The sequence below is a fragment of the Pollicipes pollicipes genome, unplaced genomic scaffold (genome assembly GCF_011947565.3).
Source record: "Pollicipes pollicipes isolate AB1234 unplaced genomic scaffold, Ppol_2.1 Scaffold_4740;HRSCAF=5597_pilon_pilon_pilon, whole genome shotgun sequence".
In the NCBI taxonomy this organism is placed as follows: domain Eukaryota; kingdom Metazoa; phylum Arthropoda; class Thecostraca; order Pollicipedomorpha; family Pollicipedidae; genus Pollicipes; species Pollicipes pollicipes.
The window spans coordinates 12,269,958-12,411,593 of NW_023596545.1; the positions used below are offsets into that span (position 1 = coordinate 12,269,958).

Genomic DNA, 141,636 nt, shown 5'->3' on the forward strand with positions numbered 1-141,636 from the left:
GTTTGTAGTGGACATAGGTCGAATAGCAGGCCCAAGCCAGGTCAACATTCCATGATGGGTCTAGCAGCAGTCACAAGCGGCTTTGTTTTGCATCAAAGACAACGTGATTAGAGGACGAATCGTCAGCCAGTAAGCAAGGCGACTCGGGAAATATTCGCGATGTAGAATGATGATAACGTGCTTATCGTTATTTGTGCTCAAAGATCTTCACTGAATCCTGGTCGAGGACATTGAACATGACGGAGACAGTCAAATCAAAGTCAATTTTCTGACAAACCTCACCGCTAACTCCAATTGAAATATTTCACACAACTGGCCACACGCGTCCGAGCTCACAAACGTATGCAGTTTGTTGTTTCTTTTGTTTCTCCGTTCCCCAGCTTCCTCAGTATCCTTCCGCGGACGGCGACGCCGGCCTCTGGCTGCTGGATATTGCCATGGCGCGTGGGGCTGGGGTCAACCCGACTGACCACTGCGTTCAGCGAGAGATCTAACAGGCCTCCGAGTACGTGGGCCTTCACTGGACGGCAGCTCTGCCGCGGCACAGGCGACGCGGAGACGTACTGTTTCGTGCGTTGGTGCGGCCGGTCCGTGGCCGAGGCAGGGAACACTCTGTCTGCCAGGCGATGGCTTAACATTTTGCCCACTCGTTTGGTCTTTTGTTTGCTCCTTATCTGGCGTCTCGTTTTCTTGATAGAATGCGCACCATACTTCGGTGTAGGCAACTTTTAGCTTTGCTGCCATTTGAGAATGGCGAGAGGGCGGGTCTGTACCATCTACCACCCACCCCCTCAGCTCCAATACGGGCACCAGACATCCGTGTCTTCGGGTCTGTTACGGTGGGACAGGCCCCTGACATACAATGCGTTTCAGGCGTTTCAGAAGTGTTCGCCATATTGAACACACTAGGCATGGCGATGCAAGTACCATCAAGTAGATCCCAGATAGGATAGTTTTTGCACAGACGGATGTTCGCGCCAAACAGCGATTACGCGCAATGTGTGGCGGAACACCAGCCATGGTGCCGGGGTTTTGATCCGCGCGACGCCCACGCACGCGCAGTCTTCTGCGACCGAGTGCGTGGAGGCACCTGCGTGCGGCCACGTGCGTTAAGGCAGTCCGTAGCCAACATTACACCTAGGAGATCGTATCCATCCAGGTACGCACATTTCGCGTGCGACCAGGTGTGCATAGTCACTTTCGGGTTACGAGGTGTAGTTCTGACCGATCAAACCCCTATAGTTGGCACACCGTACGTGTATGCAGTTGTAGCTGGCTGAGATGGATATGCTTAGGGGTAGTCCTGCATGTTTCTGGTCACGCTCTTGGAGATGTACCGTGACCTGGATGCAATCACTCCAAAACGATGTGGGGACCTGAGACATGGTGACACTCCCACAATCCACAGTCCACAGTGACAGACCCACACAATAACCGATGGGGGTATTGTGATTCTATCCGCATTGGTGCAGCACGTTTGTAAGTTTCAGATCATGAAGAGGCAAAACAACGGGAGGGAAACGCATAACTTCGGCTCAGCTAAATCTACAATATACCCTTTTCGGCATTGCATTGTAACAACTCAAAACAGTTGACAAATTGACACCTTCGGCATTTTTTTTTCATGTTTTGATGAAGGGCAGCAGGCCCAGCCGCAAGATTTGCTTTGCAGCATCGATTCGGTTGGAAACACGTTAGGAAACGAATCATCAACCAAAACTCTATATTTCTTCGGACGGGGTTATGTAACGCTCTCACGCAAAAGCAAAAACACCTATAGCAAGGGATGAGTAATCCAGGCGCCCAGCGCGGAAAACTATTAATGCCATACAGAACTGCAAGCTTTCGCCAACACATAAACATCTTCGACCAAATTAAACCAGCCCCGGGTCCCAGACACCCCGTCGTGAGTCGACTCCGCGCTCAACTCGGCGTCAAAGCTCGCTACCCTGAGCAGGACGGCGCCGCCCGCCGCTCGCGCCACGTATCACCCCCTCCCGGTCCGCAGACCAGCCTCCCAGCGGCGACCACCCGCTCAGTCGGTGCCGAAGTACTTCTGGCCGAAGTGGTTTGGCGTGACCGGGTGCATCTCCGAGGTGAGGATGCGTAGGTTGGGGAAGCTGGCGGTGACGAGGCGCGCGGCCGCCGGCGTGCAGAACAGCGTCAGCAGGATCACGTTCTCCTCCTGGATGCCGTGCTCGCGCATCACATGCAGCGCGCGCACGATTGTGTTGCCTGTGTTCATAATGGGGTACATCAGCAGCACGCGCCGCTCGGCCACGTCCTCGGGGAACTTGGCGTAGACGACGCGCGCCTCGTGCGTGTCCAGGTCGGACGAGACGAGGATCTTGCCGATGCGGATGGAGCGGCAGCAGTCGCGCAGGCCCTGTTCCATCGCCTCGCCGCTGCGGACGATGCTGACGCCGCAGTTGCCACGCTGGTAATGCAAGCCCTGGTACTGGCGGCCGGTGGGCGTCGTCACGCTAGCCGGCGTGTAGGGCAGCAGGTTCAGGCCCTCCTCCACCACCAGCCGGATCAGCCGATCCGCGTAGAATTTGAAGTCGCTACGCGAGGTGGTCTTGTCGCGGATGATGGTCTGCAGCTCGCACACGTGCTTCTTGCGCGGGATGACGGTGAGGTTGTCGCTGATGCCGGCGGGCGGCGCGGCCGGCATCAGCGCCGGCGGCAGCTTCTGCTCGGCGGCGGACTGGGAGTCCGCGTGCGTCATGACGTCCCACGGGGTGACTAGAACGCCTGAGAGAACACGGCCCGATATCGGCAACTTCCGGCCACAAGGAGCGACGTAGGTCGCCTGCCACTCGAGTGCGCTCGGAACCCCTCCGCCGGCGGCTCTGTTCAGCGTCAGTGGTGCTCGCTGTCGGCGTGGCCGCTGTCCCGCTCTCGCTTCAGGATCTTCTCCAGGTCGTGCTGCTTGCCGAGCACGGCCAGGTTCTCAGTCTTGCGCCTCTGCTGCCGCTCCACGTCCCGGATAACGCCCTCGTGCAGTCGCTCCCTGCCAAATACTCGCGCTTAGCACCTCAGAGAATGTGACGGGTACGCCGCCACGCGGGAGCTGAGAGGGTAAAACCTAGTTATGCTCTAATGCTCCATCTGCCCAGATAAACTTCTCACAAGCTGTCTATCATCTCAATTGTGCTTTGATGCATCAGGCGTCAGTCATTTATGTCAAAGTCAAACAATGGTTGGTAATCTATAAAAAGGTGCTTAACAATGCTAATCATGCTCTCCTTTCAGAATGCACAACTTATGACAGAACTGAAAGTTTCTCTGAATCTTGGAAAATACTATGACTGCCATTCATATTAAATTTGATGCATGGGCGGGCCCTTGTTTATTTGACTAAACAAGATTACAATAATTCTAGCCATGAAATTGAAGGGTCAAGGGTTGCATCCATTTTTAAATTTCATTGAGCTTTTCTGTACTCTTAAAATGTGAAACAACAGGAAAATGTGAAAATGTACAATGTCAGATGATGACCCTACATGGTCTGTTGATTGGCCTCTGCTGCAGCTGCTCTGCAGACTTTGACAGACCTTTCAGTGCTATGTTTTGGACACCAGAATGAGTCTTTCAATTTAAATGACAACAAATTACATTCTTTTATCATATTTTTAAAATGCAATACCCATTCACAAAATCCCTGCCCCAAAATTTACAAAGTTAATACCAGTTGACATCTTTCTTCACCTCTGCCCCCACACAGAGTTGCTGAAGTCTGCCACAGGTTGTAGTGCATCAGCAGCAACAACTTGAATAGCCAGAATCACCTGATTTATCCTATGCCAAAGTGGGCATGTAAATAATGAATGATGGCTTGAGTTATTTGACATTGATGAAAATTGAGTTCTTACACAACCGGTGCACACCTAATTTTCAGCAGCACCAATTCAACAGCTCATATGTAACATTTAGATCATCTTATAATTATGTAAAAATTGAGTCACAAACAAATAATCTGTCCTATCTTGATGCAACATTACTTAATAGCTACACAGCTAACCTCACCTGTCAACCTGCTGTTTTATGTGAACATAACTAATAATTCCTATAGAAACACCACAAGATGCTGCCAGAAACAATTTTGATGTTAATGACATATCTTATTATGCATTACAAGCTGTGCCGTGCCTGTAACAAGAACCATAATTAGTCACACTACCACAATTCATCCAATGTGCACAAGGAGTAGAAGCAATATCTACCTTTGCACTACACATAAAATAATAAGCAGAAAGCTAACTCAATATACTTTTCACCAAACAAATAGCCAGTGGGCACTGAAAGAAAACCACTCAATGTCCCAAGATGACTTCCACTCCCAACAAAGAGACCAAATCTTTATGATAAAATAAAGAACCAATCCGAGAACAGAGTAGCGATACTGTACACCCACAATGCTTGCGCAGGGCAAGATCAATGCACGCAAAATTTGCGCACAAATGTTCCTTATTCGATGGCAATCTTTTGAACCAATCCGAATCTTACCTTTTCGAACCCTTAGTGCTGAGAAAAACGATTGGCCAGAATTGGCAAGAATCGACAATCGCGCCTCGCTCGGCACGCTATGGAAAAGGATGACACAATTGTCGTTGCTGCGTCACGAACGTTTCACACCAGATTACCATATTATTGGCAGCACCTCCCCTCATGTGCGCACAGCATCGCCGGGAAGACCAACGCCATCCTCGACAAAGTTGGCACGCCACATACCGAAATACACCAATTGCTGGTGCACTTTTCTTTTCGAATGGCCCAAAACAAGCTGCGCGGTCCAAGGAAAAGTCGGCGAACCTGCGAAACGCAGAAGGCGGTCTGGAAAAAGCCGCGTCGAAAGCCTAATACCTTTCATCCAAGTGTGCTTTTTGTCTGTTCATTCAAGTGCGTTTGAATGAATAAGCAGTTGAGCACCTTTGAATTGCGTAACTGTCTCGAGTGCTCTCGTGCCCAAAATAGGTCATGATCAGAAATGTGTGAAAGCCCTGTATTCAGGACCAGACAGCCATTGGCGGGGACGGCCAACTTCTTCAACATTACGCCACTCAGTGCAATGCTCGACAAACTTGAGCTGGATCTGTCTGGGCATTCCGTTTTCCGTTGCCATTAGTTCATCATACTATTTCAAACAACACGTGACATGTGCATCCAGCGAAGGACTGCACTGGCGGTGAGAACCGTGCCCAGCTACGGCAAGACCCACATGCAGAGCTCCAGACAACCACGGCACGTGTATTGCACCAGCTCTTCTCAGCGCCAGCGATATCCTCCACACAACCTCCTAGAAGAGCGTCTGACCATTGGCAGCGCAGGCGGAACCATCCCCGCTTGCCTAGCCACTTCCGGAACTTCTGCACGCTGCATACTAGACGGGAGCGCCGGTGAACGCAGAAGGGGCCGGTGCCCCACGCTTCGGTCACTTAGTCGTTTTCCGACGGCATTACCTTCCACGCCTCCACCGCAAGGGAGGGGGGGGGGGGAGGGACAAGATCCCACGTACTCCTCCACGTTGGCGGTGGACGGTCGCTCGACCGGAGCTTTCGCTCACGAGCAGGATGTACACACATACACACACATAATGGACTGATCACGTCATCGCCTAAGAAACCGCCTTCCATCCTCCTCAGTAGCGGCAGGATTCCGCACGGCCGGCCCCTTCCTCAACGTCCAGCGCGGGCTGGGCCGCGCTGCCCGACTAGGCAAGCCCGTCCCCTGCCTCCGCCACACCGGGTCTGTGCCGCCGCCGACGTCAGCACACTGGCTCGCCGGACCAGGCCGGCGCTCGCACCACCCCGCCGCCGCGGCGCGACTACGAGGGTCGCTCAGCCTGTGCCTTGTCGGCGCCGTCGGCGTCGCCAGCCGGCGGCGGCTCGGCGTCGGCCGGCGGCGGCGGCCGGCCTGCCTCGGCCGCCTCGGCCGCCTGCAGCGACCCCTCGAACTCCTGCGGCTCGACGGTGCGCTTGTGGCCGTGTGGCGGCGGCCCGATCAGCGACACCACGTCGTCGTAGTTGAGCGTGTCACGCGACATCAGAGCCTCGGCCATCTGCGGCGACGGCGCTGATGTTACCCGGGCGTGGGGGGGGGGGGGGGGGGGGAAAGGGGCAGCGGCACTGTGAAGGCGTCCGGGAAACGCGGCTGAGATACACCACGGTTCTTTTCGTGGTTGTTCGCAGCTCTTTTCGTGGTCGTGGTTTTCACGTTTTTTGTCTACACATAGAGTAGACAAAACATGTGACAAAGATGAATCACAGATTCGCACACGCCTGCAGGCCATGACACAACTGGCAACAGACGCTGCACCGTAACACTCTATCACTCAGACTGCTCTTTGCACGGCCTTGGGATGAAACGCAACATCCGGAGACACAACCCATTACCCATGTCTTCGAAACACCGAAAACGTTCTCACCTTCCCAACCACAGGCAAAACCGTACGATAACAGGTTGAACGCGGCCGGTACGCCACAAAAGCTCCGCGCGAACCTGCGCGCATTCTCCCCTCACCCACTGACCAAGTTGAGTTGGGCCATGTTCTGCTGGAGCACGCTCTCCGTGTGTCGGTAGGCGCGCGCCACCAACGCGCGCACCTCGGCGTCCACCAGGGCGGCCAGCTTGCGGCTGTAGGGCCGGCGGCCGGCGCCTGGCGGGTCGAACGATACCAGGCCCACGGCCTCGTTCATGCCGTACGTGCGCACCTGAAGGGGACCGAGGGCGCGGGGTTAGCTGGGGTCGTCGGGCGTTGCAGGGAGTTTGGTGCGTACCGAGTGATAGCTCGGTAAGCACAGGTTCACGGGTGCGGGGATTATCTGCCGATCTCAAAAGTTATACTGTTTCGGCATTCTGAGTCCGGCTTTAGGCGCGCAAACTTCTAGTTCCCTAGCCGTGCATCCGGCCAAGCCAGTCAATTTCGGTCCACAAAATTGCTTCATCACTGTGATTTAGCTTCAGAAAGGCAAAAAAAAGGCTGGATGAACATTGGTCAAAACGAGCCCGACCATATGTATGAGCAGCTCCCACGACCAAACACCTCCTTGTTTGCTTTAAGTCACCACTTGCGGTCTACGAGGCCAGCTTCGTAAAAAGGCGACATTGACCACTTCCCGTCCGTCGGTTACCGCCACATCCATTCGTCGGACAGTGCCGCGGTCGCCACGCGCGCTGCACGCTGACACTAGCCGTGCCCTGCTGTGGATGTCGGAATCTGATACCAATCCTTACCAAAACGCCCCCAGACTGGGACCGGTGTGCGGTCCGCAGGGCGTGACTGATTCATGCCGCATTGGTCTGGTGCCGCTGCTACACCGACAGCTGCCCTGATCAGGGCCTCGCTAGGGCCGTGTTGTGCAGCTGTTCCCCAACCGGGCAACATCCCGTTTCCGACGTCAACAGCAAATGCCAGTTTTGTTCAAAATACATTATCCCCGGAAAATTTAGACACCTACATGAAAGTTGTTGAGCCACCTGGTCACGCAACTGGCAACAACTGTGCGCAAATCGAAACAGCACAACGTTTGAACAGTTGCCCTTCTTGCTGAAAGCGACATGAGGCTGCTAGCAGTGGTCACGATTCACGAGGATATTATATTCTTTAAGGCAAGACAGCAGGGGCGGTCGCCAAATTCAGCACTTTCTCACCGCTCAGAGGACACTCGCTGGGCCTGCGGCCCTGTTCGTAAGTGGCACCCCATACGAGGCTGCATGTTTGATCGAGGCCTGCAGCCCTGATCGTAATTGGCACCCCATACGAGGCTGCATGTTTGATCGAGGCCTGCAGCTCCCATCGTAATTGGCACCCCATACGAGGCTGCATGTTTGATCGAGGCCTGCGGCCCTGATCGTAACTGGCACCCCATACGAGGCTGCATGTTTGATCGAGGCCTGCAGCCCTGATCGTAACTGGCACCCCATACGAGGCTGCATGTTTGATCGAGGCCTGCAGCTCCCATCGTAATTGGCACCGCATATGAAGCTGCACGTTTGATCGCTGATGTCTGTTAAAAATGAGGTGTCATTTGCCATGACGCATGGTGATGAATGGTTGACATTGGCGGCTCAGCCGGATGAATACACTCCATGAAAAGCACAATATAGGTTAAGACAGCCGCACACCTAACAAAACGCTAAAATGCCAACTCGAAGCCTGTGTGCTCGCATGAGGGAAAACTCGAATGCGCGAATGTACAACACGCGGCAAAAAAAAAAAAAATCGCAGCGGCGTTCGACGCCCAAACGCGCTCCGAAGGCACAGCGAGTGCCGACACTAACCTGGGCGTACGCCATCTTGGTGACCTTGTCAAGGTCGTTCTGCGCTCCGGTGGTGACGCGGTCGAACACCAGAGCCTCGGCGCAGCGGCCACCCAGCGCCATGCACATTCTGTCGAACAGCTGACGAAAAGGACGTCGGGATATGCGTGACCGATGCATGCGTGCCATGTTCTACATCAGCCACCCACATCACCCGACAGAGGAAAGAGAAAGAATGGCTCATAACTTATTGGTGTTCATTGTTACATCATTGTTTTGCAATCTTATTAATATTTAGCTGCCCCTCTCGGACACCAGAGGCACGAGGTTCGAGTTCCCGCAGTGTTTGGCCCTTCTTGCCCGGGTATGAGGCGGGTCAGACCATATAGCCTAAGGAGTTGCGTGCGCCGTAAAGCCCCGATTAAAACCACGTTTATTACTAACCCGAAGCATCGAAAAGGTTCTCTCACTTCATGTCAACCAGAAGTATGAAAAAGATACTTCAAACTCCTGTTGCCATGTTAACTAAGACCTGTCGCCCGCCTACGATTCTGCGGTAAGGCGGCTCACGAGACCTTTTACTATCGACACGGCTTGCAGAGGAACACTAACCCGCAACCAATATAACAGAAACGGTTTAGTGGGTTTGAAAGAACCAGAAAACGGAATGTATCGTGCAAAAGGGAAAAGCTATGGCAGCGGTGGGATTCGAACCCACGCCTCCGAAGAGACTGGTGCCTTAAACCAGCGCCTTAGACCGCTCGGCCACGCTACCCGCGACGGCACCCCGCGCCAAGCAACAACTCGACCACAGGGTGCCCAACGGTAAGCCATCCATACGTAACACGTACGTCACGATGGTGTCAGCTGGGAACCATGACAATATCCTCATCTCCACCCAACGCAGCTGGTCACAGTTAGAAATGAGGTCAGACCGAGGGCCAGAGGTGCGATACGGGCCGGGCCGGGGCAGGGCAGGGCAGGGCAGGGCAGGGCAGGACAGGACAGGACAGGACAGGACAGGACAGGACAGGACAGGACAGGGCAGGGCAGGGCAGGGCAGGGCAGGGCAGGGCAGGGCAGGGCAGGGCAGGGCAGGGCAGGGCAGAGCAGGGCATGGTAGGGCGGGACGGGACGAGTCGGAGGGGGGGGGGGGGCCGGCTGAGCCCCCCCTCAGCTTGCTGACGACTATAAGGGCATTGACTAGAAATCGCAAAAATGTTTATCGATCCCCCCCCCCCTTACTTGGGAGGACCTTCATCGCCCCCGCAGCGAGGACATGCGACACGCATACTCCCTCGGTTCCTGAGCAGAACGGCTTTTGCCACGTGAAATGAATGATCAATTACATAATGTGGGATCGTCCATAAACTACGTTGCGCATTTTGGCCATTTTCTAACCCTTCCCCGGTTACACACTGGTTACACTGGGTGAAGCCGTTCCTCATCTCCCTGTTACGCTGTGTTCACGCAACGTCCCAAAATGTCAACGTCCGTTCGGCCCAAACTGAGGTCAAGATGGGCGCCGCGACCACTTGCAGTCGATGCACCCGAAACAAAATCACCAGCTGAGCTAGAGGTGCGAAACGGGGACGGGCGCGGTGCTTCTCAAGAGCGAGAGACAACAATTTAAAAAAGACCTAGGCATGATTTGCAGCCATACCTGAGCATAGCGTCCCACTCCTGAGAAGCGGGAGTGGGACGTTGTACTCCATATGACGTTATGCAACCATACCCTTGTTACGGTTCTATTACGTTCTGGGACGTTGTGCTCCATATGACGTTATGCAACCATACCCTTGTTACGGTTCTATTACGTTCCATCAGAACCTCCTCCATGTGCTCGGTATTTAATATGTGGACGGCCCCTGCTACACACTACATGAATAGCGCGCAAAGCAACAATAGATGACAGCTGACTCAGACAGGAAGACCAGCGAGGGGAGACAGCATTCTCGTCAGCATTCATACTCACTACTGATATACATGAATAGGACGACAGGGTGGAACGGATTTGTCAGGGACTGTCCATCTGGAGCTGAAGAATGTCCTTCTGCCGTGAATGGTTTTTGTTCGAGCATTCCCAGGTAGTTGAGAAAGGTTCGACACACCTGACCCAAACATCGGTCCTGCCTTAGCAAGACAGGTACATCACAAATGGGGCACCCAGTGTCGCCCTATCCCCCTCCCCCTTCCCTTCGGTCCGCCGCACCCTCCCCCCCCCCCCCCCGTTCCCTTCGACGCCCCCCTCCCGTTCCCTTCCCACTTCACCCCGGTGTTCCCTTCCCCACCCTCTGGCATCCCCTCCCCCATTCCCTTTCCCCATTCCCTCCGGTGTTACCTCCAGCATTCCCTCCCCGTTCCCTCCGGCGTCCCCTTCCCCGTTCCCCAGCCCCCACCTCGTCATTGGTGTACAGGCGCTGGTCGGAAGGCGTGTACTGGGCGAAGCCGAGGGCCTGATTGGTGCGCGGCACGATGGTGACCTTGAGCAGAGCGTCCGTATGCTCGAGCAGCCAGCCGACCAGGGCGTGGCCCGACTCATGGAACGCCACCACGCGCCGCTCGGCCGGCGACATGACCTGAGGGCAGCGCCGGGGTCACGGAGTTAACACCGCCGGCTGTGCCGGGGTCACGGGGTTAACACCACCGGCGGCGACGCCGTCCGCATCCCAGCAATGCTCTCGAAGACAGGGCTGGTCTGGCACGTCTGCATAAAATGACAGCGAAGCAATTTGCTTTCTTCGCGCTATCTTAGAACACTTTCGATTTCAGCAAGACTGGTTTCGGGCCCTGCCTATCTCAAATGTGTGGTTATAGGCCGAGATGATAGCACGCCTCGCACTGCACTTAGTCCCGTCCAACCAGGATGGTCGCGCGGCGTACAGCAGAATACACCATCTTCACCATACAGAGGAGTCTGTGGCAAATGGTAGTGGCACTTCGTATCTACAAAAAAATGTACATTTTCTATGAAAAGCCCAATGGTCACATTGGGATACGAAGCAGCACCGCCTGGATGCATCATTGGGCACTGGCTTAGTGCCGACAAAGTTTGGCTGCTGCCCATACTGGCACCGACTTATGCAACATTTAATACTGGTGAACATGCTCTGGTAAGGGGGGAGTCCCGGTGTAATCACCCCACGCGAAGTTACACCGCCGCCGATGGCGACTGAGCACCGGCTGCTAGTCCTCTAGATACCACACCTTCACAACTCTATCGACAGCAGCACCCCGCACCTGCGGGCTGCGAGTAAGGATCACAACAGACATGCTTAATGGCATTTCCGTTGTTTTTTGTACTCTGCCTCGTATCTCAGAGCAGCTATTAGTGATAACACCCCCACTAACATCCCCGATGTCGTGACTCATTCAGTCTGAGCTCTATGTCTACACCTCAGGTAATCATCTCTAACTCAGAACACGTACATATACATGCCAATCCCGGCCCGAACCTGCCAATCGTCCCCGAGCAGTGCCACACCCGAGGCGCACTCGGGTACGCCAGAGCGCCGAGCCCGACCGTGCCCCGCCTGCGTGCCGGGCCCGCCGGCTCGGCGTCGCACCGTACCTGCGAGCGTTTCTCGGTGCTGCCCACCACTCACTCGATGGCGTACTCCAGCTCGACGCCGCACCGTACCTGCGAGCGTTTCTCGGTGCTGCCCACCACTCACTCGATGGCGTACTCCAGCTCGACGCCGCACCGTACCTGCGAGCGTTTCTCGGTGCCGCCCACCACTCACTCGATGACGTACTCCAGCTCGACGCCGCACCGTACCTGCGAGCGTTTCTCGGTGCTGCCCACCACTCACTCGACGCCGCACCGTACCTGCGAGCGTTTCTCGGTGCCGCCCACCACTCACTCGATGGCGTACTCCAGCTCGACGCCGCACCGTACCTGCGAGCGTTTCTCGGTGCCGCCCACCACACGCTCGATGGCGTACTCCAGCTCGACGCCGCACCGTACCTGCGAGCGTTTCTCGGTGCTGCCCACCACTCACTCGACGCCGCACCGTACCTGCGAGCGTTTCTCGGTGCCGCCCACCACTCGCTCGATGGCGTACTCCAGCTCGGCGCCCGTCACCCGCTTGGCGCCGTCCCGGGCCGCCTTCAGCGCCGCCTCGTTGCACACGTTGGCTATGTCGGCGCCTGGGGGCGCGTGGCGTGGCGTCAGGTCACAGGTCAGGTCAGTGTGGCGAAATCAAAACCATGCGCAATCAGTTCTGGAGAGGAAAGGTACGGCTGACAAGGTCCAAAACAAAACCCGACGATCACTATTAAATGGGCCACACGTTGGGGAAACGCGTGTCGTCTTTAAGGCATGCGAAGACAGCGAGTGGAGGTACTTAAAACAGAAGACCTGCAGTCAAGCTGAAATAACAGTGTATAACGCTTGTAACTTAATACTATGAATATAATATACCGTATAATAATATAAATACTATAAATAATAAGCTTAATAAATACTTAATAAGCTAATAAATGCTTAATACTATAAATATAATATATAAATAAATGACTTAATACTTGTCTAATAGTTTTATAATCCTGGACATACATATAGAATAATAAAAAAAAAAACGTTCGGGCAGGGAAGAAACGCGCATACCAGTCGTGGATGGTGAACTGGGTGTCATCAACAGCCACTTCCCTAAGTCCCAGAAAACGGCATAACAAAGGTATGCCGTTAAAGGTATGCCGACCACTGCTGGGAGCCGACCGCTTGAGGTCAAAGGCTCGCGTCACAGACTGACCCATGTCGTCAGCCCGCGTCACAGACCGCTGAGGTCATGGACCAGGATCAAACACTTCCCCATGTCTTCAGCCAGGGTCACAGACCACCCGAGGTCAAGAGCCCGGACCACAGGCCGCCCCATGTCTTCAGCCTGAGTCACAGACCCCCGAGGTCATGAGCGCGGACCACGGCCTGCTCCATGTCGTCAGCCCGGGCCACAGACCCCCGAGGTCACGGGCCCGGACCACAGGCTGACGCATGTCGTCAGCCCGGACCACAGACCCCCGAGGTCATGGACCCCGCCCACAGACTGCCCCATATCTTCAGGCCGGGTCACAGACTCCCAAGGTCACACGCCGGGTTCACTGACCGCTGAAGCCGGGCGTGAGGGTGGCCAGTCGGGACGAGTAGGCCTGCACCGGGTGCTCCAGCACGATCGAGGTCAGGTGGTGGTCGAATATCTCGCGCCGCTCAGCCAGCGTCGGCAAGTCGATCAGGATGTGTCGGTCAAAGCGGCCCGGGCGGAGCAACGCCTGCCGCCGGGCCAGGTCAGGTCAGGTTAGGTCAGGACAGATTGACGATCAAAACGGCCCGAATGGACAACACATGTGGATGGGCCATGTCATGTCGGGTGACGCAACGGCATGGGAGGTCGCGGGAGGTCAAGGCAGGTCAGGACCAAACAGCCGAGGCCATGGAAGAATACTGCACATCAGGTGACATGACGTGGGGTCAAAGGTCAGGCAGGTCACGTCACGGCAGACGTGGAGGGGCAGAAGCCTGCGCTTCAGCACAGCGTGGCTGGCGGCATCACGACAGGGCAGAGAACATCCAGCTAAGCCAGGGAAAGACAGGAGAGGCCAGGCCCGGACAGGGCTGTTCGGGCCAGTCCATCAAGTATAAAAACCGAGGTCACTTACGGATGCATGACAGTGGGCAATACAAGCCACTGCAGAAACCAGGAATGCCCTTATGTCACTCGTACGTATGCTGATGATATCAACCAAGTAGGCAGGTGTTCAACTGTAACATACAACACACACACACTTCTTACACTAGAACACAACGTTAACAGAAAAGGTCCCGTCCCGAAAAGGTCCACTGTTCTCTAGCAAGATGCCCATGTACAACGGCTCCGTGAAGCCGGTCCCGAGCCGCGGGGCGGTGGGTCGTCACCTTATCCAGGATGTCGGAGCGGTTGGTGGACGCCAGGATGACCACGCCTTCCTTGGTGGCCATGCCGTCCATTTCCACCAGCAGCTGAAGCCAACAAAGCACCCACCGTCAACTGATATTAATCAACAAACACTGAAAGCCAGGAGACCTGAGATGACGCTGGGATGTCAGGACCCCTCATAGGATCCGGACGGTAGAACTCATCAACAGAAGCGTTTTAGCGTCATGTCGCAGTCGGGTAAGACCCCCCAACAACCAAATTCCACTTCGTTAAAATCCTACTTAAACCTAGACCAGTATCTGCTTTATATCATGTAGTAAAAAATACATCTCAGCTGGTGGAAGCCCTATCTCACCTGATTCGGTGTCTCCTCCGTCTTGCCTGATCCAACGTCTCACCTTGTTTAGTGTCTCCTTCTTCTAACCTAGTTAGGTGCCTCCTCTGCCTTACCTGGTCCAGCATCTCACCTAGTTCAGTGTCTCCTCTGTCTCACCTGGGCCAGTGTACATTCTGGTCTCCATCTCATCTGGTTCAGTGTCTTTTCCATCTCATCTGGACCAGTGTCTACATCTCACCATGTCTCCTTGTCTCCTCCGTCTTACATGGTTCCATGTCTCCCCCGTTTTACACGGTCCAGTGTCTCACCTGGTTCAAAGTCTGCTCGTTCTCACCTGGTTCAGTGTCTGCTCGGTCTCACCTGGTCCAGTGCCTGACCCGGTTCAGTGTCTGCTCCTTCTCACCTGGTTCAGTGTCTGCTCCATCTCGCCCGCGCCGCCGCTGAAGTTGCCCGCGCCCTCGGCTCGAGCCCGCCCGATGGCGTCAATCTCGTCAATGTACACGATACACGGCGCCCGCTTCCGGGCCTCCTTGAACAGATCCCTGCCGGAGAACACGTCCATGGTCAAGACTCTGCGGCGCGCCACAAAAGCTGAGGTCTGGTTTTGGTACAGGAGCAAGCATGCCATGAATGGGAGCTTTGAATTGGTTGGACCATACGGTCGTGCCATCGCATTGCTATTTTAACACTCGTCAGAAGAACTTGCAACAACATTCCATTGGCACGAATCGTTGCGTCGCTGTGAGCGGCGTGCCAAACGGTGTACAAATGGTGACAAACTGACCAATAAACGATAACCGCCACTTAAAGCGCAGTACAATGCGAATGCGGCACGCAAAGGAAACAAACCTCGGTAAGTGGCTTCAAATAAATGAACATCACAATTTGAGTTCAGGAGCCAAAGGCGTCATGTGCGCACTGGGGGACAGCAGAGCCACCACTTTATAACCGGCGGCGACGGCCGCGTCCCCAGCAGCCAGCGCCGTCCACGTGACACTGCCCGGCCGGAGGACGCACCTGACCCGGGCGGCGCCGAGACCGCCGATCATCTCGATGAACTCGGAGCCGTTCATGGTGAGGAACGGCACGTGGCCTTCGGTGGCCACCGCCTTGGCCAGCAGCGTTTTGCCGCAGCCGGGCGGACCCAGCAGCAGCGCACCTTTCGGCACCTGGCGAACATCCAGGGGAGGGGGCTGTCACGGGCAGGAACGGGCAGCAGCCGGCGTGGGACAGTTCTGAATCGGGCCTGGATGAAGTCCTGGTCACGCTATTGAAAGCATTCCATTAACGAGCCCTGTATCGATAACAGCTTCATACACGGAGCACTGCGCGATGTACTACATCAGGCTCTGGAGTAAAAATGTGGTATCGCGTTACGGAACCGTGCATACGTACGTACGTACACAGCACACAACAAATCAAGATTCCGGGGTTTCGGAGTTGCTGCTCCGTACCTCGCTGTAGTTTGACCTGGTGTTTAAATAGGGGGTGGTGGAAGTAGAGCGCTAAAACTGTAATGCTGGAGCTACGATGTCACACTATAAGAGAGAGAGCTGGCATTGGAATTACATCACTAGGACCACGTTACAGAGCCACAGCACGGAGCCAAACCACTAGAGACTCACCCTGGCGCCCAGGCTGCGATAGTACTCTGGCCGCTTCAGGTAGTCGACGAACTCCATGACCTCCTGCTTGGCCTCCTTCAGACCGGCCACGTCGCTGAACTTCACCCCGCGACCCTCGCCGGCCAGCGAGTCGACGACCGTGAACTTGGCGCGCGACAAGGAGCCCTGGCGGCCGGCCGACAGACGGCGGGTCACCGGTGGCGGCGAGGGTCGGGGAAGGAGGGGTTAGAGGACAGGGAGGGGCGTCACGGCGGCGCGTCCGATTTCCGGGAGAGGGCCGCCAATGAGTGATGTCACTCTGCCGGCGCAGAGTACAGGAGAGAAGTGGAGAGCTCGGTGCGCGGAGGCAAGGGTGCAGCGGAGACGTCATTGTCTCATAAGGTGGAACGGTACGGCATGTCACGACGACGCGACTTAACATGGACCACCGCAGTTCCAGAACGCCATCTTCGGAGGACTGCACGAGACAGGCTCACAGGCCACAGCGGAACACACGCCAATAAACACAAACATCGTGTGAGCCGGGTCTCTGAGCCCGCCGCTTCGCTGCCGCCGCTTCCCTGACGCCGCTCCGCACCAGCGGCACCTGAGCTGGCTCGACGCACGGGCCGCGCGCGGCGACACCCTCACCAGCGCGTTCATGGAGATGGGCGAGCGGCCCTTGCTGACGGAGAGGGCGTACGCCAGCAGCGAGACGATGATGATGGTGGTGAGGAGGCGGCCGGCCGCGTCCGAGTACCGTTCGTACACCACCGGGATCCGGTCCTCCGGCCGTACCCCTGGGGGGAGGGGATCAGGCGATGTCCAGAAGGGCAGCCAGTGGCGTTCGAGCACCCCGTACACAGTCAGGCCATGGCCCTCTGGCCGCACAGCTTGAGGAGAGTATGAGCTCCTACATGCTCCAACCAACCTCAAGGGCGAAAACATGGTGATATCTTGCGGTGGAAAAAACGTCTGACTGAAAGCATGAAGTCTACCGTTTGCGTGTGTCTACATTCTCCGCACACGCGGCCCCTGAGTTCAGTAGCTCTTCACAACACCAATATTAAACCACAGACTGATGCCGCCTCCACGATAAAACCTGACACACAGCCTGCAAGTCTGATGTTCGCCAATGCCCCAGTTCCCAGCGCCGCAGCTCACACCAAACCAAGCCGTCCGTCCGCCACACTCACAGCTGACGCAACAGCACCACCCGGCGCCGTCGCGTCACCAGCCCACGACGTACCGATCTTGGTCTCCGCCTCCCGCAGTTTCTCCTCGAACTGGTGCACGTCGGGCACGTTCATCTGGAAGACGTTGAACTCGACCCGCTTGCCCTTGATGATGGCGCCGTCGTGCAGCACGATCGTCACCTGGTTGAGGTCCGGCCGGACGATCACCTCCTCGACCTCGCCGCGCGCCAGCATGTGGTGCACGAACTCGTTCCACGAGACGAAGCGGAAGATCTGGCGGAGAACGGACGCAGACTTGGGTTAGTGTCGGGCGAGACGTCCGCCCGGGGCTGATAGACACTTCGACATGAGATGCCCGATATATGTTGAACCGTCGTTAACATCAGAAAACCTAAATCACGAAGACTCTTGTTATGAGTTTATCAAAAAATGACGACAACAACATAAACGCCTTAGCAGCACGAGCACCATCGCAGACAAAGTGGCATACCGATGTATCGGTTGCAGCCAGTGATGTAACCGGATGCTGCCCTTCGATCACCCTTCATACTCATCAAAAAAGCGCACAGCAGAGAGGAGCTGCATTCTTCCCTCTCACCTGATCCGGCCTGTTACTGCTCGGGAACAGCATGGACACGATGGTGATGAACCAGTAGATGACGAGCATCCAGAGCGCGGTCTTGGCCAGCTGAGTGGTGGTGCTCTCTCCGTCGGGCTTCTTCTTGTCCGGGTCGTCCTCCGGACCCTGCTGGTAAGGCAGGGCGCCGCTCCAGGTGTGGCACAGCTCCGTGGACAACCACGGGGATTAGTGACGGGGGGGGGGGGGCGATAGACGGCAACAACTACGGGGATAAGTGAGGGGGCTGGGGAGGGGGGGGGGGGCGATAGACGGCAGAGTGCTCTTCGCAAGAGAATACATGCCACATGTGAACTTTGGGAGGGCTGGCTGGAATTATACTACGTTGGATGATTACTTTCGCTTTTACGTCCCACGCTTTCAAAACAACCAGGTGCGGGGGGTATACAAAACAGGTGAGCACACTTGGTTTAGTAACAGCACCTCTTGAAAGAGGTGAATGTGAGCCCCAAACCACTCTGGCCAGACCCCTGCACAAGTGCATAGCGCCAGAAGTCTTGTAAAAGTTCGGTCGCCTTGGCATGTCCCATTCCATACCGCAGCCTCAGCAACGAGTGCCATAACACATAAACACAGGCCGACATATGCAGCAGTCTCTCACGCGCCTCCCCTGCACCGCTCGTCCCCTCCCCCTCGCCCCAACACCGCCTCGTCGTCCCCGTCCGCCTCAGGACCGGCCCGGCTCCCTCACCTTGTCGGGGCCGGCCGGCTGGCCGGATCGGTCACCGGACGGGCCGGCGGCGGCGGCCGGCGAGCTGTGCAGGGCGCGCCGGCCGGCGGCGGTGTCGGCGACGGGCCCGGATCGGTCCAGCAGGCGGCGGAGGGCAGTCAGCTCGCGGCGCAGCAGCCGCTCCGGCCGCTGCCCGGCGGAGGCAGACGTCAGCGGCCGGCAGAGCGTAGAGAGAGAGGAACGGTGGAGACGGGTGGGAGGAGGACAAGGAAAAAAGCAGAGGAGGAACAGGGTGCGTGGAAGAAACGGACTGTGACATGGGAGGACACCAGATGCATGACATGACATGGGAGAGCGAATAGAGGGTAAAGAATACGACGAGAGATGAGAGGACACTGGTCACAGGGGAAGATGAGGCATCTAAAGAGATAGAGATCTTGAGACAATGACGCGTCTTAAGAGACGGACAACGTCATCAGAAGGACAAAAGGACATAATCATAAGTATGCATCTGCCCATGCAGGGAGATACATAGCTACATCAGCAAACGGCCTGAAGGAAAGGAGCGATTAGCGACAGTCCAGAGCAAGTATCATACATGTCAAGACACGGACAGTACGAGCTCAAGGCGCGATAGAAATTCTAATTGAAGTATGGCTAAAGTGCAGAGCTACTCAACTGGGAGCGACAGAGAGCAACTGTGACAGAACCATAAACAGAGAGGTGATGTGGGTCAGGAGTATGATGGGAACTTACCCCAGCAAACAAGAGCTACGGGTACAGACAGAATAGCAGGGTGGAGAGAAACTGGAGTAACAAGCATTTGTATATGCAATGGTAAAAAGACGATTGGCAAACAAACAGGCTACAAATGCGACAGTGTTATTGTACTCTAAGGACAACAAAAAACACCCTTTCCATTTAAGCTCTGATTGGAAGCATATGTTTCAAGCTATTTCGTATTATGTCCTATTTAACAAAAACTGTTTTCACGCACCTGATTTCTCCACGGCCTCGCATCTGACGGCGACGACGCCACTCACCCTGCCCCAGTGGGGTCGGAGCGAGCTGACCAGGCGGGTGTAGCCGCATACCAGCAGGGGGCCGCCGCTGGACGACAGAGGGGCGCGCGGTGGGCCGGCCGGCCGCCACAGCCGCCCGGCCAATAGGCACGCACGCAGCATCTGCAGGGTCGGCTGGCTCGACAGCATCGCCATCTGTATGGAGAGAACCACACTTAAGGCTCTGGGTGCCAGTAATTGAGATACAGTGAGATGCCTTGTGAGGGAGGCATGAGACACATGAGAGGAGTTGTATAGGATACCTTGCAGAGACCATACAAACAGAGATGACCTTTCCTTGGAGTACATTAGGCAGAGATACACTGGTGCTCTGATTGTGGACTTGAAGTCCTGCAGCTTGAAGATTGGCTGAATGGGTTTGGGGGAGCCTGATGATCCAATTGCAGGAAACTGATGATTTGCAATTGCTCAATTTTGTAGTAAGTGACATAAATAGCCAAAGTAATATATAATACTATGGTAAGATTATATATATCATGTGATCAGGGAACTGCACAAAAAGAATTGAGCTGTGTGTGATGTGTAGGTGGTATACATGACCCAATGTTAATGAAATGGGGGGGGGGGGGTAATATTTTGTTCAGACCTCAGTATGTGAATGAAATCAGAGCAAAGAGCTTGCATCCACATGTCTGCAATGCCTACTGCAAAAATTCATCCACTGTACCAGACATATCATGCTGGTGCACTGAACCTCAAGCATGCATCCAACAAACTCTAGCCAGATAAAACTGCACTGGATTTTCACATAATTGTTATGTAAAAATTTTAAGAGGATATTGCTGTATGCTGGAAAATTTTAGAAATGTTGTTTCTTGTCATTACCTTGGCAACATTAAACTTACTTGCAACATACAACAATGAAACCTGTAGTTCACATGGGCATTGCTCCTTTTTATGCTTTTGTCCATTTACTAGGTATGAAGGAGTATACTTCATTGTCGCCAACTTGATTGCCTGTCTGGATGGCTCAGTTGGTTAGATCACCTGCCTTTCCATCCATCCACTGGTGGTGGGGTTGGTTAGAGTAGCTTTAGGCACTCCTATTTGCCCCTGACGAATATCATCTGCGGCCAGTGACAGCATTGCACTTCAGGGTAGCTGGTGTTAAGAGGTAAGGACAGACCCTACTGAGCATTGCAGCACGTTAAACTCTCACCACTTAAGTCTGTGGTTGCCTAGAATTGTGCAATCAGATGGTAGGGATCAGGCTCACACAACCAGAACTACTTTGTGTGAGCTCTGATTCCAGAAATCCATCTATCCAAAAGGTTCAGATCAAATCTTTAAAAAACTTAAGGTTCAGTTCTCTCACTGATGATCACAGCAATGTAATAAATGCTACACTTTTGCCTTACAGTTATCAAGGGCAAAAGTCACTTTTCTAACAAAAAATCACAAATCTGTAATGATCTGGGATGACATTTCAGCCAGCTTTCACATCCCTCATAAATCAAGTGTACTAACATTTTCTGGAGTTGCAAACTGCTACCCATCCTTCCAAATTGTTGAACCTTCCAGAATTGAGTGCAAAAGACAACTGTCATGGTTACCTGAAGTAAAAAGCCTTAGCCGCAGCGGGCAGTATTTCACACCAGACGATGAGTTCGAACGAACGGATGAATTGTTTACATAACACAACCTATAATTGCCCCTCCCAGCACAAACGTTCGCCAGTGTGATGTACTATGCTACACACATGAAAATCCGCACTTCTTCTCGCGCACAAAACACCCATGGCTCACCATAGATGTCGTTATATTTATGTTCCCATGTATCACGCATCCATCTCACGCAATCAACCTCGGTGACATAACACACGGATGCTAAACATATACGAAGCTTGTCACTGCTACGCCGTTTTCGACCCAACATTTGCTACCATATATTGCCATGAATCGTGAGCCGTGAGTGGTGGGATAAGTGTTATAGGATTCATAGCCCTATGATAACATAGGTTTCAGTTAACACAGTGGGGTTGTGTTGATTGATCTCAGTATTTTAGCTACGTATGCCAATAAACCTGCGAAGTGCTGATTTGGTGCGCTGTCGTCGTTCCAACTTGCCCGGCGGGCATTTTACCCACGTTAATAGGTTGCATGAGTTTATAGACGATTCAAGAGAGGTCTTAGGTGCAGTTTACCGTTTCCGTATCTAGAGATAATGATAATGACGTGGTGGGTCGACCCGCGGAGCAGTCGCCATCTGACTGTAGAATAGTATTGTCCCTCATGTCCGCACAGTATCTGCCGTTGGGCGTCCTTATGTAAGTTCTGCTGTTCTGGTGTCTCGCCTGCGGCTCACCGACACACACGGTACGTCCAAAGTCACTTCTGTATTTGGCATTCGTCACAAGCACTCCCCACAGCCCGTCCCGCCTTCACGTCCACCCTCGCGCCGGCGACTCTCAAAGTCTTCTCCTTGTTACTGTCTCCTGACCCCCGCGACCTCGTCCCTCGCACGAGGCGCAAAGGGCAGGAGGAGGGGAACGCTAGACCCTCTAAGCGGCGCTCGTCAAACTACGCAAACATTCACTGGCTTTCACGCAGGTGTTCTCCGACACCCTACACTTATAAAAGCATGCAATGACTTCGCGGCCGTTCTGGCCGTGCGGTGTGCATAGACAAAGGTCCAATCTGAATGTCAAATGCGGTGACCCACGAACAGTGCACCTTCTGCGGTGGAACTCGCTGCAGCCAGCAGGTTTTGCCAGCCCGGGTACGTGGACAAATTATGAAGCCTTCCTCGACGTAACGTTTGCGGTGTGTTTGGCACCACAGCAATACGTGTGAATAACACGAAACTCATCAGGCGAAGCGGCCGCATACTTGTCTGGAACGGGTAAACGCAGACATGGTATGGATTAGTTGTATTTACTTCACGTAGAGTGGGCGACATCATAGGCATCCGTTGGCAGCACGAATTGACGCAGACAACCACGTTTGGGTTTTGAACAAAGCGCAGATGCATTGGCACGGCTTGTCACTAACTGCGAACAGCAGGGAACTTCGTAGAGACAGCCAATTTTAAAGTGGCAGTGGTAATAAGGCAAGTGACCTTCACACTGCGGCACAGTTCGACATGTATGTATGCAAATACCGGCATAACGTCAAATTGAGCTATCTCCTACATAACACGCAATAGTATATGCCTGACAAACATGCAATACTGACGCATCCGAACGACAAACAACACGTACCGCACGCTCACCTTGTCGAATACGACCTTCATTACTTCGATTCTTAACGTGTGCAACACGAATGCGACTGTGTAAAGCAGCTAAACGGAATTCGTCAAAGGGATGCAGCCACCCTCGACACACAGGAACTGAGACTGCGAGCTTAATACCGCGGTAGCCCCACACGCTTCTCATATTGGTTCGGCGACTGGCCCCGTACTTGACGCTTTATTGCACTTGCCGCTGTGAAGTCCGGCACCCAGGGCTCGTCGCAGTGGAACAAAGCACGGACATTCGCGTACACGCCGCGTACGCATCGTATTTCTATGAGGGGGCTGCACGTCCACGCTTATTTCATCTGTGCAACTACATTTCTTTGTCCGCTTCATCCGTCTTTCGTGCTCGCGCTGGAAGTGCAGGCGATATATGGGCATACATACCATACCGACCAAGTGTGGAGGCAGTGCTAAATATGACATCCTGTCGTGCCGACATTCTCGGAGACACGACTCACACGATTTGTGTGACTGTTTCGGTCTTGACCGCGATCGTGTGCGACCGGTGTCCAGTTACCGCGAACGTTACCGTAGCCAAGTGCACCGTCAGACCGCGGAGCCAGTACTGACGTCACTGGAGCCAAGGACTCGCGGAGCAGCGCCAATGGATCGCGTCCTGGGTTGTCGCAGGCGCCTGTGAATGACGTCACTGGTCCACAGGCCTACAGGAGCAGCTGTAAGTGCAGTCGTGAGACGTTAGATGGCTGGGGACGGCGTCGTGACAGGTCTGGTGGCTGGAGGTCCGGTCACAGATGTTGCCGTTGGGTCGCAGCAGCAGCACCTGTTGGCATGCGACACTTAGTCACAGGGGCATTTTATCGGAAGCGTGCCAAATCGTCGTAAAATGTAAAATACGAGCTATCGCCCGTGTTTGTGAAAGAAGAACGTGGCCCAGTGACCAATTCATTGCTCGCTTGATTCACTAATGGCATGCTCTTCGTTTCCGTTGACGCATTGCACCTCAGTGTTTCAACCTTGAATACAAACTATTTTGGAAGCAGTTAAGTGTACATATGACGTGACTCGCTCTGACGCCGAGCTCATGGTTCGCCTTCTGCCGTAGCCTGCACCTGGCCCGTCCCCACCTTATCCAGGTGCGAACGGTCGCCGGGCAGCGGCGGCGGGCGGCTGCGGGTGTGCGTGTCGGCGCAGAGCCGCTCCACCCGCAGGGAGGTGGCCTTGACCTGCAGGCTGTCGTCGAGGCGTGCTAGGTGCGCGCGCAGCCGGTGCCGCGCCGCCCACAGCTGGCTCAGCTGCTGCGCGAGGTCCGACTGCGTCTCCTGCGGCGGCGGTGGCGGCGTGTGATGACGTCACGGCGGTCAGTGTGCTGGTCTGGTGACCTGACGCGGGCACTCGACAGACCCCGAACCACCACTGTTAACCCGCCGAGGGGTGTATGTGTGCATGTGCTTAGTGGCGCGGCGACTGCTTGTCGCAAAGCGTGTGATGACGTTACCCATAGCCGAGGACGGTTTAGCCCGGCAGACGTCCCTCCCGTCGCCGACGTAACGAACTGATGATATTTAGGGTTTATGGGCGCATAGCTCGCGCCCCAAGTCTCCTGCGATACAGGGGATCAAACACTGCCGCCCAGAACACCCCACAAGCCTACGGCTGGGGATCAGAGCTCGAACTTTGGCTGCCGAATCTCGGTGACTGTTCTCGCCTGCCTGGTCTGACCACCCTCCCTGGATAAAAAACAAGGATGCAGAAAGGATCGAATGTACTCCTGGGGTCTCTTACGCCCATGGCTGTGAAAGGTCTAAAGCCTCCCAATCTCCACGTTACATGGGTGTCCCACCTGTACATTGGTGGCCTCGGCGCGCAGCCCGCTCCAAGGCGGGTCGAACACGCCCTCGCCGGCGGGGCGCTCCATGCGCCACTCGAGGCGCGTCTCGGCCAGCTTCCGGTACGGGTCCTTGTCGCGGACGGCCGCCTCCAGGCAGCGGATCTCCCGCTCCGTCTCCGCCATCTCTTGCTCCACCTGGTTACAGCAGGGTGAGCTGGTCAGCAGGCACTGAACGCTATCTACCGCTCCGCTGAAACAGGCCGACGCCTCCCGGGCTCGAGGTCAGAAATTGGCGGCGAAAAACGCGCGCAAGCATCAACTCCAGCTCAACCTAATGCGGTGCTGCGTGTGAAGCTTGGATGATGCACCGTTCAACAAGCTCACTTTTACTGGTAAGTGCTCAAGCGTTTCGATACCATGCTCGGTTGTGTTGACGCTAAACGCTCCAGTTATGCAAACGGCTCTTCTCAGCACCGCTTCCAGGTAAAGTGATGACGTGTTAGAAACGACGTCCTACACACGCCATGCAGGAGCGTCGACACTCGCAACACGCAAAAGCGCACGTGTGCAGGTCACAGAGCTGCAGAAGCTTTAAGAGCCCCCCCCCCCCCGCAACTACCCATTACCCGTTAAAAGAACCTGAAGCTGAGAAAAACAGCGTATGTTGAAACACAGTCCAAAATCTCAACTGCTTGTTAACCCCTGTTACGGCACGCCCCCCCCCCCCCCCCCCCACCTGTTTGTGCTGCCAGGCCAGGTCGTCGTGCGCCTGGCGGAGCTCGTGCAGCCGCCGGCGGGCCGCGAACTGGACGGTGGCGTGTCGCGAGGCCAGCTCGGTTCTGCCGCGGGCGGCTGTGTCGACGGCGGCGGCCCGCAGTTGGCGGGACTGCTGCAGCTGGTGATCGGCGGCGGCCAGACTCGCGCGCGATGCGTCCTCCCAGCGGGGCACCGTCAGCGTGCTGGCGACAGTCGCGCCGCACCCTGTGTGCTCGGTGGTTCTTAACATTTGTAAACACCGCCATTTGCCTTCGAGCGGCGGTGACGACACACCAATGGAGGCACTGTGACAAGTCTCGCACCAAGCCGAACCATGATCAAAATATGCCGGTCTTCTACCCATCCTCGAGGAGGTAACAAAAAAACAAAACAAAAAACAAAAAAATATTGCCACATTACACACCAACAGCGTTCGTGCCCACGGTCAAGCTTGCGCCTTATAACTGGAAAATGGCCGAACTTTTATTGATTTATCTGGAGTACTTTTATTGAGTTATTTGTAGTTGCATTTTACGACGTATGTAGTGCTTTTCTGGCCATTCAGTGTCGCGATCTCCCAAGGCGATGGTAGGGGAGGACGTCGGAACACTAGACCTCCCGCCAGGCCCAAACCGACGACTCGGCAGAAGGTCGAGGGCGAGCGCCCCACAGCTACGCTCCGCCGTCCTCCACAGCCACACGCCAGACTCATCAATCTCCGCAACCCAGACACCGTCACCGTCGATGGGCGTCCAGTCCTATCAGAGGTGTGGTTGCCAATTCAGTTGGGAGGGGGGAGGAGGGCTCCGACCCCCAGATTTGATTTGTAGCTCACCCTAAATTTTTGCGAAGGAGGAGGACCAAAGTCGGAGAGGAAACCGTTGGATGGCGTAATGCGAGGTGGCTTACGTCATTTTCACTGCGCTACCCCCCCCCCCCCCCCGCCCTAACTCAGTTTGCGAAAGCATGCCCCGGGGTCCCATCCTTACTCTTTCGGCACGCGGGAGCAGTGTGGCTTGAAGCTGACGCCGGGGCTGTGCGGCGTCAGTGCCAGCGCGGCCGAGTCCACGTGCAGCGCCCCCTGCTTGCCGGCGATGTCGTCCAGCAGAGCCTGGCGCGCCTCCGACAGCCGACACAGCTGCTCGAAGCACTGCTCGCAACGCTCCCGCAGCTGGTCGCGGAAGCCCGTGACGGCGAGGATCTCCTGACGACGGACAGGCAGCCGGGATGTGTGGTTTAGCAATGCAGGCTATTTGACTGCAACAGCACGAAAGAAGCGTAGCTACGGAAATCACAATGGAATCTGTTCTTTTCTCTCGTGCCTTCTGCAGGTACCAGTAACGTTCTACTTCTGGGCCGACGGCGCGAACTGCAATCCTAAGAATCCTGGTGAGCTTACTATTGCTTCTATTGCTACAACTGCTGTTCGCACCTCAATGCTGGTCATTTACGCTCCCGAAACGGAACATTCCACTTCGCCAGACGCCCCACCTTCCCGTACCTGTTTCAAGGCCTCCTCCACGTCGTCCCGCACCACATCCTGGCGCAGCCGACCCTCGCGCTGAGCCAGCGCCTCCTGCGCCGTCTCCAGGTCAAAGTGGCGCGCCTCCCGCTCGTCCTCGGTGACGGTTTTGGCACGGGACAGTGCTGCCACCTCGGCGTCAACGGCGGCCACCGCTTGTTCCAGCTGCACCTTCCACTGCTCCACCTGGCTCAGTCTGGGGCGACATGGCTGGTCCTGTTACCAACTCTCGGATGTGTTACAGAGGTATAACGCCTATAACACAAGTAATCACGTCAGAGTAATTACATTCACAGTTCTGAGTGTGATTAAACGCCAACGTGCCGTGGAACCCGAACACAACACACTCGCGGTGTGTATCCTGAACATGCATCGAAGGCCTGAATAATGTAGCTTAACGGCATGCTAAAGCTCCTCCAGATAAGCTGATGGCGATTTGGGGTTTTCAGGCGCACCGACTACACTTGGTCATTTGGCGCCCAAGACGACTTCCGACGGGCATGATCGTGAGAATGCAAGATAACACGATTGAGAAAGTTATCGCCCTGCTGAAGGCACATGCGTTTTCTCCAGGTACCACCATTCTTGTGACAACAAAGCTCTCACTGAGAGGACACGTCCCTTCAGGACCGAAGCCGCACCTGTCCCTGAGCGAGCTCCTGCCCGAGTGCAGACCCGTCCACAACTGAGCAGGCCCCGCCTCACACCCCAGCACACCTCTGATCGGGCCCCACCGCCGACCCACCTGTCCCTCAGCAGGCCGCTGTTCTGATGCTGCTCCCAGACGGTGCGGATAGCGGCCTCGTTTGCGGCACGGCCGGCCCGCTGCCGTAGCTCCAGGCTGGTGTCCACCTCGGCTCGCGTCGTCTCCCCCAGCTGCGCGTTGTGCCGGTGCCAGTCAGCCACGCGGTACCGCGTCGTCGGCTTGTGCTGCAGCTCCGCCATCGTGAGGAGACGAACCGCGATGCTTCGGAGGCGTGGCAGGAGTGGGAGCGTGCGCGGCTGGGAGCGGGGTCGCGCCGACAGGCCGTCCGCTCTCCGTGAGCACCAGCTCGCTGGCTGGACAGCGGCGGCTGGACGCGGCGGCGGACGACGGCAGCCCGCTCCTTGCTCACACCCGCCCCGCTCGCCGGAGGGCGCTGAGCGTCTCCGTGGTGACCCCCGGCGGACTCATGGCCGGAGCCGGCGTCGGTTCGCCGCCAGACCGCCAGGCAGCCCCGCTTCCGGACACTGCCTCGCCCCGCCACGCGCGAGCACGGGCCGCGTTCCGACGCAACGCGGCGGCGTGTGTGGTCGATAGACGGCGGACGGGGGCGACGCGGCCGACGGGCTCATGCGGCCCGCACACGCACGGCCCCCGGGCGGCGGGGCCGGCAGAGACGGGACGGAGCGGCACGGCGCTCGCCCCCCCAGGTGTGTGGTTCACGGGAGGGGTGAGCGGGGGCGGGGGGGGGGGGCTGGGGCGGTGTTGCGGTCAGCTGGCCCTGGAGCCTGAGGCCTGCCGGTCGCCGAGCCCCGGGGTGTGGCTGCAGAAGCCTGCCAGGGTCGTGGGGCAGTGGGATCGAAAATCGGCCCCGACCGGTACTTACACAAACGGAAGGTTTCGGAAGGAAGGAAGGAAGGAAGGAAGGCAAACGGAAACGGAAGGTTTTATCAGGGTTCTTGTGAAACTAACCCCGTGCTTACCTAATGTGTGAACGGCAATGACAAGTATGAGCGGTGCTCATCTCGCTAAATGTTCTCGACACGTCCGCCATCGCACACCCCAGGCTCGCGAAACACTGGCGAGTTGCTCCGTCCCGTTCTGTACAGACCTCTACCCCGTCAAAACACAGCCGCCGACGTATGAGCCATATATTCAACGCATGTGTAATGTTAAGATCGGGTACGCCACCGCGCGGCACCGAGACATATGAGACAGCCGACAATCGAAGCACACACCGCACGCCACACCGCGCTAGCTCTATGGAATGATTAGGGGCGCGCGGCGGCGGCGGCGCGCGCGCTCGCGTGGCGCCGGCGCCGGAATGTGGCGCCCCGGCCGGTGCCTGACTAGAGGGGCGGCGGCCGCGCGCCGGCCGTTCAGCTGCCGGCGCGCACCGGATGTTGCGGCGAGCCGCCGCCAGGGGCGCCACTGCAGCGGATGCGCACCGCGTCCACCACGTCCAGCAGGTTCTTGGCGTCGACGGCCAGCACGTGCGCCGACTGCAGCATCTGCCTGCGGACGGGGGGCGGGACGGCGGTCAGCGGCCGCCGGTTGGGATGGCACTTGTCCGGTTCGTCTTCCGACCCCACCACAACCATGGCGCTCGTCGTCGCGGAACATGACGGCAGCATCGACACGCGAAACCCCGGCACGGCTGGTGCCGAGTTTCGCGCTCTCCGTTCGAAGACTGCTAGCTGTAGAGCAAGCGCGCTACCAAGCAGGCAGTCCACGTTCAGTCGGAAGTCATGATGCTGGTCAGCGGCAGCCATGGCGACCGGTGACTGACATGTGACATGGTGGCTGACTGACATGTGGCATGGTGGCTGACTGAATAGTGGCATGGTGGCTGACTGAGGAGGATGCCGCTGGGTCCTAGCCACAGGACAGCAGACACCGCATATCGGGTTTGGACTTCACTCCAGCAAAGCTGACAGCGAACCTTGTACTGGTTCTGCCAATTACGGCAGCACTTCAATGCCAATTTTGAACCAGCGCGATATGGCAGCAGTTGCGAAGCGCAACACGAGCTGCCGGCCGCCGACTTCCGTCTAGCACAAGGCGCACAATAGGCAAGACCAACGTTGCGAGTAACAACGCCAACAGTCATAACACCAGTCCACATAGAACGACCCGTGACCTCCGCCGATCACCGCCCTCGGGTCAAGCGGTGATCGGCGGCGAGAGACGGGCATGCGCGTCCGAGGACCTCCGCTGGCCGTGGCTTACTTCCTGTACTCCTCGTCCAGGGTGGTGGTGCTGTAGCGCTGCGCCTGCTTCATGGACGTCACCAAGTCCTGCATGTCCTTCCCCAGCACCTTGTGCGCCATCTCGATCTGAGCCGAGCGCAGCAGGCGTCACACGAGTGACAGGTAACAGGTAACACAGTGTGCTGCCCGTACCTCCTTCACACCTGATCTGCGACTCTTCTCGACTATCTACTACTTTCGGCGTGAACGTCTCCAACCAGCGCGCTTGGTCTCCGCGTCAGAGTTAAGCGTTGAGTACTACACGAGGGAGCAAGAGGATCAGCAAAGCGTTCATACCGAGAGGCAGCGAAACGAAATGAATTCCGCAGCTTGGAGAACCAGCCAGGTGGACCAAGCCCCAGGGCCACACTCAGCTCCCACCAGCCCGCGGCACTGGGCTCAGCGGGCCCGGCCACCGACCCGCGGCGTCCTCCGCTGACGCCACGCGTGCGTCACCACACGCCACCACCCTCTCAGCCAACGGCAGTGGCGCTCGCCTCCGACATTCACCAGCTCGCGGAGCCCGCCGAACGCGTCCCTTTCCTCCCGACATCCCTGCGCACTGGTATCTGCGCCTCCCCCCCCCCCCCCCATCCTCCTCGTCACACGCCAGACCACAAACACCGGCCGACATACATCACGCCCCTACCCACCGCGGGCCGCCCCACCTCTCTGTGCGCCGCCGGCGGGAAGGCCGCCACCTCCTTGTCGACGGCGGCCAGTAGCTCGCGCAGCTCATAGCCGACGGCCTTGACCAGGTCCAGGTAGCGGGCGGCCTGGCCGGCCTGCACACCGCGCGAGAGGCCCATCACGGCGCGCACCACGGCCGTCGTGCAGTCGTAAACCCGGTCCCGGCTGCGGTCCAGCTCGGCCGTCGGCGTCACCTCCATACGCTGGCGGAGCGGCCGGGTCAGAGGTCAGGTCAGGTCAGGCGGCCGCGCTCAGCGAGGCGTGCAGGCACGCCGGCAGGCGTAACGACGTACGCCGACAGAGGGCGAGGGAGGCGGGACAAGTCGCAAACCGCTGCCGGTAGAAGCTCGGCAAGCTGGCTTAGGTCGGGACACCGACCAATGGCCGTTAAAGCCGGACCAATGATCAGGGCGGGTCGGAATGACCGACACTCTCCGGTGGCTCTCTGAACTGAGATCTGGCTACCGCTCTCCACCGCTGGCAACACATGAGGACTCGAGGCGAGGTCAGGTTCCCACCGTCGTTAGCACAAGCCGGGCGACATCCGTCTTCCCGCTCACACGGCTGACAATCAAACAAGCATCAGATCATCATCAACAAACAACACGTCACGTCATTAGACAACGAGCCACGCACCAGACGGCACCGGGGAGTTCAGCTCGCCGCCCCGCCCCTCCTCAGGCGAGCACGAGCCCCCTCCCGCCAGCGAAGCGCGTGTCGCCCACCTTGACGACGATGGGCCGCTCTGTGGAGCTGCTGTTGGAGGAGGGCTTGGAGCCGTCGGTGGCCGGCTCTGTGGACGAGTGGCAGGGCGAGACACCGCGCGCGCCGCCTCCGCCGCCGCCGCCTCCGCCGCCCTCCACCGACTCCGTGTCGGAGCGGTCTGAAGACGTGGCCAGCGAGAGCCGCTGGCGCTGCAGGCAGGCAGGCGTGGCCGCTCAGGCGCAGGCGCAGGCGCAGGCGGCGCGGGCAGGCGCAGGCGCGGGAAAGCGCGGCGCGCGGCACACTTACCGGACAGCCAGGGGCAGACGTCGGCGCCGAGGGATCGTCTCGACGACAGGGAGCGCGACAAGCTACAGGGCGGCGCTGGCAGCAAAACTCCGTTCGCAGCGATGTGGGCTTGGGCCTGGTTTCATGAAGCGAGAGTGCGAGTCCACGCACTTTGAGCCGCGTTATTTGGGCTCATAGACCACCTCCATATCTGTCTCAGTCTGACCGACAGCCATCAATAACTCCAAAATCGACCCACCAAGTAAAAAAGGCTTGCTTCATGCCCGCTCCTGTTCCCGTTTCCTGCTCACACGACGCAACTGACAAATGCATAAGTTCGTAGTCCCACCCACGCAAACAGACTCTGGTCTCATGAGCAGGACTGCGAACCTCCGCACATTCAAATCGTACCGCAAAACTATCCAGCTTTCCAAAAGCACGTCATTCATTAATAGTACGCAACGATGCAAACGAGTCATGTACGGTATGTGAAGCGCGCAGAGATGTGGCTTTGCTTTACGAACCTCCACTCCGGCCGGGCCATTCCGCACGAACGGGCGCTGGCCGACCGGTGACCGCCCGGCGCCGCGGCCGCACGCCGCTCGGTCGCGCGGCCACCGACGCCTGTAGACCGCTGCGGTCGGCCGGCGGCGGCCGGCGCTCGCCTGGGCCGCCCACGAGCGCACAAAGCACGTGAAGCATCGGGCAGGGAGGCTCCACCGGGCCGCGGCCCCCAGTCAGCGCAGCCCCGCCGCGTCCACCGGCCCGTCGTCCGCCGCTGGACAGCGCGCCGCATGCCCCCGACCGGCGCCGACTCCCCAACGCCACCCGTCTGCTGACGGTGGCGCGGCGCACGTACCAGTTCGTTCTCCTCGCTGTTGAGCCAGAGCCGGTCCTCGGCCATCTGGCGCTGCTGCCGCTCCAGCCGCTCGCGCAGCTCGCTCTGCTCCAGCTCCAGCCGTCGCTCCAGCTCCTCAGGAGGCAGCGGCGGCTTCTGCCGACCACACAGCGGACGTCAGCGGGGGTCGGCCGACCGGCGCCCGGTTCGCAGCCGCTTGGGAGGCGCGAACTTCGATGCTTACCGAGATGATCTTCAGACCGCGAGCGCCGGTGTGCCAAGCGGTGCGTAAGCCTCACTTCTGGCTCGCCGCAAAACTACCGGGACTGCAATCCTTCTGCTCAGCACACACTACCGAGAGGGCGACAACGCGCGATGCAAACTGAACCCGAGCCATGCAGTGCCAACTGAATACACCAAAACAACGTGCTGCGAATAGTGCCGGCGCCGCGACTGCGGCAGCGAAACTAGACAGCGCTACTCCCAGCAGCGCTACGCGCTAACCCTACCTTCGCGGCCAACGCGAGACTACCGAGCGCTACCGCAGCGAAACGCGGCCTTTCAGCGTGACCAAACAGCCCGCAACTGAACAGACAGAGGACGAGGCGGCGACAGGCGGGAAGGCGGGCGGCGACCGGGGAGAGGAGTGAGGACGTGCCGTCGTGCCGAAAACCAAACCACGCCACTCGTGCGGCGTGCGGCGTGCGCCGGGCGCCGGCCGGCCGGCCGGTCAGGCGCCGCCGGCCGGCGTCGGCGGCGCGCGCGCGCGGCCGGTGCAGTGCTGAGATCGGAGCTGCACCAAACCTGGCGGCGGCCGGCCGGCCTGGGCGAGCGGGGCGCCGTCGGGAAGTTGCGCGGCAGCGAGTGGCTGCCAGCGCCGGAGGCGGACGCGGCGGGGGCGGCCGCGGCTGCGGCGGCGGCGGCGGCCGGGCAGCGCCGCGCCAGGGAGCCGCCCGGGGGGCGGGCGCGGGGCGAGGACGGGGCGGAGCCGGCCGGCTGCAGCTCCACGCTGACCGTGTTGAGTGCGGACGCCGGCGCCGTGTAGCTGCCGGCGTGGGCGCGCGTCTCGTTGTCGCGCATCAGGCGCGCCAGCACCTCGGGGCTCTGCGCCACGATGTAGGTCTGCAGCGGCGCCGACGGCGAGGCGGCCCGCTCCGGCGCCGGCTGGCGCGACGGCTTCGGCGGCGGCGGAGGCTCGTCAGAGTCGTTGGAGCCTGCCGCGAACGGACGCGGGGTTAGCCACCACTACTCCACGGCACGTAAGCTGGCCACAGCCCACGTCTCACGGTCGTCGCCGACGCACACGATGTAAATGCTGGTCGTTCCACGCCATCAGACAACGGAGCGAAGGTTTCCACACACCAACACTTCGTCTCCGAGCACAGAACAGCCGTCTCCGGGAGCGTTCCAAACCGAAATCCGTAACGTCCCAGCATCAGAGCAACTGACGTCCCCCCCCCCCCCCAAGCGGAAGGCGGGCCACTCACCCCAGGACATGGCCTGCACGCGCCGGTTCTCCCTGCGCATCGTCTCCTCTTGGGCGATCCGCTCCTCCAGCAGGATCTCACTGCAACGACGCCCGCAGCCGTCAACAGCCGACGCGGGACGGCGACCGTCGCCGACGCGACCCCGCTAAAGATCGCGACACGGCAGAACGCGACGACGGGCTAGATACGACCACCCCATCCGGGACCAAGCAGAGTTGTCCGGGCACTGCAATCGTGGCCGCACTCGTGTGCGGACAAAACCCTGGGCACGCCCCGCTTCCCCCCTCTCTCCCACACAGATCAGCAGGAAATCAGCGCACCACCAGACGTCGCGGCGATCGAAGTGGTGCCGCCACGCTGTCGGCGGAGTCACTTCACGCCAATGCCGCTGATAGCGTTGCGCCGGCACTGACAGGTTCGCGCGTGCCACCACATCAGTTAAGGCGACAGCAAGAACCCGCACAAAAAATAACAAAAACTCATCACCACTGACAGCGATAGTGGCACGCAGAGCCTCCTGGTGCCAATCTGGCGCCGCTCGCAACAAAAACCAGCCGACCAGAGCCGATGCCCCACCCCGCCGTGGCGGCCGGCGGCCACTCACTGGAGCGCCTGCTTGAGCGTGGCGAAGCTGGGCCGCTTGGCCGGCTCGTAGTGCCAGCAGCCCAGCATCAGCGAGTAGACGCGCGGCGGACACCGCGCCGGCAGAGGCAGCCGCTCGCCCGCCTCGATCTTGCCCACCACCTCGCTGTTGGGCACGCCCTGGAACGGCTTCTGCACGCCCAGCGTCAGGATCTCCCACATGCAGACGCCTGCGGAGCGGAGGAGGCGCCGCGTCACAGGTGCGCCGCGCGCACGGAGGAGCGGCGTCCCGGGCGGCCCGGCGCGTCCCCCATGGGAGCGGGCGGCCGTCGGAGCGCGGAGGGAACGGCGTCAGAACTGTACACGTGCTGGCATCGGGACAGACAGCATGGGTCAGTATGCCCTGCCAAATTCATACCGACGCCAGGATACGGGACGCAAAACGCCGTCTTCACGCAAGCCAACCGTCCATCCGCCGTTCGTGTCTTGTCTCTCCATTAACGTGAACGCCGCCAACGCGCACGCAACGCCCCGGCTGCTGCAGCCGCCGTCAGCACGCAGAGAACAACGCCGACACGACCGGGTGACACGGACCACCGGCATCGTGACAGCGACAGGCCGTCAACCATTCCCGAGTGGCCGGACGGCGACTCGTTCGAACAAGCCCGACCGCCGGCGCCGGCCGACGCCGCCCGCCCGTCCAGACATCCCGCCCGACCGGCGAGCCGCGTCGTCTCACCGAACATCCAGACGTCGCTGGCGGTGGTGAAGCGGCGGAAGTTGATGGACTCGGGCGCCATCCACTTAATGGGCAGCTTGCACTTGGACGCCTTGTAGTAGCTCTGGTCCTCCACCCAGCGGCTGAGGCCGAAGTCGGCCAGCTTGACGTTGTCGTGGCTGTACACGAGCGCGTTGCGAGCCGCGATGTCCCTGCGGCGGCGGGCAGCGCTCGTCAGGGGACGACGACACTCGGCGGCGGCTCGGTGGGTGACGCGCGCTGGTGCGCACCAACACAAGCCCCCACGACTTCGGCGCCACAGTCGTGCAGGTAGTGCGCGTGGCCGTGGCCCATTTAGGTCTTGCTCACATCATCAAACGCCACCGCCACATAGCATGTATGAATTCCATGGCGAGTTCAATCGCAAAACTGCTAAGACTGATCAAACTCCATGTTCACGTACGTCGAAAACGGACGCTACGGGACAAAGAAGACGCCTAAAGGAGCTCACACGGTTAGCAATACCCCAAAATACCAGCAGCGCAAAGAGTGATGGCAAGAGCCATCGCAGAGCGAGCCCAGCCACAAAACCACACACTGCATCCCACCAGCGCCAGCGCCAGCTCACCTGTGCACAAACTTCTTGCTCTCCAGGTAGGAGAGCGCCTGGCTGAGCTGGTACGCGTACAGGACGAGCGTGTCGAGCCGCAGCCGGTGCCGGTTGTCGCGCAGGTAGGCGCGCATCTCACCGTGGCGGGCCAGCTCCATCACGATCCACACCGGCGACGTGCTGCACGTGCCCACCAGCTTGATGATGTGCGGGTGGTCGAACTGCTGCATCGTGTCTGTCGGGGGCGGAGAGGCAGGGAGAGGGGTGAGCGGCGGGCGCCGGCTGGTGTGAACCGTCGAACAGCGGGTGGTCATGTTGTCGTCGAGCCCGCTCTGATCCCAGGCAGCGCCTAACTTTTAACGCATCGAAATCGCACGTCACACCGATTAAAGTTAGCACTAGCGATCTAATATCCGCCAACTTATTTTCGGCCAGACGGTGTTTGACAAAATGAAAGAATGCAGATAAATGCCGGTGATGTGGCTTCTCGCGAAGCTCACAGCACACACGCAGACACTCCCGTGACGTCACTCAGTCGCTTCAGACCTCCGCTTCCCTCAACGTTTCACGGGGACAATTCCCCAGTCGCGCACTGGCAGCGGCGTTTCTCCAGCCGCTCTTGCCTCGCCGCCAACGGCGGCAGCGCACCGATACTCACAGGCCTCCTCGAGGAACTTGTGCGCCATCGAGCCCTCGTTGTCGACCTTGCATGTTTTGATGGCGACAGGCGTGGTCTGGCTGCTGGAGGTCCGGTACGTGCCGCGGTATACATCACCGAACTGGCCCTCCCCTGCCGCCATAGGTCACAGGTCAAGGCCCATAGGTCTCGGGTCAACAGGGCAAAAACGCCCGCTCTTTGCGGAGTTGGTAAGCCCCGCGAGGTTTCACCCCAAATATCGGGGGTGGTGCACATGGATTGGAGATATTTTTCTTCAAAACAGACATCACGAGCAGTCACCACTGCGCATGCGCGGATCAGTCACCACTGTGCATGCCTGCAGAAAGGATGGCGAACCAAATCCCCTAGCAACAGTGAAAGCAAACAAAACACGACGAATCAATGTCGACCGCAATCAATCAAACGTAATCTGACTGCAAGCGCCAGTCAGAAATAGCCCCGCCGCTGCACGGCCGGAGAGCTGCAGCACATGGCAGTGCATCCTATCCCACGCCGGCGTGCTCCAGCCCCGTACCGCGGCGTTATCCCGCCGCCTCCCCAAGGTGACCGTCTCACAGCACTCACCCTCCACTCTTACCGACGGCCTCTCGCCGGGCCACGCTCCTGCCAACAGTCCCACCCCACCGATCACTTACTGGTAGTCTGAAGTCCGCACCGCACTTTTACGTTGCTTCTCACTCAGCCGCACCCTTACCGAAAATTCTTCACCTCACCGCGCATTCACCAACGATCTCGCCCGTCGCCGCGCTCTTACCGAAAATTCTTCACCTCACCGCGCATTCACCAACGATCTCGCCCGTCGCCGCGCTCTTACCGAAGATTCTTTACCTCGCCGCGCATTCACCAACGATCTCGCCCGTCGCCGCGCTCACACCAACGCTCCCACCCGCCGCCGCGCTCTTACCGATGATCTCCACCAGGTGGACGTGGTCGCGCGGCAGCTCGTAGTCGCGCGCGCCGACGGTGCTGTAGTCGCCCTCGTCGTCGACGATCTCGGCGTAGTCGTCGGAGAGCGCCGAGCGCGATGGCCGGCCCGAGCGACGGCCCGACGGCGAGCCGGCGCCATCGGAGCGGCCCGACCGACTCGAGCCCGCTGCCGGCCACAGGGGCTCAGGTCAGCGCCAACCCATCGGCAGCGTGGTGAGGGTTGTCGGGCACCATGTGGAGGCACGCGAGTGACCAGCGGGTCACGCGGAGGTGCAGTCAGGGTTGATGGGGACTACAGCGCGAAACCAAGGTGCCTGCTGGGAAAACAAGGTGCGGCATCGCTCCGCCCCACTCCGCCCAGTGACGTCATCCCATCCGCAACGATTGCCGGTCCAGCTCGCAGCACGCCGCCGTTCACTCAGAGCGTTCCCTTCCGTCACAGGTCGCCTGTCGAGCTGCGGGGCTGAGCGGGTTCGGACGGCCGGCCGGGCACACAGCCAGCAGAGCAGAGTCCGGGCCCGCGCGCGGCCGGGCCGCCACCGTGCTCGCCGGCCGGGCGGAACCATAACACAGCTGTGTGTCGGCCCGGTGCAGCTCTGCACGGTGCGCGGCCACCGCCGGCCGCCGTGCACGGCACCGGGGAGGCACGCGGGACGGGCGGCGACATCGCGCCGGCCGTCACAGCAGCGGCCCACGCCGCCACACGACCCGGACCGCGTTCGGGCCCGGACACTGCGCTCCAGTACAAGCATGCGAGGCACACCGGCCGGCCCTGCGGGGAGGCGGACGGGTGGGGCTGACGGCGCGACTCTACGGGCCGGGGAGCGGGGCCGGGGCCGGGGCGTGCGTGCGGGTGGGCGGGCGGACCGGGCGGTCGGCGCGCCACAGACCTGGCCGACAGCAGGCGCAGGGGTGTCTCCAGGGCAGCACTGACAGAGAACGGCGCGGTTAGTGGGCGGAACCGGAACCGGACCGGACCAAGCCAGACCAGAGCAGACTAGACCGGGCTAGACCAGACCAGACCAGACCAGACCAGACCAAACACGGACCGGACCTCCATCACCGCACGGCGCGCGGTCACGAACAATACACCTCCCCACACCGTTAAAGGCTGGTAATGACTTACATTGAGCTTTCCGCCCACACATGGGAGAGACCATCGAAGCGAGCTCGCTGCAGCCCCCGCGCCCTCCTCCGCACCCCCCCCCCCCCCCCCCCCCTCCTCTCCCCTATCCACCGGTCTACCACCGCCGCCACCGCCACCGCCTCGCGCTCCCGCCTCACCGCTCACCTTTCCGGGTCCAGAGGCTGCTGGAGGAGTTGTTCACCAGCCGGCAGTAGCCGTCCACCAGGTCGGCCATGTTGTCGGCTTCTCGGAGCGAGGCGCACGTCAGAGTGAGCGGCTCGGCGCGGCCCGCCACGCGCAGCTGGAGCGCCGCTGTGCCCGGCGACGCCTCGCACGCGCCCTGCAGCGTCTGGATGCTCTGCACCTGATCAAAGCTGCTCAGGTGCGTGGCCTGCGGTGCGGGGGGGGGGCTGGTCAGCTGAGGTGACGGTCGGGTGACGGCGCAGGTGGGGTAGCGTCAGGGACGCCAATCACGAGATGCGGCTCACAAGTATGCATCCGCTGACACGGAAGCCGGCACGGAGCGCGCCATCGAACGCGACGACAGAGCCACGCGGCCGGCGAACGGGACCGGTCGGACCGACACGGGCGGACGGCGCGGAGCCCCGCGTGGCAGAGCCCCACGCGGTGGCGCGCAGCGCGCCGGGGCGAGCCACACTCGGCGCCGGCCGGCCGGGCGCGGCGACTTCCGCCGGCCCACCCGCCCGCGTCACCCGCCGCGGCGTGTCGCTCGTCGGAGCCGGGCATCGTTATCCAGCCGACGATAAACAGAGCCGTGGCCGCCGGCGATACAAACACCGCGGCCGACGGGCACGGCGGCGGCCGCGGCTGACCGCAGCGGACCACAACTGACTGGCGTCGGTCGGGTCCGGTGTCAGACGCCGAAGGGGGGGGGGGGGGGGGCGGCCGCGACTCACGGCGACGATAGGTCAACGCGCCGATGCGCGGCGGCCGCACGAGCCAGCGCGCCACCACGTGGCAGGGAGAGGGACCGGGTGACCTCGATAGGGATAGACGCGCTGCGCTTCCCCCCCCCCCCCAAGTGTCCCCTCCAGAATCGGGCGTGAACCCAGGCGGCATGGGAATCGGCACCGTGAGTCCGAGTCAGAATCGATTCCACCTAAGCGGCGTCCAGCACAACAAGCCTGGCCCCTGTCCGCTAATCCGCTCGTTTGCACTCCCATTTCGGCCCGACGGCAGCGCGGGCAACCGAGCGCAATAATCGTCTGAGCCGGGCGGGCGCTCCGGTGCCGGAGCCGGTCCGCGGCCCGTGTGTTCGCGAACAAGTCCCTGGCGGCCGCAGCGACAAACATCCGCTGGCGGCGACCGCACCGCTGGCACTGCCAACATCGGGCATGCACTCGCAGTGCACTCACCGACTCTTCCTTGTCCGTCGTGTAGGAGATCCCAGAGTCGGGGCCTATGATCAGGTCTACCCGTATGGACCACGTCTGAAACACAACACGCCACGCCCATCAGCACGGCCGCCGCTGAGTCAGGCGCGCGCGCGCGCCGCACGCGTCACGTGACCAGGCGCCAGCGGCCGGCGGCCGACCGAGTGACGTGATCACAGAGAACGGCGGACGGGCGGCCGGCGGGCGGCGGGGGCTCTGCGACGCGACGCAGGGCCGGCAGCGAGCCTCCGACCCGCTGGTCCTGGTACGGGTCTGGCGAACACTGGCACCGGGAGGAGGGACGCGGACGGGGGTGGGGGAGCAAGCTGGGAACGGCGCACCACGGAACAGGCCATGGTCACACCACCCACGTTCGTTGAGCGCTGCTGGTCACTGGTCACCACGCCGCAGAAAGCGCACCCAGCATCGGCGACAACAGACAACACATGACAGCTGCAAACGCGACGTGACGACATTCCCGACACCAACAGCCCGCCAACACTGACAACATGCCACCGACACTGGCAACAAGTCCCCAGCCCCGCCAACACACTGCTCGCAACACGGCACACCGCGCCCGCCACCGTACTCGTTCTCCCGGCGGCCGCGCGGCCGGCGGTCGGGACCGGTGGCCACCATCTGGGCGGCGGCGGCGTCCCACGCACGCCGCGCCCGACGGAACACGGCGGCCGCGCGAGCGCCAGGCGCCGCTGCCGCCAGGTGAGCACCAGCTGGCACGGCCAGCGGCCTGCAGAGCGGCGCACGACCTCCCAGAGGGCGCTGACCGGCTGCCAGAAGGTCACCGGGCTGTCCTTAAAAGGATCGCGGCCCGCTCCGGCAGCGGCACGGGCAGCGCGTCGTTTGGCGGCCAACAACCGGCTGGTGTGACGAGCGAGACGGGGCGGTTCTGAATCACATGTCAGCCCCGATATTGAACCTCGAGTCTCCCCATGCACCATCCTACAGTGCGAAAAAAGCCACAGCGGACGAGTTCAGAGCGCCTCGTGGGCCGCACGGGTGCCCGCAAATTCCCAGCCAGCTGGGGCCGGCTGGCTGCTCGCGCCTCCCGTCATGTCGGCCGCGCCTAGCGCCCGCTCCACCCTGACAGCCCCTCAGGCTTCCCGCACGTGCACCGCCGCCCCTCCCCAGCACGCAAAGGTCGCAGCTGGCCGCAGCAGCACCCGTCCGCCGGCGGCGCCGACCGCCCCGACCGTGTCTGCCGCTCCACCCCGCCGCCGCCGCCCACACCGCCGGCTCCGCGGGCTGAGTAGAGGGCGGACGCCACCGCGCGGCGCCCGGCCGCCCCTGCGCCGCTGAGGCGCGTTCCCATAGACCCGGCGGCACCCTCCGCGGCAGATAACAGCCGCGTCTGATCTCGCCCATCCACGGCCGGCAACAGTAGCGTCCAGTTTACCTTAAGTACCTGCCACACCTCGTCTGACGCAACAGCCACAACCACCGCAGAGACCTAGCCGCTGTCGGACGCCGCCCGCGCACGGGGCGCTCGCCGGGAGGGCCGGCTCATGCCCCGAGGAATGCGGCCGGCCGCCCCGACCGGCCCCGCACGGACGGACGCCGGCGCCACCACCCTCGCAACCGACAGCCCGTGCCGCTTATCGCACGAGCATGCCGGCACGGCCGCGCGCCATCCGCCACCGCCGGCCCCCTCAAAGGCGCCGGCGGCGTCGCGCCGAGCCGCGGCCGGGAGGCCTCCGCCGCCGGGCTACAGCCGCCGGTGTTTGTTGAGTGGCCGGCGCAGTGCAGCGGCGCAGTAAGTCAACGCCCCGGACGCGACGCCGACTGAACGGCGACAGGCGACCGGACGGCGCGCGCCGTCCGGTCCGGTCCGGTCCAGGCCGGTCCGGATGAGTCTTCGCGACCGGGCGACCTACCCCACGGCTCGGCGGGAACGCGCGGCGTCAGGCGGTGGGCTGCGCGGCCGCGGAGGGTGCGCCACGCGCCCGCCCACCGCTGCCCGAATATGTCCGCCCGCCGCCGCTCCGGCCGGAAACGGGCGGGCGGCGGGTGCGGCGGCCGGCGGCGATCAGCACAGCCGCCGAGTACCAGCCGCCAGAGGCTGGGCGGGGCGAGGCGGACGAGAGAACCGCGCTGCACCAGCTCCCCTGTCGCGCTTCGCAGACACTTCCGTCGCGCAGGAGCGATGAATCACCGACACCGGCAGCGCCGCGGGCGGGTCGCACGGACCGCCCGCCCCCGGTCTCCGTGGGACACCGTCACCGCAGCAGGAGGTCGCTGATCCGGGCCGTGCCGCCCGGCCCCACACAGATCGCCTTACACCGGCGGAAGACGGCGGCGGCGGCGGCGGCGGCGGCGGCGCCGGCCCCGGCCGACAGCGGTGGTACCTGTCAGTCGACGGCGAGTCCAGCCCGGGTGCGCACTGCCCCGCTCCCGCGCCGTAACCGGCGACCGGCGTCTCGGCCTGCGGCGAGCACCGAACCAGCGCTGACGCCTCCCGCGGCACAGACGGCGGCCGCACGGGCGCGCCGGCCGGCGACTGACGCGGGCGGCAAGTGGGCCGCCGCCGGCGCCGCCAGCGCCACCTGACGGCGCCAGCTGACGGCCGGCCGGGCGGCGGCGGCGGCGGCGACCGCGGGCGGGTGACGCGGCCCGGCCGGTCGCCGCCGCACTGGGCGCCGACGTACGCAGGAGACATGGACCAGCCGTCCGGTGGCGGCCGGCAGCGCAACACAGCCACAACAGCGTGTGCTTGAGTGCAGGCGGCGCCCGTGAACCTTCAACCTGCGGTTATCCACAGCATGCCGAAAGCCGCGCCATGACAGCCCGCGGCCAACAACCCTATTCTGAAGGAAACAAATTAAAAACCGCGCCCATCGACCACCATTTGGTTGCGGCATCACGTCACAGGATCAGACGGAGCTCGATCTGGGCTGTGTGGCCGTGGCGAACGATATGTGACACCACTGATACGCCATCGTCACCCGATGCACGAGCTCACACACGCCTTGACAAACACCGGCCGGCAAATGGTCAGCACACAGCCCGGGCAGCCCCCAGCCATCGGTCCAGGAAATGTACAACACGCCTGAAGATATGGCGGCGCGGGCGACACTGTCCGACAGCAGCGGTGTTGGACCTGGACCACTACCGATGGCCAGGCGAAGTGTCGGGACCGGACCACTACCGATGACCAGGCGAAGTGTCGGGACCGGACCACCACCGATGACCAGGCGAAGTGTCGGTACTGAACCACTACCGATGACCAGGCGAAGTGTCGGTACTGAACCACTACCATGACCAGGCGAAGTGTCGGTACTGAACCACTACCAATGACCAGGCGAAGTGTCGGTACTGAACCACTACCAATGACCAGGCGAAGTGTCGGGACCGGACCACTACCGATGACCAGGCGAAGTGTAGGTACTGAACCACTACCGATGACCAGGCGAAGTGTCGGTACTGAACCACTACCGATGACCAGGCGAAGTGTCGGTACTGAACCACTACCAATGACCAGGCGAAGTGTCGGGACCGGACCACTACCGATGACCAGGCGAAGTGTCGGGACCTGGACCACTACCGATGACCAGGCGAAGTGTCGGTACTGGACCACTACCGATGACCAGGCGAAGTGTCGGTACTGAACCACTACCGATGACCAGGCGAAGTGTCGGTACTGAACCACTACCGATGACCAGCCGGCAGTGTCGGGACCGGACCACTACCAATGACCAGCCGGCAGCGTCGGTACTGGACCAATGATGACCAGGCGGCAGTGTCGATACTGGACCACTGATGACCAGGCGATAGTGTCGGTACTGGACCACTGATGACCAGCCGGCAGTGTCGGCACTGGACCACTGATGACCAGCCGGCAGTATCGGCACTGGACCACTGACGACAAGCCGGCAGTGTCGGTACTGGACCACTGATGACCAGCCGGCAGTGTCGGCACTGGACCACTGATGACCAGCCGGCAGTGTCGGCACTGGACCACTGATGACCAGCCGGCAGTGTCGGCACTGGACCAATGATGACAAGCCGGCGGTGTCGGTACTGGACCACTGACGAGCAGGCCGCAGTGTCGGAATCGGCAGCCCGACATCCCAGTTGGCGCAGAGTTGGCGCCGAGCCCGCCGAAACTGGCCGGTGGACAAGTCTCTGCTAAAGCCGTTTTAAAGTATGACGCCTTGCCGGTTACTGAACTGCGACCTGATAAACACTGTGAAATCATTCATGAGCGGAAGCAAACAAAAAAAAAACTGCCATAACAGGCGACGTATACCTCAGAGCACGATTTCGTACAAGTTTGGAACACAAGTCTGGATCATCGCCAACACTCCTGCTCCGTTGCAACTCATCCAAGGTCGCCCCCCCCCCCCCCCCCCCCCCAGCAGCAGCACCAGCCATGCCATCTGTCAGCGCCCGACACTGGGGCGATGAGCCAGCCAGGAGACCGAGTCATACGGCAAGGGAAACTCTCCGCAGATGGGTGGAGCCATTAGTGAGTCATCGGGTTAGCTCACTGGCCAGAGTCGGCCGCGTGCGGTCAGTCGACCCCGCGTCGTCATCACGCCGCCTGCGCGCCACACTCGTCACTGCAAGCACTCGCACGAGCCAGCACACGCTCGTCCTCTAACTAATGGCAGCGGAATCAACAAGCCGCACCCCTGCTGTCGGACACTGTTTGCCAGCACCCGGCAGATTCGTCACGACAGTCGGCGGCGAGTGGATCTCAGTCGAGAGCCAGGAGGGCCAGCGGGACCGCCTCTGCCGCCCTGCTGACCGCCGGCGCTGCTGGCGCCATCTGCGCCGCGCGCGGCCGGCTCGGAGTGGCGCCGGAGCCGGCCAGAGCCGTCTGCGCTCTCCTGGCCCGTCAGGGGGCGCCGCCCCGCCCGCTCGGCCGACCGCACCGTCAGATCGCGTGCGTCCCGCGGCCTGAGACGGCTCGTCGCTCCACCAGCCGGCGGCAGCGACCCCGACCTGCCGCCGGCTGGCGACCACGGGTGTCGCGTCTGTCGCCGTGCCTTCCGAGCCGACGCTGACAGGGCTGACGCGGCGGGCACGGCTGGGCGCAGTGCCGTACATACCCCGGATAAATCGGAATGCCAAACCGGAGAGGTGTCCCACCGGCCTCCGGTGGGTGTTGACCCGGCGCGACGCTGGCATCGCAGCACGCGCTGTCGCCGACCAGAAGTGTCCCCTAGCACACCGCCTGGAAGGCGCCAGTGGCGAGTGCACGCAGAGGTGCGGCCATGGGCGGAGCCGGTCAGCGCCTCTGAGGAGCGACCGAGGTCGTGGCCGACGTGAGTCAGGCCTGCCCTCTGCCGACAGGGGTGACCACCGCAACTGTGAGGGCTCGGCGGCGCTCGCCGACAGCAGCCGAGCCGGAGCTGTCTGCGAGATAGCCCGCTGCAAAGTTGGAGCCGGGTCCGGCCAGACAATGACGACTTCGCCCCCGGCGTCCAGACGACGCCCTATCCTCTCGGGATCCGGCGGTAGCCGCTCAGATCCGGCGGCGGGCGCGCCGGCCGGGATCGCAGCCGTCCAATCCAATCACGGGTGTCCGGTCGCCGGCGGAGGCTGGCGCGCGAGAGGCTGGCGGGCCGCGCCCCACTCGGCTGACTGTGTCACTCATCGTCATCACGGCGCCGTCTCGCTTGGGAGCTGGCCCATCCACGAAAGCCCGAGGCCCGGCGCCGGCGGTTGGACTTCTCGACCGCAGCCACAGCCCTGCCGTACAAGGAAATCCTGGCGAGTTGAGGACGGGGTCGCCAGGTAGTTGTCTGTCGTCACGCCTGGAATGCCTGGCTCCCAGAAGCCTCCAGTTGCCTGGCACAGGATTGGTAGATACGTTGCACGGTTTCATAGCTGGGCTGCGACCGGCTGTCATGGGACGAGGCCGACCCGTCCGCTACCCAGCCGTGGCCGACGGACAAATCCACGGCAGACCGCCCGTCAGACGACCGCCACAGAGCGGGGAGCCGCCGCCATGCGCGCCGCGCCCCGGGTCGCTTTGTCCGCCGCCGAGATCGTATCGCCCACCGTGACGAGGCGGTAAGTGCGACACCGCGCAAGACTTACGTCCGCGCCAAGGCCCAAGGCCGACGGCGGCGCGCGCTTATTGGCAGGAAAACCGACGCGCACCCGGGCGCGAGGCGACAGCCAGCGCGTACTGTCGTCGGCGGCGGCCGTCCGCGAGGGCTCGATGCTGGACGGTGTCGGGGTCACGGGGTCACGCGGCCGGCGCCGCTCCCGCCCATCCCCCACAGGGACGGCAGCGACGGCCGGCCTCCGCCGATGCGGCTGTGGGGAGACGACGGCGAGCAGCGCCGCCGGGCGGGCGAGGCGCGCCGTCGGGCACCGATGGATTTAGATAGGCGATAGCCGTGAGCACAACGCTCGGCCTGACCGCACTGAAGCTGGACACGGCTTTGGGCACAGAGACACATGCCAGGGCGACTGTGGGAGCGGGCGACTGAGGCACACCGCGTGTCCACGTCACGTCTGGCCACACAAGACGGCGACATAACACGCAGGCAACACACGCCGACTCGCACCAGTCACACACAGGCGTACACAGACACTGGACACACCCGGACGGGGACGCGCCCGCACCGACCGAAGCCCGCGCACCGCTCACTTCACCCGGCACCGTCGACGAAGACGCGCCCACCGGCACGGCGGGTAAGCAGCCCCAGTCCGGCCTCTGCCGGCCGTGGACGGCCAGCCACTGGCCCACACCGCAGCCGGCGGCCAGCGGGACGGAGCGGCGGCGGAAAATCGGCCCGACGGCTGGATATTGTGGTGCCGGACGCGGCGCAGCCGAGCGACAAACACGCCGCGGTCGTGACGTCAGCGGCGACGGCGCCGGCGACAAGGTGCACGCGACGCGCATGGGACGCGCCGGCTGGTGTGCGCACAGAGCGACGCATGGCGCGGCGGGCGCCGACCGGCGGCAGCCCAGCGCTGATCAATCGGGACAGAGCCGGCGCACGCCACGGCACCAGCCAGCGGACGGCGGCCATCGGCCGGCACGGACTGCTCACCTCAGCACCAGTCACCACGGCACCGGCCGGCACGGACCGGACACCTCAGCACCAGTCACCACGGCACCGGCCGGCATGGTCTGGACACCTCAGCACCAGTCGCCACGGCACCAGCTAGCGGATAGCGGCCATCGGCCGCCACGGACTGCACACCTCAGCACCAGTCACGGCACCGGCCGGCACGGCCTGGACACCTCAGCACCAGTCACCACAGCACCGGCCGGCATGGACTGGACACCTTAGCGCCAAGCACGACACTGGCCGGCACGGGCCGCACACTGGACAGCCGACACTGGACAGGAGACGCGACATCGCGGTTACAGACCGGACCGGCCGATCGCCTCCGGCCACCGCCGTCCCGAGACACGCCCCCACGCCAGCACGGCCGTCAAGGCCCACTTCAACCGCGCCGGATGCCCACTTAGCCGGCATCCTGGGGCTTTCACCACAGCATAACGTCACACTTCCCGGCGACAGACCGCCACGCGCGTGCACACCAATCAGGACGTCCGGCCTCCACAGCGGGCGCCACTGCCAGCGGCGTCCGACGCACGCACGCACGCACGCACGCACACATACATACACATCCGCATATGAATCTCACACAACCATCTCAATGAAACCGACCCTGCCGCCAACAGTCCACGCTCATAGCCAGTCCACGCTCAACAGCAGCGGTGCGGACAGCGGCCGGGCAGCGGTCGCACAGCACCTCGGCACTGGAGTCCCACACAGCCAAGCGCTGCAGTCCCCCCCGCCAGAGCCCCTGCCCTTCCCGGCATCGACGCCAGCTGCACCGGCAGCACCGCAGCCGTCGGCCGACTCACCCCCAGCGCGCAGGTGAACCGCTCCTGGTCGAACCGCACCACCGTCTTCAGCACTTCCAGGTACTTGAACATGCACTCGGGTTCGCTCATGTGGCTGCACTTTTTGAACTGGTGCTGCACCAGCTTGCGAAGCGTCTTTGGCTTAGTGTTTGCGATCACGGACCTCGGCAGGAACTTCTCCCAGCCCACTGTCTGTTCGAGGTAGTCCATGTTGGAGCGCTTGTCGAGCGCGTTGGGCGGCAGGTCCTTGAAGAAGCGGCGGATGTCGAGGCAGCCCAGCTGGACGGCCATGTCCTGCTCCACCGGGCAGCGCTCCTGACTCAGGTAGTCGTCCCGCACCTGGAACACGCAGTGGGCGTCCGTCACCGGCGCCCCTGACCGCCGCGTCGGCTGGCACACAGCGATGACGTCACTGGCTCACACGGGCCGCAGCGATGACGTCGCTGGCTCACACAGACTGCGGAGGCCTCGCGTCCGGCGGCGGGGGCCGATTCCGTCACACACCGCACGACACGACTGTACGCTACGGTACGACCACACGGCTCCCGTAACAGACACGGCCCCGAACGTGGACAGGCGTTCTTAGACTGGACTGGACAGGACTGGCTTACAGACTGCTGGGGTCGGCCTTACAGACTACAGCTGCCGCGTGCCTGTGCTAGACGCCCAGTCACGCAGGCTACAATAAAAAAAATCACTGACACCTGTACCGACAATGGCGCCGTTGACAACTTCTACTCAGGCCGGGGTACAGCGATGCACTTTCTGACCAAACATCCCTTCCGGACCGCGCGTTTGAACATTACAAAGACTGTGTCCCTCACTCGGGCCGTTTACCGTCCCGCGACGTACCCGTGAAGAGCAACAGTGACAACATCCCCGCTCAAGGCAGCTGTGCAAATCCTGAAGACTAGCGCTGAGCTGGCCGCGCGAGCCGGCGGCGAAGCGACTGCACACTAACATGACAGGAACCACACCGGCCTAATCGCGCCCGTTTTGGGAAGCTTATCCCCGAGACGCAATGGGCACCCGGCCGCAGGCGATTACCCAGACGCCGCTCAATAATCCCGCACGGGTTCGACGGCCAACACCAGCCCAGCCAGCAGACGCTGTGAGAAGCCTGAGCGCTGAGCAGCGCGGAGGCCACGGTCGTCGTGGAGCTCGTGCGATCTCACGGGCTGTGTCCGAACGGAGGCGGCCCTGCTGACCCGGCTGACGCTGTGGTTCAGGTCACGGCCCCGACGCGACATGACCCCCTCCCATTCTCCCGGAGGTCACCATAGCGAGCAGGAACGCCGCGCCGACGAGCCGAGGGGGACCGCAGCCCGAACGGACGCAGGGCGGGGCAGAGCTGGACCCCGGTGCTTCACGCTAGAACGCACCAAGACACCGCAGCCCGCTCCTAACGAGACAGCTCCAAGACGCGCCGCAGACAGCGCCGAAGCGCACAGCCTCGCCAGCGCGGCGCCCTCCCCAGCGAAGCAGCCACAAGTGCCAGGGGTGAGACCCCGACGCGCCACAGCCGGCCGCGGCGCTCGCCTGCCATCGGCGGCCACTCTGACGTCCGGCGCCGCTGCAGCAGGCAGCCAAACGGCCGGCGGCGGCCATGGCTCATCCGGGCCGCTCCGGTGGCACTTAGGCGGGTCGAGCGGCCCATCCACCGCCGGCTAAAGGTCAGCTCCAGCCACGCGCGCGCGCGGGCGCGCGGAACGGCCCGGCCGGCCGGCGGCCATCAATTTCGGGGCCGTCGGGCTGCTCGCAAGGGACGCCACCAAGAACGGCGCCGCTGGGACCGGCGGCGGCTGCGGCCGGCTCGCCGCGCGCTCGATACGGCCAAGGGCGGCGCGCGAGACTGGAGGCTTTATTTCTCCGCGCCTGTGAGCGGCGCGGCCGCGGTATCTCCCCCGCGATCAGGACATGGCTCACGCGCGGCGCCGCCAACGTGCCCGCGAGCGCGATAAGACATGGGGGAAGCGGGGGGGGGGGGGGGGGGAGGCTATCCCAGTTCTGTCGCTAACTACAGGAGCAAAATGAAAACTGAATTCGCAAATGGTGTGGTCCTGCAGGGGCTGGCAGCAGTGCCGGCCTGCTGTTATTGCCGCTAGGCGTCGGACCATGAAGACTCAGAAACGTCCGGCGCTGTGATCAAAGGCTCGTGATTGTGATCGATGTGAAAGCTCGTCTTACTCACAGCGGTGATCGATGAGGCTTCACATACCAATCACGTGGCGATCAGTGATTACCTTGGCACCCGACGAAACCTCAGTCCTCTAAGGTAACGCCAGTTTCCGCGTAAGAAGATTTATTCCCGTGCCGATAAAAGAGCCGATAAAACCTCACTTCCAGGGCGGCGCTCAACCCCGATCGGACGCTGCAGCCGATACCTGCTGGTAGTAGAAGTGGAAGGTGACCCTGTCCTTTTCGTAGAGCACGTGTAGGTCAGACGGCAGGTAGCGCACACGCAGCTCGAACCGCCAAAGGTCTGCGTTGCCCTCCTGCTTCTCCAGCACCTGCAGTAAAAGGCGCGTCGTTTGTTGGCGTGTGCTCAGGTACTCTGGTCTCCAGCGTCAGACTACCGTCACGTCACGATCCTGACCGACAGCACGGCACGGCACCACGTCACGACCCTAACCGACAGCACGGCACGGCACGTCACCGTCGGCACGTGCCACGTGAAGCTCCCAGTCCCAGTATGCGCTTACTAGGACGCCATCGAATGTTAAAAGACCGCCGCCTTGATGCAGAGCCAAACATTTGAACAAGCACCGCGTTTATATGGCTCAGCTTGAGCGTTCGCCATGGGGACGACCTTGTTCTCATCGCTAACGATGTTTGAGAAAAAACTGATACGAAACAAACCCGTCTTAAGAGGGAAAAACCCTGAAGGCCATCACATCATCAAGCAATCAGGTCGACACACAGTCAATCACCAAACGTCTCAAAATGCGGCCAAACCCGAGCACACAGCAGGTAGCACCGAGCCACGAATGCGCCGCTGACGTATTATCGCTGCGGGATGTAACTACGACGCCGACACCCAGCCGTTGGAAGCCGGTAAGCTCACAAGAAGGCCGTTTGTAGGCAGCGCGCCACCGGCCCCAGCCCGACCTCTGACGATGTACTGCATCTTGTTCGACACGGCACGGACCCAGCGACATGCTAGGCAGCACGAGCCATAAACAACTGCGCGGTGGCACAGACACCGAGAAAACATACATAGCGCGACAGGTGCGCGCGAGTCCAACATCGGGAGAGTACCTCGAACATGGGCGTATTCTGGTGAAGCCAGCAGACCTGGCGCGTCTCCGAGTTGACCATGCGCAGGGCGAACAGACCCTCGTAGACGCGGGGCTCCGGCGCCATCCGCGTCACGAGCAGGTCGATCACGTACTGTAACAGATCAACCATAGGTCAGGTCACGTCCTGCGCGACACAAGCAGGTCAATCACCTATTGCAACAGGTGAACCGTAGGTCAGGTCACGTCCCAAACAGCTCAACTAGGTCCGGTCACACACCATAACAGCTCAACCAGAGGTCAGGCCACAGCCTGAACAGGTCAACCAGAGGCCAGGTCACGTAATGGCAGGCCAACTAGAGATCAGGCCACACGCTGTAACAAGCCAACCAGAGGTCAGGTTACGCGTTGTGATAGGTCAACCCGAGGTCAGATGACGTACTGTTACAGGTCAATCAGGATGAGGTCACGTGCTATAACAGGCCAACAAGGATCAGACCCGGTACTTGGAACGGGTTAGGCCCGGACGTGGTGGTAACGCGGCGCGCTCTGGCCGGACGTACCATTACAACAGCGGAGCCCTAGTCGGCGGATGAGGCCGGCCAGCGCCGTGTCGAGCCGGATCAGAAATGACAACGACACGCAACCTAACGACATGAACGAAACGCAACGTCCATCAGAACGGGCGGAGGACACCGCCGGCAAGCTGCCTCCTTTAAACCGCTGCGTTTAACAGCGCAAGGCAACACCCGGCAGCACACGGGCGCGCCAGACGAAAGGCAGCAATGTTTGCTTGCAGCCTGCAACATACGTCTGGGACAATGGCTCGTGCTGGCATGTTGACAATGGCTGCTGTCGGCTTGGCCAGCGCCCGGCCCAACGCGAGCCATCAGGGCGCCAGACGCCCTGGCGTGGCTCCACTCCGCGTCAGTCCGCGGCGGTACGCTGATTTGCAGGAGGTCAGTTCCATTGCGGGATGGATGGGCCGGCTGGGGCGGAGACGGTCCGGACCGGCACGACCACGGGCGCCGGCCACTTGGCGCGCGCCGCGCGGCGGCGAGCCGGCCAGCCGCCAGCGCCTCACCCCGCCCGACCGGACTGCTTCCGCGGCCCTAAACCTGCCACAGTTCAACCTAGTCGCGCACATACGCTTGGGCCATGGACGACCTCCGCGCATTTGGCTGCCGTCCGGGCGGCAAAGCGGCCCAAGCCTGCCGCTCCACTGCAATCGGCCGGACGCGGCCAATCGCCGTCCAATTCGTGCCCAGATGGAGCGCCGGCGGGCCGCAGCCGGCGCCCGCCCGTGCCACGCCGGCCGCTCGGCGCCGCCTGCAGGCAATGACCCCGCCGGCGGGGTCCGACCACCGCGACACTTCTGCACGATTTGCACGACGGTCGGCAGTCGGGACGGCGACCGGGCCGGGGCGCCCGACCTCTCGCGGGGAGGGGGCGTGCTGCGGCGGACGCACGGCTGACCCCTTTCTGCGTGGCGGCGCAGGCGGCGGCGCGACAGCCCGACGCAGTTCTACGCCCCGTTTTGATAGCAGGACGAGTCACGCACGGAGCCCGTTCTGGGGCCGTGCTGACGGCACCGACTACGTGCAGTCCCACTGAGCATCTGCGTGGACGGAGAGGGACGGGCGCAGCAGAGTCCGTGGCCGAACGGCGGACGACACCGACTGCTGACGGCCGAGACCTTTGCACGGACGGACAGCTGCGGACAGACGCACCAGCGGCCCGCGCTGGACACGCTCACTGCCCGCAGATCGTGTGGGCGTACAGTCCGGTCTGGCCAGGCTGGCCCCACTCGCGCCCTCACCCCTTCCAGCCACCTCCAACATACCCTCAACCTATTGGCTTAAAACCGGCGAAAATAATTGCGTACTTTCTGCTGTCGCATTTGTGACAGTTCTGCTTCCAAAGAGATGGATGTCTGCTTCAATCAAACCAGCTGTTCAATCCGCGTAGCTCTGGATGGATGATTTCGCAAACAAAGCCAATACAAGATAATCAGCGCGAGACAAACATAAAAACTGACGATGGGCATTATCAGAGCGAGACGATGGCATGACTAGTCGATTTTTGGGCGGTGCAAAGCGCCACCACCTCAGAACGCAAATCCAACCGACAAAAACGGCCGCCGGCTTGGCCAGCGCTCTGCACACCACCAGCTACCCAGCGGCTCCCAGATATGACAGCCACTACAAACACCGACAGACGACGTAATCGCAGCGAGGGAGCAAGCCCAGCGGCTTTGCATAATTCAACCCGATCGGGACACCCGCATCCGTCTCCGCGGCCGACAATAAAGCCTGCACGGCGGACGGCGCGCCACGCTCGGCGGACAGCAGCAAAACAGGCGGACAGCCGCGATAGCTCAGCCCGACGGTCGCCAGGCCCGGCGCGGCCAGTCCGCGGCGGCCGCGCCGACCGGGGCGGGGCCGGCGGCCGTCCGATCGCGGCGCCCGACCGCTTCTGACCAGCCGTAAGCGTGTTTGCGCGCGGCGGCGGAGGCGGCGGCGGCGGCGGTCTGTTTATCCGGCCGCCGATCGGACTCAGCTCGAGCCGGCACGGGCTGCACGCGCCGCCGCCGGCCCGGCTCCGGCCGTCACGAACGCCCGGCCGGGCCTGGACGCGGCAGGCGCCATGTTCGGAGGCGGCAGGGCGATATGGCGGGAAAGGAGCGGGGCGCGACGTGACGAGCGGCAATCGACGCTGAGCTGCGGCCATTTTCGGGGATGAACGGGGCCAATCGCACCGTTCCCGACCCCGCAGACGAGTCCTGGCACGGCTCAACGGCTCCGCTGCTCTGGAGAACAGCAGAGGAAGTCGAGATCCCCAACCCGTACACCTCACTGCCGCCCCCCTCCCTCCCTCCCTCCCTCTCTCTCTCTCTCTCTCCCTCTCCTCTCTCTCTCTCTCTCTCGCTCTCCCTCTCTCTCTCCTCTCTCTCCTCTCCTCCTCTCTCTCTCCCTCTCTCATCTCCTCTTCCTCTTCCCCTTCCTCTCCCTCCCCTCTCCCTCTCCCTCCCCTATCCCTCTCCCTCTCCCTCTCCCTCTCCCTCTCCCCTCTCCCTCTCCTCTCCTCTCTCTCTCTCTCTCTCTCTCTCTCTCTCTCTCTCTCTCTCTCTCTCTCTCTCTCTCTCTCTCTCTCTCTCTCTCTCTCTCTCTCTCTCTCTCTCTCTCTCTCTGCCCTTCCCCTCTCACCACGTCCGTCAGATCAGCGCCACTGCCCCGAGCCATCAGACCTCATCCAGACGGACGGACGGTGCTCTCCGCGCCCGCGACCTCGACTGACCTTGACATCGGTGCTCTCGGCGTACTTGACCATGTGGAAGCCGTTGGGCAGGTGGACCTTGAGCGTGGGCCGGTCCTTGTCGGGCGAGGCGGAGCCGGCGGCGGCGGCGGCGGCCTGCCGCTCGGCGCCGGCCGCTTCGGCCGCGCCCTCCCGCTCACTCATCGTAGCGCCGTCATCCAACCTGCGGGCAGAAGCGACGGTCAGACCCTGGTGTCGCGCGCCACCTGCGCGCCAGACGTCAACAGCGCACCAGCTGAGCGGCCGGCCGGACACGGCGCCGGTGTGGCGCCGTCGGGATGGCAGAAAGATGGGGTGCTAGGTCAGGCCCAGCACGGCGCGGCAGCGTTTCAAGTGACTTGTGCGACGCCGCCAGGCCTGCGCCGGGACAGAGGTCGGTCGGGACGCACGACAAACTCCGGCGGACCACAGCGTGTTATCCAAAGTGGACTGCGTCAAGTGCTGTGCTTGCAGTAGTGGTCGCGTCAGACATTCCAGGGACAAGGCAGGCGCTGTGCTTTGGACTACGTTCGATCGCTTTAGAGCTTGGTGTTACTGTACGCTACAGACGACGTGCGCTCCCAGACGAAGTTTTTTGTTCTCTTCCTCTGTTTATTTATCCGACAGTCAGGCTCCTCCGTCGACACAGCAGCTGGCCGGCGAGCCGACCACCGCCGCCGCCCGCCGGGCGATAACCCAGGACGCGTCCGAAGCCCGGCCGCCCTCCATCGCTGACTATCCATCCCACATACACGGTCGGCCTCCCAGCGTCCTGCAGAGGGCGGCCGCGGCTGCCCGGCCACCGCCGCCGCCCGCCGGGACCGCTGCCAGGGCCAGGGCCGGCTGGCCAGCCACACCCGGCGCGACAGTACGGCCACCGTCGCCGGCGCGGGCCGCACGGTCAGGCGGCACCGCTGGCTGGGGTCGCGGCGTCTCCGCCTGTCAGCATCTGGAGCCAGGGAGTCCTCGCCCGTCATCGGCTCGTGACACCGATGCTCTGTCCGCCTCCGGCTCGAGCCAAGACATCTCCACCCACCACTGACTCAGAGCCTCAGCCTGGCACGGGCTTAACTCGAGCGACGTCCTCGCGTCCCCAAACAAATCCATGAACCCTGGTCAGCGGACGGCACGTCGCCCCGCGCACAGGCACCGGTCAGCCAGCCCGGTCGACCAGGTTCCCGCAGCTCTGCCACGTCCGCCCGAACCCAGCCGAGCCACGCCCCGCCGGCCGCCAGCCACGCCTCCACGTCAGGGCCCGTTCGGCAGCGGCGCTGTGGCCGCCCGCGGGGCGCGGGGCCGGCCGCCGGCCTCTGCCAACCGCCGCCGGCGTATTTCGGTCGGCTGGACGGACGACGGCCGGCCGCTGCCAGCGGCCACGGCAGGCGTCGACGGATGGGCGCCGGGTGACGCCCGACACGGCGCTGGGACTGATGGGGAGGGTGGCCATGTCAGGGACAGGGGAGGGACAGGGACGGATGGGTGCCGGGTGACGCCCGACACGGCGCTGGGACTGATGGGGAGGAAGGCCGTGTGAGGGACAGGGGAGGGACAGGGACGGATGGGCGCCGGGTGACGCCCGACACTGCGCTGGGACTGATGGGCAGGGAGGCCATGTCAGGGGCAGGGGAGGGACAGGGACTAATGGGCGCCGGGTGACGCCCGACACGGCGCTGGGACTGATGGGGAAGGGAGGCCGTGTCAGGGACAGGGGAGGGACAGGGGCGGATGGGCGCCGGGTGACGCCCAACACAGCACTGGGACTGATGGAGAGGGAGGCCATGTCAGGGACAGGGGAGGGACAGGGACGGATGGGCAGCGCCGGGTGACGCCCGACACAGCACTGGGACTGATGGAGAGGGAGGCCATGTCAGGGACAGGGGAGGGACAGGGGCGGATGGGCGCCGGGTGACGCCCAACACAGCACTGGGACTGATGGAGAGGGAGGCCATGTCAGGGACAGGGGAGGGACAGGGGCGGATGGGCGCCGGGTGACGCCCGACACAGCACTGGGACTGATGGAGAGGGAGGCCGTGTCAGGGACAGGGGAGGGACAGGGACTAATGTGCGCCGGGTGACGCCCGACACGGCGCTGGGATTGGTGGAGAGGGAGGCCGTGTCAGGGACAGGGGAGGGCAAGGCGAGGGGACGCGGGCAGCGAATACAACGTCAAGGAAAGGGAGAACCGCTGGTGTCTGGAAACGGTCAGCGTCTGGCACAGCGCGCAGAGGAGTTCAGAGATACGACGATATCAGAACGAGAGGCGGTGCTCGGGACATGGACATGAAGGGGAATGGGGACGGGCGCATGACGACTTGCTGCTTTTTTCCGGCGCGGCGAGCAGAACAGACAGCGACTACATGGAACCATGCTGATCACAGCTTCTGGGCGGAGGCGATGCCAATGATAACGAACGTGTCGCGGCATAGGGATGTGAGACATAGCTTTCATCAGATCGGCCCAAAGGTGTAACAACACAAGGGGCCCAGAGCAGAGCCCACAAGCGCCCAATGCCAGCCCACTTGACGGACGTCCGCGGGTTGTTTTTGGCGGCGCGTACTCGGGGCACGTCCCTGCATGCCACTCAGGCGCGCCGCTCTCGGCCGATATTCACCTTCAGCACAAGGTCTCGGACATAACCGACCGCGCCCGATCGTCCCAGCGATTACGGCCAGATAAATGAGTAAAAACGGCGGAGGACACCCGACAAAAAATCACCAGCCCACGCTCGCCATGTAAACACAGGCCCGGGTCGTCCAAACGTCGGCATAACAGCAATCATCGCTGCGGGACCGTCGGCGGGACGCCATCAGTAATGGCTCGACGCGACGCCATCAGCTGACCTTGCCGCGCCGCCAGCTGACGGCCGCGTGACGTCACTGAGCCAGTCCTGCCGCGGCCGGAGGAGGCCGGCACCCTTCCCGACCCCGCGCGCCCCGCGCTGCGTGGCCGCCGGGCGCCGCCGCCGCACCGTCCCGGAAGATCCACACGACGTCCACGTGCGCACGACCTTGACGGGGTCGGAGGCCATCTACGAGCCCGGGGCGCCTCATCGGGATGAGTCGCGCCGGCGCGCGGAAGGGTGCGACGCCCGCCCGCCGGCGCCGGCGCCGGTGCGGACCATCTCGGCGCGGCGTCCAGCGCCCTCGCCGCCCGTCCGCCGGCGTCCCCCTGCTCCAGGATGCGACCGGTCCCGGAGCCGGACGTGCCGCGGCCGCCGGGTCGGACGTCCCCGTCCCGGTCCGGCCCCGACAGCACGAGACCGCGTGTCGAAGCCCGCGCGACCAGCGACCGGCGGCCGACGACAAGCGCTCCGGCGGCGGGACGATCAGCCATGCAGAACGGCTGCTATCAGCCCGGCCCGGCCACGACTGGGGCTTTCCACGGCAGTGCGAACGACGCGAGCCAGCGCTCGGAGCGTCTCTGGAGCATTCCCTGCGCGGAGTCCGCGCGGCGACACGGCGACCGGCGGCGGCGGGCCGGGCCGTTCGCTCCGCGCGCGAGCCCCCTTCGCCGGCATCCGGGCCGCCTGCTCGGTGACCCCGGTACCAGGCCAGGGCGAAGGCGCGGCCGGCATTCTGATGGCGCCGGACGCCCGGACTGTCGAGCAGCTGACGTCCAAATACGGAGCGCACAGAGCCGAGCCCACCTGCCGCCGCCGTGTCGCCAACGACCGGGCCGTCGCCGGTGCCGCGGTGCAGCGGGCATCACGAGCCGGTACAGTCCGGTATGTCCCGTCCTATGAGACGTGTCGAGCTGCGGCAGCACGGCAGCGGTCCTGCTCTTGGGTTTTAGGTGTCTTCTAGGTGTGGAGGGGCTCTCGACAATTCCCAGACAGACGCCATTCGTCTCTTTTCCCACTTTCCGGCCTTTTCGTGATTGTTTTGTCTAGTTACTTTCTACTCTCCCATTTCCAGCCGCGTCACTAGCCAACGACAAGGCCAGCACCTTAAACCGCAACCGCACAGAGGCACTGGACGCGACCAGAGCCACCGACTTACTACCCCTCCATTTCGAAGTGGCCGTTTTTGACAGCCCAATCGCGTCGGCGCCGTATTTCGTCTTTCCGGCTGCCCTAATAGGACCTTACACGTCGCGGCCGATCCAATCAGTGACGAATCGCACTCGATCCACGCCCGATCAATGCAGCTAACAGGTTTTAAGGGGCCGGCGCGGGCTGTTTACAAGCAGCCTCGCGCCGATTCGGCCCACCTGCGCCAATTACCGCATGCCACAACCGCTGGGAAACGCTCCCTTCAATCGGCGTGTCGACCGATCCGGTCCCGATCCGGTCCCGATCGCGGCCTCCACGCGCGGTCCGGGCGGCGAGGGACCGGTGGAAGCGGTCCGCCGCGGTCGCGGGGTGATCTCTGGCCCCCCGGAGACGCGGCCGGCCGGCGCGGTCCGGGTAGGGAAGCCGGACGACCAGCCGACGCCGCGATACGCGCAGATAACACATATCTTCACATACACAAGTGCATGGATGGCCTAGGCATGTGCTGCACGTCACATGACGCTGCGCATAAGGCTGCAATGGCCGCCATGCCTCCAACCTCCAGCTCAGAAGCCCTAACCACCGGCCCCAGCACCGCCGATCCGCCACGATATGCATATCGCGGGGCTGGGTCATGCAAGGTCATAATGGCTAGGATTTGGCCAGGGAAGCACATAAGAACAAGTTATTTATGTCCTGGATTGTGCTGATACGTTTGCCCGAATCACATACCGAAACATAAATATGGTGAAAAAACAGGACATCAAACGACTACACCGACATCAAAAAGTTGCGCGCTTTTTGCCAGTGTTGCCACGAACGGAACTAAGTCACAGGACCTACGACATTAAACACCCACGTTTAAGACCGTCGGAGGCGGACCAGAGTTCAACACCATCTGTCACCCCGCCTCAACAACAAGCGGCGTTTCTCCCGTCTTTCGCCCGCTTTACGACCGAGCATTAAGTAACCCCGCGACCAATTACGTGAATATCTTCCCCTGCGGCGCGGCGCGGGCTCAGCACCGCCGAAATCCTCGAGGAAATGGACGCCATAAAGGAGAAAGGCGGCGACTCCGCCACCTGACAAACGACCCCAGCCTTGGAGCGTGGCGACGCGGCGTTGCGTGCGCCTCTCTCGGCGCGGGGGGCGGCGCATGTCAGCGCCGGTGCCCATTAGTCGCCGGGGCCGCGCTCGAGTTTCGTGCCGTGCCTTCCGGCTGTCGGCCCGTCGTCAGGTCGACACGCGGCGCCGGCGGGGGGCCGACGGCGCCCGCTGGGCCCGGCGGCGGCCGGCGTCACGTGCTGGGTCTCAGCAGCGGTCCGCCGTACGTGCTGGGCGCTCCAGCGGCGGCGCCGCGCCGCACGTGAGGGCGTGCAGCGGCGCTGCTGTCGCGCCCGGCGGCGGCGTGCGGCTGGAGATCACAGTTCGACGGGCGTGATGGACAGGCGGCTGTTACCGAACGCGGTGGTGACAGGTCGAGTCCAGAGAGGACAGGGAGCAACCGGACAAGCAAGTAAACGCGGAGAGCTAACAGGGTACAGCGGGCTGAGCTAGGGTCTCGCGCTAGAAGCGAAGCCAACTGTTACTGGACACGGGCGCGCAGCCCCCGGCCGGTGCTCTGCTGGCAGATCCGCTGCCAGCAGACTGGAGTTAAACTGATTACGGTGCTCATCTGAATAACCATCTCGATTTGTTTACGGACCGTATAACTGTTATGGTGAACTGGGTCACAATCTCCCACACCCAGACCCAAATAACTTCTGCTGTTTACGCTCTCTTGCACCTGCAACACACAGCTGAGCACCGAGTCGACTCCAGCCGGGAAAACCAACAACCCCCGGTAGCGTTTCGCTCCTACTCCATCACCGCCACGACGCCAGCGGTCACCAGTGCTGCGTCAGTGCCCGTGACGTTCGACTGTTCAGCTCCCTATCACGCACCGACACGGTGCACCGCATCACGAGACAGTGCACCACATCACGAGCGGCTCCAGCGCCGGGCTGCGCAAGGCACAACCCCGCCAGGGGACGTCCCCGGGCCAGTGCCGGCCCCACCTCCCATTCATTGTGGGAACAGCTCGAGGCAAATGCCGCACCCACCGATGGGCCTCCGACAGCCCGGTGGCGTGACCTCTGGCAGGCGCCATGCCCGTAAGTGCCCTCATCCCGCTTTCACATCCTCATCCCGATAGGTTGACCTCCGGTGACTGGTGCAACACCGGCGGCCAATTAACTGCCTCTCATCCTCCCACTTCCTTCGCGGCATTCGACCACGACAGCTGTCAATCGACAGATCCGCTACTCCCACCGCCGTCCTGAAGCCGGCCGACTGGCTGCCTCCCAATCCAGTGACGACCGGCCCTGTCGAACTCGCTTCGCGCCCGCGCCCGCCGCCGCCGCCGGCCCTGGACCGGCGGTGACACCGTGACGTCACGCGTCGGCGAGCGCGTCGTCACCGCCGATCCGTCAGCGGACATCGCCGCCGCCGCCGATCCGTCAGCGCGCTGTCGACGGCGGCGTCGCGGCCCGATACGTCATCGAATTCCGCGCGCCGGCGGCAGCGGCGAACACGATCCCGACCGCGCCACCCGTCGCAGAACAAACGAGACCTGTGCTCAGCGCCGTGCTTGGCGGGCGCCCGCTCACCGACGCGTGTAACTGGCGAGGTCAGGGCAAGGAAGACGCTCCGGTGCCCCTCCTCACACAGGCGGGCTGCGCTCCGTCGGCCGATGATCGGCCCAGGGATCCCTTCATCACGAGTTGGGCCCAGCCATTACTCCACCTACAGCACGCCGACGTTAGTCACGACACAGCGTGACATGGACGTGGTCCCGATTAAATCAAACCATCACCAAACACGCCCATCAAGCTAAGTGTTTACACTGTACAATGCGCAATAAAGTGACCGCTAGATTAGCTATCAAAGCATGTAACCACTGAGCTCATTAGCGTCACGATATTTTCTAGCGATTGACAGTTGAGCCTTGTGAGTGCCACACGGCCTGCTCACGACGGTTAAGTTCAGAGTTGATCTGGGAAGCGCGCGTCGAAGGGCTTCCTTGGACAAGACTTCAGAAAACGGAGCTAAACAACAGCCGGGCCCAGGCCGTGACGCTCAGATCACGTGGTTCACGTTAACGCGGGAGGGGGGGGGGGGGAGCTCTCAACGCGACCTCAATGCGCCCGCGCCAGGCTTCCAGTGAACGCTCACCGCAACCCCGAGCGCCGGAAGCCACGCGTCAGCGACACCTGAGCGCCCCCCCCCCCCCCCCCCCGACAGCCCCTCAGCACACCGCCTCGCCTAGCCTCATCCCACTCGAAGTAACCACAAACGGGTGCTCCCCACCTCTCCGCGCACCCCGCGTGACCCGCAGGCGCGCCCCGCCGCCCCAGTAGCGGCGCCGCCCGCCGGCCGGCAGCCCGGGCGGGCGTCGACCGCCGGCAGCCGACCGGGCGGCTTCCCGCGACCGGCCGAGCCGGCGCCGGGATGAACTAATCGGCCTTCCCGGTCCGTCTCACACCTGGCTCCGGCCCGGCCCGCGCCGGGCCCGCGCCGGTGCCAGCGCTCCGCCGAAGCGCACGCTGGAGGCGGCACGGCGCGAGCAGACGAGGCACACACGTGTCGGCGCGGGCTCACAAAGGCGGCGCGCGCTTATCGACGGAGGAGGCGGCGTGTCGAGGGCGACCCTGGGTTGCATCCGAGAAGTTCAAACCGGTCACACGTATCATGGGATCAGACCTGCCGGCTGACCGCACCGTGCAGAGATCGACACGACTGCTGCACCACCTGCCGACGACCATCCTCACAGGCCCGTCCTCCTCGGCGCACACAGCAGCGACACCAGCCGAGGTAGGTAATGCATACACATGACGATCTGCGCCTGAGCCATACATACATCGCATGGACCCGCAGCCACACGCCAGTACACGAGCCGCTGGAGACTCCAGCCGCATGAATACTGGAGGCGCCGCTGCGCCAGGGTCGCCCGGGCGCCGCCGCCGCCGCCTCACGTCCTCCATCAATCTCCGGCGGCAGTGAGGGCGCGGCCGGCGCAGCCAATGCGGCGCCGCGCCGGCCGCGCCGCTCCGGGGCGGCCCGCCGGCGGAGGCGCCGCGCCAGCCTATGCAGATCTAACGACCCCGCCACCGATTCATCGGCGGCCCTAATGAAAACGAGCACGATAACTGCCGGATCCAAAGCGGGTTGTTTGCCGCTATCCGAACGGGTTCGCTTTAACGGCCGAATTCATCGGCGCACGCCGCCGCGCATGGAGCGCACGCCCACGTTGCGCTTCCACAGGCGTACGATCGTACCCCGTGTTGCCGTTGCGCGGCGTCCCGCGGCGCGCCCGGCTCGGCGGCGCGCCACTAATCACCGCCCGCTCACAATAAACCGGCGGGCAGCCGCGCCGCGCCGGCCAAACACGGCACAACGGCAAAAACGGCTGGCACGCGACTGGCTCAGGCGACCGGAGGCCGGAGCGGCACGTGGCAGGACGGCGACCGCCGGCAGGTCGGGCTGGGGCTGGCCGCTGGCGCGGCGGCGCCGCCGGTCGCACGCCGGCAAAGGGCGGCGGCCGGCGCCAGGTCAGCTGGCGGCCGGCCGGCGGGCGCGCCGGGCGGGGCCGCCGACCGCCGCCCACTGGCCGGCCGGCCGCCGCGCCCTGTGGCCACGCGGTCCACCCTGTCCGTGCGCTCGGCCGGCCCCTGTCGGGGTCGCGCTGCCGCCCGGCGCCTGCTCGGCGCGACCCGCCGCCACCGACCTGGCGACGTGACCCGCGCTGAGGGCGGGGCCAGTCAGATCGGTGGCGGCGTCGGATGGCCAGTCGCCGCTGCCGACGGCGGCGGCCGCGGCACGCCCGCCATCCCGGCCAGCGCGCCGCCGAACTGGGTTAGCGCGGCCGGCGCGCCGGCGACGCGCCACCGCGGCGTCGACGGCGCGCCGGGACGACCCGCGGCAGCCGGTGGCGGCGACAGTCGCGCGCGCGGCGCCGCCGGCAAAAAGGGCGGAAGACGCGCGCCGAGTCAACACGCCGCCGTCGATGACAGAGCGGCCGGCGGTCGCACAAACGAGCCGCCAGAGAGCGCCGCCGATGCAAAAAAGACGCCGCCGCACACACAGCGCGGAGACAGCGCACACAGCCGCCGCGGCGGGCGGAGGCGGCGGCGGCACACGAGCGGCGCCCGTCCGGCCGCCGGCCAGCTGGCCCGGCCGGGCCAGCCTTGAGCAGTCGCTCACGCACGCACATACATTACCGTTTAATCTAGTGGGAGCCAGCGGGTGGCGTAATGCGCACGGCGCGGCGGCGAGCGGCGAGCGCCGCCGCGTCGACAAACACGACGGCGCCCGAGGACAGGAGCCGGCTCACCTGCCCACGGTCACCCCGCCGCCGCACGCCGCCCGCAGCATCGGCGCCGCGCGGGCACTCGCGAGCACTCGGGTCGCCCGGGCGCGCTGGGAGCGGCGGCCGACGGCGGCACGCTCGCTCGGCGGCGGGCCGCGCGGCCGACAGCAGCCCCCTGACGTCGATAGTCGGCACCGCCCCGCGCAGTCAGCTGGCGGGTATATTTACCCGCGTCGGCGCCGTCGGCCGCGCCGCCGCCGCCGCCGCGTTCCGAGCCGGCAAAGGTGGACGCGGCGAGTGCGGCGGCGACCTGCGCATTCCCGGCGGGGCCACGAGGCGTGACGACCCTGTCCCACTGAGGCGCCGACCGAGCGGGGCGCTTCGCCGAGAGCCACGACGCCGAGCGGGCGTGGAGGCAACCGCACATGGGACACGCCGCAATGAGTGTCCCTCGGATGCCGGGCACAGCGTACAGTAAAAGAACGCGGAAGAGCCACCGCGACGCGACAAGCCCAGACAAAACTGCCGGCGGGGCGCGGACGCTGCCGCCTGACGGCCTCGCCGAGCGGCTCACCAGCTATGTGAACCTCCGCCTGTTCCCCGTCGACGACGGCGCCCTTGAGATGTTTGTCCTCGCACACCCGGCGTGCCAGCAATAGCGCGTGTTGAGGAATCCACCACCGTTATGGCGGCGGATTTTACGGCCAAAAACACACCGATCCCACGGCGGTGCGCCCTCCGGAACAAACACGGCGCTCAAGGCCCGCACGCACGCGCGCCGACGTCCCAGATCGCGACGCACCTGTCCCGCGCCGCCCGCCATCGGCTGGCGGCCGGCGCCGTGGGGAGCGTCGAACACCTGCGGCCCTTCCGCGCCCAGGTAAGCACGATTGGTCTGCCGACCTCGGCCCGGCCGCACGCACGACCAGATCTGTCTTCGGACGGACAAAGGAGGCGATTACACGCCGTGGGCGGCGCGCGACCTCTCAGCGGCGCAGAACGAGCGCCAGCGGCGCCGCTGGACGGCCTCCGCTCGCGCGAGCGACAGCGAAGGGCACGAACTTCGGACCCGGCCGTCGGCGCGGCCACCGTTCACGCCGCCTCCGTGACGCCGCTGCACTCCGATGCATTCAGTGTATCCAGGTCAACAAACCAGGAAAGCGATTGTCAGACCTCAGCCACGGCGTAAACACGAGCAACAATGGAGCCGCAGACGGTGACCTGGCGCCACCGTGACCGGAGTGCCGGCCATTGGGGCGCGCCGGCCAACCGTGCGGTCGCGGTGTCAGCCGGATCACGATCGTCTGCCGACAGTTCACGACCGTCTGCTGACTGTTCACGACCGTCTCCCGACTGTCTGCCGACTGTTCTCAACCGTCTGTCGACCGTTCCCGATCGTCTGCCCACTGTTCACGACCGTCTGCCAATCGTCTACCGACCGTATGCCGACTGTTCTCAGCCGTCTGTCGACCGTTCTCAATCGTCTGCCGACCGTTCGCCGCAGCCACGGCGCCCCGGTTACTGTCGGGGCCGACGCCACCGAGGCCGGTGACTGCTGGAGACGCCAGGGTCGAGCCGAGGTGTCCACGTGTGATAAAAACGCAGCCTCACCTGTACAATGGAATGTCAGCGGCGTAAGACACAGTGTCTTCCACCACCGAGTGTCCACCACCGAGACCTAGGGCTGGTGAGCCTCGCTGTCAAGCGTCGTGACGACACCGGCCGGACAACCCATCGCCATCCTCCGTCTCAAGACGGAACCAATCCTGAAAACGGAGCTAATTTGACCGGTCCCCGGCTCTCGGCCAGCCGCCGTCGTCTCGGCGCCGGCTGCCCGCCGCCCGGCTCTGTGGCGCTGTCTAACGCCCGGGTCCGCTGTCCGCCACGGCTCTGTCGCGGCGTCACTCCCCTCGCCGACCGCGCAGGTGACGTGCTCACGTGCCGCATCTGACAGAGGCGTGTGCACGACGCCGGACGCCGGTCGGGTCCCACCGGGCCGTGACGCGGCGGCCGAGAGCCCCGAGCGCAGCGCCGCGGCCCGAGCCCGAGCGCAGCAGCCCACCATGTCCAGCCGGCCCAGCTGAGATTCCAGCAGCGCCGCTCGCGGCTGCCGCGGCCCGAGTCTGCGCGCAGCAGCCCGCCATGTCCAGCCGGCCTGACTAATGAGATTGCAGCCGGGCGTGCCGGCCGCACCGAGTCCGCCGCTAGCAGATCCCGGCGCGACCCCGGAGACGAATCGGCGAGAGGGGCAGATGTGACGTCACCACTTCCGGGACACAGCTGGCCGCTGCGGCCATTGGGCAGCCGCGCGGCCGGACGGCCGATGTGCGAGATACGAACCGAGCTCCGCCACTGAGAGGCCAACGCCGAAACTGGCCCGGAAATGCCGCTGGCCAGACTCAGCGTCCTCGCTGCCGCCGGCCCCGCTTGTGGGCTGCGTCGGCGGCCACACGTCATAAGCATGCACACTCAAGACCCCCTCGCCTCGCTGACCGACTGGCCCGGTGAACTGGGTCTGCGAACTGGGTCTGGGTCTGTGTGCTCTCGCCACCGCCGGTCCAGTTTGTGCACTGCGTCAGACTACAAACTGACAAAAGCGCGTTCAGACCTAGTTTTCACTGCCGATCTGCTCACTTTGTGGACTCCGCCGATTGGTTTCGTCAGTGCAATGCGTCAGACCCCCCCCCCCCCCCATCCTGCGTACCCGTGACATGGCAACTTGGTGACTGCCCCACTTAGTGACCCTGGAACCACTACCAATCCTTGCCTCCCGCCGGTGCCGTTCCGCGACCGCGTCATTGCTACAAAACGGTCGTCGACGACCAATCTCGGTCTCTAACGGCCAGCCAACGGCCAGTCCCATGTTCCCAACGGCCATCCCACTGTCTCCAACGGCCAGTCCCCGAACTCGAACGGCGAGCCCCCAGCCCCCCCACCGGTCCGTCTCGATCCAGACGCCCAAGTGGATGCCTCCACCGCTGACAAAACCCGCGGCGCACCACAAAAACCGTCGCCGGTCCGCGCCAACCGCCCGGCAGCCGGCGTCATCAGAGGCCCGCGCGCCGGCACAAAGCCGCGGCGTCACCCCGCCACCGAGCGCCCGGCGCTCCGCGCACCGATCTGCGGCACGCCGCAGCCGCGTCAGACAGCCGAGGAGGTTCGGCGACCGACACGCCGCGTCGAACGTCGGCAGCCGCGGCGCTCCATCACGCGGCGCGGCGCGCCGGCCGGCTCGGAAGCGAGTGGCGGCGCCAGAGGCCCGCATCAATCTGGCTGAACGATCGCGCCTCGGCGACGCACCGTTTATCACGCGCGGGCAGGGTGCGGTGCGGTGCGGCGCGGCGCGGACTCCGCGCCCGCGGCGTCGCACCCGGACGTGCGCCTGCGACGTGAGCTCCGCGGAGGCGCGCTCCGTCCCCGGCTGCCGGCGCGACCCCGCACACCGGTCACCGGAGCCTGCCGGTGCTGAGGCCCACCATATCCGGCGCTATCACGACAGCCTGCACCTACAGCGGCGCACCCAGGCGCGCGCCCGTGCTCGCCGCCCACGTCGTCGCCTCATAAACCAGTGGCTTGGCAGGCCCACCCAGCTACTTCCCGTCCGTTGTCGGCGGCAGCGCCCTGCCCAGTGGCTCAGCTCTGGCGCCGGTGTCTGCACTCGTCAGCGGCCGCACGCCCGTCACCGGCACCTGCGACCCTGACGTCACACCTGCGGCTGTCAGCAGCACGAACACACTTGTCATCGGCTTCCACACCCGCTGTCACCGACACCCAAGCCCGGCGGTCCCCGTCCCGCCACACGCTTTGTTGTCCCCTCATCACCTGTACTCACGCCTGTCCCACCCGTCCCCCCCCCCCCCCCCGTCGTCATCAGCATACCCAGCCACCTCCGGACTCACGACGAGGACGACGACGACGGCGGCAGCGGCGGCAGCGGCGGCGACGGGCGCCGGCGCACCAGCACCGGGTAGAACTCGTGGTCGGCGGGCTCCGCTGGCGGCCGTCGCTCCCAGACGGCCGAGAGCCGCTGGCCGGCCGGCCGCCAGCGGCGCTGCAGCACGGCCGGCATGGAGAGCCGGCGGCCGGGCGGCGCCGGCGGCCGGCCCGCCGCCCGTCGCACCGGGCCCCCGGCCAGCCCCACCGAGGCCAGCATGGCCTCAGGCGGCGACCGGCGCCATGGCGCGGCGCGCGCCGCTCGTACCCCCCGCTCCCGGCGCGCCCGGGGCGTTCACGGCGCGCAGCCTTCGTCTCCGGACCGGCGCGCGAGACGCGTCGCGTCCGCGGCGCTCCCACTGTCCGCGCGGCACCCGCTGTCAGCACGCCCGCTCGTCTCGCTCCGCTGGCAGCGGCGCCTCGCCGGCGCGGCGGCGGGCTGCGGTCGCGCACATCCCGCCGGGTCGCTGCCGGGTGGCCGGCTGCGCGCGCTGCACCTCCTCTGCCCGGGCCGCGTCGTCTCAGAAGACTGGCGGCGGCCGGGCGGCGCGCGCGCGCGCCCAGGTGTGTGCGCGGGCGGACGGGCATGTAGACGGCGCTAGTGTCGCCGGCGGCGGCCGACCGGCGCACGGGCACGGCGGAGGCTGCGTCCGCGCCGCCGCCGACGCTTTGTTGATGTGGCGCTCGGCCGCCGCCGATGTCAGCGGCTCGGAGCAGGTGCACGTGCAGCAGTGCCGCGGGGCGTCACCACCTCGCTGCCATCGCGCCATCCACGTCGCCAATGAATGGAAGCGAATGATCCCGCTGGTGGCCTACGGTCGGCAAATCTGGACCTGTCCGCAGATACCGACCGCGATTTATCGGCTCGGCCACGCTCACGCCAGCCATTCACGCCAGCGGCTCGCTAACGGCGGCACTTGCTCCCGTTCCGAGCGACGCCGTTTCATCACCCGGCGCGAACAATGGCTCGACAGCGGAATTAGCCGTCGGGCCGTGTCACATTTCCCAGCTCGCCAATGGCCGCCGCGTGTCACAACTGACGGCGCGGCCGCGACCCCGCCCCGGCGCCGATTGTCCGCGCCGGTACGTCACACGCCGGCGCCGCCCGGGGCGCCCGCCTTGCGTCACCGGCGGCACAGTTTCTGCGGCCGTGGGACGGCGGCACGGCCGCCGCCGCCGGCCCGCACGCCATCCGACGACACGCCGGCGCTGTCCCGCACTCTCAGTCGGCTCCGGGTGTGCACCGCTGTCCGACGAGCGGCGTCCACGATGCTTCGCGTTCGTGCCGCGGGCAGCGGGCGCCGGCGGCGATCTCGACCGATCTCGACCGACAGCGGCCGAGCGGGGTCCCACGCGCCGGCGGCGCCTTTGTTTGGCCGGGCGCGCACGCACCATTCCATCACGCTACGTTTACTAAGCGGTCCACTAATTGCCGGGTCGGGCTGACTTTATGAGAGCGAGCCGCCCGCTTTCCCCGCTTCGGCGTCGGCTGGCCGTCTCGCCGCCCCGCCAGCTGCGCCGAGCCCGTCACGTGACGCGCGCGGCTGCTCGGGCCGGCCCGTGACGCGGCGCGTCGCAGCGTCACACGCACGTCACGCTCCCGCCGGAGGCGTCACACCGTCACGACCGTAACGGCCGCCGACGAGCCGAACCTCCTTGAGCGCCTTCGGACGGCGAAGCCTCGCCGGAGCGTGCCGAGTTTGGGCCGGGGCGGTCGGTTATCGGTGAGCTATGGCACCGGGTGTCAGCCATAATCCACCGCGGCAACGGAGGCCGAAACTTCGCGGCCCGCCACTGGCAGGGTGGCCTGGGACTGACGTCCGCGAGACGCGGCTGCCTTCCCCACGGACGGCAACGAACTGCCGCATCCTGCAACCTTGCTCTCAACGGGAAACCCGGCACTTTGAGGGTGCACTGACGGGATGGATCGCTATTTCGTTGTCGGAATGAGCGGTACCAGCTACTTACGTATCATCACCCGCCGTAGCTTGCAGCTGTTAATCAACAGTCTACAAGTAACGTCTTCTGCCAGAAGAGTGACAGCTTTGAACTTCAATGCAGCACATCGCATTTGCATACCGGCACCTCCAAACGCCTCTCAGGCACTGAAGAGTACACCACGTATTCATGGGCCCGACTGGCCGCGGGCGGCGGGCGGCGGGCGACACCAGCCGGCCCCGGGCCGCGTTCCCACAGCCGACCGCAGTGTCGCAGCGGCGCCGCGTCGGGGGTCGACCAGGCCGCAGCTGGCGGGGCGGGTCGGCCCGAGCTGACCGCAGCAGGACCACCCGCCCGTGACCCGGCGGCGGTCGGGTCACAGGGTCAGTGACCCCCCCCCCCCTCTGGCAGTCACCTGACGGCTGGCGGTGCAGTTTCGGTCGAGCGTGACCGTCGCTGGAGCCGATTGATGGGGCGCTTCGAAATCGCCCGCGGCACTGAACCGTCTGGGCCGGGCTTAAAGGGCAGTGGCACCGACAAAGCGGTCTCGACGCCCCTCGTGCACCCAGAGGTCAGAGGTCAGCCAGCAGGCGCCCCGGGCTACGCCCGAGGCCGAGTCGCCCAGCACGATCAAACGGTGCCGATCTGATCCGGCGCCAGCACCTGGCTGCGCGCGCGGCGTGAACAGATTGACTGAGCCAGACCCCGATTCGCAGGCGCTGCGAGAAAACGGCCCGGCACCTGGCCACAGAGGACAGGCAGGGACCCGTGACGGCAGACCAGACGCCGAAGCGAACCAGAACGAGGAGGCAAACTCGCCGCTGTCCTTGGCCGTGCATCTGCAGTGGTCAACGGCAATACGGTGACATCAGGGGCGACAAGGCACTGTCGCGACGACGCCACACCCCACCCACGTTCTCCGACCGGGAGTCTAGACCAGACTCGGCGGCGTCTAAGCGGCCGTCGTCCTGGGACTGGGACAGCCCCTGCGTATTCGCGCCACATTCGTCCTCCCGCGCCCCCTGTCGTCGTGGCGTTGTCATCGCCATAGACGCAGCGGGGTCAGCCGATGATGCGTCCGCTTCCTGGCCGCTTGCTCGTGACGCCGTCTCCGTGACCTCTCCTTTGTTCCCAATGAGCGGCGGGAATTCGTGCCCACATTTTCGGAGGTTGCCGATGTCGCTCGAGTTCACTGCACTTTGCCATAAACGTTAACTACGAAGTTCCCGTTGGTTGGAAAGGTTTCGGAATTTTGATAAGCGGTTCCATTAGTGTAAAGATACGACAGAAGATGAAAACCCGGTTTCGGGGCCGTTGGAATGCCATATTACTGGAAGTAAGGCAAATACTGACCCAGCGCTCCTGACGGGAGCGTAAATAATTGTGTCAAATGACTCTCAACACCCCAATATCAAATTTGTGAAACGCAATACTTACTGCCCGGAGCCAAGCAACGCACAGCAGCGTTTCACCGGCGCATCCCAGCCTCCAAAATGAAGTCGTAATGTGGTCGCCACAACACAACGGCGAGTAATAACTGCCACACTTGTTCCTGCGCGCCAGCGCGGTAGACAATGATCACACCAAACCAGCCGACACCACGCGCCGGCTCACCTTCCGCTACGCCCGCTGTCAACACGACGCCACGACGCTCGGGACAGCATCCAGATCTGACCCCCAGCCGACCACTGGGCCCCGTCCCTGGAAACATATTCAATTTCTCACCACGTTTGGAACGAGCGCGCATTTCCCGCGGCGCTACAAACGCCGCCCAGCCCCGATGTTCCGCCGTTGCTCTATTTCCGCCCCGTCTCCTAAGCCTGTTCTCTGCGCTTCCGCGGTTAGCCTGCCAGCGCCGTCGGCTCATCCCGCCCCTGCACAAACACAAACACCCCGCGGGTCGGCCGGGGGAGGCATCGGCGCGTGCTGGGTCACCGCGCCGCGCCATGGGCGTCCGTAGAAATTTCGTCCTGTGAGGGAGGGGGAGGAGGACGGCATCTTAACATCCGCACAGAGTCAGTAAGGGAGTCGTAATTTTTTCCCTCGGAATCGTCTTCCATGTGCACAAAAAGGCCACCCTCCGCCGCCACCCCTCCTGAGCGCGCCCCTGCCCGTGTTCCTTAGGACCTGAGGTGGCCGGCGGCCTGGCAGCGGCGCCGGCACCCGGACAGCCGGGAGCGTGGGACCGACAGCCACCCAGAGCCACCGGTCGGCCGGGCCGGCGGCAGGCGCGGACGGAATGGGAACGGCGGCCGGGCGGCGGCGGGCGGCGGCCGGGGGTCGGTCCGCGACCGGCAGCCGGCACCGGGTCACACGGAGGACAGGCGCGCCGCTGGGACGGCAGCGGCGCAGGCCGGATCCCGTCAGACGATACACCCGGTCCGGCTGGGGCGACACAGTGCTGGGGCGACACACGGAAGGACCGCGGGCAGACAAGCAGAGGCGGATCGCCGCGCCGACTGGCAGCCCCGCAGGACAAGTGGGACGAGCCATGGACGCACACACCACACACACAGCACTGATCGGTCCAATGGAGAGTACGCGGGACAGTTCGGGCCGCTCGCGAGCAAACAACGGTCAGACAGCCGGCCAGACACACCCGACAGATCCCATCCGCAACGAAAACCGGCAATACAACGGTCACCACAAGCTTCATCGGACACCCGACCAGCGCCACGGCCGGGAAGCCGCAGCTCCCCCCCCCCCCCCCCCCCGGCCGCTGACCGAAGCCCCACACGTCATCCGGCCCGGTGTGCCGGAACAACGCGCCGTCGCGCCCAGCAAAAACAGCGCTCGGCGCGCCGTCCCGCGCGCCGGCGGCGGCCGCCCCCTTATTAGCCGGCCGGCGAGGCGCGGCCCGGCCGTACACACGGCCATCGTCGTCCCACCGCGCCGTGTAACGACACAGACACCGCCATGAAGCGCCGTGTAACGATACCGAGACCGGCCCGCCGGCCGGGTGGGGCCGCTCTCCGCCCCGCCGCTCCGACACATCCAGGTGCGGACGGCTGGCCAGCCGGCCGGCCGGCGGGCGCTCTAATGACTCATCGGCAGGTGATTCAGTCGCCGCGCGCGGCCCCCAGCCGCCGGGGGGCGATCACGACACCCACGGGACCCGTACACGGCGTCACCGACGCCGGCAGCTGATCAGGACCGACCCCGGCGGCTCCGTGGTGACGGCCGCGCCGGGCCCGTGTTGACGAGTGTCGGAGACGGCGGGGACGGCGGCGTCGGAGGCGCGCGGCGAGGGGAGGCGCAGGCGCTTCGCGTGCGGCAGGGACGTCCCGGCCGGCTCCCATGGCGCGGCGCGCGTGACTGACGGCAATCACGGTGCCCTCAGCACGTCGGCGGCCAACCCGGTGCGGAGTGATCACGGGCCTCACTCTCCGGGCCGGCAGGCCAGCGTGGCGGGCCGGCACCGCCTCGCTCTCTTGTGAAGACACGGCTCGGCAGCTCGGCGTTGTCATGGTTACAACGCCACGCACAGCGTAAGCTGCACAGCAGTTCATTCACGGCACTCCGGGCCGACTCTGCGCGGTTGGTTACGCGGCGTTCATCGCGCTCCAAAGCGTACTGGGGAGGCCTAAGCTGATGGACGGCCTCGCTCTCTGCGCTCTCAGCCCGCGTCCGGGCGGTACTCACCTCATCCTGAGCAGCGGCGTCACCATCAGCGAGCTGAACATGCCGCCCGGCCTCATCTGCCCCGACGGAGTGAGGACCTCCGAGGGTCCTAGCCGCTCGGTCTCTCACGGGGCCCCGAGTGAGTGCAGTCACGGGCCCTCACAGCACGCGCGCACCGGTGCGCCACTCGGCACGAGCGGAAGCTCCACGGGCACACGTCCCGCCGCCTCCCCGAACACGAGCGTCCGCTCCTCCCAACGGTCTCTCGCCAACCGCGGGCCGTCGCTTCTCGATTAGCGGCCACTCACCGAGCGTCCGCCTCTCACCGGTCGGCCAGAGGTGCTCGCCGGTCGGCCAGACGTGCTCGCCTGCAGTGCCACCGCCTCTGAGAGCTGCGCCCCAGCGCCACCGACAGCCAGCACTGGCGGCGTCGGCGCGGCGCCGAACACCTGCCCGCCCGCTGTCGCCCGCAGCTCCGCGACACGGACGAGGACGGCCGCCGCCGGAGCGCCGCCCGCTGCCGGTCCGCGCGCCGGACCACCACTGCCGCGGCGGCGGCGGCGGCGGCGGCCGCGATGAATGGGCGGGCGGGAGGCGCCGCCGGCGACCCGAGCGGAGCGGCGCCGCTCGGCCGGCCGGCTGATCGATGGCGGGGGAGTGAAGCCGGGAGCTCCCCGACGGCCACCGGCGGCGCCGCCTCTGCACCGAGCGCACCAGCCGGCGCCGGCCCCGGTGCCTTTCGCTGCCTGACCCCTCCTGGCAGGAGTTTAGTCTAGTCTAGTCTAGTCGTCTAGTCTAGTCTAGTCTAGTCTGGTCTGGTCTGGTCTGGTCTGGTCTGGTCTAGTCTAGTCTAGTCTAGTCTAGTCTAGTCTAGTCTAGTCTAGTCTAGTGTAATCTGGTCTGATCTGATCTGATCTGATCTGATCTGATCTGATCTGATCTGGTCTGTCGTCTGCGTCGTCCGGCAGTCCACGGCGGGCGACACAGCGTCCACCGGACGTATGCCGCCGCTTCCGTCTCGGCCGTCGCCGCGCCGTCGCGTCACCGGAGGCTGCTGTCCAGGCTCCGCTGCACGGCCCCCGACCGCGGCCGGTAAACCGCGGCCGGACAAACACGGCGGCGAGACTTCAGTCGGCTCCTCTAGTCCAGCCCGTCTGAGCCCTCGATACCGACCGACCTAGACCGGGGCAGGCCGAACGCAGGGTCGTACGTCGCCCTGCTCCGAGGGGCGAGCGCGGGCGGGACAGGGCCGTACGCCGGGCCGATACGGTTGTTGGATTGTCTGCCGACGCGCGCGGCTGCTCCGGTAGGTCACATCGCGGGACGCACTGGCGCTGATGTCCACGCGATCCTGGTCCTGGTCCTGGTCCTGGTCCTGGTCCTGGTCTGCCCTCGGCCAGCTGGCCTCACGCGGGTCAACCTCTGCCCTCGGGCAGCTGGGACGGGCACCGGCCAGACTACCAGCGACTCCTCCCCGACAGGTGCAGCAGAGATAGCGGCGCCGCTGTCGTCCGACTGACCCTCCCCCCCGTCCCCTTCACATACCGGAGCCGGTGCACGGTGCGGCGGCGGCGGGGGGGGGGGGGGGGGCGGCTGCCGTGACCGAGGCCGTGGGAGACACCGGGACTGACGGACGGGTCCGCCCGTCGACAGACAGACAGACAGACAGACAGACGGCCGCCGGTGACCGGGGCGGGGCGCCGGCGATCGACAGGCCGTGGGACGGCCGGCCCGCTGCTGGGGGAGGGGCCGGCTGGCTGCTGAGGTATGCCAGCCACGCGCTCGCAAGCAAGAGAAAATAGTCCCCGGCGTCGTGCGGTGGTGCTCCCGCAGCCGACAGCGGCGGCTTGCACTGATTGATTGTGTTGATTAAGGATGACGGGCGTTCTGCATTCCCAAAACAGCGCTTGGGAACGCAATCGCGAACATTTCACATCGTGCCCAAGAAGCAATAAATTGTGAATGAAAGCGTGTGAAAACTTCGATTGCATCTCAATTGGCAATAGACATGATAAGCATAACCAAACCATGAGAACGTCTGATGCAAGCCCTGGCGTCTCGAAGGACCGGGTGGGTGATAACGGCGACCTGATAAAGCAGCGAGAGCCCACGACGGACCGGAAGCATGCACGTGCTTCGACGATAGCCATGCCAGTAGCAAACCAAACAAACCACTGGCAAAGCAATCGGAGGTAGCGAACAAAGCCTCAGCAGAACCGCGTTCATCCCCTCCACCTCGTCCCCATGACCGCGGACGCCACCGCGTTCCATGGCCGCTGTCCCGGCGCGGCCGGCTCGCCGTCGGGCCCACCGGTCGACCGCTGCCGGCCAGCGGTGTGTGTGTGTGTGTCTGTGTACGCCCTGTTGCTAATGTGGCGTCCGGCGAGTCAGCCGGCCCGATGATGACGGAGCGGTCCGTCCCTAATGGCCTGTTTGTCCCGTCTGTTACGGCCCATCCCGGGCGGACGCGGCGGGAAACGGGGCGCAACAACGGCACGGCGCCGGCGGCCGAAGGGAGCTAACCGGCTGAACAGCGAACTACTTCCCAGAGCAGACGGGAGAGGGCTCTGAGCCGGTCCGGAGAACTACGGGACCGACCTAATACAGAGAGGAGAGGAACGGCACGTCCAGACAGAACGGGTGAAAAGATCGGTCCGGAGCGAGACAGAAAACGGAAACAGAACGGAGCAAGAGAGGGGGAGCCGAACCAGACGCTACAGATAGGAGAGGGGACGGAAGTAGGCGTTGGGGGGGGGGGGGGGAGGAGCAAAGAAGCGACGACAAAGCTGGCGACGAGACCCAGGCACGACACCGAGACCGGGGCGTCACCGGTGAGCGCCGCTCGCGCAACGGGACCCACGCCCGAGCTGACGTCACGCGGCGTCGGCCTCGGAGAAGCGCTTATCTGCGTTAAAGAGGATCGCGGCAACCCTTTCCGGTGACGCGCTGCCCCTCCCCTCCCCATTACGGAGAATCTGGGATCAGGAGGGAGCCCGACCGGACGGGTGGGCCTCATGACACAACAGCGATCCGCTGACGCATTCCTGGCCCTCCTGCCGGCACACGGCCAGAACATTCTCCTGACACGCCGGCCGTTCCTCGGTACGCCAGACGAGCAGCTGCAGGACACTCGACCACGGTCTTCTGATGATCTCACCCTTCTCGGAAGAGCGCCAGCCAATCCCCGAAGCGAATGTAACACAAGCCGAGTAGCGCGCCTCGCGAACGCGAGCGCCTCCGCCGCCTGTGCCCTACGCGCAGACTCTCCGCGAGTGGCGATCATCTCGCATGTTCGACCTACTGTCCGCACGGCCACGCGGTCAGCGCTGCACCGTGGGCTCGCGACGGCGCGGTGTCAGCTACCGACATCGTCAAGATCAGAGCGCGGTGAGGGGAGGCGTCTTACACGGAGGCTGCCGCCGCCGCTCGCAGCTGGCGCCAGCTGCAGATCGCCGCGAGGACAAACAGCCTGTGGACGCTCGGCCTTAGCAGCTCGAGAACCGGCTGCAGCGGCTTAGTTTGATGTCGCAGCGGCGGAATAAATTGGCATCTGTCGGCGCAGTTCGGCGGCCTTGGATGACGGCGTTTCGCCCGGGCTAGCGTGAGCCGGCGTTTATTAAAACGCTAATCGCCTCAAAGCGTTTGCAGCCGGGTTAATCTCGTCATTGAGTCCCATCAGCGCGCGGGCTTAAGCCTGCTTTATTGACGGGGGCGTGGCGGTTAAGGGCTCACGCGACAGAAGGAGGCCTGTTTCCGCTAACACGTGCCGCCGCCCCCCTCCCTCCCATTTTTCCCTGGGGTTGGTGGTGCTCGCGCCGGCACCACTGCGCATCAGCTGACGTGAGATCAGTCTGCAGCAGTCGCCACCTCGGGTACACGCGTGTTTCCGGCAAACGCGAGTTCTGGCCGCCAGGGTGGGGACGTGCCGAATCTGGGGTAGCGAAACCTGCAAAAACGCGAACGCGGAACGGCCGGAAGGCAACCGGTCAAAACGCGACGAAAATAACAATGCACGTGACGAGGGCGGCAGCACGAAGCATTACCTTATCAGCAGGTGCATCTGCCTCACATTATTTTGGTTTACTGACCCCAGCACGGAACAGGACAACCCAGAGATAACAAAATGACAAAGGCGACGAAAAACCTGACGCTCGAACCTCCTGCGTCACGACCCAAGCAAAAACAATCAGACAACCCCACCACAGCCGCACAAGACACCGTGATTCTCGCGGATCCCTGCCTCACTCAACGACTAGACACCAGAGGCTGCAGACCCAACTGACCATCGCACTCAAGCGGGGACGATCGACAGGGCGTCGCCGCCCCAGCCCCACCGAAAGCGCAGCGTCGCCCCGGCCCGTTCTGGTTCATCGCCACACGTCCCGGGCCCGCGGCTGGCGGCGGCCCAGCGCGGCGGCCGTGGCGCCGCAATGCGAACGTAACATGGCCCGTCGGCGGCCTCGGCTCTTCAGCTGGCGCCGGTCGCGACCGCTGCTCAGCACACACTGGGCTCGGAAGGCTCCGCAGCGGCAGTGGGTGCCGCCAGTCAGAACGTCGGTCCTGGCTGGCCCCCTCCGCAGCACATGAGGGACAGCCGCGTCTGACCGCAGCCACGTGATCAAGGCTAGAGCGACCTCCAGACGGGCCGTGCTGCCCCCGCATAACTCTACGGGTCGTCAAATCTCAACTCAGCGCGACCACGTCCCTCGCCGTCGTCTGCCAGGGAGCCCAGGAACCACGCCGCCCGGCTCGGCACGGCCCAGCGGCTTCAGCGGCTCGCACCGTAGACAGCTCCGAGCGGCGGCCGTCGCCGCTGATGTAGCGCGACAGGCTGCAGCCAAGCCTCGACAGCGGCCGTAAAGCGCCGCGTGCCGTCGACGCCCGGCTGGAGCCCGTGTCACCGCCGCTGCAGTAACCGCCGCCGCGGCGCCAACACACACACACACACGCCCCCGTCGACGGCCGACAATTATAAACTGGCCCAACCCGTCGGGCGACACAATCGCAGCGGCGCTCCCGAAAACAGACGCCAGACGACGGACACGCGGCCGGCCAAACACTGGCCCGGGAACGCCGGAGGCGGCCCGCGTCTGGTGCTCGCCCACTAACCGCGGTGCAAACACCTGACGCCGCCGTACGGGGCGACCGCGCCGCCGCAGGCCAGACGGCCGGGGCGCGCCCAAGGCCGCGCGTCACCAGCGCGGCGGCGGCCGACGCCGGGCGCGAGCGTTCCGGTACCGTTACCAGCCCGGCAAACACGGCGGCGGCCGCCGGTGGGCACGCGTCAGGGGCGGCGAGGGCGCCCGCCAGCCTGACCCCCCAGACCCCCACCCGAGTCCGCACTCTTACGGCGGCCCGGTGTCGACGCGGCGGGCGGGGCAGGGCAGCGGGTCCGGTCAATAAACGCTTCTGGTCAATAGCACCGACGTGGCGGCGGCGGGCCGGTCAATGTGTGGGGGTCGATGCACCGCCGGCGACGGTTTGACCGCAGGGCGTCACCGACACCTCGCGGCGATCGCGGCTGACTCGGCGCCGGTCAGCCACTCACCCAAAGCTGTTAAACGGAAGCTGACCTGCGAACACGAGGCCCATCTCCGCTAAGTTACTGTGCTGCCGGAAACCGCCGGCCGGGAAAACGCGGCTGCTTTATTCCGCGTGGCGGCCGACGGTCGTCCAGGGCGCTCGCAGCGAAACTTCGGCGTTCTCCGCGAGAGAGCCGCGGCACGGGCATAAATTCCTCGCCACAAACTTGTGGAGACACAGCCAGTGTCCCATAACTTTCGGCGGGAGACAAACGAGCCCGGCGGCCGGCTTGGCCGCCGGTGACTCCGCGCGGAGGCCGGGGACCTACTGCTGACCACCCGGCTGTATGGCTCGCTCCCTTCACATTCCGAAGGAGTGGACTGCCTTCGCAGATGCGGCGTTGCAAAAAACCGGGGATATAAAGCCTGATTCATTAGTGTATGGTCAGTGGAGAAAGGAACACGAATGCAATCACTTCGGCGATTAAGACGAAAGGAACGTTTACACCACCTGCAAGCGATAGTTTGCAATGAGGCGGAGAGCCACGACACGAACAAGAACGTAACAGATGCGATCATACGCTCAGTCATCAGCGGCGATTCTCAGAGAAGGGGCAATACGCTACACCCATCCCTCTCTCAGCTTCCGAACATTTACCACAACAAACAGACCGGGCAGGGGCCACAATCAGCGGCAGAGCCTCCGGTCGCCCAGCACCGCTGCCTTCGCTGGGTCCGGCCGGCGTGAGCGGAGCGGCTGCGCCGGAGCGCCAGACCCGCGTCCTCCCGCCACTATCCGGGCGGAGCTCGTCCGCCAGCCGTCCGCCGAGCCCCGGGTCAGCTCATCGAGCGCCAGGCCAGCTCACCGAGCGCCGGGCCAGCTCATCAAGCGCCGGGTTAGCTCACCGAGCGCCGAGCCAGCTCAACGAGCGCCGGGCAAGCTCATGGAGCGCCATGTCAGCTCACCGAGCACCGGGCCAGCTCACCGAGCGCCGGGCCAGCTCACCGAGCGCCGGGTCAGCTCACCGAGCGACAGGCCAGCTCACCGAGCGCCGGGCCAACCCAGCGAGCGCCGGGGCAGCCCACCGAGCACCGGCTGCGAGACGGTGTGAACAGCTACGCCGAGGACGTGCCTGACCTGGCTCGGGCGCTGGCTACGGCCGACCGGCGCTGGGCTCCGCTCCCGGGCCGGCACGCCCGGCTGCCGCGCAGCGCCGGCCGACCGACCGGGCGGTGACGGCATGTGCCGCCGACGCCAAAAACAACGCGCCGACGCCGGTGCGGCGACCGGGGCGGCAATGACCCGACACAGTGTCGGCGCGCGACAGCAGACAGTCTCGGCGCGGGTCAGGAGACACCGTGTCGGCGCGGGCCAGGAGACACAGCGTCGGCGCGAGCCAGGAGACACAGCGTCGGCGCGGGCCAGGAGACACAGCGTCGGCGCGGGCCAGGAGACACAGTGTCGGCGCGGGCCAGGAGACACAGTGTCGGCGCGAGCCAGGAGACACAGCGTCGGCGCGGGCCAGGAGACACCGTGTCGGCGCGGGCCAGGAGACACAGCGTCGGCGCGAGCCAGGAGACACAGCGTCGGCGCGGGCCAGGAGACACCGTGTCGGCGCGGGCCAGGAGACACAGCGTCGGCGCGAGCCAGGAGACACAGTGTCGGCGCGCGACAGCAGACAGTCTCGGCGCGGGCAAGGAGACACCGTGTCAGCGCGGGGCAGGAGACAGTGTCGGCGCGGACCAGAAACATTGACGGCGCGCGACAGCAGACATTGTCGGCGCGGGCCAGGAGACATCGTGTCGGCGCGGGGCAGGAGACAGCGTCGGCGCGGGCCAGGAGGCACCGTGTCGGTGCGGGCCGGGAGACGGTGTCGGCGCGGGCCCGGCGCGGCCGAGGACGCGCCGGCCAGCTCCCGCGGCTCAGCTCGACCGCCGGCAGACGGCGGCGCCGTCGAGCGCCAGGTCACGGCCCGGTCGTCCGTCGCCGCCGCCTCCGGCTCCGGCGCCCGCGTCACTGGCGCAACAAAGGACGATTCCGCGGGGGCGGGGGCGCGGGGCGGCTATTGATAGCGACCGGCCGGCACCGGCGACGACCCATTCAGGCCGCGACCGCGGAAACAATCGGGACGGGCGCCGGGGCGGGGCATGACCCGTGACCCGGCGCTGGCGGGTGCAGCCCTGGCGCCGTCGCACCCTTCTCCAGCCGGCCACATCCCGACAGCCGGCCGGCGCTCTCGAGATAGAGTCGTCACGGGCGGCGCCGCAGGATGGGGCTCGCAGTGACGGTATCACCCCGCCACTGCCAGACAGATGGCTGGAACGCGCCGCTGCTGTGCAAACACGCGGGCCCATGCAGTCATTATTATCATGTCCCGTCTAATTACCCCTATCGAGTCACGGAGAGACGGAACATGACCTCGCCAGCCTGGACGTACGCCGTCGCAGTTCGTGCGCCGGTGAACGGGCGTGTCATCCATGATCGAATGAGCCAGATGAAGATCTACGTCGAAACCGCGGGTTGCCAGGACCGTAAGGTTCGCAGCAGTCCCCGGGACCTTCCGTGGGTCAGCCTGTCCGCGCGCTGCCTCCACCCCACGAGGGCGCGCAGCCGCTGGCCCAGCACCTCCTCTCCTGGAGGGACAGCCGCCAGCGGGCGGCGGCGCGGTGCTCCGTCCGCAGCAGCGGCGGCGGCGGCGGAGCGGTGCCCGGCTCCGTCCGCAGCAGCGGCGGCGGGGCGGCGGCGGCGGCGGCGCGGTGCCGGCTCCGTCCGCAGCAGCGGCGGCGCGGCGGCGGGCGCGGTGCCGGCTCTGCCGGTCCGCATCAGCGGCGGGCGGCGGCGCGCGGTGCCGGCGCCGTCCGCAGCAAGCGGCGGCCGGCGGTGCGGCGGCGGTAACCAGGCGCCGTCCGCAGCAGCGGCGGCGGCGGCGGCCGCGGGTGCCAGGCTTCCGTCCGCAGCAGCAGCAGCAAGCGGCGGGCGGCGGGCGGACGCGGTGCCGGCGCCAGTCCGCAGCAGCAGCAGCGCGGCGGCGGCGGCGCGGTGCCGGCTCCGTCCGCAGCAGCAGCGGGGCGGCGGCGGCGCGGCGCGGTGCGGCTCAGTCAGCCCAAGGCGGCGAGGAGGCGGCGCGGTTGCCGGCTCCGTCCGCAACGGCGGCGGCAGCGGCGGCGGCTGTCGCCGGCGGTCGCCCAGCAGCGGCGGCGGCGCGGGGCAGCTCCGTCCGCAGCGTCGCGCGCGCTGTCGACAGCCAGGCGCGGAGGCGGCGGCGGCGCGGTGCCGGGCTAGTCGGCGAGGGCGGCAGTTGTCGCCGGACAGCCGCCCGGCAGCGGCCGGCGGCGCGGTGCCGGCTCCGTCCGCAGCGGCGGCCGGGCAGACGGACCGGCACCCGGCCAAATACGGCGCGGCGAGCGGGGGCGGCGGTGCCCGCGCGGCAAGGTCGGCCGTCGCGTCACGGCGCGCGGCGACGCGCCGGGCGGTGGCCGCCCGCCCGCCGCCCACATGTGGACTTCAGGGGCCGCGCGGACCCGCCCGGCCCTGTGCTGGGATCGGGCCAACGCGATGGTCCGCGTCAGTGGCCCTCGAAAGGCGCTTTACGTCCTGGTTTGTCTTTGGGAAGGCGCTTCACGGCCTGGCTTAAAGCGAAAGGCCTGCGTCGAGGCCAGGTCCACAGAAAGCATCCGTGCAAGCAGGACAGTTGGCTGCGTTTCCGGTGTCCCGGCTAGCTGCGTTGTTTTCTTTTTAGGCCGGCGAACGCCTTTTCCTAAACGAGGGGAAACGTTTCAAATACAAGAGTCCTGACAACGACTCGCAGCTTACCGCACCCGTAAAACAGCGGACCACGGTTTTCATTTCGAGAACAAAATACTACAACTTGCAATGTCGAAGTGCAATCAGGGCTACTTCGGATGCACCTTTACGTCACCACGGCGTCCTTCGGCTTATCAGCTGATCACGAAACTGCGTCTCCCTCATAACTCGATGCGGCACGCCGTCGCGGGGCACCGCGGCCGCCCGGAGGGACGGCCGACCCAGCCCGCACGGGACGCGGGGCCGAGATAAGATAGGCCGAACCAACGGCCCGCCAGACATACCGGGAATGCTGAGAAGGGCGGCAAGTCAAAGACAAACAGGCGCCGTGACTCACAGACAAACCGGCAAACAGGCGCCGTGACTCTGACGAGTACAGACAACCAGGCGCCGTGACTCGGACGAGTACAGAAAAACAGGCGCCGTGACTCGGACGCGCCGTGCGCCGCTGCGAACGCGACGAGTGCCGCGCCCGCCGCTCCCATACACCACCCCGCCTCTTCAGCGCCTGTTTGTGGGGGCGGGGTGGGATGCAGGAACGCTTCAGGGTTTTGATGGGTTTCAGGTTTTTCAGATTTCGATACGAGGGAGTTTCAGGAACCGGGAGGTTTCGAGGCCTGTGGGAGGAGACACCATAAACGAAGGACTAGTATACTGGGTTGCAAAAGCATCTAGTCGTATCCTACCGCTCGACTTGCCAATACGGGAGAGAGCACCTCAACACGCAGTGCGCCGACAGCTGGACGATGATAGCCACAGCTCATACTTACGATGGTCACAGCCGAACGCGTCTGCCAGCACGACCCCGGGCCGCAGCGAGTGCGCACTGCCGCGCCACGAGCGCCGCAAACCGCCGACTTCAACGCCGCCTCCGCGAAACCCGAAACAACTCGGAGCCCAGCGACAGCGACGGCGCCGTGTCACCCCCGACGTTCGCAACCGCAGCGCGCCGCCGGTCCCACTGCGCCAGTGTCACCACGCCCGGACACCAGCGTCACCAGCGTCACCAGTGCACCAGCGCCACCAGCCGACCGTCGCGGTGACGGGGCGGCCCGGCGACGGTCCCGACGGCCCGGCGGCATATCGGCGGCGCCGCCCGGCCGCCCAGATACCGGCCCGCCGCCCGATAACTGTTGAGCGCCGGCGCCGGCAGGCGGCAACACCGGCGCCGGCGACCGCAGCGGGCGCGGCGGTCGAGGAGCTGGGGCGAGTGGGCGGGAGGAAGGAGACTGGGGAGCACCCCTTCCTCAGGAACAGATACCGAATGTCGTGCTGTGACAAGGCCGATGTGAGAACGACGGGGTGCTAATGTCGAGGTCTCAGGAGCCGGAGTCCAGGCGCTGACGTCAGTTCGCCAGCGTCGCAGCGAGCATGATCCGTTGCTTCCACCTGTCCAAGGGAGGCCAACTCGATCCCTGCCGCGTCCAACGAACACGATCACGCCTGGCACGCATGCGTCCAGCACGCTCCACGCGCCAAGCACCGGACGCGCCAGCGGCTCGTTATATTTCACCTAGATGGTCCCCGCTGTCACGACCGGCAGCCCGCGACTTAACTCATGCTTCTACGCCGCCAGTTCGAGTTAACTCATGCTTCTACGCCGCCAGTTCCAACACACGACGTCACCGAGGCAAGCCCGGCAGCCGGTTACCCGGGTAGACACGAACATCCGCGTTTACGTTTTTTCGGCTTATGCCGCACCTGCTATGGACATTGCATACGTGGAGCGGCAATGCCGTCGCTGAAAACGTAAAACGCCCACGCCCCGATTCAGCGAGGCGCCAGCGAGGCTGGCGGGCCCCCGTTTCTCACTTGCCTGGAGTCGTCCATCTCCACGTACTGGAACTCCCGGTACACCGGACGGTAAAATATGAAATCCTCCGTCATCGTGCGCGGCCGCCCTCAGGGCCAGGTCCACACAACCACCCCACGCGCTCGGTCCGAGGCGACCGATCAGCGGCGACACTCAGGTCGCCGCGGGCCGACCAGGGCCGCCTCCGGGCCCGCCGGCCGCACCACGCCCCGCCGGCCGAGGCGCCGCTCAGCGCGCTGACGCCCGCAGCCCGCGTGCGTCCCGGTCACCCGTCACTGCCGCGCCCACCAGCACTGCGCGGCGTCGCGGCGGCAACTGCGCGCCAAGCTCCCGTGCCCAGCAGAGTATCCGCTATCTGCGATCAGCAGCGCCGCGTTCCGGCCGGCGCTCGCGCCGCCGCCAGCCGCATCCGGCCTGCTGCACCCCAACCGCCGCCGACCCGGCCGGGAGCGAGCGGTCGGCCGTTCGGCTGGCGCGGCGCGGAGCGCGGGTTCGGCGGTGGCCGCCGCCGTCGCCCTCCCGCGAGAAGCGGCCTCGGTCAGCGCGGCGACGAGCTCGTCTGCCGCACCGCCGCCGCCGCCGCGAGACCCGCCGGATGCCGCGCGGAGGCGGCGCTTCCGCCCAGCGATAGACGGACGAGGAGCGCCGCGGCGACGGCTGTGGAGCTCGTGGCCCGACTGCCTGCCCCGCCCGAGGCACCCGTTACTCTGACGCCACGCAGGGGGTCCACGTGGCGCAAGGCCGCCCGCCGGGCGGCGGAGCGCGGCATCAGCGGACTGCGCGCTCGTCGGGGCCCACCGCTCGGAGGTCGCCTCCCGTGCCACACAGTCCGCGGCTGTGGCCGCCGGCCGGGTGCCGCCGAGCCCCCGGCACGGGTCGGTTGAGCGCACCTCAGCATCGGCACCGCCACCATCGGCGCTCACGCGCTCGACGCTGGGCTGAGCGCGAGAGATGGCCACCACTCTGGCGCCAATGGGCGACACAGGCCGGGCGACGTATCCGACGGGGCGGAGGTCGCGGGAGACATATCCGATGTGGAGAAATAGTGGGGATCGTGTCCAGCGAGGCAGTGATGATAGGGAACGTACCGGCCAGGGCGGAGATGGTGACAGACGTAACCGGCTAGAAAAAGATGGTGGAGAACATACCCGACGGAGCGAAGATGGTGGGAGGACGTACTCAACCAGACGGGGGTGGCGTGGGGGAGGGGCTTACCCATCGGGACAGAAATGATGGAGGTGAGAGTGGGAGGGGGGTGGGGGAGGGGGGGGGACATAGGCATCCGCTAAGGTGGCCATGCCACTAATCTGGTGACGCAACACACCGGACCACAGTCATTGGCTGTTGGCTGCAGGCGCATGCGCCATACATTACGGCCCCGACGTGCAAATCGAGCATCACAGCAGCGGGCCAGCTTCTGACTGCGGCCATTACTCGAGCACGTGGCGAACTAAGCAGGTGGTCGCCAGTCCGCCAGCTACCGGACGTTGCCTTCGTGACGTCACGGAATGCTCGGATTCAACAGGGCGATGCATGGCGCCGCTGTCGAGAAGCCCGAAGTTCAATGGATACTGTGAGCCCTATTACATTGAACCCAAAATTGACAGCTGTGGTGAGTGGTCACATGTTCTCATGATCTCGCCCGACCATATGACATCTGCGGTGAATGGTCACATGTTTTCATGATCTTACCAGGCCGTACAAAAGCTGCGTTGAGTGGCCACGTGATCCTGTGGTCCCACCTAACCATATGTTGGCTCAACAATATAGAAGGTGGTCCAGTGTGAATGCAACAACTTCTATGCAAACAAAAACAATTATAATAAACAATTGCAGTTTGTCAAGACATAACAGGTGAAAACAAAAGCTTGAAACACTACATAGCCTCCTATGAATGATTGCCCTATTATTGACCACTTCACCAACCAAGCTACTGCACAACCCCATATAATATAAGAAGCAAACAAACATAACCTGCAGTGAAGTGCTGAACAGTTCATTTACATGTTATGTTTAAGCTGGCACCCACCAGTTGTAAAAATTGCTATTCACCCATGACCTTCACAACAAGACATGCGAGGGATCCAATGGGGAGCCATGGGGTTTACTGATATAGATGCCTGAATAACCATCCTTATGCTATAATAATGTCCTTCGGCACACCTGTAAAGTTCCTTTCCCATTTTCACCTCAGCTATTTTGTGGGTGCTTGTTGCTGCTGGTGTCAAGACCACAAGCATGCAGACATGGACACAGGCTCCTGATTTGTTCTTGTGAAGTTGAGTATCCATTCCATTCCCACAACATATAACTGATTTCAACTCTGACTCAGAGAATCATGAGAATAGTTGAGCCAGTTCACACTGTTGACTCAGGCAATGGTTCTAGGCAGCAATCAATTCCACAGAATCACCTCGGCAATCTGAAAAACCATCCTACAAACTACATACAGGCCTACCTACTACACTGAACTGGACAAGACATTTGAAATATGGGGTATGTGGTGTCAAAACCAGCATGGGTGTGCTATATTTTTCATTTTGCATTGGCTGAATATCGATCCCAGTCAATTATGCTTGACTCGACCTAGTGAAATTATAAATAGAAATAGAATTGTTCAGCAATGGGTTTATTAAAGTATGCACCAACATGCACTGTTCTGAAAACACAGCCTTCTGAGCTCACATGAAACCATGCAGCTAACAACTTGATGCAACTTGTCAGTCCTGTATAAGTGTCAGTCCTAACATGCCTACCTCAATGACAAATGACTACACATGTGCCAGATGCTATCAACACACTTCATGAGCAGTGATAGAGCTTTGTACCATGTATTGTGAGCAAAGGTTTGGTCAAAAGACAATGACTGTGATAATTTCTACCACTTATTGGAATTTTGGAACCCTTCCAACAAGTAGCAAGGACAGCAAGGCCATGTTTGGGGCCATGTTTTGGCCACATCCCACAAGGCAGTCAAAGCCTACATTTCTTTTAGTTTGTCAACAATTCCTTTTTTGCCAGTCAGCCTCAATCAATCACTCATTATTCATATGTGTGATAGCCTCATGGAAATTGTACTTGGTTTGAATAAAACATTGCTAGACAATCAGACAAAAACAGAGGGTAATTGAATACATTGTAGGGCATGCATACAGGCTAGAAGGTTAGGCACTACGGCACTCACCTTCTTCACGTCCAGCCGCCACCCTTTTCAACCGTGAAGGCGATTCCGTATTTGTAGGTAGAATGCAGCGTATCCAAGAAACTCCCAAAACCTAACCAGTAGGTCCTTGAAGATGATTAATTGCTTATATAATAAACACAGCCCTCGAATCCCAAGTAACCATGCCAAATCGCAGCACAGCACGCGCGGGGGCCCCACGATCGGCACAACACAGCACTTGTCTCAAAATTGACTCAAATATCGACAGCGGAATATGCGCAAGGTATGCCGCGTCAAGCACCGTTCCTTGCCGCAGATACCCGAAATGTGTGCTGCTCTCTAGTGACCTTAGCTTGAAATGTTAGTGCCATGCTCTTCCGGAACGCTCACGATGTGCCAGGAATCGGACTTGCCCACGTCAACAAACTCGAGGAGGCTGGACCTGGTATCCTGTGGCTGCTTGCAATATTTTGAGACATTTTCATTGTCACATTCACAACATTTCGACCCGCGAGTCAGTATCTATCCCCCAGGCAACCGATTCGGAGCTTGGGATACCCGGCTCAAGGCTGGTCCCCAGCTATCGTGGCGTCCTGTTCATGCCCCGTCTTGGCTGCAAAGCTATTTCTGTGAGAAATGGAAGTATCTTAGCTATTATTGATAATTCGCATCTTTATGAGCCAGTGATGGACATTAAGTGTCAAATGCAGCTGAGCGAGATCGTCCTCATCGCTTTCCAAACATACTAAAACCTCACGAATGTTAAGTTCATGGGAACGTCATACGGCCGTTAGGTTCTGTAGTCAGCTAGAATGAACACGGTTTTTGTTTTCACTATTTGTGCAAAATAGCTAAAGTTTGTGCTTCAGGGGTTCCAAATATGGCGTCATTTGTGAACGAAAGTGGTAAGCTCCAAACTTGTCGCAAAACGCAGTTAGCAAAACTGCTGCCATCTACTAACGCCTACACTGCCATCTGCAGGTCCGACAGGAAACAAAAGGAAAACTAGCGCGGCTTGGGGGTAAAGACGCGCATTTTGGCGGTTTGGACAGAGCATTGAAGCCGAAACCAGCCTCAATAATATCGGATTCTGAATAAATAAGTGCAAGTTCATGGACGTCGTTAATCTAAATTAACCCACTGTAAAAGACAGCGGCAAAGATAACTGATAAATACCGAAATCGAAAATGATTTATTGATAAAGATCAGCAGCTTAAAAAACAACAGGAAAAAGTGTCGAATGACAAATGATCAACCGACGAAACATTACCAAGATGAATATCAAAATTCCTTGAGCGTACCATTCCGGGTTAAAAGATGTTATTTTTGATGAAAGTTTCGTCCTTGTTAGACATGAGGATAATCTCTAACTGTGACTCTTTTATGAAAGATGGTTATTTAGCGGCTCGTAATATGACTCCTTCCAATTCAACCGCAATCAGTGGTGCAGGCAGAGGGAGGGGGACACAGGGGGCACGCCCTCCCCCCCCCCCTTAGGTTCTGAGGGGCCCGAAGGTCCCGTTAGGACCGACGATTAATGGCCTGATTTGAGTGCCCGCAGAGCCGAAGGGCATACCTGAAATAGCAATGAGTGGCTCGACTCCCAGGACAACTTAACGACAGTCAGAGGGTCCTTTACGCCTATTGAGAACCACCTGAGCTGAAAAGAGCCCCTTCCATTCAGGCACTGCCAGTATCAACCAGTGGGCTCCGTGTCAGTCCTCAGGCCTATTATATCCTCAGGCCAGGCCTATTTCAGGCCTATTATGTATATATGTGAGTGACATGACCTGGGCCCCACCCACTGAGTGACATGACCTGGGCCCCGCCCGGTGAGTTACATGACTCGGGGTCCCGCCCGTTGGGTGAATATATATATATATATATATATATATATATATATATATATATATATATATATATATAGGTGTGTGTGTGGCGTGTGTGTGTGTGTGTGTGTGGGTGTGTGTGTGTGTGTGTGTGTGTGTGTGTGTGTGTGTGTGTGTGTGTGTGTGGTGTGTGTGTGTGTATGCGTATGCGTGTCTTATTATGTACTTAATATAAACACGCATACGTATACACCACACACACACACACACACACACACACACATATATATATATATATATATATATATATATATATATATTAAGGAAATATTTTCTTTTATGCGTGTTTTATGACAAGCCTTTTGATGCATCGTTTGAGGTTCCGGGCTTTTGACATTTGTCGATATCTGTACATTCTAACGTTTGATTTAGTAGCGTAATTTATGTAACATTTTAACATTCGAACGATGACCTGGGAACTGAGTAAATTGACATGCGTGTTAAGGTAGCACAAAAGTAAACTGAACGCAAATAGGTAAATTTGAAGGGGGAGGGACAGTCAACATTGTTGGCCCCTCCCCACCTTGAAAAATGGTGGGGGGGCGGCATGGCCCCCTTGGCCTCTCTTGTTACACCCATGGCGTCATTGAGGACTTCTGCGTCGACCTGGGGCAAACTGCCGGGAGGACTTCCTGCGTCATGGAGGATACAAATGTAGATGCATCTCTCTTAGGGCCTCTGGATCGACCAGGGGACCCCGCCCCCGTGTCGCCAGAACAGCAACCGGTAGGCACCCCGCGCTGGGACGGAATAGTCTTTCATACTGTGAGCGGGCACGATAACGTGTCCTCTAGCGTTCTACTCACGTGGCCCCTCGCCCAGAAAAAGGTACGTGCTCTTATTAGCGTTTAATAGAGTGGATCAGCATCAGGTCAAAAATGAAAAAAACAACGATGTTTGCCTGAGAACGTCCATCCCTTTGCAGAGTCGACTTGCGAAGCAATTACGTAAAACGTTTCGAGCCTGCACGCCCACGATCTCAGGAGCAAGAGCAGCCAAGGCCGAGGTTGCGGTTTCTGTAAACTGAACGGCGTTGGCCACTGGAGATAATACCAAACGGCAGGCGCCGGGCGCGAAAACAATAGTCGAGAAAAGATGCTTTGGAAAGTCTTTCGAAATCATTCTTCCACTCAAAGATTGGACTGGGGCAACTGTTTCTTGTTTAAAACATTTCGGTTGTCCTCGGAATAGACTAACGACTACAGCAACATAAAAATAGAGATTTGGCATTAACTCTTCCAGCTCAGCCACTATATTCCAGCACAGCTTCCGGTGCTATAAATTTATGACAAAAGTTTGTTTTTAATCTACCAATCGTACATGCGAAATATGCACCAGGGATGCCTTTTATATGAATCAATTATTGTCCTAAAGTGTTCAAAGGTACTTTATCCACAGGCGTCATCATTTTCGTCAGCCTGTTGGGCGCCGCCCGGTGTTAGCCGCAAAGCCGACGCCGCACGGCCTACGGAGACTGCACTGCCTGTAATTGAGGTTTTCGTTTTTAAGACTTGCAAGCGCGTATGTTCAAAGCTATGCCACATAATTTGTATCTCTAATCAATTCTGACTGAAGGCTCGAGTTAAGGAACATTCCCAGATGAGCACAGGTTGACCATATTAATACAAGTTTGTGACCCCATTTCGATCTTTAATATACGTTCACGGGGCATTCAATATGTCTGTAAAACTCATGAACTAAGAGTTTTTGATTTTTACAGGGACAAGGATGTGCATGCCACTCCTCGTTCTGCAGTCTGGCTATCGCATTTAAGCCCCGTTAGCGAGGTGAGCGTTCCGTTTTAGGATCTCGTCAAGATGGGGATGTTGTAAATGCTTTTTCCTTTCTTTCTAATTGGCCCAAATCCATGAAAAATACCGGTTCAGCCTAGATCCCTGAATGCGATGTTAGAAAACCGATCGGCATTACCTCTACCGCAAATTGTGCATGACAAAAGAAGCGCCCCTTAATTGCTTGTTGCATGCATATTGGTCCAGCGCCTGCCGCCGCAGTCCGAACAAACAGTCACTGGCAGTGTTCTTGAATGTCATGAACCTGCCCCCCCCCCCCCCTTAAACCACCGACTGCGTGGGCGCAGCGGGCTGCAAAGGCGTGACGAAGCTCAAACAAACCGCATCCTTCCGCCTCCTGGCTTGCCCTCTGACCCGGCCGCGTCACCCCACCCGCACCAAGCACCCCGGGTGATCTCACATCTCGCCCTCTGACCCGGTCGCGTCACCCCACCCGTACCGATCACCCCCGGGTGATCTCACATCACCTGGACCAGTGACTGAGGTGATGGCTTGGCACGGCCGGCCAGAGCGGCACCTGCCAAGCAGGAGAGCCGGGACCGACTTTCAAGTCTCGTTTCCAAACAAATTGGCTTAAATTGTTCGGAGATTGGTTCCGGGAAAGCTGATTGAGCGTGTGGAATTCGACACGCAGGGCTTTTAGCCCGGCCGTAGCGGTCATCTCGCCTTGGTTTCGTGCCAGCGTTTTCGGTTGTTGGTTGAATTACCGCAATGTTCAACCCATTAGCGATGGCATACATGATTAACGCCAGCATACCAACTTCGACAATATCGGCCCAGCAGCCGTCGGCGCTGGTTTCAGGCAGGTGCATTCGCCCAGCAACCTGCAGAGAGCAATGCAAATACCTGGAAAAATTATGTTTGTTCTTGCTCTCAGCTGAGTATGCATGTTTGTTTATCATCCCAACATAAGGCAGCTGGCGCAATGCGTGGAGTTGGCGATCCTCACGGAACCGGAAGTCGGGCCTGCAATCATTGTAAAAATATCGCCGTCTTACGTTGCTTCCGTTCCAGACCCCATTCCCAGGCTACCTTACTAAAAGACGGGGTGTGCTGCTGTGACAGTGGCATTACAGTTTGCAGACAGCCAACATTGGCTGTCTTATGACCACATCCATTGCTTCTCTTCAGTCGTACGTCCAAAAACGGTCGGTGTGAGCGGCATGTCCGCTGGGTACTGGAAAAGTTCACCGCAGTATTGTTGAAACTCAGTCGACATCTGTTTTTGGCTCTTTATACGATACAAACACCATGTTTCACGGAACAGGGGACTGCATACAGCAGGGCTAAAAACAGCACACAGCGGAATTAACTCCAAGACTGCAGCAAAAACCAAGCCGACTACCGCAATGACCCAATTTTGATTCCAGCTGCCTTGTGCGTGGTGCTTTCTACCATGCTCTGATCTAATAAAAACGTCTGGAAAATTGATATCCTCTTTCTGCGTGGCGAATGGTCGTTCATTTCCTTTCTCAGAGGGAAAGCTTTTCCTGTTGACAGCGGCCGTTTCTGTAGCTGCCCGCCCGCTATTACTGTCGGCCGTATTTCATCACGACGCTGATTTGTGCGTTAGCGGGCAGCAAAAGGTCGCCGGATTACCGCCGTGCTGAGCAGCTGAAGCGCGTTTCCGAATCACCACTGTCCACGGCGAGCGCCGTGATGAGATTGAGCGGCTGTCGATAACGCCGCGAGAGCTGACGCACAAAGACAATCACCATCTGTGTGCTTTGACGAAGCTTTACTGCTGGGTCGCTGATAATTCACCGTAATAATGTGGCGAAGTATTTCTCTTATTGCTGGCTTATTCGGGACAATTCCCCGCATTTTCTGGCCGTCGGCACATTCAATTAATGCTCATTGAGTCAGAAATTATGGCGCATATTCCGAGTCCGCCCGGACGTCCGCACAGGCACCCCCATAGAGAATCCCATCAGAAGGGCGGAACTGAATCTAGGTCAGCCCAAGGGGCGCGTCCACTGTTGGACAGGACTCATCACCAGTTGCTCCGCCCCCGGCTCCCCCGGGGCTACTGCGGTGGAGGAGAGGGCATGAATCAGCAGGATACCGTCAACCCCCGGGGGTCGCGGGAGGGGAGCCCCTGTCGCCAGCCCAAACTGCGACCGCACGTGCCCATCCGCGCACCCAGCGCGTCCTGATCCCGCTCCCTCTGGCCAACGGCACGTCTGTGGGGAGGTATAAAAAGCCCGGCTGATTAATATGGGGAAGTGCACAAAGCGCCGCTCTCCTGCTCTGGGAAGGGCGCCATCTCCCGTCCGCCGGCACACGCCGTTCGATAATTTAACGGCATAATGGGCTGCTGATCAAAGAAAATTGCATCTCATTCAGCCGACTGATTAATAGCCCCAACTCGAAGTTGACAACAGGCGCCGGCAGGCCGAGCTCACCGTAACATTGCACGTGCCGGCGCAGCGGCGTGCGCCCGGCTTGGCATCATCACTCACGGGGACGACGCCAAAATTCGCTGAATGATTTTTATGAGTCGGAAAGTTTCGCCCGTCGGAAGCCGACGCAGGTTTATGGACGCGCAGAAGATCTGCTTCGCGGAACGCCGGCTCGTGATTTCGGATTTGAGTTTCGTTTCCATGGCGACGGCGTCCGGCCGGTGGCGGCTAGGACAGGGTCTTACGGCCAGCTGAAGCATCGAGCCGGCTCTGTGGCAGCGGGCCACCAATGAATCGCCGGATAGCTGCAGCTGGGAATCGGCAGCTGCAGCTCCCGGAGCCACGCAGCTGCACCTGCAAAACCGACAGCTGCAGCTGCGGTGGCTAGGCAGCTGCGGGCCGGCAGGCGTGTACAGGCTCCGCGCCAGCAAGGTCCTGAATACGTGGCGTACCAGGTGGTCGACTTTCAGTATGAGCCACACCAAGCTTCCGATTTAAGAGAGCTCGGCTTTCGTTTGGTTGCCGGATTTAAGAGATTTAGTAGGGAGCTGAGACGGTAAGTCATGATCTCTCACCGTCTATCGGCGGAGAGGGCAACAACTGACAGTAAACGAGGAACCGTCGTGCTCACAGCCACCATCGGTTCAAAAGTGGCCACGGAAGCGCCAGGTCACGTCTGTGACCTCCCACGACCCTCACGCAGCTGGGCGACCGGCACCCCGCTCCAGGAAGCAGCCACGAGAGGCGCGGCGTCGGCGCTTTGATGTCCGCACATGAAAGTGCCGCCCGGTGTTGGTCTGACCGCAGCGCGAGGGCCGATCGGCGGTCGACGGAAACCCAGACTCCGAGTCGAGCGACGCCGCCGCCGCCGCATGCGATCCGGTGCTCTGGGGCGTGCGCGGCGCCGCGTGCACGCCCGTGCACGTCGCGTGCACACCAGGACAGGGAGCGGCCAACGTGCCCGGGCCAGGTAGGGCGGCCTCCGTGCCGAACCCAGACCGATTTTGCCAGGCAGTCAGTCGCGTGAGGGGCTGCGGTCGTCGCGTGAAGCGGGCAGAAACGGCACTGTGCTGACTTCGTGGGTGGCCTTTTCAGTGCAGCACGTGCCACGTGCCACTTTGCTCAGAAGCAGGAAGACGCGTCGAACACGTGCTCACTTCATAAATGTGACTTCTCTCTGCGTGCACCTCATTTCAGTGCCCTTTTTCGGGCTCGGTAACACACCTTCCTATCACAATCGGGGAAACGAGCATTCGAGCCGAACCCTAATAAAATCCCGAGCCCGACTGTAACCAATGAGCACCCCTACGCCGCGCGCTCCCCTCCTGCGATTGAAACGGACGATTTAAACGGGTCGCATCTGCGCTCTGCAGCCTTTTATTGCCCTGCGACGCCGCGTCGAATCGCTTTCAGCGCGCCCCTAAGAGCGGCCCTTCTCTGGGGGAGGGGGGGGGGGGGGCGGCCTCCGCCGCTCGGGGTCGGCCGACGAGGCAAGCCGCTAATTCGCCTCAGGCCGCCGATCAATAGGGCCGACGACGCGGCGCGGGCCGACAAACCAAAACAATCCTCACAGGCGCCACCCGCGGACCACGGGGCGCTGAGAGAACGGCCAGGGCCATCTGGTGGTGCTGGCGGGGGCTGCGCGGCGTTACATAATGGTGATAGTGGCGATATCTGAGGCATTAAGGAATGCTTAGCTCTTGATGTACTGCTTGGTACTGGGTGGATGTCTGTAGATGTGGTGCATACAGGAAAAGTCATGATTGTTGTTACAAAATTGTTATCTTAATGTACGTCAGGTTATTGTTTTCCGCTTAGTTTTGAGGACAGGTACATGAGCATCGGCAACAAACATGCCGCCGACCAAAATGCCACGAACGTATTTGATGCTGATGAGCGTACATATTGAAACAGAGCAGAGTCCAATGAAGGAATTCCCCTGTTTCGTTAAACTTAAACATTATCCCTTTCGAGCTTCATGGAACAAATCGTCTTAATAAGTGATTTCGACCTCTAACTTTCCTGGGGGCCCCTCGACCCCGCGTTCATTTTATCCTGCTGGTTTGCTTTCACCTTCGCGAAGCCTTCTGCACTATCACTCACCACATCGGAGTACAATCAGGCACTTGCATCACTTTTGTCAGCCCCATGTTACCAAGCGGACCATTTGCGCCTTATCCCCGCAGTGTTGAAACATAAACATTGGACAAATCGCTGCCAGATACCAGCGAGCAAAAAGCTTTATCTTTGTGGCGATTAACGCGCCGGCTGCAAATCGGTCAGGCTTGTTTGATTGTTGTTCACGTGCACAAATATGTGCACTGCGTAGTTCGCCCTGCTCACGTCGCAAACATGGGCATTCCCGGATGACATGCATTAGCTTTTCTCTCTGCTCCATGTCTCTAACATGCCAGCGAATTACAGCACGTGGGTTGACGATACAAGTTGTTGCCGTAACTGCTCCACAGTCGCTGAGCTCTAAATCCTATAATGGGTTATGCCTACACCATCTAGCTCGTGAAGAATGCTCCTATTGCTTCTCGCCATGCGTACTGTATGGCGTATCGCCCTTTTTCTGTACAAATGTGGGACTACACTGGCGAGTATTTTCTGAGCCGGTCACCTTTAATTGGGCAGACTATATGCGACGGAGACATTTCTGAATATTGTAGCATCCCTCGACCGCACTAGCAGTAACGCTCTTGTATACCCTCACGTATCAAACGCAATTTACACGTTGTTGTGGCAAAGCGGCACACAACTGGTCGTGCCATTTTCTTCGTTGCATAAACCGATATGGCGCTTGACACACAATCACAAAACTACAACTGGACATGTCGGCGCCGATTCGCGGAAGATCCGTGTTTTGCACGACTTTCTGAAGCGGAATGCGCAGTTGTCGAGTGCCACTCCATGATGCCGCTGCCAACAGCGCCACGCCGGCAGATAGTGATTCCTTGAAGCACAGCTGTGCGCAGTTACACACAGCATGTCTGCGACGCCTCGCCGTAAACAGCGCTGGGAACGGCATGTTTGCAAGGAGCACGTCCCAGAAAGGAGCTCCGCCCCCGCGTTGCAAGTTCTGTTCGGGAAGTCATGGGTTATGCCAGATCGTATCAGTGTCGTTTGGTAGCGATGACATGTTACACTGGAGTTAGTTTTCTCCAGAACTGAGCAAAGTTCAAGTAATGGACTTAAAGGAGGTCTTGTGATGACGGCCATGACTTTTCCAAATATAGATCGGTTCCTAGAAAAAGACGGCTGGCTATCCAACAAGGCAAACATGCCATTATACATCTCTGTACGTTTTATTTCGCCGCGCTCTTCACACCGTTTCATCTAACATCCGTCGTCTCACGAGAGGTGCCAGGGTCCTTCCGCCGTATCCGCACGTCTGTGTGCCCGGCGTCAACTACTGAGGCCAGCAGCCGGGGCAAGGTCAAGGTCACCGACAGCGAATGGCCTCTCCCTTCCGGTCTCCCCCTCATCCGGCGCGCGCGCCGCGGTCCGGCGGCGTCTCGCCTTTGATGAGGTCGGAGCGCCCAAGTTACTGCAGTCGGGTGCTAACTAGTTCGGCGAAGGCGCTGGCTCGGGCGGGATTGCGGTGAGGGTCGAGCGCGGCGACCCCTGTTCGAGGAAGCTGTCGAGAGTCATGACCCGACCGAGCACGTGTCATCGCCGCGCGACTTATGTAAGGCATGGCAAATACAAGCGTTTTTCGTGAAGCTCACGTAGACTCTAACAAGCGCCGCAACAGGCTGAGATGTGTTGAAAGCCGCGCTTCATCACGTGACGTCGATAACAGGAAGACGCCAATCGCTGACGCTGACGGCTGGTCGGCCTTTCCGGCCGCTGGGACATTCTCGGGAGTCCGTCATCTCGCCCGCCATGAGTTGACTCCAGCGGCCTGGCTGGCCGTGCTCCCTTTGATAGTCGCGACTCCGGAAGCAGGGCGAGTTTTTGCCGTCCATGAGGCGGGCGGGCCTTGGTTGTGCGGGTCGCTGACACCCGGGTCCCGCCAGGGGCAGGGGCGCAGCCAGGGTCACAAGTGGTGGGTAGACCAGTGCTCCCGGTTGTACCAGATAACGATGCTGGGGTAACCACTAAGGGATGAACTGGGCACGAATATCCTCGCCGTTTGTTTGAGGTTATTGTCAGATCGGTTGTGAGTCCATCGAGGTTCTGCATAGTGACGACGAACCAGTATTGATCAACGCCAGTAAGGCGTCAACGAATACCGTATATGGCGCAAAAGGCGGCGTGTGAATGCGTGAGTGGCGGCGTGTGAATGCGTGAGTGGCGGCGTGTGAATGCGTGAGTGGCGGCGCGTGAATGCGTGAGTGGCGGGCGTGATCACCTCTGTCCCCACCTCCGGCTGCTGATCACCGCCCGACAGACAGCTGCCACGCAGCAGCTGCGGCCGAGCTCGCCACACCTGTTGAGGACATGCGAGTCCAACCGAACTGTTTCCATCCGTGGCGCGGTCGACTGGCAGGCCGCAGGTCGTGGGTTCGACTCCGGGTACTGACAGGGAATGTCATTGACAACCGACGCGTGAGATCACGGCGCCACCGTCCGACGTCATCGGCCGCCCCGCTAGCCGCAAACGTCTACTCCATAATCTTGTGGTTAATCAACAGCAAGAAAGTGCCTCGGCTTGGCACGCGAGGCAGGTCGCAGTCTTGACGGACCCGGCCTGCAATCTTGCGTGCTGTATTAGCGTCCTGTCAGGACGAGATACCGCGCGATAGGGCACGAGCACATGTTGCGTCTAAGCACATACAATCAAATAAACCTCGGCTGGCACGCCGCGTCGGCGTGCGTCACCGGCCCGCCCCGTCGGCGCGCGCGCTAATCTGGCGTGGTAGATGACCTCGGCGCGACCCCGCGAGGGGGCGCTGCGTCGCGTCAGCGTTCGGCTCGCCTTCCCACCGGGCCACCACTTCAGTGTGGAATGTTTAAAGGGATTGCGGTAGGCCTTTTTGAAGGAGCTGGGCCTGCCGTAAAAACTGCCGTCGGGGTGTGTGTAGAAAGATGCGCAATACTCCACACATTCTTTCGTGCGGTGCGACAACTTTGGCAATGTTAACATGTAAGGAAATTAAACTTACTAAAGGCCAACTGAACTTTTCAAGGTAACGTAATCTCTCTGATGCTTTTTCTCTACAAGGAACAGAACATACTGATTCCAACAAGCAGCTGTTGAAACCCAGCAAATCTCGAATATGTGAGAATTGACACTTGTGCCCTAGGTCTTTGGCCGTGGCCCTTTCGCAAAAGAAACTCACTGAGTGGACTCACTGTCACCATGACGTCACCACTATTGGCATAATATTGGGCCCATTTGAAAGCTAAAGCGCTGCAGAAGTACAAGAGCGCATAGAAAAACCTGGCATATACGCATTATATATATATATATATATATATATATATATATATATATATATATATATATATCTCTCTCTCTCTCTCTCTCTCTCTCTCTCTCTCTCTCTCTCTCTCTCTCTCTCTCTATATATATATATATATATATATATATATATATATATATATATATATATATATGAACACAAATTGACGTTTATCCTTCAGCCAAGGCTTATCTCTTCTAGCCGTCATAATTCTGGAAGATGCAGGCCTGAACCTGGACCCTCAATGGGATACGAGCACGTGGCAATGATAATCCCGGTACTTCCGTTTTGTCCGTGCCGTTACGACAGAGAGAAAGTGCGCGGTTTCAGTGTTTCAGTGGTTCGGGTTGTGATGGATAAAAAGGCTGGCTTACTCAACGTAACACCGTCATTCATATGCCGTATCTCAGAGCGGTTTGGTAAAAGACCAGAAGGACAAGTTAGGATTTGTGCAGGCTTAGATCCTCATCACCAAGCAGGTGGGTGTTACAGCATTGTCTCATCAAATAACCGCTCAAGTCTTGGGTAAGAGCATGTTCAGTCGATTGTGCAACAGGACCAATGGCGTCGGACGGAGTTTTCTGATCGAGTTGATTGTGTGTGGATTGATATGACTGTGCAGACCCACCTGAGCGTTTTGTTGCCATTTTTGGCTCATTTTTATGGTGAGAGCAACACATGAAATGGTTTTATTCGTTAGCAATGGTGCAAAGTTATAAATAAATAAATATATATATATATATATATATATATATATATATATATATATATATATATGTGTGTGTGTGTGTGTGTGTGTGTGTGTGTGTGTGTGTGTGTGTGTGTGTGTGTGTGTGTGTGTGTGTGCGTGTGACCTACGGATTTTACGAACGTTGTGAGAGTGACGAAATTCGGGATATATGCAATATCGGCTTTGAGATAGTGCTGTTTCTAGTGCGCATTGTCTTCTTCCAAGGGATTGAAGAAAAAAGAAACAGTGACAAATTCGTCGCTTACCAAAAGCACCAGAATCTCGCTCATATCCTATAAGATAACAATACCATAGCATTAAGCCTATATCATAATACATGGCTCTTTTCTTAACGTTATCACATTTACTACCACTGTGATCACGTTATCGTTATCGTTATCGTATCACAAACGTCATCACATTTACTACCTCAAGTTCCTCCAACTTAATCCTTGTTGGGCTTGTTTTAAAAAGACTTTTACGTGCATTCCATCCCAACATCTGCCTCATCCGTGCGTTCCCAATCCAATCCATCCATGTATGCATCGTCGAATCGATCCGTGATCTGTGCTACAAAGTTGGATTACCTCTGACGGACATTAAGACTACCACGCGGCATTAATAAATCGCCTACTTGATAAACCAATTTGTTAGCCAGCTTGTTAACATACGTACGCTGCAGTTTAGCAATGACTTCTGCGAAAGGCGCTTGCTTCACATCTTCATTTGCAGTGGGCGGTTAGCTGGCCGAGCCGTGAAATTAACCGCCCTGGGGGCATGGGCGGAGGTTGTCAGTCATTACAGCATGGCGCGGTGCTCCAGGCCATGAGCTGATTCACCTGAAGCCGCCTCTGGCGTGAAGATGACTCACGCCCTGTCCACCTCGGGCGCACGGGTGACTCACTCTGGGAACGCCTCCGGCTCGGAAATAGCGCTCTCAGAGTGGCCTGTGAAGTGTTAAGCTAATTTGCCTGTGCAAACAGCGATAGCCCCGTTAGCGTTCATCTGGAACCTGGGTCTCAAGCGGAGTGATCCTGATAAGTTGATTGGAGTGACGGATTGACGGCAATAGCACTTCGGCTCTTCGTCGACGCATGCTGCTTATGCCTGGTATGGGTACTATCGCCTTTCCGGGGAGTTGGCAGTATATCCAGCGAAGGACTCGGGGCGAGTGATTGGAACGTGGCTCCCTCATCACATGCCTCATAGGTTCGCGACTACAGGAGGTGAAGACTTGAGAGGAACGGCCGCAATCACGTACACCTGGGCTCAAATGAGGTTCCTTTGAAGTGTTGCAGGATCTGACAGAGTTGCAGCTATAGATCGAAGCGCAATTAGCTCTCGGCACTTTTGGAACAGAGATGACTCGCATAGAGTTGCATCTGTGTACAAACGGCTCAAAGCTTTCATAACGTTTCGTTGCCTCGTCTTCAGTCCCTGCTGTTCAAAATCTCTCAGATGGTGCAACATGTAAAAAACAGGTGTCCGGACCAAACGCACAGCTGAAGCGAAGCTGACTAAGCCAAAGCTTCATCTGGTGCCGGTCGGATCCAGCTGAGGCGGCAGCCCGGGCGGCATCGCTCAATCACATCCCATCCCAGGTCTGGGTCAGGCCGTGCCTATCCAATCCTGAGTGGAACCTCCCAGCCGTCAGGGGAGAGCACGGCCAGGTCTGCGGGCCGCGCTCTGCAGGACCCCTGGCCGCAGTGCCGAGCGTTGGTCAGGTAAACAACCCGCACTCCCGCGGCGGTCTCGCGCGCGCACGGTCGCGAGCGCGTCGCGCCAGACGAGACGTCGCGAATTATCCCCTCATTATTCATCCGCAATTACGCCGTAAACACGCCTTTGTAATAAACTCTGTCGTTGACAAAAACACCGTTTCAAGGTTTGGGTCGGCGGGCTGCTTCAGTGGCCTTCGTTGGGGCTGGCAGGGCAAGCGCTGCTCCGAATCGGCATCGTTTTTGCGACCGGCACCACAATACCCGACGCTTCTTTAATTAGCAGCTGTTCGACTTTATTTATTGGCAAACGCGTAAAATGACAGCCCGCCAGAATTACGTGGCACGCAACTGCATGGAAGTCGTTATTAAACTGCAATTTCTCATAAGGAGCACTTTTTGCGCCGGCTCGGAGCGGGGTAATTGTGCGAACTATTGATACTGCGCCATTGTTTGTCTCAAGGTAGACCCGCAACGTGAATCTCATTACGCCAGGCGTCGTGGCACGCAGGGACAAAGCAGCGAGATGTGGCGCGGAGCGTGACAAAAAATGGCGCGCCGCGCTGCGCTGTCGCATAGCGCAGTTGGACGCGGCGGGCGGTCGGCAAGCCACGCACTCAAGGCCACCCAATAATAACGGAGAAAACCATAAACGAGCGCTGATTCTCAGACAAAAATCTCGTAAATGACACTTTAATGTGGCATTTAAAGCGAGCGGGTGGGTTGGAAAATCACGATAAGGGGAATGTGGTTAAGAGTGTACATAAACAATAGGGATAAGCAGGACCACAGCTGAACGGGGACATTAAACAGGCGGATTTGAAATTGGTCGGAAGCTGCGCATTTATTTCCCCAACAAGACACAAAACAACGGCCTGCTTAATGGGCCGGCAAACATCTGGAGCCGATACGGAGGGAACGACGAACGATCCAATGCTTTCAAGGGAGCCATTACGGAACAAATAAAGACGAAATCTGTTGTAGAACTAATTGCAGCGCATATAAAGCCGTCTTAGCTAATGTTGGGATAAAACCATAATTATATAAGATTCCGTGATTCCGTGCAATAACAGAAGCTTCCTGAACTAGCCTTGCATGCTAAATCAAGTAGGTAAATAAAAGTAAACAAGTAGGAATAGGTAAATCAAGCTTGGATATAATTATTCCAAGACCATGTCATGCGAGGGAAAGCGGCAACTTCAATGATCTCTACAGTGCAAAAAGTCCAACTGGGCGAATCAAATGCTAGCGAAATATAAATAGAGATACCATAAGTCAGCGATGCATAATTTTGTAATACGCTACTGAATTGGTGTAAATCATACGGTATAGCCTGTAAGGCAGCAATTATCAATTCATCGCGACAGCTTGTTATTAATCGTAGGTCTCACGCGAGAACAACTACTGCAGTGTCCACTCACAAAGATGGGATTGAACAACAACCCAGAACCGCTTCGACCCTCTTGCACAGCACCCGTCCCTACCTGTCCCATCCGTCCCTACCTGTCTTCCTACATCTATCCTCTGTCCCGCACTCGCACAGAGACGTCGCGATTTAAATGACTGTATCAGCAGCACATCTCACCACCTGTCCGGTCCTCTCTCTCTCTCTCTCTATCTCTCATCTCTTATCTCTATACATATCTAGTCTATCATATATCTATCTTATCGATTCTATATCTCTATATCTATACCTCTCCATACTATCTTATCCCTCTATACATGTCTATATACAAAACTCTTCCCCCTGTCTAGTATGTACTCTATTTCTATATCTCTGACGTATCTATCGTATTCTCTCTCTTCTCTCCTCCCTCTATGTTCTGTATCCTCTCCCCTCTCTCTCTCTCTCCCTCACTCCTCCCTCTGTCTATGTCTCTGTCTCTGTCTCTCTCTTCTCTCTCTCTCTCTCTCTCTCTCTGGTTCTCTATCTCTCTTCTCCCTCTCTCTCTCTCTTCTCTCTCTCTCTCTCTCTCTCTCTCTCTCTCTCTCTCTCTCTCTCTCTCTCTCTCTCTCTCTCTCTCTCAGATGGCAACTGAGGCTCGGCGTGCGCGGGCCCACAACAGCCGCAGTGGCCCGGCTGACACGGTCTTCGACGCCGCCGTCGCATCCGCTGGCGCGGCACCGGCGGCAGCCGCGATGGGCACCTCACGAGCCGCCAGCGGCCCGACCCGGGCGGCCGGGTCACGACCCACGAGGCCCAGTGACCCATTTCGCCGGGGTGGGCCGAGCAGTGCAGCTACCGCCGCGACGACGCTAGCATGTGGCGCAGGCTGGGTGCAGCGCTGCCGGCGGCGGCCTGGGTGCTCTGCCTGCTGTGGGCGCCGGGACGGACACAGCACCAGGCTGACGTGAGTCCTGTTACCACCTGGTGGGCAACCTCTTCCTGTTACGATTGCCGTTGGAGGCGCACAACGCCGGCACGGTAAACACGTGACGACATTGCCAACTTTCCGTCTGCTCCTTGCCCACAAGGCACAACGGGGGCATCTGGGCTCCTGTGGGGGAGGGAGAGGAGGCTGGTGATGCCGTTGACCTTGCTTAAAGTTGTTTATATATCTATAGACAAGCGTGACTTGTCACCAGCTTACAATTGTTGAAATGCAATACCGCGAGTCTCCCGTTGTTGTGCTTGTAGCCTTATTAAGCACGGTTAGGCAGAGCATATACAAGCTCGTGAAAGCCAGTGTGTGGCGGGTGGGAATGCTGAACTACTTGGCTTACCAGTCGCCGCAGTGCGTAGCTGTTCGTTGGTACAGAGTCGGCAAGAATGTTTGTTGTGGTGGCGATGAAAGCGTCCGCGTCGCGCGCCGTGTGTCTAATTACTGCTGCGGTCGGAACAATGCCACGCAAGCGGCACCGCGTTAAGAGGGAATCACGCCGCCTGTTCTGCTTCCTAAGCGTGCCACTTGCGGTTACGCAAACGCACACCGTTTGCCACATACCGTGATAGAGCCGAGCTGACACACTCCGGCGGATGTGACAGCCCGCCTCAGATAGTTGCGAAAGGTCGCCGGAAGTCAACACTGGCACGTCACGTGAAGATCGGGTGAAACCGATCACTGATAGTGGCAGCACGCCCCATTATCTGCCCCGGTCAGACCCACTGCTGGGCATGCGGACCGTGACCTTGTGGCGGGCACTGAGTCAATATGACTTGCGTCAGAGAGTGCCGCGGCCTGACCTCCTTCGGGGTGACTTTGACCTTTGACCTTCGGGGTGACTCTTTTGCCGGATGCCCGTCAGACAAGCAGGCGCCAGTCCTCCGGGGTATGTAGTGCACCAGTGCAAATATCCGTTCCTTCTGGAGGAGTCTTTTGGCGGATTCCGTGCGACGAAGAGGCCATAGCTTCCAGACTTCTTAGTGCACCAGTGTACATATCCGTCCCTTCTGGGAGACTGCTTTGCTGGATATCCGTCAGACGAAGAGGCGATAGCTTCCGGGGTTTATAGTGCACTACTGTACATGCCCTTCCCCTCTGGGAGACTACTTTGCCGGATGTCCATCAGACGAAGATGGGATAGCTTCCGGGGTTTATAGTGCACTACTATACATGCCCTCCCCCTCTGGGAGACTACTTTGCCGGATGTCCATCAGACGAAGAGGCGATAGCTTCCGGGGTTCTGAGGGACTCTTTTGGCGGATGTCCGTCAGATGAGGGCGCGATAACCACCTCAGCCGGGAGGGCGCCGCTGAGCCCGCCGGCAGTCTATTAGGCAGACTGGTGAGTTCCCGTCCACATACTTCCCGCAGCGGATGCAGTGACCTTTAACCTCCGGGCAAACTGGAATAACTGTGGGCGCAAAGTCTGTCCAAAGGTAGGCCATTTTATCAATATTAAAAAGACTGCGATGTCACGTGAGTTTCGCAGGCTTCTGCGTTCAAAGATGCATCGCTTCTCATTATAACTAAGAGGCTTCAGCCAAAAACAAAATTGCACAGAGCTGTCGGATCTGATGGCATATTCAGATACAGACAGCTTCATAATCCAGAAGGTGAAGCTTAATGCGGGCGCGAAGGGGATTGTGTCATCTTTCCAGGCTACCATAAGCGCCCCTGCCGAAATGTACGAGCCTAGTTATCGCCCAACATGGCACTAGACCGCGCGTCTGAGTCGCCCAAGCCATGAAGAAACCATTTTTGTACCAAATTTCAGACCTTAAACTCAGGCGGATGAGGGTTGGGACTGTGGCGGGCACGGGCTGGGACGGTAACGGTCGCGGACTCGGACGGTGACGGGCGCGGGCTGAGACTGCGACGGGTGCGGGCTGGGTCGGTTACGGACGCGGACTCGGACGGTAATGGGCGCGGGCTGGGTCTGTGACGGGCGCGGGCTGGGTCTGTGACGGGTGCGGGCTGGGTCGGTTACGGACGCGGACTCGGACGGTAATGGGCGCGGGCTGGGTCGGTGACGGGTGCGAGCTGGGTCGGTTACGGACGCGGACTCGGACGGTAATGGGCGCGGGCTGGGTCGGTGACGGGTGCGAGCTGGGTCGGTTACGGACGCGGACTCGGACGGTAATGGGCGCGGGCTGAGACTGCGACGGGTGCGGGCTGGGTCGGTTACGGACGCGGACTCGGACGGTAATGGGCGCGGGCTGGGTCGGTGACGGGCGCGGGCTGGGTCTGTGACGGGTGCGGGCTGGGTCGGTTACGGACGCGGACTCGGACGGTAATGGGCGCGGGCTGGGTCTGTGACGAGCGCGGGCTGGGCCTGTGACGGGCGCGGGCTGGGTCTGTGACGGGCGCGGGCTGGGTCTGTGACGGGCGCGGGGTGGGGAGGGTTTTTGACGCTGCTGACGAAATGTAATTTATGCCATGAGTAAAATAATTCACGAATGGGAACTCCGCTGTATTGCTATGTGGCTGAAAGCCAACTTTTGCAGAATTAAAGTGGTATTTCATTTGTTACATAATAAACAGATTTTGAGCACAACTTATTGCAAATGAATACATTGGCTACCAAATGATGCAACCAGAGTAAACTCTGCCAAACGAAATTAGGGACTTTAGGTAGATGCAATTTGCAATCAAGTGCACGTCGTTGAACACAAATTTATTTTGGGTGTTGATCAAGGAAGAAAGACGGTGGAAGCGTTCCGCAAATACCTCTAGCTGACGTGCAAAATCAGATCAAATTCCGGAAATTTGACTTCAATGCTAATCGCACGTGAATAATCAAGATAGGTATGTGCATGCCGCTAAATTTAGCTTTCAAATTGCTATCTCCTTTCTGTCCAATGCTACAAACATGTAGCTTGAATACACTAATTACAAGTCGCGAGTTCAACCAACATGTGACTGGTAGAGGGAATAATGCAGGCTATGATATCATCCGTTTCAGATCGAGATCCCACAGCTGAACTGCCTCTTGCGGCCCTTGAAGTCATTACGGTCATCAAAACGACATCAGAACGCACGCCCTAGTTTAGGCCTGCGCAGAAGCAATGCGTTAAGCTTGTAAGCGATCACAATAACATTTTAGCATTAAGCTGGAGCAGTCTTCTTAGACCAGGATCTGGCCAGACGGAAAGGATGACAGCGCTCGCTGAGCACTCCTGGCAGGAGCGGCCGCGAACCCCCCCCCCCCCCCCTCGCCCCCCTCTCCCCATCGACTCAGTTCTGAACTCACAGCAACGATGCCATTTCACGCTTCAGTCAAGGCCGGTCAAAAAAATATGGAAGCACACGCGTCACCGCCTGCTGCTCCCCTTTCCTGCAACCCTTCCACCGTGAACTTTCGGTCGGAATTCAGGCAGCAGGTCCGTGCGCTCGCGACGGGCGACACCAAGGCTGCACTCCATGCGGAATTCTCCGCTGATAAGCAGAATGAAGCTTGTCATTTAAGGGCACTTACCCGAGGAACATTACCCATTAAATGTGGAGGAAAACGCCAGCGTGACTTCCAGCAGTCCCCAGCGACGAATCCGGGAGCGCTAATCATACGCTCGACGTGCTGAGGCTCCTCGCGTGACTCTGCCAATGCGTCGGCAAATGGCAGGCTGCATGGTAAATTGAAGCAGCTCAATTTGTATGAAATTGTTTGGCCGAACTTTTCACTTCATTAACCCCTCAGAAGTACTGAAGGCTTCGTCAGGCTTCACGCATGTACTTTCCGAATAACTATCCGGCGGCGTCAACTTGCCCCGCTGTCAGCTTCAATGGAACAGCGAACAAAGTCAAACACTTTGATGTGCCAATTGCCTCTAGCTGTCAATGCACTGAAAAGCCCGACGGGGCAATCGTAACGCTGACGTTGCTCCGTATTCAGTTTCAACTGAATAGCGTAGTTGCCTTTGCCCGTCGCCCGGTGTGAAATGATGCACCAATGTACACCTATTCCACATTTATGATGATTGCTTCCCAGTCTCAGCCCACTGTATAGTGAGCTTGTTGAGTGCTGGAAGCACTGCCATGGACAAGCGGTGTGGGCCTTCTCCCATATTAAAATACGGAAACCATTTTGCCGCTTCATTATACGATTTACCGACATAATACAAGCCCCACTGGACAAATGACCCTCTTTGCCCCAACTAAATGGGCTAGGCATTGGACCTTGATAGCCGGACTTTTACCGAACGTGACGTTCTTCGGAAAATGAATTAGGGTCACAATTCTGTAGTGTCCTGCACGGAAGCCAAGTGCCATTGAATACTTTCGACCCGCAGGAAGTAATGAGCATTCGTTCATGTGAGGTGCCGTATTGTTTACCGTCGCAACGAAGTCAACACAGCACAAACCGATCAGTCTGGCTCTGATCTCTATAGTAATTCTGATCTCTATATCTGATCTTTGTCACGCCGAGGTGTCATGTAATTCCACGAAATAACAGAGTTGTCTGGACCACGCGTATCTGGTGTCTATATCAAGCCCATTCCTGTTGCTTGACCTGCTTGACCTTGACCTGACCTCATGTGTTAAACACAGGGCACATCTGCCAACGAGCGCGATTACTCGTCAGCCATGGACCCAGCAACAATGCATGGCATCGAAGCAGCTGTGAGGCGCACAGTGCGTCAGATCGTGTCGCAGCTGGACCCGGCTGCCGAGGTCAGCAGCTCAGGCACCAGGACACGTTCGGTCAAGGTCAGTGTGTCAGATCGTGTCGCAGCTGGACCCGACTGCCGAGGTCAGCAGCTCAGGCACCAGGACACGTCCGGTCAAGGTCAGTGTGTCAGATCGTGTCACGGCTGGACCCGGCTGCCGAGGTCAGCAGCTCGGGAACCAGGACGTGCCCGGTCAAGGTCAGCCATTAGGCGGACCTGTGATGGCTTGATGCACATCTGTCAATTATGAATTTGACCGGCCGCAAGTCTTCTAGCACAGTTCATTACAATCCGAAGCATACCTTTTCAGACTGACATTGTTGACCTACCGCCTGTCCGTTTCTAGGACTTCACCCGGCAATTTCACTGTGGGGACCAGCTGTCACGACATCCAAGGGACGCAGGGCGCCAACCAGTCAGGCATCTACCTCATCCACCCGCCCAACCTGGTGCAGGGGCCGTGGAAGGTCTACTGCGATCTGGAGACAGAAGGAGGAGGCTGGACGGTACGGCGGCGGCACCTGAAAGGTCTGCCATCAGGGCTTGAGTGTACCTAGAACAACACGCAGCCTGCGCATCTCCTTCGAAACACACTTGGCTTCGGTCGCGTTCTTTGAAGAAATGGTTTTGTGCAGTCGCGATATAAACTATTTCGATGGGATGTGCTGAAGCACGTCATGTTTATCGTTTCAGGTGTTCCAGGTCAGAGACGACGTTGAGCCACACGAGAACTTCTTCAGGAACTGGGATGACTACAAAGTTGGGTTCGGTGATTTCGACAGGGAATTTTGGCTGGGTGAGCGCCTAGCATCACTTCGTGTTTGATTCACCCCCCCCCCCCCCATATTTTCTCGCGCTCAGACAGCGGTGACTGAGCAGCACCATTGGGATTACAGCATCAGCTATCGGGATCACCAAGCGCCGACCTGTCTTCCTTCTTGCCTCCTATCAGCCATGACTCACTCAGCGCCCTCGTCCTCTCCCTCCGCCCACGCGGGGCCTTTGTGCTCTAGACGCAAATCTACATGTTTACCTCTCAGCCGAGAGCCCTGCGCCAGGCCTGCACGGTCGTGTGGCGCTGATGCACTCCGACAAGCGCTCGGGTGTCCATGGGCGGCTATCTGATTTATGACGCCATGATCCTCTCCAGTTGATCGCTGATGCTTCACAAGATGTTTAGGAGGTCAGTTACCTATGTCTCAACCTCCGAGGGCTCGGCACAAGCTGCTGGTGCAGTATGAGCCGTCGTCGTGACGCGTTCTCTGAGATAAGCCAGCGCTCATCTACCTGCTGCGCTCCGGGCCCCCCCCCCCCCCCCTCCCCGTTGCAGCCCCGAGCTTCCTGAGCTCGTGACATGCACCAATTGCATGCGCTGTAAAGCAGACGAAAGGTAACCTACATCATTATTATGGCGGCCACTGGCCTGGTCTCTCTCGCCTGCAGCCCACGTATTCAGCAACAGAGCTTTGTTTTGGTGAAGACTGGCGCCATCGCAAAACCCAACCCCGGACGGCACGCTGGCGCGGACGCCGACCAAGAACGCTGGCGGCTGACTCAAAACCTGGTGCTGCCCCAGGCAACGTCCTGGTGTGGGCGCTGACCAACACCAGTGACGTCTGACTCGAACCCTGGTGCTGCCCCAGGCAACATCCTGGTGTGGGCGCTGACCATCACCAGTGACGTCTGACTCGAACCCTGGTGCTGCCCCAGGCAACATCCTAGCATGGGCGCTGACCAACACCAGTGACGTCTGACTCGAACCCTGGTGCTGCCCCAGGCAACATCCTGGTGTGGGCGCTGACCATCACCAGTGACGTCTGACTCGAACCCTGGTGCTGCCCCAGGCAACATCCTGGTGTGGGCGCTGACCAACGCCGACAACGGCACCCGCTTCGAGCTGGCCATCGACCTGGAGGACTGGTCAGGCAACAAGCGCTTCTCCAGGTAGGAGGAAGAGGCGCGCAGAGAGCGCTGGACCAAAGGTCCGGTCCGACGCATCTCATGCTCTTTTGTCTTATGTTTTCAGACGCTCACAAGGGAGCGAAGCGTCCAGACCCCGGTCACGGTTCACAGAGGGCGGAAGTGACGTACATTTGCTATTATTCAATAATTAATAAAAAAGATTAATATTGAAATAAAATTAATTAAATACAATTAATATCTAAATAAAAATAATCAATAAATATTCCACTTGGGCTTGAAGTCAAAATCAAACAGTGACGAATATTAATACCAGAGGTCAAATGTCTTTGCTGTGGTGGTACGGGTCCGTGGCATCAAATGGGAGCCGCCTTGTTCCAGGGTTGCATTGACTTTTATGACCTTCCAGTCATGGATACTGTATAATCCGATTTAGTCCACTGTGCATGCCTCATGCATTCGCAAACGAACCACCACGTGAACTTTTCTGTCTTTTCGGGAAAATTATTTCAAACTGTTACCGTGCATTAGGCCGGTCATCAGTGGCGTTATATTCAGGTGCCATTGCACTTTAGACCGCATGGCAGCGAGTCAAGTTATTGCTCATATAGTCGGGTCCGCTATATTATGCCTTTACAGCGCTTGAACAGCATGTTTCATTTATGACGCGTGGTAGTATATCAGTGCCAGCCTATTCTGTGGCGGGTAATTTCTCAGTTGCGCGCGTATAATCGTGGCCGGATGCTCGCCAATTAAAATATTACCTCGGGTGCTTCCACTTCAGGCTCCGCATGAAAAGCTCCCGCAACGGTCCAGGGCCGCGTCACTGACTGCTGGCGGCGAATATGGCGCCGTATCACATACTGGGGCGGACTTGACGCAGCAGCGGCGTTGCCTTAGATGATGGATCTCACGGTTATTACATGAGCAGCGACGCCGTGCTATCACGAGCTTAATCGCGCAGGCCGAGAGTGAAGCGAAGCGAAGGCAGTGGCTGCGACAGCCCCCGAGGCGTGCAGTAGCGAGGCGCTGAGTCAGGTACCTGACACCGCCTGCAGTTACTCACCTCATGAGTATGGGCAGCTACTTACAAGACGGCTACCGGCGACCGGTGCGGCGACCACTTACCTTCCCACTGCGCAGGAACATGTCTGCCGCTGGTAACCACAAACGCAGGCGTGGAGGGAATCCCAGGCCAGCGCAACGCTGGGCACGCGGACGCCGTGGTCGCGGCACATATTTCCGTATTTCAGCATAAGTCAAGGTCGCAAGAGTGGGCCCCGCCCCGGCCCATCCGCATCCACGACCTTGACCTCGGCCCACCCGGACGCCGCGAGCCGGGGCCTCGTGTCGGGCCTCCCGTGCCGGGGCCTTCCACCGGGGCCTCCCGCAGAAGCCTACCGTGCGCGGCGCCCGTATCCGTCGTCACCAAGTCTGCCGTCGCCCCGCGTCAGGGGCGGTATCGGCTGTGTTTGCCCGCGGCTATCGGTGCCGCTCGGACGGCCGCATGCCCTGACATTTTCCCGTCAAACGGCCGACGCGGACGCCCGGCGGCGGCATCACTCGTGCCCGCCTGACGGCGGTGGGACTGATGTACAAATACAGATACTGGAGTTGGCGTAGCTGTGCAGGACATGCATGCGTGGATTCTTGAGCTCTGCGTGGCCAGGAAGTTTTCGGCCTGGCAGGCCGCTCTGGGGCTCCGGCCAGGCGAGGGCAGCACGCGCCGGCGCGGTGCGTACTCCTTGAAGTTCTGCGGCGATGGTCGTGCGCCGGCATCACATTAGTTAGTCCTCGTCAACGTGAGGAATGTCCTGCTCGAATGTTCAGCCGAGTGTCTGCCGCATTGCTGAACATTTTTAGGCACATTCGGTGCCTAATGGGGCTATTTGAATAAAGTATTCAGTTTGGAGAACTCGCAACGCGAGGCAAAACGAATGCCACACCGACGTCTAATTAAGGCATAAACCACACTTCAACAAACCGTTTACAGTTCCAGTGTTTGAGGTTTTATAGGGACTGCAAGGATTGTGAGGACGTATGGAACCCAAGTGCTACACCGTGGGTGACTGATGCATGAGACAAAGCAACATATTTGATTCCGGATGAGATGATCAAGACTAGATATTTCTAACAGCTGCGATTCGTTGCTTTATATTGCCGTTTCAAAATTGTTAGTTTTAGCCCTCTGACGATATAGGGCTGCCTCGAAAGAAGAGATTCTCAACATGAGTTTTGGATTCGTGGTCTAATCTGCTCATGCATGACTAGGAAGCTCCGATGAGTTCCCACGGTTTCAACCGTGCAGCTGTAATTTCCATCCGGATGGTTCATTACGGATTTAAGTGGTGCAGAGCCCGGTATGGGAACAAGTGATTCGGGGATTACTGCTCAAACCCGGACGAGGCCATGCAAAACCATCATGGCCAGCCCTGCGAGATGTCAGTGGAGGCTGGTGGCACGGCTGATTCCATAGCCTGTATTTTTACGAGACGCAACACTTTCAGAGATTCGTGAATAAGGTGTGCTGATTATCGGATATTGCGGTACCATTTGGTAAACGCGGTCCGTATCGCAAGTACATCAGCCGATCCTGGCTTGTGTTCTCTCCTCTCGCTTGGAAAAAAAAACAATCACGACTCCGAAATCAACCGGGCATGTTCTCTCGCGTGAGTACCGCAGCGCGCCACGCGTCCAACCACAGCCCTTACGCTTCCCGTCCTCTCCTGCAGAGGAATCCTTATCCCACCCCCTAAAACTTCCCTTCTCCCTGCAGAGGAACCCCAACCCCCGCGTCCCCGACCTTAATACCGCTCCTCCTCCCCTACAGAGGAGTCACATCCTAGGAGGAGGAGCTTCCGGCTCTAACGCCCCTCCTCATCCTCTACAGAGGAGACACATCCCAGGAGGAGGAGCTTCCGGCTCTAACACCTCTCCTCATCACCTACAGAGGACCCACGTCCCAGGAGGAGGAGCTTTCGGCTCTAACACCTCTCCTCCTCCCCTACAGAGGAGCCACATCCCAGGAGGAGGAGCTTCCGGCTCTAACACCTTCTCCTCACCCCCTATAGAGGTACTGCAACCAACCAATGCCGGTCCTAACGCCTTCTCTGTTGCCTTACGAAGGATCTGCAACCCACTCATTCCCGGCGCTTAGCCCTCCCTCCTCTCCTACAAAGCAACCGCAACCCCCCATCGCCGGGTCTAACACCTCTAATTTTCCTCACACGTGCTGCTGAGATGTCATTGGATACCCCGGGGACAGCTCAAACTCACAACAATCGAATATCTCGACATTACACCGACAGCAATACGGGATAAAAGCAGTCTTAACGAGCCTAAAATTGTTGCTGGAGACCCTCCCCACCACTTCTAGAGGCGTTGCTCCTGCACCCGCTGCTCTAATGCACTTCCTTCGTGACACAGGTACCGCAGCTTCCGCCTGGGCCCTGAGGGCGACGCCTATCGCCTCTACCACCAGAACCTCTACTACGGCAACGCGGGCGACTCGCTCTATAGCCACAACGGCCTGCCGTTCTCCACGTTCGACGTCGACAACGACAACCGCCAGGGCAACTATTCGGAGCGCAGCTGCGCGCGCCTCTACAAGGGCGCCTGGTGGTACGGCAACTGCCACGACTCCAACCTCAACGGCTGGTACCTGGGGGGCGCACACCGCAGCTTCGCCGACGGCGTCGTCTGGTACACCTGGACGGGCTACAACTACTCGCTGCGGCGGAGCGTGATGAAGCTGCGGCCGCAGGGCTCTGGTCCAATCCCGATCGGTCAGGACACGTTCATTATCGCGAGCCGCGCCGGCAGGGCCCAGGTGGGTCCTCCGCTGGACGCGCCGGAGCTGATGGGACCGGCCAACACGCTCACCAGGCCCTGAGCGGAGCGGGCTCTGGTTGGTGGTCTGCGGGTGGTCTCGTAGTGACCTGTGGGTGGTCTGATGGTGGTCTGTCGGTGGTCTGATGGTGACCTGTGGTTGGTATGATGGTGGTCTGTGGGTGGTCTGATGGTGACCTATGGTTGGTCTGATGTCGGTCTGTGGGTGGTCTGATGTCGGTCTGTGGGTGGTCTGATGGTGACCTGTGGTTGGCCAGATGGTGGCCTGTGGGTGGTCTGATGGTGACCTGTGGTTGGTCTGATGGGGGTCTGTAGGTGGTCTGATGGTGACGTATGGGTGGTCTGATGGTGACCTGTGGATGACTTGATGGTAGGATGTTGCTGACCGAGCGATTATCTGACAATGGCCGAGCGGTGACCTAACAGTGACCGAGTGATGACCTGACGATGGCCGAGTGGTTACCTGGCTGTGACCGGGCGGTGACCTGCTAATGACCGATTGATTACCTGAAGATGACCAAAAGGTGACTTGACGATGGCCAAATGGTGATTTGACGATGATCCGAGTGATGACCTGACGACGAATGGGCAGTGTCCTGACAATGAATGAGCAGTGACATGACGATGACCAAGAGGTGATCTGACGACAACCGACCGGTAAACTGACGATAGCCGAGTGGTGACTTGACAATGACCGAGTGATGACCGGGTGGTGACCTGACGATGACCGAGCGGTCACCGGACGATGGTCGGACGGTGATCAGATGGCTAACAGACGGCGGATTGCCGGCAACTGAACAGCGACCGGACGATCCCTCATAGACTACAGAAGTCCTCCCGAGTTGTGAGGGAGTGGGGTGGGTGGGGTCGGCAGCCATTCTTGGTTATACACACACACGCACACACACACACACACACACACACACACACACACACACACACACACACACACACACACACACACACACACACACACACACACACACACATATATATATATATATATATATATATATATATATATATATATATATAATATTAATGTTAAATTTGCAGAGTGCTGGGGGCTCAGTCCCCCCTGGCGCACCAGTTACCGCGTCCATGGATACCCTAATTACAATCTGACGGCAGCCTGTTTGTAACACAACTTGTGGCGGGTGGCGCGACCAGTGTGGGGGATGTGTGAGGCTTTAGCCACCCCCACCCCTCAGGCTCAAGCGCACTTATTCACCACATCACTGCTAAATGTAATTCCGGAATTTGGTGGTCAGGAAAACTGCTCTGGTTTTGGATATTATAGAAGGACTATCATTGACAACGACACGCAGAGGCCAACAGTCGTAATTTAGTAGGATAGTGAACTGAATAGATGCGGAGCGCAGTTGAAAACAAAATTTTTTAAGGCAGCAGGACAAACCATTATCGATAGCTCATTGATACGCTTTTGTACTACACCTATTAGCGTTTGTGGTGTCTAGAAGTCTATTGACAGTGCGTGGGTACTGTAAATGGGGCTGGAACTCGCTCGTAAAAACTGCCCCTTCCTGTCGCAAAACATGGTAACCCCCCCCCCCAAAGTCACAAATTCTGGCTGCGCTCTTGCCTGAGACTTGGCCATGAGCCGGTGGCAATCTGATGGCGACCCGATGACAGCCTGACATTTATCCCACATTCCTGAAAGTGACATATGGTGGCCGTCTGTGACCAGGTTACACAGTTACTGTCACCTGGCTGATGCTGGAAACTGACCTGAATATGACAGCACGGCAACCAGGCCATTACCTTACGGGCGCATAAAACTGATATTAAAGTGACATAGACTTGTCGTAAACGCGACACAAACATAGCGTGTAAGCCCCATAAACGTAAACATCAACGGAACCTTAGTGTAAGCTGAGCGAGGCACGGACGTTACCGGGCAGGGACCGACAAGAGCCTGGAGCCGATAGGACCGGTAAGTGACCTGAGCGGGACCTTGTAACCGGCCCTCTGACGGGAGTAACCGGCCCTCTGACCACCTCTGATCCAGTGTGCCACGTCCACGTGACCGTTGAATTCCCGCTGGCCAAGCTGTGTGCTCATGCCGACAAGGCGGTTAAAGGCCTTGATGCACCTTGATGGAGGCGCTACTTTTCAGTCCGCAGAACCATAAAGTGCAGGTGTAAAAGCGCGCTTTTCAGCGAGCGCTCCATGTATGACGATGCTTCCATCATTTACGCATTACCGGCAGCTAACTTTGTGTTCATCATCTCAACAATATGTGATCGTGGTCAATGCCCACCATCTCCAGCAGAATGAGTCGACCACTTGCTTGGGAAGGTGCTCAGACATTTCTTCAGAACACACGATAAAAATTATAACTGTTAACTTTGAAGTGTAGTGTTATGCGAAGTAGCACATAGTGTTTCCCTTATATATACCTTAGGCGTGAATGCATGCATGAATGCACATACATGTGCATTCAGGTGTGGACGATCCATCACAATGTTCGCTGATATACCCTCCGGCCCATTTGTACCTTAGTGATAATAGGGTGGGTTATCATGTCGCACGCTTGTGTGATCCTGTGCTGAAAAGGTCAGTTTTGTACCCCAAGCTATTTCTTCTGGTGAACTTCCTTGAGGGTGGGGCAGGTTTTCGAATTCAGGCTGCAGGTCGGGCGATTTCTCAGAATATCAAAATGTTACAGTTGGTACCAAATCTGACGATCTATGTCGCGGGTCGGGCGATTTCTCAGAATATCAAAATGTTACAGTTGGTACCAAAATCTGACGATCTAAATCTGGCTTTGATCCTGTCACTCCATTGGACGCACTGGCTATTTTCACGTCTTGTGTTGTAGAACGGCGATCTCAGTAGTTCGACTCATCAATAACATCTAAAAAATTCAACACATGTTATAACAACCTCGAAATGTAGCCGCGTCACTTATCCATCGGCGTGCACGCTATTCTTTATATAGTCACTTCCAGCTGCAGTATCTTTCTTCCAGTGTTACTAGTTTGCGGAGTCTGTCAGCAAACATGTCAGGGTGCAATCCTCGTATGCATTGGCATGCTATTGGCTTGACCTCCTCATCAGATGAGTAGCACTCACCCTTCAAGTGTTCTTTCAGCTTCGGGAGCAAGAGGTAGTGGTTAGAAGTGAAGTCAGCGTTATTCCGGAATGCAGTATCATGAATAACCTTGAAAACCGCGTGGCGGCAGTGATGGTTCCGCTGATGTAAGGCTAGACGTCGTCGTGTGGCAGGATTATTTCACGGGTGTTTCCCTCCCGATTTCTTAGAGAACCTCCTGGTTTCTTAGAGAACCTACGCAGCGTTTGGAATTCACCGTGTCTCCCTTTTTCAAGAGATCCATGCGGATGATTTCTCAACAGTGCCAAAATGCGCTCGGCATGACCCTCCGAGCTGAACCTATGATCTTATCTTTTGTCGGCTGTGGCAAAGCTTTCTAGCAGTGTCCATGGCTTGTCTTTTCTTTTTGGAATCATAATGATGCATCCATGATTTCTGATCGGCCACAATGCTCCACCAAAAATTGTCAACTACGTTTTTCACGTGGCCCAAGATTATCATAGAACAAGCACTCCTCCAGCCGTCAGCTTTTGAGTAACCTTACACGGCATCCACCTGGCACGAACTCCACCACATTCAAGAACAGTAATCGGGTGACTGACTCACTTCTTTGAAATTCTCAAACACGCCACATCTTTTTCCTGCTTGATACGACAATTTCAACGGATGAGTACATTAACAGGATTTTTTGCTCATCTCGTTCGCTGTTGTCATGTGCTTTTCCGACCGCGTTTGCAGTGCAATGCACTGAGTAGACTTCCCATGACTCGAAATAACCTTTTTTTACTCCGTCAGTGCAAAGCCAACAGTTAATGCATGCAACTTTGGAATACATGACCTGTGGTTTACTGAGATGTGGTACAGATGTGAAATCTCTGGTACGTTTTGGTGATAGGTCATGTTAAATTTCACTTTATTCCTTTTCATTTGTTTTTAAAAACTGGGATCACAGTGCTTAAGCTCTACTTTGGAATAATAGAAATCCCGTAGTCAAGGTACCTTGACCGCTGCAATTTAAGCAACACAACTAATGTTAGCCCAACAATGTTGCGCTTTAAATGACGCTGAAATGACGTGTTATGCTAACTTAACGTACGGTTTTGAAATAAAGAGAACTGACAAAACGCGGATTGCAGGTTAGTATCGTGTCAGCATTGCAGCACCATATACTTTCGTGGTCTGAGCCACTAGGTGGGCGGGCGGCATGACTGACATTTTAGAAAGGCTTCGTCTGTGATTCAGACAATGGTTTTTATTTCACCTTCTGCAGGGTTCGCAAGGATGTCCATTTAGCGATCCAGAACCAGCTGTGTTACTTAACCCAACAGTCTGAAGTGGCATTATATATATATATATATATATATATATATATATATATATATATATATATATATATATATGAATAATATAAGAACTCAATATCATTAAAACTACCCAAAATATAAGGCAGGCGACAAAATATTTCGGCCCGACCTCCTGTGATGTGGAACGGTTAGCGCATGCACGCGAGTGCCGTTTGAGGACAGAGAGCCTTTCGACACCACGCACAGCAACATGTTTGACACTCTGTACGCTCACCCATCACATTCTCAAGCTGATTGCGATCCCTTTGCTGCTGAATGTCGGTGTGGTGTGGGAAAAACCGTGTTTTTACCCCGAACGTCCCTACAATGGAGATACCATCACATGAACCATTTCGGGGCCATCAAATGTCCGGGGTCATTGGTTATACCGCATACTCACGTGGCATGAGCACGCCGCGCACACTGCCGTGTTAAATTTGTTGCAGCGATCATGCATTTCTTTACGTAAAGTACGGCTGCTCATGACGAAGAATACATTCGCACCAATCGCCTGTGCGTCCTCCCAAAGGCAAGATCCGACCCAGATCACATGAATCCCCCGCAAGACACATCCATTAAGCACGCTATGATTTCGCCTCGTAATCTTCCGATTGGCTGCGGTCAAACTGTCCACTGTTTAAACGTATGGAGAGAACTCGGCGGCGGCGGCTCCCACGCGTCTGACACCGGCCGATCGTATCCGAACGGCTGCCGCGGTCGGCACCGACCGCAGCTGGGCCCCTCTCGGTCGCCTCCAGCTCCAGGTCTCCCACGGCGTGGAACGCGTCCCAGCCGCGCCGCCGCAGTGTCCTTGCCTGCGTCGCGCGCCTCGCGGGAGGCCTCCTTTTTATCTCACGTGCTTCCTTAAGATTAGTTTAGTTCGCCTCACGTGACAGACTAAGCTTTCCTCTTTAGGAATGGCCGGGGGATGGGGTGAATCAGAAGCCTCCTCGTACGTACGTTCCATGCCCATGTACGCAGCGACTTGTGCGATCAGCTGACTGGTTGAACGGCGCCCCTCCCCCCCCCCTCTCCCCGGCCTGGATCTGCACCTGGGGCGGCCGGTGCTCCGGGATTATGCTCGGTGGGGGGGGGGGGGGGGGGTACGCGGAACCGATCAGCTGGCGTCCGCTGGCAGGGTCGGCGATCTGCCAGCCAGGGGGTGCGGTGTGAGCAGGCTGCACTTTGGGGGCTGGAACACGCGGACGCTACCCTGACTGGTTGGAGGAGTGTTGGGGGCGCCACAGGGCCGGAACACCGGTCCATCCTTGGAGCCCGGACCTGTGACCACCTCAGAAACACGGCACAGTATTCAGTCTGCCAGCTCCTAACGTGGATTAGGATCACTCAAAAGACAGCAACGCTCCGCGCGCTACTCTCTGGACAGTGTCCAGGATAGGACTTGGCGTCGCTTTTTGTTGAGCCAAAATTGATATGCGAAGCAGCGTTTTGCGTTGCTTTCTCCACATGTTTCTTTGCACACAACCCTTCATAAGCGCAAACATTCGTAAATGCACTCATCTTTACTCGCATGAGTAAACACGCCCCATTTATTCCATCATTTTTTCCCTGTCTCCGTTCGAGGATTTTCTTTCATTGCATTTCTTGTAACTCGCAATTATTCTCCAACGTGATTTAAACTTTCCCAATTATTCTCCAATTATTCTTTGGTGGCATTTTTTTTTCATTCCGCAGTTCTAGGCAAACGCAATTCGTCGAACGCATCTCTTTGTTTGCACCATCATAAGCATCGCATATTCGACATAGGAAGCTTTGATCATTGCATGTATGTGAATTTGTCATTCTTTGGCTTGGGGGATCTGCGCCATCATTAGCGCTTAAACTGAGACGCAAACCGAGTATAAGTCTTAAATTTACTGAGGCGAGAGTATGCCATGCTACGCGACACACGTGTATCTGCCATTTTGAGCACCGAGTGCGACTCGCTCGTAGCTTGCGCACTACAAGACCTTAACGCACTTAAATACTTCTAGCATAGCACTTCATTTCTTCTTTCGAACAGTTAGTTGTGCCGCGAACTTTGTCTTCGCAATTTTTAACATGCATACAGACAAAGCTTCGTTGCTCATGTACGGAAACCATATCAAAATGCAAGGACATTTTTTATCTACTACTTTGATAGCTGATTGGTGACACGACTGATTGGATCGACTGACATGTAGCTTATTGGATGTAGAGCCAGGGCGGTAACGCCAGAGGTGAGTGATGTCACGCGGAAAAATGCTACAGCCCATGATGTGCGTCTAGCGCGGGTTAATGCTGCCAACAAGCGCACGTGGAGAACATGGGACCATGAACGTCTTTCAAGAGCAGCATATGGCCCATTCCGGTGAAATTCGGAGCAGTTCCTACGACACAAATCACGCGAATTATCCAGCAATGCTGCCCGGTCAGAGGCCATGCATTTTAGGTAGGCACATATGGGCGCTCGTCAATACATCGCCTTTGCAATGGACGAGAGCTCAATAGCCTGTGTGGCATTCGTGTGTAGCAGTTAAGCAGCTTACGTTTGGTCACGGACTTCAGAGGTAAAGTAGTTACGACAGCTGCACATGAACAGCCTACATATGCGAAGCACTCAGCTTTGCTAGCTGCTGTTGACATTTCCCAAGTCCAGGAGCCATGGGGGAGTTCAATGGGTGGCGCAAGAGGCATGCAACCCTCCCTGTGCTCAGGGAGGGCTTCTCCCAGGGAGTGAGGTCTGGGTAGGAAAGGTTTCTCCTTGCAAATGTGAGCACAAGTTCCCGAGAGATCCAGTGCGGGACGTGAGCGTCGATGACGAAACCAACGACACTGGGAATGCGGAAGGTCCAGGAATGCCCAGAAACACAACGCGGAATGACAGCGACAGTAAGGTGCGAGGCACTCAGGGCTGTCGTCACAAGGTGCTTGTTCTGACCCGGTCTAGCTTTGCAGTGTGTGGAGTCGATAATCAAAATAAACACGATAGGTTGACAGGAGCACTTCGGTACAGGAGGGTTGTAGGTAAGAAACAGAAGGTGAAAGGGATAACGGATAACGAACGGTACAAGAACGGGAGGATCAGGAAATACCAACGCGTCTGCTGGCAATACCAGATAAACCATGCAACGGCCGCCTACGTGAAATAAATGGAACATGAAATAATGCATGCGAGAACAAACGCAACAAAAGAACTGCAATACCAAATCAGGCTACAAAACAAAATGTGACTGGTGTTAATACAAAGGTCCGCGCACAAAACTTTGCTAACCAAGAAAAGAAATGCGATATAATGCGACGTTAAGTTTTGCCCGGTCACGCCTTAAACTCTTCATCGGCGCCCACAGACGGCGAGACTCACTCCTTGCCCTCGGCCGGGCTCGAGGGGACATCAAACGGCGGGCGAACGGCGAGACACCCCTCCTGCGCCGGTCACTGACCGCTGCGGCCATTCTGTCGTGCCCTGCTTTCAATGAATATCATTAGGGCGGGGCGGCGCGGCGGCGCTTTACGGTCGCGGGTCGTCCGCTGGCGCCGCATGTGAACCGGCATTTATCACGGGCGGCGACGGCGTCAGTGCGCGGCGCGATGCCCAGCTCTATAGAGGTGGTCATGGGAGGGCCGCCGGTTTTAACTGCTCTGGAAGATTGGACGCCGCGGCTGCCGCGGCTCAGTGAGAAAACTGCCAGCTAGTGGGAGAGAAACGCGTGGAAGCAGCGGCGCAGCGCGACGCTCCGAGGGCCCGACAATACTAGCGTGATGCCAACAATCCTGGAACAATGAGAAGTGGAAAACAAGGTCTTCATTTTTATGTCTTAGAATGCCATAATCCACAGCCTGTTGCACGATGGTATGGTGCCGGTGGGGACGGCAGTGTTGCTGAATCTGCCAGCGAAAAATACACCTCATCCGCTACGCATCCATTCCTTCTTGAGGTAGATTGGAATACAGCAATTAAAGAAATAATCCCATATTCTGTCACAGCGGAGACGTCACGAACGCACCGCATCACCTCCCGTACTTACTATCCTGATGCCGCCCGTGGCTACAAAAATGGTGCCGCCGCTACCAAAGCGAAACCACGTCGGTTGCGGAGCTGATCTATGTTACCGGTTCCACGTCTCCAAGCCGTATCAACGTCGTGTGAAAAGCCCCGTTCCCCTTATTGGTTACGTTACGTGGAATACGACAGCCGCGAGCGTAGTTGTGTATTTCGGACTGTTGCGAGGACAGAGAAATCCTGCATAGATTGTCGGGACAGGGCCCCAATATTGTCGCCAATTTCAATTACCACTTTGAATGAAGTAAGTCACCGACCTTACGATGCAAGGGAAGCGTTTGCTGCAAGAAAGGCTTTGTTTGCAATAACGCTTCGCTCTCGCATCACTTTTTTGACGTTTCTGTGCCTCGGAAAAAGCAGGTGGATATTCCGTGTGGGTGAGGGAGAGGGGAGAGAGAGGGAGGGGGACAGAAAGGGAGGAGAGAGAAAGAGGAGAGAGAGAGAGGGGAAGAGAGAGAGAGAGAGAGAGAGAAGAGAGAGAGAGAGAGAGAGAGAGAGAGAGAGAGAGAGAGAGAGAGAGAGAGAGAGGGAGAGAGAGAGAAGAGAGAGAGAGGAGAGAGAGGAGAGAGAGAGAGAGAGAGAGAGAGAGAGAGAGAGAGAGAGAGAGAGAGAGAGAGAGAGAGAGAGAGAGATAGAGAGAGAGAGAGATAAGAGAGGGGAGAGAGAGAGAGAGAGAGAGAGAGGCGAGGGGTGCCTCTGCATTCTGGGACGTGATGTTCCACTATACGAAGGTGTAGAGTTTGTGCTCATGATGAAATAAATTTCCAAACGGTGACGGATCCTAATGGAAAAGCGTGATTCACTCCCTTCAGCAGACTCGGAGACGGCTCGTCTGACACAGGTATTAACTCACATTGCGTCCAGCGCAGCACCATGCGTCATACTGCCGATTAATCAGAAGCCAATCTACAGACTGACGTAAAAAGTTGATTTGATGGAATGTGCGTGGCCCATCATCAATTTTTACACACATTTTTCACTCTCTTTCGTTGCTTAGGTATCGACTATTGTCGTTCTTATTGTATCGTTACTTTGCTTTGTTTTATTGATTATGGAACATTGATAATTTCAGCTACATCAAACCACAGGTTCGTAGATTCAACCTTGATGGTTAACAGATAGCATGAGCATTGATTAACCTAGACCGACACAAACGCCATTCCATGAAAGTTGTTGGATTTAAGTTAGTTACTGATTAACTTCAGTAGCACGCATAGCTGGTTCCACGGAACTCGTCAGGTCATTAGCTTATCGCGTCGGTCACGATTGGTAATGTGCTGCCTAAAATGAGCCCACATCTCACGTTCGCCAAATCAGTTCAAACCTATGGTTGAGAATCCTGCTCATAAAACAGTCATAAAGTCTGTTTTCTACTGAGCGCTTCCAATGCACTGATCCAGATTCACCCCCGTGATGAAACGGACCCGGGTCACGCCCTGGCGCCATAGCTCACGTGCCTGAGGCGTGCTTCTCATGAGTGCCTGGACATCGCAAGGTTTGGCTGAGATATTCGATTATTCGCATCAAGGGGCCTGGTACGCCTTCCGGAGAGCCTGCACTCCATGCCACCGAGTCCCGTCATCTCCCGTTGTCGAGTTCGTCACCCCCGCGTCACCGAGTCCGTCACCCCACGTCACCGAGCCCATCACCCCATGTCATCGAGTCCGTCATCCCACGTCACCGAGTCCGTCACCCCACGTCATCGAGTCTGTCACCCAACGTCATCGAGTCTGTCATCCCCACGTCATCGAGTCTGTCCACCCAACGTCATCGAGTCTGTCATCCCACGTCATCGAGTCCGTCATCCCACGTCACCGAGTCCGTCATCCCACGTCACCGAGTCCGTCACCCCACGTCATCGAGTCTGTCACCCAACGTCATCGAGTCCGTCCATCCCACGTCAATCGAGTCCGTCACCCCACGTCACCGAGCCCATCACCTCATGTCACCGAGTCCGTCATCCCACATCACCGGGTCTGTCACCCCAAGATCACCAAGTCCCATCCCACGTCAACCGGGTCCATCACCCCACGTCAAGGAGTCCGTCGCCCTACCTCACCGAGTCCGTCGCCACGCATCACGGTGTCTCCCATCCTACCCCAGAGCATTCGTCACCCCACGTCACCGAGCCCGTCACCCGCCTTACGGCGTCCTCCACCCCGTCCCAAAGCATTCGTCACCCCACGTCACCAAGTCCGTCACCCGCCTCAAAGCGTCCACCCCCCTCCCCCCACCCCCTCGGTCCGCTATCTGCACCGTTCGCCGGATTACTCACGTGCAGGTGTGGCTACGGTGTCCCGCACTGTAGAGAGCTATTGTTCTCAGTCAGAACGACGGTTCCCTCGTTTACAAGGCCCGCTGAAATAACTAGACTATCTGTGTCATCGCCGCATGCCTTTAGCGTGACAGGTTGAAAATCCCACCCGCCGCACCTGCCGGCGCGGGCTGCTAGCCGGCTGTGGCGTGGTCCTGAGTCATTATGCGGAAACATGTCCAGATGAGAGTCGGCGTCGCCTGGGGTCGTTACAGGGGTCAACAAAGGTCACCAGTCAGCATGACGGCGAATAAACCTAAAACGACAACACTTAAACAGGCCTGACGCTGGGCTCTTTCGGTGAGTGGCGCACTTTGGATTTCGTTCCCCAGGCAGTGGAGTCATTTCACAGATCAGGAAGTAGCCCTGCGTGGAGTATGACGTCTTACTTGACTATCGTCCATGACACGGCACCAGTGCCTCTAAATGACCTTAGGATCCCCTGGCTGAGAGTCTGTTTGGCGCATCCCACTCAATTGCTCTGAAGCCGGATGCGGGGTTCGTTGCCGGTCGTTTCTCACAGGGTTCGCGGGCTTCCTTTCATCTGCTGACAGGTGCAGACACCGCGGCGGCGCGCTCTCTGGGTGCAAGCATCGCGACGATTGCCTGCCAGACACAGACGGATCCATGCGGTACGATGCTGTGATCTGCTGTGGAGTCCAAACAGAGCGGTGGTCTACGGTCGAGCGCAGATTTTGGCGCTGTTGTCGAGTACAGGCACTGGCAGTGACAATGCAGATCAGTGACAGTGTCTGCTGTCGAGTGCAGACACTGGCAGTGACAATACAGATCAGTGACAGTGTCTGCTGTCGAGTGCAGACACTGGCAGTGACAATACAGATTAATGACAGTGTTTGCTGTTAAGTACAGACACTGGCAGTGACAATACAGATCAGTGACAGGGTCTACTGTCGAGTACGGACACTGACAGTGACAATACAGATCAGTGACAATGTCTGCTGTCGAGTACGGACACTGGCAGTGACAATACAGATCACTGACAGCGTCTGCTGTCCGAGGCTACAGGGCGTCGTCTGCCTCTTACTCTGGCTGAAAGGGACGGTACCGTGGGGAACCGAACCCCGTACCTCCGGTTTTCCAGCCGTGCAATGTTTAAGGCAGACGCGTTAACCACCACATTATCTGCACCCTCACATAAGCGGAAATCACGCTGCGGCAAAATGCTGGCACGCGACCACCGCCGATGCCGAGTGGGACATATTGCGACAGAGTCACGTGCCAGACAGCCCTCCCGGGTAGACCACCAGGACTGCCTCCCTCCCCCGCAGATCGGCAACGTAGTGCACCCGTGCAGAGAATGCAGAGCAGAGCAAACAACCCCGCCAGTGGCACTGTTTGTGGGGTGCCATATTCAGAGGCATCTCAGATGGCTGCACTGTGGAGAGACCCCACTGGATAAATGCTTTCGTGACGATGCAGCCCATGGGAAATCCTTGCCGAGCAGATGCCTCCTTCCACATCAGCTGGTCAGACTGTAAGCCTGGACTATCGGAAAAGTGTGCCCCTGGGATGACGTGACGAGGTGCCCTGCTTGTTACGGCTGGCATTCGTGTCGTGGTATTGTCGCTGCTGGCACTGCCATCTAGCACGCCGTCTTAACACCGCACAAACCCAGGTCACAACACTGACCTGCTGGGTCATAACGTGCACTAGTCTGGCTCGGGGCCGACACCTGATACGGCGGACCCCTGGCGCAGAGAGCGGCGGCGCATCAGCCGCTGCAGCGTCAGCCGAGACCGCGTCTGGCCGAGACAGGCCCCACCGCCTGCAGACCACCGAGACAGCATTCAGCGAAACGACAACCGCGAAAACCACATCCTTCAAATGGCGTGACACTTGCGGCGGTACCAGCGAACGCTAGTGACCAGATGGCTTCACGTGACTCCGGCTAAATGGCTTGGTTTGGAAGCAATAAACCGTTTCGCCCTGAACGATCGATTAAACGCCGCAGAAGTGGGCATTCGCGTGACGAACAACCCCCTGCCGCCTGTATGGAACAGCTGTCGAATGCTGGGCCGTTCCGTGACCCGTCACGGGGGTCAGTTCGGCCAGCATGCAGCATGCGTTCGGCGTCCGGTATCAGTCCTGTATCCTGCATGGAGTCATCGTCGTACGTCCGGTCTCCAGTGTGGTGTTCTGTATATCCAGTCCCTGTGCGAGGGCCGCTTGCTGCCCTCTACACGCTCCAGCATCGCGTCTTGTTTCTGTCCCGCGTCCGCCCCTGACCGCCGCAAGGTCTCTACCCCGCATCTTTCTCCTGTCCCGTGTCCGGCCCCTGACCGTGGCCTGGTCCCTGTCCCATAGCCATCTCCTGACCTGTGCTCGGTTCCTGACCGTCTTCCGGTCTCTACTCCGCATCCATCTCCTGACCTGCGTCCGGCCCCTGACCGTCGCCTGGTCCCTGTCCCACATCCATCTCCTGACCCACCTCCAGCCCTGACCGTCGCCCGGTTTCTGTCCGTCATCAATATCCTGACCTGTGTTCGGCTCCTGACCGTCTTCCAGTCTCCATCCAACATCCATCTCCTGACCTGTGTTCGGTCCTGACCGTCTTTCGGTTTCTACTCCATATCCATCTCCTGACCTGCGTCCGGCCCCTGACCGTCGCCTGGTCCCTGTCCCACATCCATCTCCTGACCCATGTCCAGCCCCTGCACCGTCGCTGGGACACCCCCAGCACAGTCCGCAGACGGAGACGCAACCTGGGCGTCCCCGTGCGGTGATCAGGAGCCAATCAGCCGCCTCGCTCGGCCCCGCGGGACCGGTACGGCGCCGACCGCGTCGTGCGGATGCTGATGGGACGAGGGACTTCCCAGAGCTGAAGACTCGCACGTGGCCGGATTTTTGTGCTGTGCTGAGGAGAGACGATAGTACTGCGGAGAAGTTCGCCTCGAGTTGAACGGCCAGCAGAGTGGAACCGCACTGCACCCGGCAGAAAATGCAGAGTCAGGAAGCAATCGCACCACATTTTCTGTTCCGTTTGTAGAACAAAAAGTGTGATCCTATTGCCCCTCTCCCCCTCCTCGTAACCGAATGTCAAAACAATGTCCACGTTCTTCAGCCAACGCGGGGTTGACATGTGCTCGCAGCAAGCAGTCAGTCAGCTATTGAATTGTGAGGGCGAGCCAACTACATTGGCCATATCAAACCGCTCGGTTTTGTCTGAGTCAATCAAATATTTCGCAGGCTGCAGGTCGCTGGGTTCACGGCACTCATCGTATTGCTACCCGCTGCACAGAGGCACCAATGGTGCCGAATGAAGCGCCGCATTGCTCTTTAGTGTTATTTCTGCGATGAAAAAAGAATGTAAGGGCATTTCCAACAGCAAGTTGAACTGTGGGGAATCAAGATATGTCCACAGAGGGCATTTCTTGCAATATGGGACGCAAACTGTAGGCTTGCAATGGTCTGCAATGTCACTGTCGTACAGTGAAGCAGCTGGGTAGCCAACTGAAAGTCGATGGCCAACAAAAGATCCTGACAGGAAAACAAATTATAGCCGTGACGATAACAAAGATGCGAATCTAAGTGATTCAAACATGTCGTCCGGTCACCTGAAACGAGCCCATTGACAGCCCTCAGCACGCCACCGCCCGAAGACGTGCCTGGGGCCGCCGCGGTCGTGCTGTTGGCACCACCCCAACGCCGTGTTGACATACCCTCGTCCGCGGCGTTAACTGCCCGCGCGCGGCACCGAGCCCGGCGGAGAACCTCACCCAGCCCCGTGTTATGACCCGGGCAGCGGGCGCGGGGGCCGCAGCCGGCCGCCACGCTCGCCCGGTCCAGGTCGTTGGCCTCAATCACGTGACGTCTGCGACCGGGCACCTCTGTGACGCATGGCAGCGCTAACCCCGGCACCGGCGGCTTAGCACGGCCTGCGAGCTTATCACTCAGGAGGGGACCTCGGATCTGCTCCGGATAGGACCTCGGCCTCCGTTCCGGAGGGAAACTCGGATCTATCCGGAGGGAACTCGGATCTGTTCCGGAGGGAACCTCGGGTCTGCTTCGGAGGAGACCTCGGATCTGATCGGAGGGAACTCGGATCTGATCCGGAGAGGACCTCAGATCTGCTCCGGCGGGAGCCTCGGCTCTGTTCCGGATGGAACTCGGATCTGATCCGGAGGGAGCTCGGATCTGTTCCAGAGGGGCCCTCGGATCTGCTCCGGATAGGACCTCGGCTCTGTTCCGGGGGAACTCGGATCTGATCGGGAGGAAACTCGGATCTGTTCTAGAGGGGACCTCGGATCTGCTCCGGAAGGGACCTCGGCTCCGTTCCGGAGGGAAACTCGGATCTAATCCGGAGGGAACTCGGATCTGTTCCAGAGGGGACCTCGGGTCTGCTCCAGAGGGAACCTCGGATCTGCTCCAGAGGGAACCTCGGTTCTGTTCCGGAAGGAAACTCGGATCTGATCCGGAGGGAACTCGGATCTGTTCCAGAGGGGACCTCGGGTCTGCTCCAGAGGGAGCCTCGGATCTGTTCTGAAGGGGGCTTCGGGTTTGCTTCGGAGGGGAACTTGGATCTGCTCCAGAGGGGGCCTCGGATCTGCTCCGGAGGGACCTCGGATCCCTCGGATCTGCCGGCAGCTCCGCTTACCCGGGACAACCGACAGCAGCAGCGTGCGTTATCTCGCTACGTGTCGGAGCTTCCTTTGAAGCGCTGGCGTTGGAATGGCCTCGTGTGACAACAAGTGACTTTCCACAGTCTGTGGTGAGTTTTATGGGCTTTATGAACATGCAATTATGCAGGAAGTGGGCACCGATGTCTGTAAGCCCACTTAGATAGCCATGGCATCAGTACTAAATTTGGCATTCTCGGAGGCGGTGAGCACAGGGAGCTCAGCGTCTAAATGTGCGACCGCCTCAACACTACGCTGGTTTAATTCTAATGCATGTTGCTATTTGGAAAGTCAAGCGCGGGAACGAGCCATGCGCCCATCTCTTAGCATAATGCACTGTGTTGTGTGTTACCACCCGCTGCTGGTGACTTCATGCCTGTTCCCAGACCATTTATCGCGAAATGTGTCTGGGGCGCGCCGCGGCCCATGATATGGTCGTGCATCCAGCTGCAGTAGGCACGATCTACATTACATCTCCGGGGGTTTCGCCTGATGTGCAACGTGCACGCAGCCGGGTCCCCCACTGAGTGCTGCTTGGTCGGAGCTACCCTGGAACACAGGCAGTCTGAGGGTCGATCAAGGAGAGAAACCCGTGCGGTCCGGGAGAACCCGGTGTTGGGAGCAGAAAGCCCAGATTAAACCCATCGTGGTATACTCAAACACATGAGTTGCAGCAGATGAATAATTTGTCAGAGGCCAAAAGAGCTCGGCAAACCACAAAAGGAAACAGACTAGACCTTTTAAACATTAGAGTTTATCAAAGTTCACGAGAGCTTAGTCAACTCAGCGCAGGAGATCCCCCCCCCCCCCCATCTCCGTGAACTCCCAACCGCCGGCACGTGCCAGCCGCCGTGGCTGGCAGCTCCAAGTCACGTGCCGCGCAACCCAGCTGTCTTCTGCCGGAGCCGAGCTCGGTGGGCCCCGGCAATCAATCGCTTCGCCATGGCCGCACGTGCGCCCTCCCCCCCCCCCCTGTCCTGGAGCGGAGCGGTGTTTGACAGTCGGTACGACGCGGAACGTCGAACACGGCCGGTGCGGCAGCGCCACTGACAGGCGACGTGTCGACACTTGCCGACCGACGCCCGGGCCCAGGGCTATCGACCGGGGTCGGAGGTCAGCGGCCGGCTGTTTGGGGTCAGCGACCGGGAGTCTGAGATCCACTGCCGCCGGTCCGAGGTCACCTGCACGAATCCCAGACCAATGGTCAGTGGTCTAGGTTCAACGAATGAGATCCGAGGTCATCAGCTGAAGTACGAGGTCACCGTATGTCTGAGTTCATCGACTTGGGGAGCGCGCTAATCCGCCAGGGGCCGAGGTTATTATCATGGGTCTGAGGTCATTTATTAAATGTCCAAGGTCAACTGCTGATGTCGGAAACAGTCTGGGGTCATTGGGCAGGTGATCCTTCAGCGCTACTCGACGCACGAGCATGTCTTGCGATAAGTTCCCTGCAATACATGCGAATGGTCACGATCAGGGGTCCAGTCAGGATTTTCTAAAGCGAGAGGGGGAGGGGGAGGGGGATGCTCGATGAGTGCACATCACGCTGAGTTTTTGCTCCCTGTCGGGAGCCATCTATGGTGAACAAACGAAAATAAAGCGGCCTACGGGGCAGGGAGACGCTCACTCCTGGGCTGCGCCCCTGAACACGATGATGATATTACTTGACTGCTGCAGAGTACTCATGTCTGTACTGGTTCAGCAGCTTTTCCTGGCCTGAGGAGTGCCAACTGACCTCAGGCACGTGGCCAGGAGTTCGCCAGGAGGAGGGACGAAGTCGGTTAGAAGGCTTCCGTTACGTGACGTTATTCCGAAGTTGCATCTGTAGATCACACATTTGCCTTCCGTATCAGCGCTGGCTCACTCTCGTTACACAGGAGCCCCATTTCAAACAAGGAGGGAATTCTTGGCCGATCTAGGAACCAAAAAGCTTTTAGAACTGTTGTAACAGCACCTTTACCATTTTTGTACTTGATTTTCTCAGAGAGGTATCAACCAAATATGAATTTAGGCGATCTTCTGGCGCCTGGAGATGAGCCTTAGGACACCCTGCGGACAGGTCAGGGGCCCCGACTCCTCGGGCGGGAGGGGGGGAGCAACAACCCCCTTCCACCCCTTAGCTGCATGCTCGACTCACATGCAGCTTGTCACCACGCGTGCGTATTCGGCGAACAGGCCGGCCGGCGGCGGAGAGCGCGACAGCGGGAGGTCGCTCACCGGTGCTTCGGTGGCCCGGCGGGTCCGCCTACGTGACACGAGTCGGCCCGGCGTGGCGTGCTGCGCACGCGCCCGCTGCAGCACCACGTGGACAGCTGCTGGTGTGCACGTGCGCTCGTGGCGCGCGGGTCAGCACGCACCGAGGTCACGTTCGACCCGCCGGGATCGGGGTGGGGGAGGGGACCTGGCGAGGAGGAGCGAAGTCGACTGATGGTGCCGTGGGGAAGCCAAGGGCAACGGGGGATACCCCGCGGCTACACGCACGTCTCTGGTGACTCATTAGGGTCAAACGGGGTTATGTCGTTATGGTGGATTAGTAAGTGGTGGCACGATTGCGACTGAGTTGCCCCTAGGCTGGTAAAGACGGCACTTGTTGCTAGATCTACAAACTGGGCGGTAAATGTTGCCTCCGTTGAAAGGCGTTATAGAGAGTTCGCAAATAGTAATGCAGGAATAGGCGGCTGCGCTGTCTCCACTAGGGTCATCAGCGGGTCTGATGAAGCTATTACAAGCACAGGGAAGATGAACTTTGATGAGGATGTGCCCTTCCCCTGCAAGTTGAAGTTGAATTAGGTTGTTCATCACGCATGCACACAGCATAATTACAGCTATAAATCGCTGGCATTTATAGTTGTTAGAAACGTAGCTACTACACACAACATGTAGAATGCCTCATGCGCATCACAGATCAGCCGTGGTGCTGCAGCAGTGTGAACATGTTCCCATGCGGAAGCCCTGCCCGTGCATAATCACGTGCTTAAGCGGGGCCGTGACGTCACCGGTGGCATCGGCGCGGAACTTGGCACAGATTTCGCGGCGCGCCCCGACACAGCATTGCCGCCAACTTCTGAGGCTATCGCGATCCGGCGGGCCACAGCCATGCGAGATCACCGCCGGATAGTTACGAGCCGTCAGGACTGCGCCTCGATCCGCCGTGATCCTTTTGCGACTTTCCTAGGCATGCAGCGCACACGTGCTCTGCAGTGGCAAATTAAGGTCAAGCAGCAGCAGGCTAGCGTTAAGCGTCAGGAAAGGCCTGGGCGCCGCAACGTTCGGGCGTGACATCAACGGTGAACCCGGAAAGATCGGAGGGGCGGGAAGCCTGTGATCAGGGAACGTTAGCGATAGGTGGCGGTGCCAGACGCCCGAGCGACCGGCCGGTCACTCGGGCGTCCATGGGCGTTTGGGAAAATTGCTGTCGGGCGCAGCCATTTTGTCAAGCCGTCAGTCACCTGACTCATGTGTGACGCCGAAGACGTGACCACCTCGGCGCGTTCAACAGCGTGATAGCGATGGCGAGCTGCCCCATAAAACACATCATTTGAGCGGACCGCTGGCACCCCCGACGAAAGCCAATGTCACCGCTCGCACCTGCCGCCGATTCCCGGACCACGTCAGCTTGGCAGCTCCTGCACGCTGCACGCTCGCGCGTGCGGGTGGGCCTGCACGGCGAGCAAACAATGCTGCACGTCTGCTCCAGGGTGTCGACTAACGAACGGCGTCATTTGTAAACTCCGCCGCCCCGACCACCGGGGCGGCCGACCAGAGCGATCGGCGCTAATGTTTTGACAGGCGCCCTGGTATCAACGCCTGGGAGCCACGCAAGCGCGAGCTGCGTCAATCAAGATAGGGATCGAATTCAATGGTCAAACGAGGTCAACGAGACCGATGGTGCTCATGTCACCGCGGGATGGCTCTTCGGAGCGGCTGCTGCGGGGCTGGGATTACCAGGCCACACACGCCGCTTGCATCAGGGCGACAGAAGAAAGACACGGCGGCCGTTCCCAAAACGGCGACGAGATCCTTAAGGAGCAGCAGCCGCAAACATTGCAAACGGTCACGTGACCGGGTGACGTAACTTAGCTTGAGCGCAGCGGAGCTGAAGTTAGCCCTTGCGCACTCTTAGGCATTAACCGGACGAGAAGCCTCACAGACTCTGCTGTCTGAAGAGACTGAATCGCAATAAACCGAGTGACCTTTCAAGGTCAACACGATATCATTGGAACAAGAAACGAATTTTAGACAGGTTGCGGAAGAGGTTTGCTGCATGCCAGTAGAGGAAGGGATACTGCACACCCAATGACGACCTCCTTCATATGCTGACAGCAGCACACTAATAAATCTGGTTTGTCATGCGTCAGATCAGGCTATAAAAGCCAGCCCCAGCCAATAGCGATTATCTGATGAACTTAACGCGTTACGACAGGAAACAAGCCTCGCTGGATATAGCTAGACAAACTGCATCATAATGTTGGTGACCTGCAATATGTTAAATCAGGTCGCAATGGTCAAACGCTGTTCTCTCAGAATGTTTTTATTTTGCAAAGTTGAATTCATTTGATCCTGAATGGCCTGACTACGTCAATCATTTCTTTATTATGGCATGACGTTCTGCGATAAACCAGAGTAGATTATGACAGCGCCGCGCTTTAGACGGCATATTTAGGACAAACGTATGTTGCTGAGCGCTCTAACGCAAAGCGCAGCCTCCATGACCTCGTTCCAGATGTCTTTTTATGAAACATCATATGTTAGGATTTTGAGACTTGTATGAAAAGTATTCCACTTCTATTAATTCAATTGTCAAAAATCTTAGGACCATGCGTTGAGTGGTACCAAGATTATCCCGAAACAACTTGGCTCTGAAGTCCTCCCGCCTGGGAAGCGTTAAGAAAACATTCAGTAACACTTATTACATAGCAAATAGGACTACCGGAGGCACCCATGAGGCTGGGGAGAGGCCTGGCTTACACTCTCAAGACACCACAGAGACCTGGCTGACTTCCTCGCGCTATAACAGCCCAGAGTGCTTCCAAACTCGGCGGGAGGCGCGCAAAAACCGAGCGACTCGAGCCCGCTGCCGCCCGGGAGGGCCCAGGTAACGTTTTACTGCCGCCTCCTCCCCGCTCGCGCGTCCAAAGGCCAGAGAGAATGGCTCGTAAATCGGGTTGGATTTGACACGCCCGTGCGCTCGTCAGACTGGCCCTAATTATTGTTTTCCATCAATGCGAGAAAGGGCCCGACCGGCCGGGGTAAGTGTGGGGCGCCGGGCTAGCCTGCGCTTTATGCGTCATCCGTCATCGGCTGACGCAGCGGCGAGACAGGCGGCGGCGCTGCCACTAAAGGGCCGCTGGGCCTCTGAAGAAAAGGCGCAGGGCGCCACCTGGCTTCCGGCATTACGGCTGCAGTTGTCGGTGGCGGTTAGCCATCAGGCGTCAGTCTGTAGAGACTTTTATGAATTCAGTGAATCGCTAAAGCATGAAGCTCTGGCATATTTGTTCACTGAAAAGCGTAATGCCTGCAACGGCAGGCATTTGAAGAGTCCGCGGCTTGTTTGGATACTGTGTTATGCAGGCAAATGGCTGTTATGTCCGTCAGTGGATTGTGAGCACAGTGCGTTCCTGCATTCTAAGTGCTGATTCATCCATGCTTACCTGAGTAAAAGCTTAATACAATAGCTCGGTAGGCCTGGACAATTATGCAGCTTGTCGAGGCATGACCCTGCCTCTTCGTTTAACGGTTCCGTTTCCTAGAATCGTTGACTGTAAATCATCAAAGTCTATGAGCGAGATCTATACGCAAGTTTGCACGATGTTATCACTACACCGGGCAGGAAAATGTGTCCTCTGGGGGCTCTGCTACTCCAAGCTCCAAGCGCTCCACTCTGTTTATTTCTTTAACGTCCGCGTTCGCCTTGCGCCAAGCAATGACAGCCGCAGTCCGCGGATCATCCCATGACGCATGTAACCACCCGTCCAGGCAACAGGCGGCCCGCGGCGACCGCTGATTGGCCGGGCCGGCGGGGTCAGGTGCCCGCCTGACTCACCGTCCCACCTGGCCGTGTTTGGCCGCCGGCGTCGACATCGACGCTTCGGGGAACGTCGCCGCCGACGAGACGCCGCGGGCGTCGCCGGTTCCCGGAACGGCGGCGGTCGCCGCGCCGACGACCCGTGCAATAGCCTGCAGAGCTGACCTTCAGGCGGGCTTTTGGGACCGCCGCGCGTGACGCCCGATCAAGAGGCGCCTCGGGACCTCCGCCGGTGGCAGACGCACTCTTTGCTGTCTTTGAGGTGGGGGCGTGGTGCCACCGTGGCTGATGGAGTCACATTCTAGGGCTTTCCTGTACGGGATGTTTCCTGTAAAGGGGACGCACCTGATGAACTGCCACCGGTGGAGGAAATTCCTGTGTGGCTTACGTGAGTGTGGGAGGCACTCTGTGTCACGTCCACTGGTGACGGTACACTATGTGACCTCACGAGCAGCGGGGAGACCCACAGTGGCGTCACCCCGACCGTCTCTGCGAAGCCACCTAACGGAGATCAGGCCCCGTCGAGCGGCTGCTGACATTGCATCGAGCCTCGGTGGGTGACGGCACGCCCCGGGCCGGCCGGGAGGGGCGGGACCGGTGGAGGCCGCGGGAGGTCGAGCCTCGGCCGGTATTCTCAGCTGGCGGCCGACGAACGACTCCCGGATGACGTTCGGAGAACCGACGTCTCGCTCTCGCCGCGCTCGGCGTTTATGGCCGCGGCGGGGGGCGAGTCTATCGCCGCCGATCGGGGGAGGTCGGGTCGAGAGGGCGACCACCCGGCCGGCCTCGAAAGAGCTCCGCCGGCGCGCGCTGCTCTTGGGCTGAGTGAGCAGCTTACAGGCTGCCACTTTCTGCTGTAGTTGGAGAACGCACCCTTTGTGTGAGACGTCGGAAACGTTTGAATAAATGTGCGGTGGGTCTGTCAATCTCACTCTGCTCCACTTTACGTCTCCGCACGGAAACATTGCCGATGGGTGTGCTGTCGGTCGATGACATGAAACCACAAGATCCCCGTGTCGCATGAAAAAGAGCATAGCACGTTCGACGTGTACGAAGCAACAGATGAACTTTGGTTCGAGCGCCCCGTACCAGTAAAGCTTGCACGCGTCCTCGACAGTGAGTGCTTTTTTGTCGTGTATAGTCCGGGATGCATGATATCACTGACCTCTGTCAGTACTGCGCAGTCAGCACTTTATCAGATGGGTGAGAGGAAAGTCATCCAGGCGATAACAGAATCTAGATCTGTTGGCATCATGACACAGTCAACGACAAACCGCAACGGACGTCCAGGTGGCAGGCGCCCTTTCCACGCCTGCAATCCTGTCTGAGCGTCGTTACTCACCCCCAGCACCGTTTCTGCCTCGCCCCCAGACAATGGCACCTGATCCGGGATTTGGCGAGTGCCGGCGTTGGGCCTGCTGGATGACCGGCCCGCCTCCCGGAACGGACCGACCCCCCTCCCGGAACGAGGCACCTGACGTGACCGGGGCGGCGGCCCTGCATGCACCCGCTGACAAAAATCGACGCCGGCGGCCGGCGGGAGCGCCAGCAGCTGATTTACGCCGGAGGAAACCGTGCACGTTGTCCAACCTGTCCGAGCGAACCTGGCGTTGCAAAAGACGCACTTTTGCCGGCGTTTCGTTCGCGCCGGCCCGGTTTCATAACAGCTGCACGGCGGGGTCCAGTGCGGTCAGATGAACCCGCTGAACTGGGGCGGCGGAGGGGCGCCCGTGGAGGGCGGCAGCGCGCCGACGGCGGCTCGCCGAGACCCTCACCCGGCGGACGAGCCGGGTGAAGACGAGTGAACGAGCCAGTTGAAGACGAGCGGACGAGCCGAGGTCCTTCACCCGGCAGTCGCGCGGGCCGACGGCGGCGGATTGGACACGGGGACGTGGTTTGTTGTCAGCTTTGGTGCAGGTAGTGGTAGCGCACAGCCTTCTGGAGGGTTTCCCCCGCAGGTGGTTTGGGGTGACCCAGGGGCAGCCTGACGTTACTAGTTTACTGTGAAGTGTTCCCCAGGCAGAGCGGTATTTAACCTCTTGCTCGGACCAGTTTGCTTTTGGAAATGAGCTGTACCACGGGTGGGCATTGGCGCTAATGCTATCGCCTGACAAAGCCACTTTACAAACATACTAAGCCCTAGTTTGAGTGCGGAGCAGTTCCGCTGCTTGTGGCACAAGCGCAGCCACAATTATGTGATTTAGTAATCATTCAACCGTTATGACCACAATAACCTCCTTCCAGCAAGTAGTACCAGCCACAGCTGCATTCTTCGGGTGGGAGGAACGCCAATGACATCCCTGCATGCCTTGATCCCATCGTGTGGTTAATAAGCGCGGGATGGTTAGGGTGCCTTATCTTCACTCGCAAGCGTCCGACAGGCGGGGCTGTTCATATTTTACGAGACTGTCGGCGAGGGTCTTTCGTGTATTGTGGGGCTGCAATTAGCAAGCATGGCAGCGAGGACGGGCGCATTTTTATGTCGCGTTTATAATGCCTGATTTTTTGCATGCAAAAGCTATTGGGGCAATCATTTCCATTATGTGCTTGTTGCATTTGCGTCTTGAATGTTAAAAAAGTGCAATATCACAGACACTTTTCCGCTAAAAATCATGACCATTGATCAACGGAATGATGCAGCCTTAACAGCATTTGTTGTCACTAGCCCATTGTCCAAGAGTTGGAATTTCCAAGAGCTTGCCAGTTCTGTCCTGTCTCGAAAGAGCAGGAAACTGTAATCCCAAAAATGCAACATAAGAACGGCAGCAGGTACCAGAGAACGGAAATGCCATTTTTCTCTTTTAAGCTACATGTTTCAAGTTTTGCTCCTACCTTTCATCATCGCTATTCGGCCCTCTTTCGTTACGCGGTGAGCGAAGACACAGCCATAACCAAGAGCACAATTTTGTAGGGGTAAATTGGCTAGAGTGCCCAAACCTTCGAAAAGAAAAGGACAAATTATGATGGAGAAAATGTTACGATTCTCGGCACATGACTACAAGCATGACTTCGGAGTGGCCTTAAAACAAACTGATTGAACTATTGCAACGAATCCACTTGTTCAAATATCGTTTTCTAGTTGTTAGTCATGAAGCGTGCGTTGAACTTCGATGATTATATTGGCGTTGATAATATGTTGATAATGTTATTGCTATGATTTATGCTGAAGTTAATTCGTGATTATATCGTAATATAATTAATCATAATTATGTTATAGAAGTAATGTTACAATATAAATAATTACGTATAGTTAACGCTATGATAAATGTTAAACAAAAATAGTTATAAAATGTTGTAGATACCTATCATCCGGCTGTCTTTGGCCACAGACTCATTCGAAGACAAGAGGGACGACAGGAGGCATGGTAATGCTCACACAAGTCATGCTGCGCTTGACGTGTAATCATGTTTTCTTTTGGTGCTCTTCTCAATATGTTTCCGCCAACAGGTAAAGGTCAGTGCGCCATGCCGGCCTAAGAGATTGCATCACCAAGACATTGGAGCTGCGTATCCCAAACACATATGAAGAGATAGGGACGGGTGTTTTGAATGAGCGTGTGACGCTCCAGAAGGAATCCTGGAGTTAAGTTCAGCCATCATCGGGCGCGGGAGCCGGGACTTGGACTGCAAAGCTGCTCCGACGGCTGGTCCTGACACATCTTCACCCAGCCCACGGCGAGAAACTTGTTAACCCCCACAATGCCCCTCCACGAGAAGGCTGCTCTGTGTGCATTGCGTCTCGAAAAACTGCAGCTGAAGGTCGGCCAGGCAATGCCTCCAACAGACACGGAAAAACAGCGCACGACACGGGTTTCAAATGTCAGGAGGTAAGCCTTGCAGGTCCAGGAACTGGCTGTTCAGGCAGTGATGGTAGGGGGCCATCTGGTGCTCCCAGAACTACAGCTTTGTCGGGGGGCCCCTCCATCTTCTGAGGACTAGGTGCGCCTCTTCCAATGGTTGCCAGGGGCACGGTTCGAGCTTTGTCGTACTGTTTGCGTCAGTATCTGGCCTTTGATGTCTCTGATGCAATGTAGACAGTGGATGTTTATTTACGTTTATTGCGCGTTTACAAGTCCAAGCGTAGTGAACTATAATGTGTTCTTAACCCCGCTCGTGAAATATGCCTGAATGTCTTGTTGTGTAACTGGGAGACTTGGGTCCTTTGGCGCACGCTCCTGCATACCACCACACCATATACCTCACATTCCGTTCGGGGCGGCGTTTCGTGTTCTCTGCTGCGATGTCGCGGTATCCACACCATATACCCACATTCCGTTCGGAGCGGCGTTTCGTGTTCTCTGCTGCGATGTCGCGGTATCTAAACCATTGTTTGTCCTATTGACCCAGACAACCTCTACCCGAATTTTAAAACACTAGCGTGCAACCCCCCCCCCCCCCCCCCGCCGACCCCACACTTTTGCGACACCTGCCTCGGACCTCATCTCTCGGCCATCGCGTCAGATAATGGCCAGACGGCACCGGGCGGTCTCCCCGCTTTCCCCGCGCCGTAGGCGTTGCATCAGACCGCCCTGCCGCGGCCGCTCCCACGGTGCCCCCGTCAGCTGACCGCCTGACGTCACCAGTCCGCCCCGACCCCCGCCAGCCGCCGCCGCCGCCGCCACCGGCGCAACAGGAAGCGACCGTGCCAGGCGGCGGCCGCCCGGCGCCGTTGCTAGCCGGCCGCGCCGCCCGGCTGCCCCCGGGACAGGGGCGTAGGGTCGCAAAATCAGTTGGCGGCTGGTCTGCACGGCGTGGCTCCTACGCTACGCTCCAACCTACGCTCAATTATCCCCGGGTTTGGTCTACTGTCTTCTCAAAGTTGGAGGTTGGAGTCCCCAACTGAAGCGGAAGCCTCATCCCTGCCTCGCACTGTCCCGGCGGAGCGCCACACGGCCTCACGGCGATTAGCCGTAGGGGTGGAAACGGGAGCGGGCGGGCTTCCACCTCTCATGCCCCCACTTTAGCTTCGGCGGTACGGTGACGTGTCAAAATAATGGAGCTGTCAGCGGGTGTCAGCGCCGCCCACTTCGTGCGACGTGCCCACGCCCCTGCACGCGGCCCAGGGGCACGCGTGCTGGGCTCTGGGTGGGGGAGCGGTGGCGGGCCTGGAGCGCCCGTCGGTCTCCGGCGGTGGTATATGGTTCTGTGGCGTGATGTCTGAGCTTGAGGCACATCACGTCTGGCAGGAGGGATGCTTGTCAAGTGATTCACCCCAGGTGCAGCCTGGGTCGCGACATGAATCAGATCGCCTGAATGTGATGTGAATTATTTCCCGCCTCCAGTGTCAGGCATCGCAAAGTGGGGACTGCAGTCACTATATTCATCGCTGAAAGCTGATTGCTGAAAGCAGGCAACCTTGCAGCCTGCCATCTCGGAGACATGACAAGCTTGTGTTACGCATAGCATCAGTCAACTCAATGCGTTCATCGGCACTTCTAATTCAGTACGGGCTGGATCACTGGAGTGAGCGGTTTTTGTCATTTCCAACACGGCCGTGTGCCAGCTTTCCGGTCCAGCACCCGGGCGTGGCATTTGGCACAATCCTGCGGCTTTTTTGTTCGCGTTAGGTTTCCCACCAAATGCCATAGGATATTTTTCCCCACAAGTGGCCAGCCTCATCCACATCGCGTGGTCATTAATCTAGGAACAATGCTTCGTTCAATCTCGTACCTTGCACATATCGTAAAACTGGCTTGATATACTTGGCTTTTAAATTTCCCGCGATTTCAAATACATTGTTAGTCTTAAAAACTTAGGAAGCTATGACTCACGACATTTTGTATCTCATGTTCAGTTTGTCTGACGGAATCACAAGCATGTGCAAATGTCACAAAACGATTCTATCCATGTTTTGAATTAGAAAAGACTGAATATCCAACGCCAGAAAGCCTTGAACAAGTGACCAACTGG

The 141,636-nt window shown here is 59.6% G+C and overlaps 5 protein-coding genes and 1 non-coding gene across 9 annotated transcripts; 1 reads left to right on the forward strand and 5 right to left on the reverse strand.

Moving 5' to 3' along the window:
* Positions 1-1,706: 1,706 nt before the first annotated feature.
* On the reverse strand, positions 1,707-4,597 carry LOC119099463 (uracil phosphoribosyltransferase homolog). Of its 2 annotated transcripts, XM_037222616.1 has the most exons (3): positions 4,510-4,597; positions 4,030-4,152; positions 1,707-3,013 (listed from the first exon to the last, which is right to left on the reverse strand). In XM_037222616.1, exon 3 carries the CDS (start codon positions 2,726-2,728, stop codon positions 2,036-2,038), a length of 693 nt encoding a protein of 230 aa, XP_037078511.1. In that variant the 5' UTR covers positions 2,729-3,013; positions 4,030-4,152; positions 4,510-4,597; the 3' UTR covers positions 1,707-2,035. The 2 variants fall into 2 exon arrangements, with proteins under 2 accessions (XP_037078511.1, XP_037078512.1); XM_037222617.1 differs by lacking the exon at positions 4,030-4,152 and having other exon boundaries at positions 4,510-4,583.
* LOC119097932 (paraplegin-like) lies at positions 2,863-18,663 on the reverse strand (the record flags this gene model as incomplete). Its single annotated transcript, XM_037220874.1, has 15 exons — positions 2,863-3,013; positions 5,925-6,061; positions 6,531-6,713; positions 8,284-8,403; positions 10,662-10,841; positions 12,281-12,411; positions 13,368-13,530; positions 14,174-14,257; positions 14,915-15,053; positions 15,529-15,680; positions 16,137-16,301; positions 16,767-16,915; positions 17,365-17,584; positions 17,910-18,056; positions 18,640-18,663. Coding segments are annotated over 15 exons (2,145 nt in total), but the record flags the coding sequence as incomplete, so codon positions are not given.
* TRNAL-AAG (transfer RNA leucine (anticodon AAG)) lies at positions 8,956-9,037 on the reverse strand. The gene has a single exon. It is a non-coding gene; the product is annotated as a tRNA-Leu (tRNA).
* Positions 18,664-23,974: 5,311 nt separating the features above from the next.
* Positions 23,975-27,946, reverse strand: LOC119097933 (tektin-2-like). The gene is made up of 6 exons (XM_037220875.1): positions 27,747-27,946; positions 26,981-27,197; positions 26,469-26,683; positions 25,460-25,682; positions 24,736-24,918; positions 23,975-24,118 (listed from the first exon to the last, which is right to left on the reverse strand). Exons 1-6 carry the CDS (start codon positions 27,944-27,946, stop codon positions 23,975-23,977), a joined length of 1,182 nt encoding a protein of 393 aa, XP_037076770.1.
* Positions 27,947-28,840: 894 nt separating this feature from the next.
* On the reverse strand, positions 28,841-87,706 carry LOC119098506 (focal adhesion kinase 1). Of its 3 annotated transcripts, none has more exons than XM_037221453.1 (19): positions 87,534-87,706; positions 54,383-54,563; positions 51,108-51,239; positions 50,234-50,359; positions 47,850-48,188; positions 39,977-40,051; positions 38,766-38,991; positions 37,452-37,640; positions 36,527-36,658; positions 35,887-36,103; positions 35,280-35,470; positions 34,563-34,770; positions 33,959-34,038; positions 33,486-33,685; positions 32,493-32,627; positions 31,369-31,557; positions 30,622-30,846; positions 29,934-30,040; positions 28,841-29,219 (listed from the first exon to the last, which is right to left on the reverse strand). In XM_037221453.1, the coding sequence occupies exons 2-19, from the start codon at positions 54,542-54,544 to the stop codon at positions 29,084-29,086; spliced, it is 3,069 nt and encodes a 1,022-aa protein (XP_037077348.1). In that variant the 5' UTR covers positions 54,545-54,563; positions 87,534-87,706; the 3' UTR covers positions 28,841-29,083. The 3 variants fall into 3 exon arrangements, with proteins under 3 accessions (XP_037077348.1, XP_037077345.1, XP_037077346.1); XM_037221450.1 differs by lacking the exon at positions 87,534-87,706 and adding an exon at positions 84,353-84,483; XM_037221451.1 differs by lacking the exon at positions 87,534-87,706 and adding an exon at positions 73,231-73,606.
* A 20,746-nt stretch (positions 87,707-108,452) lies between these two features.
* On the forward strand, positions 108,453-114,917 carry LOC119097934 (techylectin-5B). Its single transcript, XM_037220876.1, has 5 exons — positions 108,453-108,568; positions 108,867-109,026; positions 109,214-109,316; positions 110,365-110,464; positions 113,867-114,917. The coding sequence occupies exons 1-5, from the start codon at positions 108,453-108,455 to the stop codon at positions 114,330-114,332; spliced, it is 945 nt and encodes a 314-aa protein (XP_037076771.1). The 3' UTR covers positions 114,333-114,917.
* The last annotated feature ends 26,719 nt before the right edge of the window (positions 114,918-141,636 follow it).

Excerpts from the sequence above, each read along its gene's own strand:
- LOC119099463 (XM_037222616.1), bottom strand. The coding sequence starts at position 2,728 with ATGACGCACGCGGACTCCCAGTCCGCCGCCGAGCAGAAGCTGCCGCCG.
- LOC119097933 (XM_037220875.1), bottom strand. The coding sequence starts at position 27,946 with ATGGCGGAGCTGCAGCACAAGCCGACGACGCGGTACCGCGTGGCTGAC. Across the intron at positions 27,198-27,746 it reads AGCGGCCTGCTGAGGGACAG|ACTGAGCCAGGTGGAGCAGT; the intron begins GTGGGTCGGCGG and ends ATGTCGCCCCAG. Across the intron at positions 24,919-25,459 it reads TGGCCTGGCAGCACAAACAG|GTGGAGCAAGAGATGGCGGA; the intron begins GTGGGGGGGGGG and ends TGCTGTAACCAG.
- LOC119098506 (XM_037221450.1), bottom strand. The coding sequence starts at position 84,423 with ATGACGGAGGATTTCATATTTTACCGTCCGGTGTACCGGGAGTTCCAG. Across the intron at positions 48,189-50,233 it reads TCCACTTCTACTACCAGCAG|GTGCGGGACGACTACCTGAG; the intron begins GTATCGGCTGCA and ends TGCGTGTTCCAG. Across the intron at positions 34,039-34,562 it reads ACGCTCAAGCAGGCGCTCCA|TGAGATCCTGCTGGAGGAGC; the intron begins GTGAGTGGCCGC and ends GCGTCGTTGCAG.
- LOC119097934 (XM_037220876.1), top strand. The coding sequence starts at position 108,453 with ATGCATGGCATCGAAGCAGCTGTGAGGCGCACAGTGCGTCAGATCGTG. Across the intron at positions 108,569-108,866 it reads CGTTCGGTCAAGGTCAGTGT|GACTTCACCCGGCAATTTCA; the intron begins GTCAGATCGTGT and ends GTCCGTTTCTAG. Across the intron at positions 109,317-110,364 it reads CGACAGGGAATTTTGGCTGG|GCAACATCCTGGTGTGGGCG; the intron begins GTGAGCGCCTAG and ends GTGCTGCCCCAG.